At 32.2% G+C, this 106,608-nt stretch overlaps 18 protein-coding genes across 18 annotated transcripts; 8 read left to right on the forward strand and 10 right to left on the reverse strand.

The window, feature by feature from the left end:
• Positions 1-7,821: 7,821 nt before the first annotated feature.
• On the reverse strand, positions 7,822-10,427 carry LOTGIDRAFT_235566 (hypothetical protein; the record flags this gene model as incomplete). Its single annotated transcript, XM_009064972.1, has 7 exons — positions 7,822-8,171; positions 8,292-8,360; positions 8,597-8,743; positions 9,093-9,191; positions 9,517-9,594; positions 9,721-9,906; positions 10,299-10,427. 7 exons carry the CDS (start codon positions 10,425-10,427, stop codon positions 8,106-8,108), a joined length of 774 nt encoding a protein of 257 aa, XP_009063220.1. The 3' UTR covers positions 7,822-8,105.
• Positions 10,428-10,797: 370 nt separating this feature from the next.
• LOTGIDRAFT_235567 (hypothetical protein) lies at positions 10,798-12,869 on the reverse strand. Its single transcript, XM_009064973.1, has 5 exons — positions 12,724-12,869; positions 12,364-12,457; positions 12,000-12,142; positions 11,597-11,696; positions 10,798-11,418 (listed from the first exon to the last, which is right to left on the reverse strand). The coding sequence occupies exons 1-5, from the start codon at positions 12,784-12,786 to the stop codon at positions 11,285-11,287; spliced, it is 534 nt and encodes a 177-aa protein (XP_009063221.1). The 5' UTR covers positions 12,787-12,869; the 3' UTR covers positions 10,798-11,284.
• An 882-nt stretch (positions 12,870-13,751) lies between these two features.
• Positions 13,752-15,962, reverse strand: LOTGIDRAFT_167458 (hypothetical protein; the record flags this gene model as incomplete). The annotated part of the gene is made up of 7 exons (XM_009064974.1): positions 13,752-13,928; positions 14,122-14,232; positions 14,498-14,663; positions 14,754-14,845; positions 15,152-15,244; positions 15,427-15,574; positions 15,889-15,962. The coding sequence occupies 7 exons, from the start codon at positions 15,960-15,962 to the stop codon at positions 13,752-13,754; spliced, it is 861 nt and encodes a 286-aa protein (XP_009063222.1).
• A 289-nt stretch (positions 15,963-16,251) lies between these two features.
• LOTGIDRAFT_167459 (hypothetical protein) lies at positions 16,252-17,177 on the reverse strand (the record flags this gene model as incomplete). Its single annotated transcript, XM_009064975.1, has 3 exons — positions 16,252-16,437; positions 16,617-16,778; positions 17,055-17,177. The coding sequence occupies 3 exons, from the start codon at positions 17,175-17,177 to the stop codon at positions 16,252-16,254; spliced, it is 471 nt and encodes a 156-aa protein (XP_009063223.1).
• Positions 17,178-21,675: 4,498 nt separating this feature from the next.
• LOTGIDRAFT_129920 (hypothetical protein) lies at positions 21,676-25,853 on the forward strand (the record flags this gene model as incomplete). Its single annotated transcript, XM_009064976.1, has 2 exons — positions 21,676-21,960; positions 25,179-25,853. The coding sequence occupies 2 exons, from the start codon at positions 21,676-21,678 to the stop codon at positions 25,851-25,853; spliced, it is 960 nt and encodes a 319-aa protein (XP_009063224.1).
• A 906-nt stretch (positions 25,854-26,759) lies between these two features.
• Positions 26,760-27,137, reverse strand: LOTGIDRAFT_129968 (hypothetical protein; the record flags this gene model as incomplete). Its single annotated transcript, XM_009064977.1, has 1 exon — positions 26,760-27,137. The coding sequence occupies one exon, from the start codon at positions 27,135-27,137 to the stop codon at positions 26,760-26,762; it is 378 nt and encodes a 125-aa protein (XP_009063225.1).
• Positions 27,138-27,170: 33 nt separating this feature from the next.
• On the reverse strand, positions 27,171-33,969 carry LOTGIDRAFT_167463 (hypothetical protein; the record flags this gene model as incomplete). Its single annotated transcript, XM_009064978.1, has 8 exons — positions 27,171-27,713; positions 27,999-29,399; positions 30,000-31,343; positions 31,659-31,782; positions 32,154-32,292; positions 32,530-32,651; positions 32,942-33,425; positions 33,960-33,969. Coding segments are annotated over 8 exons (4,167 nt in total), but the record flags the coding sequence as incomplete, so codon positions are not given.
• A 1,318-nt stretch (positions 33,970-35,287) lies between these two features.
• Positions 35,288-44,409, reverse strand: LOTGIDRAFT_129891 (hypothetical protein; the record flags this gene model as incomplete). The annotated part of the gene is made up of 3 exons (XM_009064979.1): positions 35,288-35,616; positions 43,659-44,007; positions 44,197-44,409. Coding segments are annotated over 3 exons (891 nt in total), but the record flags the coding sequence as incomplete, so codon positions are not given.
• A 4,528-nt stretch (positions 44,410-48,937) lies between these two features.
• Positions 48,938-52,087, forward strand: LOTGIDRAFT_129894 (hypothetical protein; the record flags this gene model as incomplete). Its single annotated transcript, XM_009064980.1, has 9 exons — positions 48,938-49,104; positions 49,336-49,450; positions 49,745-49,821; positions 50,059-50,161; positions 50,383-50,510; positions 50,744-50,835; positions 51,047-51,132; positions 51,450-51,630; positions 51,879-52,087. Coding segments are annotated over 9 exons (1,158 nt in total), but the record flags the coding sequence as incomplete, so codon positions are not given.
• Positions 52,088-54,187: 2,100 nt separating this feature from the next.
• On the reverse strand, positions 54,188-56,201 carry LOTGIDRAFT_207121 (hypothetical protein; the record flags this gene model as incomplete). The annotated part of the gene is made up of 5 exons (XM_009064981.1): positions 56,018-56,201; positions 55,587-55,632; positions 55,209-55,399; positions 54,655-54,822; positions 54,188-54,409 (listed from the first exon to the last, which is right to left on the reverse strand). The coding sequence occupies exons 1-5, from the start codon at positions 56,114-56,116 to the stop codon at positions 54,188-54,190; spliced, it is 726 nt and encodes a 241-aa protein (XP_009063229.1). The 5' UTR covers positions 56,117-56,201.
• Positions 56,202-56,449: 248 nt separating this feature from the next.
• LOTGIDRAFT_235573 (hypothetical protein) lies at positions 56,450-62,656 on the forward strand. The gene is made up of 13 exons (XM_009064982.1): positions 56,450-56,598; positions 57,003-57,077; positions 57,322-57,439; positions 57,690-57,865; positions 58,106-58,196; positions 58,359-58,449; positions 58,747-58,816; positions 59,002-59,094; positions 59,263-59,400; positions 59,552-59,614; positions 60,144-60,260; positions 60,514-60,591; positions 61,836-62,656. The coding sequence occupies exons 1-13, from the start codon at positions 56,539-56,541 to the stop codon at positions 61,920-61,922; spliced, it is 1,257 nt and encodes a 418-aa protein (XP_009063230.1). The 5' UTR covers positions 56,450-56,538; the 3' UTR covers positions 61,923-62,656.
• Positions 62,657-64,434: 1,778 nt separating this feature from the next.
• On the reverse strand, positions 64,435-65,025 carry LOTGIDRAFT_167470 (hypothetical protein; the record flags this gene model as incomplete). Its single annotated transcript, XM_009064983.1, has 1 exon — positions 64,435-65,025. One exon carries the CDS (start codon positions 65,023-65,025, stop codon positions 64,435-64,437), a length of 591 nt encoding a protein of 196 aa, XP_009063231.1.
• Positions 65,026-66,729: 1,704 nt separating this feature from the next.
• Positions 66,730-70,995, forward strand: LOTGIDRAFT_167471 (hypothetical protein; the record flags this gene model as incomplete). Its single annotated transcript, XM_009064984.1, has 8 exons — positions 66,730-66,876; positions 67,076-67,144; positions 68,395-68,581; positions 68,887-69,011; positions 69,303-69,460; positions 69,574-69,811; positions 69,986-70,061; positions 70,910-70,995. The coding sequence occupies 8 exons, from the start codon at positions 66,730-66,732 to the stop codon at positions 70,993-70,995; spliced, it is 1,086 nt and encodes a 361-aa protein (XP_009063232.1).
• A 3,523-nt stretch (positions 70,996-74,518) lies between these two features.
• LOTGIDRAFT_220913 (hypothetical protein) lies at positions 74,519-77,925 on the forward strand (the record flags this gene model as incomplete). Its single annotated transcript, XM_009064985.1, has 9 exons — positions 74,519-74,636; positions 74,800-74,932; positions 75,155-75,283; positions 75,424-75,682; positions 76,041-76,178; positions 76,430-76,537; positions 77,017-77,156; positions 77,394-77,477; positions 77,682-77,925. The coding sequence occupies 9 exons, from the start codon at positions 74,519-74,521 to the stop codon at positions 77,923-77,925; spliced, it is 1,353 nt and encodes a 450-aa protein (XP_009063233.1).
• Positions 77,926-84,902: 6,977 nt separating this feature from the next.
• Positions 84,903-86,622, forward strand: LOTGIDRAFT_195378 (hypothetical protein). The gene has a single exon (XM_009064986.1). It carries the CDS (start codon positions 85,114-85,116, stop codon positions 86,548-86,550), a length of 1,437 nt encoding a protein of 478 aa, XP_009063234.1. The 5' UTR covers positions 84,903-85,113; the 3' UTR covers positions 86,551-86,622.
• A 2,408-nt stretch (positions 86,623-89,030) lies between these two features.
• On the forward strand, positions 89,031-92,968 carry LOTGIDRAFT_235576 (hypothetical protein; the record flags this gene model as incomplete). Its single annotated transcript, XM_009064987.1, has 4 exons — positions 89,031-89,090; positions 91,380-91,539; positions 92,202-92,858; positions 92,901-92,968. The coding sequence occupies exons 2-4, from the start codon at positions 91,455-91,457 to the stop codon at positions 92,966-92,968; spliced, it is 810 nt and encodes a 269-aa protein (XP_009063235.1). The 5' UTR covers positions 89,031-89,090; positions 91,380-91,454.
• A 3,108-nt stretch (positions 92,969-96,076) lies between these two features.
• On the forward strand, positions 96,077-104,578 carry LOTGIDRAFT_235577 (hypothetical protein; the record flags this gene model as incomplete). The annotated part of the gene is made up of 21 exons (XM_009064988.1): positions 96,077-96,204; positions 96,370-96,524; positions 96,667-96,745; positions 97,032-97,110; positions 97,306-97,489; positions 97,625-97,746; positions 98,380-98,568; positions 98,905-99,054; positions 99,245-99,390; positions 99,906-100,004; positions 100,221-100,333; positions 100,574-100,931; positions 101,147-101,297; positions 101,476-101,565; positions 102,657-102,779; positions 103,026-103,085; positions 103,315-103,483; positions 103,645-103,786; positions 103,925-104,047; positions 104,220-104,370; positions 104,456-104,578. 21 exons carry the CDS (start codon positions 96,077-96,079, stop codon positions 104,504-104,506), a joined length of 2,862 nt encoding a protein of 953 aa, XP_009063236.1. The 3' UTR covers positions 104,507-104,578.
• Positions 104,579-104,947: 369 nt separating this feature from the next.
• Positions 104,948-106,592, reverse strand: LOTGIDRAFT_235578 (hypothetical protein). Its single transcript, XM_009064989.1, has 3 exons — positions 106,025-106,592; positions 105,679-105,790; positions 104,948-105,502 (listed from the first exon to the last, which is right to left on the reverse strand). Exons 1-3 carry the CDS (start codon positions 106,108-106,110, stop codon positions 105,374-105,376), a joined length of 327 nt encoding a protein of 108 aa, XP_009063237.1. The 5' UTR covers positions 106,111-106,592; the 3' UTR covers positions 104,948-105,373.
• Positions 106,593-106,608: the final 16 nt, after the last annotated feature.

Below are 106,608 nucleotides of genomic sequence, written 5' to 3' on the forward strand. Positions count from 1 at the left end.
GTGTGCATGAGGGAAATTTAGCCAGGATATTTTTTAGGTCAAATTGCTGAGGGATCTTTATCACGAACACGTCTCTGGTGCTTCCACATAGCTGCCGTATGAATTAAATCTAGGTCCCCACACGCAGTGCAGGTAAAAAATAAATAAATGTGCTGCCCTGTTTTTCAAAAGTTGTCCCCAATTAATTCAGATTAGCCCTTATTTATAATCTAACTAAATTTTTTGATAATGTTAACATGGTTGATCTATGTTTTTAACCCCAAAATATGTGTCAGAATGAACCAAAGCAGTTATTTTTTTATTATTAATTCTTGGAAACTCCCTCTCAGATGCTCCATGAAAGTTTTCTGTTTACGGTGCTTCCACAGAGCTGCCCCATTCGGAATCAGTTCGCCCATTTATTCAGGTTGCCCCCTATTTGTACCCCCAGTCTCAGAAGTCTAACATCCCCACTGCATGTTGGTCACTGTGTCGATGCTTAATGTGGCCTGGCTTTATTTTATTATATCTTTTAGTTTGGATTTGTTCGGGTTTATCTCAGCAGATGAAATGTACTTGACAGAGAGGGTTTTCTACGATTTTGTAGCTTGGTATCTATTTCATTGCATGGAGAAACTAACAACATAGAGGATAAGAAAGATTCACTGCAGTTGGTTTTGACATACACTATCTCTGTACCAGTTGGACTGAGTAGAACATTCTCACATTTAGTCTTATTAAAACCTCCCAATGCACTGACATCTCATACTGAAGCAATAGAGACACACCTCAAGGTATCCCCTCCAAAATTAACACACAATTTTTTTAAAGAATAGACGTTAATTCCTTTATTTTCACAATTTAACGAATGTAAACAACAAATTTCAACACACTGTCCGCCATATTTGATTTTTTGTTTACAATGGAAACTCGCCTCAGATGTTTTCCAGTCAATTTGAGCATTTTCTATTTAGTCCCTGACCTCCATGTGGCCGTGGTAGTAAGGTAAAGTATTTTTCTTGACCATGAGCTAAAATTTAGGGTGTTTTATCCTCTATTTGCCAAGAAAAACCTATTTTAAATAATGTAAGAAATTCCACATTACACTCGATTGTCACAGCAACAACCCTTAATAGACAGTTCAGTCTTGATTGTCACACATTGCAATATTTGTAAAGGCAAAACCGCCCTTTTGTCAATTCGTCCCAGAAAAGTAATTTTGTCTTGATACGACTTCAAAACCGAATTGCGGACGTTTCGACCAAAGAACAAGTCTACTGAAACATTTTTCCATGTCTGTAATGTTAAATAATCAAAGAATTCGCAAGTTTCAGCATTTTTTCTTGATAAGCTGTACGAAGTGGTAAAAGAGAGGGCGAAATGGCTTAAATAGATCTTTTTTAAACTCTATAAAAAAAGAACTAGAATCAGGAAAAGATAACTCATTCAATACTAAACCGACTTCAAACTACAGTTAACTAATTAAATTAACCTATTTATCTATGATGCTAAATAAAGAGAAAACTAACAAATTTACCATAAATTCAGATCTTTTTGCATAAAAACAGATTAAAGAGCTGTCCATTGTTAAACTGAAATAGCTTCAAGTCTGCTAGAGTCATTGGTAAAGTGTAGAATCTTGATTTTCTTTATAAAGATTTTAAGATTAGTGACAACTCAGTCAAACATGACAGGCAAATAAGATTATCTGTGTCTCTAGCCCTCTTTTTTATTTCGTTAGTAATGGAACAGCTTTTTTTTATAGAAAGAAACTTTCTTTTCTGCATATTATTGGGTTTATAAAGACAGGGAAACGCCGTGCAGTATTCATTGATGGAAATTAAGAACAGTAGCATAAGTGTACTCTTTTTGATTTCCATCTGTCAAGGGATCTTTAACATTACTGCTGCCCTGTGGTCTTCTATGTGTTTCACATGAGTTAAAATCATTCCTTTCTTATTAGGCTTCTTCTATCTTAGGCCTTTAAATCAAAACAAATATTTTCTTTCAAAAAAAAAAATTATTATTAAAATAAGTACAAGGTGTATTAAAACAGTCTTTGAGTCAGATGCAGGTGGCTTGTATAACTGGCATGTATAGTTCAATCAAATGGTAGGTTCTATTAGTCTCTCAACATGTTTCTTTCCACTTGAACAGTTATTTCCACCATAGAAAGGACAGAAGACGACCCAATCCTTCTTCAAAAGTCAGGCCTCGTGCAAATGACAGCAAAAACACACAGATTCGAGCCTTATATAACATCCTACGTGTCTGTACCATCAGATTATTGAACAATTTTATTATTAATTACAATTTCTAGTCATACGAATGGCTGTAGATTGTTTCTCCTGCAGTCGACACGCTTGACAGTACACGATAAACTTGCCTAAGTAGTTGTGAAACTTGCAGAACGAGAAAAGTAAAACATTTCTTCATAGATTCGTTTTTACAGCCAAAAATTCAAAATATTTCTGAAAAGTCTGCTCGATGTCGGCCATGTTTGTTTACATTCAACAGTCTCGAACAATAAGTTGTAAAAGGTTATAGACATTTGAGTCTGGTTAATCAAATATGTGACATGTTCCTGTTCCTGTCGCTACATCGCGCATGCGCATTGGACTCAATATTGACAAATAATTAAAAAAAGTTTTGACATCATTCAATGGAGTTGTCCCCCTTAGACCGCAAATGACGTAGGTCGTAGACTTGATTGTCCAATAAGCAATAAATTATTCTAGTACTTCAGTCTCGAATATCAAACAAACCAAATAGAGTAGAAATAACAATATGGCGGGTTTTCGTCAGAAGTTTCGACTGTACATCAGTTTAAAGAGGATAGAACTAATTCAAACTGCTGATTCAGCAATCAGAGCATTTGAACACATTCTTTTCAGTTTCTTCGAAGTCTGCAAACTGATTTTTAACCTTGGCTTGTCTTTCTTTAGCCTAAACTACGGAGAAAAATTATTGAGGCGATGCAAGTTGTTATTAAAATCGCCAAGAGTCCATTTGAGCACTTGTTTTGTAAAAGTAAAAACGTTGTCAATCGCTTATAAATGAATATATTTGTATAAATTTTGGTCAGGATATTCCAGAAACATTAAAGAGCAAATTGAAACAATAAAATAAATTTAAGCTTCCATGCATAAATAGAAAAAAAATTATTTCTACGGTGATCGATTTGGTACGATTATAACTTAAGCTATTTCTCTTTACTTTGTTATGCCTATTTTGTGGACTACATTTTGATGTAAATTAAGATTTTAATATTTGAAATTGTTATTTTGTTTCAGGGTTTGGGAAATATGAAGAGCCTGTAATATCTGTAAAGTTTTTATGTTACTTGGCAAAGATAATTATTTAAGAAGATTTCAGTAAAAACAGAGTTCAACTTTAGTCAGGTAACATATTAGTTTCTTCTCAATTTGTTCTGTTTTTCAGGTTTTTGTGAGAATGAGAAACTTAAAACCTTTTACTGAATTGATTTATCAGGAGAAATAAGAAATTTATAGTTGATTTAGAATTTTACGCGTCACAATATTGTATATTGCTTATATAGCCATTTTGAGAAAATGAGTATAAAAGTAAAAGGGTTCTCACTGGCTAATGAATGAATATATTTGTACAATTTTTGGACAGGATATTCCAGGTCCATTGTAATGCAACTTGGTACAATAAAATAATTTTAAGCTTCCATGCAAAAGTAGAAAAAAAATCATTTCTGCAGTGTTTCATTTGTACGAATATACTTCAATATATTTACATTGAGATTTTAATGTTTGATAATTGTTATTTTTTTCAGATTGGGTGAAATTTGCTCTGATATTATCCACATCTCTACAGAATCCAGCTCAGCAGTACCAGCCAGTAAAGACCATGCCAAGTATAACCATTAGACCAGCTGATAACGACCACCTTCCTACAGCTAATACCTATATTTTACGACTTTATATTCCTCTCTATTCCTCCAAAACTATTTATATAAACGATACAAATGATTTATATTTTTTGGGGATGTTAATCTTGTAAATTCTATTTATAATAATAAGGTGTACTGTCATGTATAGTTTTAGTTGTTAAAATCTTTTTTTTTGAATATTGTAATTTCTATTTATAATAACTAGGTGTACATGGTTATTTTTTCTGTATGTATTTATTGTATGTTCATGAATTTTGAATCTGTTTCTGTGATTTGGACTGACAGTTTTTTTACAGTCTTTATTTACCGGTATATCTAAGATGAAAACTTTTTAAATATTACATAAATCTTGATACAGCTCTAGATATTTTCTTTCTGTGGGCTACTTGACCATTCATTAATATTAAAATAGCTCTAGATATATCTGTGGGTGACAGCACTATTTGTAACTAAAATACAGCTCTAGATATTTTGTTTCCTGTTTTTCTGTGGGTAACAGCACTGATTGTAATTAAAAAACAGAGCTAGGAATTAATGATTTAGTCTTATGATTATTTTAAAACCCTTGTATTTCTTACTAGTCAATCAAATTATTTGTATGATTTTGTATTATAACTTTCTAGATAAAGTCACCTACATTCTGTTTATGCTTTGTTGAATGTGTCTATCTATTGTACAGTCTTCAATATGAATAAATTCTATCAGAATATTCCATTGTTTTATATCCTGTAATTTGTTATTTGTCAGTCCAAATCCGTAACAGCGAGCCCGGTTATTGCTTCTGTCCTGACAAGGAAAATTACCCCAATTTGTGATAACAGTTAGAATTCATCTCGACTTGCCAGGCATGTTTTGTTATTTCCTTCTGGAGGGAAAATTGACTGGAAAATCAGATTAATTTCAACTGGCATCTCAATAATATAGATCAGCTTTCAGAAACTCCTTTATTTTGGTCTGAAATTACAGCAAGTCTTTTCCCTTCATCATTGGTGTCAAAGATTAAAATGCATGTGCAGGCTTATATTTTGATGAATTTTAAAGGAAATGTCACACTAGAAAATAGTGAAAAAGTGAAAAATGGCTAAAAACGGAAAATTTAGTCTGCAGTTCAAAAATTTGACAGAAATCTAGTATTATACCTGGCTCCTTGCCAATATTTAGTGAACCTTGACCTAGAGGTCAACATCACCTGTATTCTATATTGAAGAGTTGTTTTGATAGGACAATATTCAACTGGTTTCTTCAAGCTAAAATAAACTAAATAAATCTTTCTTGTGTCTTTTCTCTCTCTATCCAACCCTCTAATATTGACTTTGTTTTTTAAAAGGCTCATTTTTAAATGGAAATTAAGAATCATAATTTTGACCAATCAGAAAACAAAGGTCAAATTACAACTGGACAGAGATCAGCCTCTCTTTCACTAGGGTTGTTTCATATTTCTAGTTCACAGGGCTATTTTCAAGTGCTGTAGTGTAATTCTTACACCTATAGCACTGGAATTTAGTCCAATAATGTGTCTTTACATAGAAATACAGAAAATAACCTCAAAACATGCACATAATGCATACTTTAGCAGAAATTGCTGAAAAACCAAAATTAAACATAGCTATCCCCCCTTGCCAAAATCCAGTGGAAAACCCCATGTCCTACTTACTTGACCTTTTTGCACTAAATTTGACCCAGGTTTGACCCAGGGCGCGGGAAAATTTGAAAATCCAAAAGTTGCCATTTTGTTCTCAAAAAAGCTCACACCTGTCCACCCCTAAAAATCCCAATGGACTCTTCCATGGTTATAATGGACTATTCCTGTTTTCGGTTTTAAACGCCTCGTCAGAAAATCCTTCCTGAACTACCCTTAAAACCCTAATGGACTCTTCGAAAACAACTTGGACTCTTCCACTTTTTGGAAATGAGATTTTAACTCCATTTTCTTCCTATCCACCCCTAAAAAAATTATAATGGACTCTTCCAAGTAAAATGCACTCATCTAAGGCCCCTACTACACTACAAAAATATTTACTGATGTAAAAATTTAGCCTACAGAAGACAATTCTGTTTATAATGGCTGTTTGTGTTGTTTTTTCAATGATCATTAATACAAACACTGCTTCGATTTGTATCAGTGTTTAAATATCCTTTAAATTTGGTAGCAAATGGTATATAGCCTCAGAAATACCAAGGGATGTCAAATTTCCTCTTCTCCATTAAAAACAGTCATTTAGTTCAATAGTTTATTTTGATTAAAAAAAGAAACAGAAATCATAGAGGATGTAACATTTATTTTGAACGTTTCGTCTTTTTCTCTCCTTGTCTTTATTTATCAATATCTTGGTCTCATCCTGAAAGAATTAAAACACAAAATAAATCTAACAAGTAGAGTATGACAGGTTCATCACTACATCACTTAATAAGACTAAATAAACAATTGAATTAAAGTTACACAGAATAGCAGAATCAACAAACAGGTGTTACAATTACATCAAGACAGACCAAATCAATTGTTGGTTTGTGAAAGAAATGGCATATAACATCCTACATGTCTGCACCATCAGATTATCAAGCAACAATCACTGTCCTGTTCTAAACAGGAAACACCTTGCCATTCAATAAGTCATTCTTTATCAGGTAACTGGGTGGGAATGTAAGCTGACTCTCGGAAGCACTTGCCCTGGAATGATTAACCTTGAAGATGATTTCAACTCACAGCACATTATTGCCTTGCTGACGACTCCAGCTCAAACTAAGAGAAGTTAAAGCCAGGTCTTTGGTGACTTCAACCTTCTCTTAGTAAGTTTAGGTACAATTTTCTAGACATTAGAATGGCTGTAGAATGTTTATCCTCCATTCAACACGCATGACAGCTCACGATAAACTTGCCTACTTACTTGTTCAACTTGAAGAATGTGAAAAGTATAATATTTCTTTATACAATCGCTTTTATAGCCAAAAATTCAAAATATTTATGAAAAATCTGCTCAAAGTCGGCCATGTTTGTTTACATTCAACAGTCTCGATCTATAAGTTGTAAATGGCTATAGACGCCTGAGTCTGGTTAATCAAATATGTCAAATGTTTCCGGTTCCGGTTTACGGAAACTTACTTGAGTGCCGATTGTAATTATGAGGCACCACTCGTTAATTTCCGCCCGGCGCATGCGCCTCGATCTTCAACGCTTACCCACCATTAAAAAAAAATTTGACATCATTCAATGGAGTTGTCTCCCTTAGACTGTAAATGACAGGGGGGTCATAGACTTGATTGTCCAATATGCAGTAAAATGGTTCTTACACTTTAGTCTCGAATGTCAAACAAACCAAATTGGGTAATAAAAACAAAATGGCTGACTTTTATCATAAATTTCAACTTTACATCAGCTTAAAGAGGATAAGACTAAATCAAACCACTGTCATGGCAATTTGAGGATTTGATTAAATTTATGCACGATTCTATGAGGTCTACACATAGTTTTGAACGGTCGCTGTGTCTTTTTTCAGCCTAAACTCTGAAGTCAAAGTTGAGAGGCGATGGAAGTGCCAAAGCAAAACGTAAACAAACATGGCGGTTTTTTGTTTACATTTATTAAAATGTGAAAATTAGTGAATTAAAGTCTATTCTTTATCAATTTTTTGTGTTGATATGCTAAAGAATATGTTAAAGTATGTCTCCTTTGCTTCAGTGAGAGATTTCAGTGCATTGGGAAGGACATATAAGACTTAACATGAGGTTCTTTACCAGTCTACAGTTCAACTGATAGTAAAGTTTCCAGGGAATGTGTTGATGAATGTATCTAATTAACATAATTAGCTATTAGGAGTAGCTGTAAGGGATGCAGACATGTCTTTCCCTGATTCTTTATACTCATTTACAGCTAGGTTGACAGGAACATGGCTGCATGAGGCCATGGTTAAGTAAATAAAACAGATAATAAACTAATTTTATGTACAAAATATCAAAACAAAACGACGAAGGAATGATACAATAAATATACAAAAAGAAATTTCATGAATGGAATTGTAAAAATAATTCAAAATAAAGTATTATCTATCTTATTTTTCTAAATAGTTTCAAAAGAAGCAGGCCTCGTCCTGATAGGTTAGCACTGAAAGTTTCTGACATCTTCATACATTCATTTTCACTGTTACGTCAATAAGCACATAGTCATTAAGTTTATCACCGAAAGAACTGGCTGAGAAGTAGAGTATTCTATCTATTTGTAGCATCGGTTAGTTTTCTTCACTTTAAACTCATTACAGGCTTCTGGCTTCTTGGCTCCCTGAAATTATTTAAAAGATGTTGAAATGGTAGACAGTTGTCAAAGTGGCTGACATTGGAATAAGCTCGGTGCTTCACTTTTCCAAGAGCAGAAAGAAAGATGTTAAAATCTAGTTCTCACCTGATATGTTTTACAGATTAATTTAACTAAATTATTCTGAGCTTCATTTTGTATTTTCTCATTATGTACCTAGAAAACGTACAATAGTCATAAAAATCTTAATCAAAGGTGTGATATATCAAGAAAACAAATGTTTAAATCCATCCAGGAATAACTCGATACATAAACTACATATTTGTACATGATTGTAGGCCATAAAAAAACTCCTGATAGTATCCTTACAGAACGTCTTAAATATAAACATACAGAGGAACATTAGTAATATTTATAACTATTAAATTATAAATATTTAATCTTAAACTGACCCCGTTTAGTGTTACCCAGGGTACATATTGATGTTGTGGGCGAAGTGAGTCTGTCTTTTTAGCCATCTCATGCTCTAGAGAGTTCCCAAGGCTAGAGTTAGCACAAGACAATATTTTATCTAATGGTACAGTGAATTGTTGAGCACACTGAAAAATACAAATACAACAGAACACCAGGAATTAATAAAACTTCACTGAATATTCAGGTACACAAATAATATTAGAAACTCTGGAGAAAATAGCTCTATATAGCTTCTAGCTAATGTCAAGCCAGGACTTTTACATTTGGTTGATATGCAGGGGAAACAGGAGTTCAGAGGCTGCAGTCTTCACAGTGATCTCTGTACTGTATTTTACAGCTACAAGACCCTAGAAAGACTGTTGAATGAAGAGAACATTCTACACCTGATGAGCTAATGAAGTCAGGCTAATGAAGATGAGCTAATGAAGACATACCATTGTTGAAGCAAGGTTATTATAAATTATATAAACATACCTGTTTAGCAGCCTGTAGAGGGTCTGACTGAGATATCTCCATACAATGAATATAGGGGAAATATTTCTCCACTATTTTTAAATAATATATAGAACACGTCTGAAAAATATAACAAAATATATAAGACATTGTTTCTAGAGCCATATAGAAATAACCTACCTACCCTTATCAATTAATAGATAGGACAGTGGTTCACATTATCTAAATAGCTTTGTAGGAGGTGAATTTATACCCTTGCTCATACTCGGATATTATTCACACATTTCGTTCGTATTTACACGATAAAATATAAAATAGCTATGTATTCATGTTGATTGGCTGGTTAGATATCATGAATATCAATCATCAAGATTTACCTGCTAAAGTGAAACACTGTAGAAAAATTAATAGTGTAAAAGATATGAGGGAGAAGTAAATTACGTACATCAATCAGGTTTCCTACACATTCTTGAGGACCATGTTGACAATCATATTTATACCTTCCACTTGATTCTCTTGACTCCTGATGGTAGGAAATAAAACTTAATCAATTACTGAATGATAATTAGTAACATATATAAAGTTATAACCTTTACTCCATATAATTCCTAGCATTACCATAACAACGTAAATAAAAGAACCAACTTACCCGAGCATTGCCATAAGGAACTAGAGTAAGGTTCATGATGCTGGATATCTTCTGGTAAGTTGGGTATAACATAAACCGTATAAACTGTTGACAGTCTGGACACAGGGACTCGTAATACAGTGTAAAATTCACAGGGCCTGTCTTCTCTTTTAATAACCAACTTGTCTCGGAACATTGCTGGGTCACCTGGAAAGTCAATATTTACTTCCTTGCACAAATGTTATTTTATAATTCCAATCGACCCAACTGTAAATGGATCCATATAATGAGATAGATCAATGCCAAGAGGTTTGGCCAAGGACCAGCTGGTAGAAAGGATCCATAACTGTGAACCTAAGTTGTTATCCCTGTAAAATATAGTTCTCTCTTTCTTTCATTATTTGATAGCATTGAAAGATGCTCTATGCATTCTGTACACAATAAAATATCTTTCATTACCTAACGTGTCCTATATCTTAAGGACTTACCTGCCCTCACTAAGGGCTGAACATCATGTAGGAATTAACCAGTGGTTTGATGTAGCCAAGATGTTATGTAATGGGCTTATGGCTTAATAAAATGAAAGTAGAGTTCAATACCTGGCATGATGCAGCTATTTCTTCTGAGGAACACCACAGATCCGGTGGAAAATTACATTTGTTGTTTTTGGCAGACACACTGGAGAGTGTGAAAATTAGGCACACAGTTGATACAATCCAAATATTCATGTTGTTAATTGAAAATCAAAATTTATTCTACTCTGTTGATTTTAATCAAAGCGCTTTGTGTTTATCATGTGACACTTAAGTCTTGTTTATCAAGACGCTTAATGGAGTCAGCAGACCAAAAGACTGGTCGTCCAAGACAAGTCATGTGATAAGTATGCTGTCATGTGACGTCTAAATGTCAGTTAGTGCTATTTTAAGTAACAAATGTGACTTTTCATAAAATTATCACATTTTCAAGGAAAAAACACGAATAAAAAAGGTTTTTTAATTTTTTCATCAATGCGTGAGACATCTAGAGTAATCCCCTGGCTTAAATTTGCATCAAAAGAGATTTTGAAGGTTTATTTCAGCTTAAAAGAAAACTACAAATAAATAAAAGAATTGTATTATAATACAATAAATACAAACATATTATGATGATACAATGAAGATAATTAACAAACATCAAAACACACATACAATTAAACTATAACTAATTAGAGTCCAGTTAATATATCCATCCATATCCAGACCTTACGGTTACAATCCTTACTGCATACTTAGCCAAGATTTTGCTCAAATTTGAAGAAGATATCAAAGATGCATAACTGATTGTATCAAAGGTAAAATATATTAATCTATTCTTTAAGGACACAATGTGTCTGGTATTATAGTCCACTATTAGGTCTAGAAATTTCGAGTTTAATTCAAATAACATTAACAGCATGAATCTTAGATACAATCATTTAGAAAAACAACTTGTATATTGTGTTGAGAGGTGATGAAGGTAGAACAGTTTAATTCTATTAGAATATACAGCACCAGGCTAATATAATCACCTAGAGAACATATTCCACATGATAATTGTCAGATATATTTTATGTAGGATTGAAAGCTGAAGTTGTCATCATCTTACGATTTAATTCTGATAAAATAATATCATAAGTTCGTAATTTTTCTAAAGAGACTCCACTGAATACATCTTCTTCTACTGGTGGTTTAGGTACAGGCTCTGAAATACAAATAGTTAATCAAGTCAGCTTTAGAGTTAACACATGACAAACTAGGAAATTATAACTATTATCTGTCCAGTGCACAGCTGTAGTGAAACCACTGACAAAACAAAGCATGTTTTACCACCCCTAGACCTACTACTGTATTTTGACTGAGTAAAAGAGAAAGTAGCCTACCTGTTGGAATCAATGGTGTTGGGGGATTAGTGGTATCAGGTGTCTTTGGTTTATTGACTGAACCTTTTGGTCTCCCCCTTCCCTTCTTCTTAGTTTCAATCTAAAATCAAATAGTACACAATAATAAACAACACATACTACCATGATATAATCAACATACAACACAATAATAAACAACACATACTACCATGATATAATCAACATACAACACAATAATAAACATACTACCATGATATAATCAATATACAACACAATAATAAACAACACATACTACCATGATATAATCAACATACAACACAATAATAAACAACACATACTACCATGATATAATCAATATACAACACAAGAATTTAATAATTTAATCTTCTGGAATTTGTTATTATTCTTTAATAATGTCACATACCTCTTTCACCTTTTTATGTTTCATTTGACGTGATGAATAGTCTAGTTCTAATGAGTTGAAAAAATCAGGTTTTACTCTTTTCGTTCTAACGGTTCGTCTTCGTTTATCACCTTCTTCAGTTTGACTAGTTGACTGGTCTGCTTCTACAATTTTATATTCATACATTAAATTAACAGCTCATGAAATAGATTGTTTGGTTTCTGCAAAGTTTAATGGTTTCAAGTGTCTAGTACTTAAAGAATTGCTTCTTATACAACTATTGAAATGATTTACTTGTTATTGAGTAAAACATATGCACCAGTACAGAGCTGTAAATAGACATGCACTGTCCCTCTGGGAATATAAAATAATACTGTACTTGTACCTCTTTCATCAGGTATAGAAGAGGTTGAAGATGAACTTCTGACTCGAGATGTAAATTGATGTCCACAACTACAATATCTACAAGCTACTGGTATCTACAATATAAATATTACAAAGGTCAGTGCAAAATTTGGTTATTTATTCACCAACCCTTACATCCCTCCTCTAGTGACCTACTGTAGTACTTAATAAAGTGCAGACTAGCTAGAATCGTAGCACATCCAATGCAACACAGTTTGGATACTCATAACATCATTATTAGTTGAATTAAACATATACCCTTTATCTGCTGACGCTGACACTGACAGAGGTGCCCCCGCCAGCAAGCTGAACAGACTCATTTAAATGGACGATTTCTTACTTGTTGACCACAAATTGGACATTTTTTCACTACAGTCCTGTCGAATTTCCTTCTCCCCATCATTCAGACAGTTAATTCTTGGCGAAAGCCTTCAAGACACTGTTAGAATCGAGTAAAATGAGTAAATTAGTTATATTTTCATTTTTTAGCTGCCATCTTGAATTTGACCGGAAGTTAATGTTAAGGCACAGACCACAACTAATTTTGGTATCAGGACAACTCGACCCGAAGACAATTCGGTCTAAAGACAAATCGGCCAAAGACAAATCGGACTGAGGACAATTCTAATTTAGGCGATTCCCAGTTCAAGTCTTTCTCATAGTGTCTTAAAGCAAGAAATAAACCCAAGCTAGTGATTAACCATTTAGTACACACCATATTTTAAGAATTACTGACTTTGTGAATTGTTGAAAGGGGAAAGCAAGTTGCCGATTCCATCTTAACTAATGCTCTTAAATTAATAAGCTGGAGGTTACTGGACAACCTTTTCAACATAGTGGTAATATGTGAGAATGATAATTTGATGCTCTGCACCGCGAAGCTAGAGAAGCATAGGGAATATAAATTACACTAAAATCAAATCTCGGTTTTATTTTCAATGTAATAAGTACTGTGTATACATAGTTTATTTCATCAAAAAGTCTTGAGTCTAGAGTTATCCAGGATCAAATCTCAAGTAAGAGAGAATGTCCCTATTCTTATACACTAAAGTGGCCATCATACTGTAGCAATCACCAGTTATTGATAGATCTGAAAGATCCTATCCACCATCAAGTCCTTTGTCAAATCTCTAGACATTTACATCTCATGTTTTGTGTATCACTATGTTCTGGTCGAGTTCAGATAGATAAATCTCACGTATAATTCTCACATGTATCTTCACAAGTCTCTGAGTTTTTATTTCTTATTAAACTTTGCACAAGCGACAATTTGAGTTCTTTTGCCCGTTTAAAACGTTTAGTTCCAGTGTGTTATTGAGGTTTTTTAAGATTTTACACTTCCAGAATGTAAACATCAGCCGTATGTTTTTAAGTTTTAACTCCAGGTTTTAAACTGGCTATAACTTTATGACATTTTAGTTGAGAACTCAAATCCAATAGAAAATTATTAACGTTTGAATCTCGAACAGATTTTTTGGTATCAAATAAAATCACCATGGAGATTCGATGCTCCAAACGACAGATGTAAAACGTTCTCTGATTGGACTGAAATAAAAAATAGAAATTCTTCAGAAATTTTAATACAAAATCCCTTTCCAACAAAAATTTAAAAGATGTCTTCCATCTAACATCAGCTTCTCTGCTATCATAACTAAGCCACGCCTCTATTATTCATGCACTAACTATTCCTGTCTTTTGGCTGTCAATCAAGTAAGTCACACCCCCTCACGGCCCTCACCTTATCGTATACACATTTAACTTTCTCTTGTCCGTTTGAAACCTGTTCACTCATATCTCTATCATTCAACATCATTAAAATACCAGCATGGATATTCTCAGCTGGTTTCTCCTAAAATATACAAATATACACAAAATAACAAACAATAATGTTCGTGTTGAGCGTAACTTGATCTGTTGAACTTAAAGACTGTCTTAGGCATGTTTCAGATACAATATCTTCATCAGGAAAGCTAGTTTAGAAATGTAGATTAATTTCATATCTTTGGATGTAATGTTTATACAACCTTCTCAATTTCTAAATTTATTTTGTTAGATTATTAATTGTAACACTAATAGAAAGATGATGTATAATGATAAGAAAGAGAATAACATACCTGAGGTAGAGATAAAATGAAAGGATAGGTATCTTTTCCTTTAGGAACCTCAATATATTTATCAGGATGATGATACCCTGGGCCTTTATAAATCTCTCTTTGTCCGTTCGTGTCTAGTATCATATAGATATTGGTAGAATCATATTTCTTCTGAAACGCTTGTAACCTGAAATATATCAATCAATTTGTATCTGTATTTTAGCTTTGATATTTCCTTGGCAAATGAAAAAACAAGTTTAAAGAAAGTATAACTTACCTGCCTACGAAATCTTCTGTTGCTTTAGCTGTAAACATTTTAATATCACCTTGAGTCTGTCTGGATAATATCTCGTAAAAATATAAACTAAACTGAAAGTAAAACAGATTTTAAATATTTTATTTATTTTGGTGCACGTTGGACACAAATTTTAAAATTCTATTTAATAAAAAAGGTATTTTCTTTTACAGTTTATAAAGATTAAAATCAATTTGCGATTGAAGATGACTAGAAGTTATCTTATTATCTCATGCTGCTGACACAGGTTTCAGATATCAAATCCTCATCAGGACAGCTATGATTTCACTATAATTAGATGACAAGACATCATGTTTTGAATACGACCGTAAATTCCCATTAAGGACTGTAGGGTATGGCAATATTGGTATCAATATTACCTTAGATACTAGCAGACCTTTAAATCTCTGTAACCATAGAAACAAAGCTGGTATAGAACTATTTTTCTGGTTACTCTTCGACGATTTTTTAATCTGAAATATACCAAAAATTATTTGATTTCTTTTCTAAGCTAAGATTACAATTTTAATTCGTCTACTGTAAGTGACTTTGGTCTGTGTTCTTCACAAAATCTTATGAATTTGCCGTAAGTATGGAATTTTAGTGAAACAGGACAAGTAAAAATTGATTATAAGATATTTGAAGATGTTTGTACCTTTTCTAAGTCGTGTAAAACAGCGAGTGTGGCCCAGCTCTGTAGTCTAGTGTTAGCTTGTTGTAGTTGTATCAAGGAAGCTAGAAATTGCCAATCACATAATAACAACTGAGCTTGTAGAAGATGATGGAGAATTTCACACTCTAATCTGAAAAACAATTCAAGTTTTCATTAGTCAGGGACTCTTTTATTATACTACTTAACAGAGAGAAAAGAAGTATTTATATCCCAGCCTACACGCAAGAGACATCAGATCAATAAACATTGTACATCTCTTATTAATGTCATAGCTTTCTTGAGAGAGTAAATCTACGTCGAAACTTGGTCATTAGTCATGTTTTATCATATTACAAAAACTATTTGTTGCCGCATGTGTGAAATGCCATCTCTAGTTAACTTTCCTCCATGTACAGCGAGCTAGACTAACTGACATCAAGGGCAGTAACTCTAGTAGATACTTACGTGAAAGCTGATTTAATAGGTGAGAGTAAAGGATGATGAAATGATTTACTGTTAGTTTGAATAATTTCAGCCATTGACGTGACTAACTCTTCAAACACAACTTGTCTGTGTAAATTCTCATATCTAGTTTCTTGTTAAAGATTTATCAGTTCTCCTCGTACAAGTAGATGAGTGCTGTAATTAAACCCCTTTCCCCTTGACAAATAACAGGTACACAAGCAAAAATAGAGGATGGATAACCTCGTTTCTTTCAGACTTTTCAACTTAGTTTTCCCCTGTCAGTGATGCAGGTTGGAGTGCTGACATGGAAAAGCGTCTAGTTGTTAGATGGAACAACGTGCTATAAGCTGTGCTATTGCCATCTTATTGAGTAAAAGGATACAAGTCAGCCATGCTTTGTTTGGCTGCTATATACTGACATAACTGTCCACAAAGATGACCTAATAATATTTCTATATCACTAGAGGGCGTTCCACTGTTACTATGGTGACTGGAATCTTCTATACGAATAAATTCTTGTGTTAACATATGGTACAGGGGTCGGATGTTCTGAAATATACAAAATTAAAAGGATTGTTAAGACTGTCTGTGATTCCTGCAATTCCACTAAGTGTTTCATGACATCACAAATTGCGAAGGGCCTTAGGTGATACAGCATTTTGTGATTAAAGACGTCAAACACATGGTTAAAACAAGTTTTTACGAGTACCCCACGTTGAAATACCAACCTCTTTAGGTTTACCAATAATAGGATTAAACCTGGTAGTTTTCTGTCCGAGTGAAGATAAAGACATATAAACTTTCTCTGCTATAGAAAACTGAGACAGACATTGTACAACTGTTCCCCAGGATGTACTACTTGATAACTTGTGACTTTCTTTTTCTTTATCCTGGAAAGACAAAATATTCATTTTAAATCTGAATCATATTAAACTGTCTCATTGGATTGGAAAATACAGCCAATCAGTGCCTTGGACAGAAAGTCTGTAAACATTATGACTTAGTGTTGACAGACTTTTTATCGAAGCCTCTGATTGGCTGTATTTGCTATCCCTTTCAGTCTCTTCTGTGGCACGTGAAAGGTGAGTATTGCAGTCAAGGTATACAACTCTTTCCTAATAGCTTGACATTGTGAAGATGATATCTTAGCTAATATAGTTACATACCATCAAATCCTTGGCTTTATCATAAGCAAATTGAGAGATTAAAATAAAGAAAGTTTCCAGGACGGATTCTTCTCGTGTTTGACCAGGACTTGAATTGGTGGATGATCCAGCCACTGTCGCCATCTTTTCTTTTTGAACTTTAGGATGAGTTTATCTAATTTTCAAATTGACCAATTACTGTATCTGCAAAAAAGATAATAAGCTTTATAATATGATATTTTCTGACCTACACTGAATATAGTCTGGTTAACTGTAAATTCTCTTATACCTTGTTTTCATGCTGTAATTATCAACTACTCAAACAAGTATAGGGATAACCTGGCTACTTTCTAAACAGTAGGGAGTGAAAGCTGACTCGTGGAGGCACTGGCAGAGCTATCAGAAGTTTTTCTTAGCTTGAGGGGTATTTGAATCAAGACACCCAATGGCCTAGCAGATGACAATCCAACTCGCTACTGACTGTGATATTCCACTGATAATAACTCTCTGCAATGGTTGTATTTGAGTAGTGTAGCCACTTTTAAGGGAGGGGGAAGGAGAAAATCTTTAATAAAACTATTCTGATGGTTATTACAGTCGTGACAATTCCTCAAAACGATTAAATTGTCAACAACTAAGCACCAGGTTGCCATAAAATAACGAATTTTTGCCTTAAACCGTCCAAAAACTTAATTTTCATTATTGGCATTTTACTTCATTTTTCTCTGTCCACCATTTTGACTATTTCGTGTCACGTGATGCTGAAGTTCTCTTAATACAACAAATTTTTCTATATTCGAATTTCGATGCCAAGTTGTCTTGCATGAAAATGGATTCCAGTAGATATATTTCGTTTATTTCAATTGATATGAATTCATCGGTGTCGAATTTATGTTGAATTATTAATATTAAGATTCGAGAGCGAAAACTTAAAGATAACTTCAACAGAAATCACGTGACACATACAATGCAAAATGGCGACGGGTAATAATATTTTTTGTTATTGAAAATAGCAAACATTGGTCAATATCTCCAAATGCATTGAACGAATTCCTTGATTGCTTGATATTTGTGTTAAGGAACCATGTTAACTCTATGGCCAATAGCATTTTATAACAATCAAACTATTGACTAAGCGTAAAATCTCTATATTCATAGTTTTTCTGCACCAGTCTAAGAAGGGTCGTTGTACCCTTTCCAAAGTGGCACTGCATAGCCGTCATTGCTTTCTAGAATAGCAACTGCTCTCAGTAGGTGGCTGAGAGAATCTAAATGTACAACCAAGTGCTGTCTTTCTGTGCAGAGAAACATAAAGTTAGAAGTTGACTTCTGATGTTTGGATGATTTCGTAAAATTCTGATATTTTTTAATTTCTATAATACAGATGGCCAGAAAACAGAGAGTTTAGGAGAGGAAAGTCTAGTTTCTCAACATTCAGAGAATCAAAACCAAAATAACCATTTTGATGTACCATTATGGACAGAACCTCTTCAACGAAACAACGTACAATATCCAACACTGGCCACAACTGTCAACAAATCTCAGAGAACCACGACCACGCAATTTGCATCTCCACCAGAAAATCAGTGTCATTTCAATCAGAATTTTACTCAGATTCATCCACGAGAAACTAGTTGTCAATTCAGTCCAGTCATATATGGGGAAGTACTCAACTCTCAGAATAGTGAGGTAACACCCCAAAATATCCAAGATGGTGGAGTTGTGGATATACAAGATAGCAGAGCACTGAACGTGCAACATGACAGGCAGCTGAATATCCAAGATGGTGGGCAGCACAACTTCCAAAACAGTCTAAATGTCCAAGATGAATTGGTCTACACACAAATACCAGGTGTCCAAGGCACATCCGCTTCCAGTGGTTCATATCCAGGAAGTTTGACAACGGCGCCATCAGTAACTGAGTCTTTGAATCCTGATACATATGGTTATACTAAGATGATTCCAAAGGAGGAGATTCCACTGTCATACACTGAACTATTGTCTTCAGTTCAGAATTCAGAAGAAAATACCAAAATGGTTTCTCAAGTCAGTGCTGCATGCGATTCTCAAGTTTTAAGCGTTTCTCATATTGAAACATCTACCAGTAGTTCTTTTCAAAATTCAGGCATGTCTGAAGTGGAACTGGCAAGTTCCTCACAAAGTGTAGGCAAATCAACTAAAGACAAAGATCTTCAGATAGTGAAGAGTGAAATTAAACAGGGAAATGAATTAGCAGAAACTGTGCCAGAAACTGAAAGTAGAGAAACACCAACTGAAGTGGAAGAGACAGATATAAATCTAGCTGGATTGTGTGATTCCAGCAATTCCAATCTTGGCACTATAAACTCTAAATTAGAAGAAACTCCAGTAGACGAACAGACAAAGAGTAAAGAGACCATGGTTCCAGTAAAACTGATGCAAACAGACCCTGAGCACTTAGAGAAACCAGAACAGAAAATATCTTCAAAAAGTTGCAAAAGAAAGCAAGATAGTCAGACACAAAAAGCTACCAAGAGAAAATTACGACCAAATATCAACATGGATGTCAGCCAAACGACTCGTGCTGGTACTTTACGATCAGGAAAGAAAACAGAAATTAAAAAACCAAAACGAAGTCGAAAGGAAGAGGTAGTGGACATTCCAGTTGAATATGAAATTGTAAAACATGAGAATGACGTATCACAAGGGGAGACAATCGACATGGAATCATATAATGATCTACTAACTGAGTTAAATTCTATGAAAGATGAATATATTAAACTACAAAACACCCTGACAGACATAGAAATAAAATATAACACTTTACTGTCTACTAATAAAAATATTATGAAAGAAGAAGTTCCTGAACTGTTTTCTAGTATACTAATCTCGACTGTAGCCAATTATTTTAATAAACCACTTTTCAGGTACAGTAATACTATCTTATAAGATTTATTGTCATGTGTTAGTCTAATAATCTATCTCTATGTATCTATTGATGTTTTTAAGTATATGAGATGAGGCCGTTAATTGCCTCTATGTAATTTACAATCCTAAACATTTGTTACTTTTTTAATGAACAAGTGAGTTATTGCCCTTGTTTTAATGAAATATTGTGTATTTTTCAGTGATATACAGGTGTTATTAGGAGATAATCATATTTTACATGCTCACAAGTTGATATTGTCTACACGAAGTGAATACTGGGACTTACAGCATCTTTTCTACATAGACAAACTTGATTTAACAGGTAAACTTATCAAGAGTTACTGCTCCTGATTGTGTAAATTAAGGGGAGAGAATGGGCAATATTTAATCGTTATATCGTGTTGTGTCTGTATCAAGATATATCAGTCCTAGAATACCCTATGATTAGTGGAATAGCTCAGTTGGTAGCTAGTTTGATTTAGGTCTGCTAGGTAATTAGGTGTAGTGGGTTTGAATCCTCCTCAAGGTAAGAACAATTCTGTGCCAGTGAATTCGAGAATCTGCCCAGTGTTGGCACTCATCCCAATAGACCTAGTATTTTGTTGTATTTATTCTATTAGAACAAGTTTATATTTTGTATTTGATTATTAGGTGTAAGACAAGAGGTGGGATATGAGCTGATGAAATGGGTCTATACAGACAAACTAGATACCAAGGTGGACGTTAGTTTTATTATAGAAATATTACACGCCTCCGTTAAATATAAACTTGATGGTCTTTTTAAACAGTAAGTTGAATACAACAATCCAACAGCTTCACAAACTCTCTAGATCTTATTTTACTAGCTTTGGGAACTCTCTAGATTATTAAACTATATCTTACTAGCCTTGAGAACTCTCTAGATTATTGAACTATATGCTAAAAGCCATGTGAACTCTCTGGAGTTAAAACAGAGTTGATATCATACAAGAACATGAATACAATATTGAGTTTTTGTCGGTGCACTCTGCTTTCATTTCAATGATCAAATCAGATTGAAAACAGCAGGAAGTATAACTCCAGTATATATGTATATTTTAGGTGTGAGAAAGGTTTAATATCACTAATTAATATCAATAACTGTGAGAATTTAAAAGAGTTAGCTGAAGATTTAAACTGTAATGAATTAACAGAAGAATGTCGACAATTTTTAAACGTACATCAGGTATATCTTCTGTTTATTCTCTCCCTTTCTATCAATTATATACAAACAGCAATTTCTAATTGACACACGTGACGGCAACATGAGATGAGCTCAAGTTCGTTTATTTTATTATATCAATATATTATACTGATTAATCTGGTCTTGGTTTTATTCTAGATCGCTCCAGTCTCACCATTAGTAGAAGATGAAGCAGAAGAAGTGCTGAATGATCTGGATAATGAGGAAGATTCTGATTTTGAACCCAGCATAGTTTTTGAAGAAAAGAAAAAGAGAGGGATGAAAAGTTTCAAAGGATTAAAAGATAAAAAACGAGTGACCATTAGAAACAGGAAGAAAATTTCCTCCATTGTTGAAAAATTACATCATAAAAAACTTTCCGAGGCAGTGGATGTGGAATTAGAGGAGAAATTATCAAATAGATTAGAACGATTGGAAATGAAGGCGAGAGTTTTAGCCGGTGAAAAACCTTATCAATGTGAACAGTGTGGACGAGCTTTTGCAGCGAAAGGAAATTTAAAACGACATATTTCAATGCATTCAGATGATAAACCATTTGAATGTGGTATTTGTAGAAAAGGTTTTAAAACTAACAGTGAAGTTAAGAGACATCATATAGTTCATTCTGGTGAAAAACGTTTTATGTGTGATATCTGTTCTATGTGTTTTAGTGCTGGTAGTAGTTTACATCGTCATATGAGAATACATCGCGGAGAGAAACCCTATCAATGTGAGGCATGTGGTAAATCATTTAGATCTAGTGGAGACGTGACTAAACATAATTTAACTCATACTGGAGAGAAACCTTTTAAATGTCCAGTATGTAGTAAACCTTTCTCAAGAACTCAACATGTTAAAAAACACATGGGTATACACAAACGACAACTTGGACTACAGTTTAATGAAAATCAATATCCAGATTATATTAAAGTTACACAGAATGATTAAATATTTGACTGATGATTTCTACTCTAGTCTAGTCAACAATACTTGCCTCTCTTCTTTTCAGTATCAACCATTGGCTCTTAACATGAAGTTAAAAAAATACTTGCCTCTTTCATTAACAACTAATATCAACCATTGGCTCTTAACATCATATAATCTGCTCAAACACTCACTCTGGATTTTCAGAATCTTGAAATGTTTCCATGTGAAAACAGGTCTTGTCTTGTCTTGTCTATTATTATTTTATCATTGTGCTCAGCTAGCAAGAGTTCAAAGGTCAAAAGATATATAACATGCATAATAGAATATAATTAATATATAGTAATATTAACTTAGTAATATATAACATATCATAGTCTAATTTACTGTATCATTATTAATACAATGTATTCATTATTTTAATCTTATATTTTATATTTGACATCAGTTCATAATAAATATGTATTTAATAAAAAGTTTGGTTTTCATTCTATACAATAAAGATATGAGACGAATGAAGTCAATAGACATGTTTAATAGTCTAACATGGCATTGTACTTGTATAATAAGGGTGAATGATTTGGGGGGAGGGAGCGAGGGGCAGTAGTCGTAGAAATTCTGAGAGGGGAGCTGTTGATAAACCTTCTTTGAATCGAGACAATCTTGAGAGCTTCAGTATAGCATCAAACCTCTCCATTCATGCTTAAGTGGAGGAATTTGTATTGTATATAACTATAATCTGTCCGATTTGTCTTTCATGTCCAATCTGGTTATGTCCGACTTGCCTTGTGTCCGATTCGTCATTCAAGGGCCATGTGACTGACACGTGAATCATTTTACAAAATGGTGATTGTACATTTTCATAATTTATGATATTTATGTTTAAAAATTGATTCACGTGTCTAGATGCTAAATTAAGTCAAATTTTGCCAGTCATTTGCGTTGGGAGTGTTGTCTGCAAGTTGTTTATAAGCAGGAAGTTATTTATATGGTTACTATGTTTGATATTTTAATGATTTAAACTAAAACTCTGTCATATGATATATTTTTCCAGTTGACTGAATAGTGAGTTGATTAGAAGTGATGTCTAGTTGTAGTAATTTGAAGCCATGACAAGTTTTATTGAGAGAGCTGTCGTCACCCTCTTAATCCTAGTTTTACTGATTGGCTGTTTTCTACCAGTTGATTCAGCTGTAACGTTTCAGTTTCCCAGATATACTTTTAAAAAGAAGAGAGATGTGAGTTGAATTCAGATTTACTTTGTTCATTCTTTATATATTACTTAGTGAATAGATATGCCTTGAGAAATCTTGAATCTCTGTTGAATAGAGAGTAGAGAGTCCACATAGCTAAATATAGGTAGAGTTTTCACTTAATTATAATTAGAGTTCACATAGCTAATAATGATTTTTATGATAAACTATAGGTAGAGTGTCCACATAGTTTACTATTGATTATTTTTTATTATTATAGGATAGAAAGTTTAAATATGCGAAACAACGAGTAGAAGTGTTGCCAGATTGTCAAGGTAAAATTGGTTTAGAATTAACCAAATGTCAACGCCAGTTGATGTCTCCTCGATGTTATCAGGAAATTTATAGTTTTGACGAGGTGAGTGTAAATATATCTAATTAATAACATCTGATCAAAACAAAACACGAAATCCAAAAACATATTGACGAAACATTGGTAACAGCTAATGAACTTTTCATATGACCATATAACTTGGTTTTGTGAAACATTAACGGGCAGTCTGATTTGTAAAATGTTTTTTATCAAATTTATGAAAACTATACACCAAAATCTAGAGAAACGTATCCCTTAACTTGTTTTTATCCCTGTGGAAGTAATATATAGTATTTTGTTATTTGAACAGCTAGAAGAAGGTGAAATTGATATCAGATTTAATAGTTTTAAAGGCTGTCTATCTCAACAAGTTAATGAAAATGTTAATATCATGTAAAGATTTATAATGTAAGTATTGTAAGACACCAGCTGATATTGTTCAATTTCAGTCATCACAATATGATCTCTATCTACTAAAACAAATATTTAAACACTAATATCTAATCAACTGCTATGTTTATTATTTTCTTTGTTTTTTCTGATATTTTAAGAGATTGTATACAGTATAAGATTAATTGTGTATTTGTGTATATTTTGTAGAATGTAGAAGATTAAGAAAGATATAACTGTAATATTTGTCAGACCAGATCTAAACATTGCAACTTGCGGCCAGATAGGAGAACACCAAAAAACATCAAAAAAACAAGTTCAGTTTAATGTGACATGGCCTGTGAAAACAGTTTTAAACCAAATCAAAACCTGACCTTGATATTATAGATTTAAACTCAGAAAGACAGAGAACTAGTTGTGAAAATTCTAAAAGAGAAATGGAAACTGGAGTTATAAATTGTAATAAAAGTTTAAAGATTGAGTTAAATAGAATAGACTATCTATTAGAGGATGGAATTTGTTTTCTCATGTTGGCTGGTGATAGTGTGTCACAGGGATTTGAAGATGGGGTGTCACAGGGATTTGAAGATGGGGTGTCACAGGGATTTGAGGGCAGTGTGTCGCAGGAACTTGAAGATATAGTGTCGCAGGGACCTGAGGAACAATTTGAAATTAAGATTGAAAGAGATGAAGAAGCTGATTTGGATGAACCGATTTCTAACATGGCGATCAAACCAGACGTAATCTATAATATTAAAACGGAAGGTTGGTGTCAGCCAGTTGAAACTTTACAATCTGATGAATTCAAAATAGAAATAGAAAATGATGCAGCAGACGTGGAAGAAAGTCAATCTAAATGCTACATCTGCTATAAAAAATTTGCCAATCGTAGTGGAATGTTCAGACATTTACGAGAAGTTCACAAAGGAATGAGCAAGGAAGAGTGGGTAATTTATTGTGAAATGAAAGCGAAAGAAAAATTGGTGAGCCGGACTTGTCAGACTTGTAATAAAGTTTGTGATACAAATCAGGAATACAAACGACATCAATTAAAACATGTCACAGTTAAAGATTTTCAATGTCACATCTGTGGGGAGCGTTTTCGTCAACAACAAACGATGTTGAATCATGTTTTCAGACATACTGGAGTCAAACAGTTTAAATGTGAACATTGTCCAATTACTATGTTTACTAAATCTCAAATTAAAGTTCACATGCGAACACATACCAAGGAGAAACATTTTAAATGTGAACAATGTGATGTAAGATATGCTACACGTGAAGCGTTAAAAGTTCACATGCGTTCTCACACTGGTGAAAAACCTTACGATTGTGATGTTTGTAGGAAAGCTTTTGCTTCTGTTACAGCTCTAAAAGTACATGCTGTCATCCATTCTGGAGTGAAGAAATTTCAATGTCAAGTGTGTAATAAATTATTCTCACAAAACGCTCACCTTAAAACACACGCCCTCATTCATACAGGAGAACGGCCATTTTCTTGTACTGATTGTGATCAGAAGTTTACCAGGAAACATCATTTAGATAATCATATTAAAATACATACCGGAGAAAAACCATATCACTGTATAGTATGTCATCAAACATTCGCCTTAAAACAATATCTAGTCTCACACATGCGTGTTCACACCGGAGAGAAACCCTACAAATGTCCAGTCTGCCATGTTGGATTTAGTCAGTATACTGAACAGAAGATTCACACCAGACGACATCTCAAATCAGATTATGTTACTCCAAGTAGAAGTCAGAGGAGAAAAAGATTGGCACGTGTTAAAACTACTGTGGTAAAATTTACAGATGATTCAGATGAATAAAAAAACATTGATTTGCATAATGGAGTCGTTTAATTCATAACTTATTCTATCCAGATAAATCTCATTTATATATCAATTTTTCTTGAATAGTGTGTATTATGTCTTATTGCACAGTGTGAAACTCTGAGTAACAACATGTTTCAGGTTCTGTTTTAGTCGTCTAAGATCGCACAGTGTGAAACTCTGAGTAACAACATGTTTCAGGTTCTAATATATCTCTATTATATATTTATTTGATATCTGTAATAATATTTATATTCTCTGTGTTTTTATTGTGTTTTTTAATAATTGGCTAGAGCTTATCTCCTGTTTATAATATCTATATACAATGATTTTCTAGGGTTGAAATTCTTCACAATGTAATGGTGTATTTTTGTCAAGTAAAAGTAATAAAATGCTAAATAAGTCTTAATTTTGTTGTTTTGAATTAAAACTATGCCATGGTTGTAAATATTTCCTTGTAATTTGATTGATTCATGCCCACAATTTACAGCTCATATCAAGTGAATTAGACTCATTTAAACGCCATGAAAACAGATACGTTACATTCCAAAATGTCCCATCTATTTCCTTCTCCACCATTTTGAATTCTGTCTGCACCTACTGTTTTTTCAGGACACATGGAACGCGTTCTGAACTCTGTTTCAACTTGTTTTATTGAACGTTCTGTCTGTTGATTCCATCAATCAACAGCCCCCAGTTAAACAAACAACTGACGGAGCAAGTGTCAGCTTTAAAAACAAGAAGAAATGATTTACAAATCAGTAGAGTGAATACAAGATTTAATAATTGAAAAATATAACATCTAACTAGATAGAAAAACAAACATGTGGTCTGGTTAATTAATATATTATTAGGTAGTTTAAATAATGTTAGGTTAGTATGAATAAGAGACTATATTAGTATTTAAACTGTAAAATATTCAACTTGTTCTACTGGTAATTCAATAATAATATCTTCCTGTTCCTGTACTTCCTCTAAATATTCACATTTTTTACCCCCTTTATGAACCTTAGCTTTATGACGACGTAAACCATTGGCACTAGCATACGACATATCACACAAATCACATTCCCTACGTTTTCCTCCTCCGTGTGTTTCTCGATGAGCTTTTAAATGTGACATCAAAACATACGATCTTCCACAGATATCACAAACATAAGGTCGTTGTCCAGTATGCATACGTTTATGAACAGTTAAACTATTATAATGTCGAAATGATTGTCCACATAAATCACATTTATAGGGTGTAGAACCACTGTGAATACGATGATGTCTTTTCATTTGATCAACTAAATAGAATTTCTTACCACACACCTCACATTGATGTTGTTTCTCTCCGTGAGTCAATAGATGATATTTAAACGAATCTTCACGACGGAAATTTTGACCACATCTATCACATGAAAAAGGTTTTTCTCCAGTATGAATTCTCATGTGGGTTTCTAACTTACGTTTGTTTCCAAAAGTCAAACTACAGACGCTACAAGTTTCTCTGTGTTGTTCTGAACCAGATTTCTTCTGATTTGGTAAATTGGCTGCCAGGTCTGGATGAGATTTTTTTAAGTGTTTACAATAATCTAATTTACGTGAAGTTTTAAAATCACACACCTGACATACATAATCAGTCGGGACTTCCTTCGTGCTGTCGTGGGAATGATAAGTTCTTTTATGATAAATCAAACTAGAATTATCAGCCAGTCCTTTACCACATTCAGAACATTTAAACGGTTTTTCTTTAGAATGAACCAGTTTATGGCGTTTGTATTTTTGAAAACAACTTAAAACTTTCTGACATGTTTCACATTGGAAAGGTTTTTTGCCGTATTTTGGCGGATTTAACTCCATCTCACATTTTTTCTGAAAAATATTAAACAAAAAAAGATTAGTAGAAAACTCTTGGCATAATTGAAAAATAATTATCTCTAAGCTCAGGTATGTAAGCAAATCTTTGTTTTCAGAAATAAAATGAATAGGCCTATAGCCAGGCCCTGTAATTCTTAAATCATGAATAACAAATATTGAAATATTAGAAAACTAACATTGTTGAAGTTAGGTCATGGGCTCCATTTTAATGATGGCTTCACTAAGTTGAATTGGAATAGATGTATCTGTTAAGATTTCACTCGCCACTTCATCTTTGACCTCATGAAACACGTAGATCGTGTGGGGTATAGTCGGATCTTCGTTAGAAACCTGCAGTGTGGTAACTAGGGAATTAGAATTCATGTCGTCTGCTAGGTGTATAATTTGGCCACCATTTTCAAAATCGTCTGTTTTTTCCCCTTTCACTATCTTATTATGAGTTAAACGTTTGTGACGTGTCACGCAGTTTGTACTTTTAAATTTTTTATGACAGATATCACAAGTAAATGGTCGTTCGTTGGTGTGAACTTTAAGATGACGTTTAAAATCTGATTGTGTAAAACTACCTTTGCCACAAGTTTCACAGACTAATGGTTTATGTCCCGTGTGAGATGACATGTGTATTTTAATACTATTATAATATTTAAATTCACGGGGACAAAGTTCACATTTAAACGGTGTTTCTCCAGTATGTTTTCTACGATGACGAGTCAGTTGACCTTTCAGAACGAAACAATCCCCGCAGATATCACACATGTGAGGTTTTCCTTTATGAATTTTAATATGAGATCTGTAGGAATCGACCAATCGGAATGTTTGTTTACAAACGTCACATTCAAACGGTTTCTCTCCAGTATGTTTTCGTTCGTGTTCTTGAAGCACTTTTGGAGCCGTGAAAGTTTCCTCACAGTATGAGCATTTTAATGGTTGTTTTGGTTTTCGTTTGCTTGATGTGGGTTCCAAGCCTTCCAGTTTGGCATGATAGCTTCTATTGTGACGTTCTAAAGAGCTGTCTGTACCAAAAGATTTAGAGCAATGACGACAAGGAAATGGCTGGATACCTAAATGAGTTAACATATGTTTTAGAAATTTACTATGATTTTGACAATCGCGTCCACAATATTTACATATATGATCCGACTCATCTGTATCGTGTAGTTTTTCATGATCTTTCAATTTCACTTCATCATCACAAGGTTTATTACAAATAGAACAGAAATATTCTGGTTTTTCCACCTTATGGACATTTTCTAAATGATTTTTAAAGTCGTCTTCCATTGAAAATATTTTAATACACAAGTGACATTTGAATGGAACTTTGTCTTTGTGGGTGACGTAGTGTTCACGTAATTTTTGATGAGTATCGAACACTACATTACAAAAATTACACGAAAAATCGTTTTTATGATGAAACAAAATATGACGTCGTAATTTTTGTTCCGTGTCGAACTCTTTCTCACATTCATCACAGATAATCTCCTTCTCGTGACTGACTTGATGTAGATTTAATTTCCGTTCTGTATCAAACAATGTATGACAAGTCTTACACTCAAATTTAACTTTATGTATAGTGTTCACATGTTTTTTAAGTTGCCGCAGTGAGTAAAAACTTTTACTGCAGACGTCACATTTGACTTGATTCTTTGCTAATTTTTCTGAACTTGGAGATTCTCCTTTCTCCTGAAAGTAGAAAAAGTAGCAAAGAATGAGTTATTTCCCATACTGGTCAACGTCTGGGTTAAAAGTTTGAGTTGCTGAGTTAACGTTAGGATGATGTTTGTGACAGAATTATAACAGTTTTAATTAACAAAATATTATTTTATTTATTTGTCTCTTCTCCAAACAGACTGAATAAAAGTATTTTACAAATCAATGGTCATTATTTCAGCTCAATTCTCTAGAAACCAAAAACATTTTAAATATTAGACAGTTCTTTTACTTGAATTAGTATACAAAATAACTGAGAGTTTTTAGCATCAGTACAGAATAAAATAAAACAGAAAATAACATAGAAAAGACCTCTTTAACAATGTATTAGCTACTGTGAATGTTATTCAATAGTTCAAACATTACAGAGAAACGGCAGTTTTATTTTCTCGCTATTGATTGGATGTTTAGTAATGTTATTTGCATTATAAACCTCACTTTCATTGTCTCAGAAACAAGACGTGAATAAGGTGTATTATCAGTTTAATATTATTAGACAGTTGAATTATCAGCGAATGTCTGAATAACAATAATCATAGACTGGGAGTCAGAGTTACTCGTAGTCGAGTTCACCAGACTCGTAAGTTGATCTTCTGTTATAGAACTGTCACATGATACAGATAACCGCCCACTTTCATCAGACACCTCATCGTTTTCACTTTTTACTATTTCAACTGGTTGATCTCCGTACGGTATTTCAACTATACTTTCTTCTACGTCAGGATTAATTTCCGCTGAATGGAAATCCAGGTCTTGTATTTGTACATTAGTGTATTCTGTGACTGACTGATCTGTAGAAATATTTAAACTCGAGAACTCCCCACCTGATTGGTTAGAAATAATATGAGAAGTATTAACACTGGCGTCAGATGTTTTATGAACATTGAGTTTATGTCGTTTTAAAATAGATGAACTCGTAAAACCTTTTTTACATATTTCACAAACATAAGGTTTTTCTCCAGTATGAGTTCGTTTGTGACGTTTAATTAGCCATTGTGTTCTATAAGAGTTACCACAAACTTCACAAACAAAAGGTTTTTCGTTTCGATGAATACGCATGTGGACAACTAAACTCTCACGAAATCTAAACGTACGTTCACATAGTTGACACTGAAATGGTTTAACTCCTGTATGAATTCGTTGATGAAGTTTCAGTTGATATTCTAAATAAAAACATTTCCCACAAACATCACATTTCTTAGTTCTCTCCTGATGAGTTTTAAGATGATAATTTAAACTATTTTTACCAGTAAAACATTTATTACACACATCACATTGTAATGGTTTCTCTCCAGTATGAGTTCGTCTGTGAACAACCAGACGTTTTTCATATCGGAACATCAAGTCACATAAATCACATTTCAACTTGTCTAAACCAGTTTTAGAATTCTGCCGTCTGGGTGGAAGAGTCTTCGCTAGGTCTGGATGAAATTTACGAGTATGATCATCCAGTGAGTATTTTGAGGTGAATTTTTTCATACATTCATCACAACCAAACGGTTTTTTGTTGGTATGAACAATCATGTGACGTTGAAGTTGACTATGGGATGGAAATTTAACGAAACAGAATTTACAGACATGGTCGATGGGGTCTAACAAGTGCAAGTTTTTATGTTTTTGAAGTTCATCTTCATCAGTGAAAGGTCGACAGCAAATTGAACAAGAATACTCTACCTCTAAATCTTCATTAGGATGTTGTGATCGTAGATGTTTCTTTAATGTTGTTTTTTCCATCACACCTTTCCCACATACTGGACATTTAAACCTTTTCTCTCCAGTATGAGTTAATAGATGACGTTTTAACTTGGCTGGTGTTGTAAATGATTTACTACAGACATCACAGTGTAACTGGTCGGTAGAGGAAGTTTTTATAGGACTGTTTCCACTAAGATCATCAGTCACAATGACCACACCATCCTGAAATTATAATTAACCAAATTAACATTCCACCAAAAACAGTCTAATAGGCCAAACTTTTGGTTTTTTTTTAATATAACCACTTCAGTTAGGGTCTAACGGCAGCCCTCTTGAATGTTCGTCAAATTAACCTTTGGACTTAACTCAGTACACACTGCGTCTAAATAAAGCGCTGGTGAGGGTATAAATTTGATTCCATACTGCCAACACTTGTTTCATATACACAATCCTCATCAGGACAGCTTGTTATAAAAATGGACGATAACTGCCTAATGCTACAGTTCTATTAATAAATATAGAAGGGAAGTTACTCACCTTGCCTCGAGTCATGTATTCAAGACAATGGTTTTTAAGAGTAGTTGAAGGAAGTTCGTTAGCTAGACGATATAATTTTTGACTGTTTTCTGTTGTTATTCTGGTAATTAATATCTTCTGACTCCTGTAAAATATAATAATAATAATAATCATCATCAAAATATTCAAGATCATTGGTTCACTATTTCCGGGGTTGATTTGTGTCTTGAATATATGTTAATAGTCTTCACAACTACTAGGAATGTATGAACATCGCATAATCCCTTCATATATATCTCAAACTATTTCTATAGATGTCTTTTCTATATATAACAGAGTATCAAGAAAAGATGAGTTGTCTTTTTAACTTTCTAAAGATAATTCAGGACATACAATATGGATTTGAAGGCTTAAATAAGGACAATGATCTGTGAACACTATTACTGATTAACTCAGATATTATTGTAATATTTACCAAGATTTATTGCCAGTTCTGAGTTAATTCTCCAGTCTTACCTAGTAAACAAGGTCTCTAAATGATATTTAGAAGAAACTTTGAGTAATTCCATGAGAAAATCAACTGAAACATTTTCTATATCAATATCATCTGTATAAATCCATTTTAATACTGCCATAGCAACATCGTTATTTACATCTACAAAATATCAATATCATTTCAGAAAGAGACAAATAACATGTTTATTTTATTGATGATTGTCATAACATCAATACTGTCTTGTGAAAAGTGATAAGGAGCTCTAAATCTTAATGCAGGATTTTTACAGTCTGAATAAACATCCACGTTGAAGAGAAGATGGAGACCATAAGAGCTGGAATCAAGTAGATTAGATATATCCTACTTATCCTGTGACAACTAGAGTCAGTTACTTACGTTTAAAATCAATGGAAGGGGCTAGAGACAGGTCTGTTACACCCCAATATAAACTACGAGCTGCTAAAATTAACTTGTGACCATAAAATATTTTATCATCTTCTAATAACACTTGAACATCACTGAAATAGAGAATATTCCACTGAATTACTCCCCACTCCTGGTCAGTGATAGCAAATCAATTCATACAACAAGAGAGAAAAAATATTAAGTAATATTAAGCAGCTATGGTAGGTGTGGTGCCAGGCAGGGTATGGGTATTTCATTACGAAATATTTACTCTCTTAAGATTGATATACTCCCTCATGTAAAAAGTTCATTAGATACAACTAATGTATTGCCATACTATTATTTTGGATGTCGAGTTTTACAGTTTGGATCGTTGGTTCTTGGGTTTGTAATTCAAGCCTACCTGTATTTCTCACAGTTGAAAAGATTTGCTACGACAGTCTGTAACTCCGTGGAAAACTGACTGCCTCTTCCTTCCTTCTCGTTGGCTAACGCTGATTGATATTTTAATTCTATATCGGCAAGGTGATCCTGAAGACGGACATATTCCTCTCGTACAGAATTCAACTCTTTTTCTAGATCTTCTATTGGTGCTTCCGTGACTAGACCTTCCAGTGTTGACGTGGTAGCTGGATCATCCAGTTTCATTGTGACTTGATCTTCCAGTAACTCTGATTTAAGTTGATCTTGTGCCAATATTGAATTGTCGATATCTTGTGCCAATATTGAATTGTCGATATCTTCTTGTGACACTATCATGGGTTCCGTTTGATCTACTGCCATTTGATTGTCTATATATATTACAGCAGAACCATCTAAAGATACTGGGTCTTCTATCGACACTAGACCAACTGGTTCTAACGACACTTCCATTAGATCTGTAGGATCTAAAAATACAATATAAGATTTGAACGACATTTTATTATGTTATTTTATACTCTTTCATTATTTCATCTGATAACGACACATGTAAATAGTGTTAAAATAGCAGCAAAGTATGAGGGAGTGGTTTGGTCAAGAATAACAAAATTCTCAAGTCCCTGTGGTTAAGCATTCCATCACAATTCTTAACACAAATCGGAAATAAGGAGATTTAAAGGAGACAAGATAAATATGTTAACATTTGTGTTGGGTCATTTAAATTCCAATTGTATAACCAACTGAGTTTCACAGGGTACTTTAAAATTGGCTTCTCTCAAGTCCCTTTGCTGACCTGTTTGACGCCATTTTTTTTTGTATCCCAATTTTCTCAATTTCTTTACCATTCATTTTCCTGACTTGATGGCTTCAAAAACTCTCATGAACTTGGGATTAGCAAAGAAACAACTAAAATTCGCTAAATTTGGTTCGATTAGGATAATTCATAAAGCGAGAAGGTCAGAAATATAAAAAATGATTGGATTAATTTCCACTTCCTTTACCTGACGCCATTTTGAAAATCTCGTTGGTAGTCGCTGTCAATCCAGACTCTATAGAAATTTCAGTCGAAACTTTACGTCTGGATGATTAGAAATCAAAATAGAAGCGATAGTCCGAGATAATCCGAAATGTCTCTTTTTTTCATTCTGTTCGTTTCTTGACAACACAGATTGGGCACTGCAAATGTTATTAAAATGAATACTAGAGTTCTATGATGACGCTTGTCGAGAATTAAAGCGAGGTAAATGGGTACAACTGTGCTAATAAAAACGGGCAATGCCATGCAGTGTGCAATGGGGGAAATTTTGCCAGGACAGCAGCATTGTCAGTATTTCTAGAAGAGATTGAAACCAATAAATATTAAGAGTTTATTTCTGTAATATTTTAAACAATTCGTATCAAAATACACGTTAATTCAGTTTCAATACAGACAAAATACAGGACTTCAATTTGATCCGCATCAAAATACACGACTTTATATTCATTATAAATCATACAGACCCAAGAATTCAGAATTTATATTCCAACAAAATATTAATAAATATTCACAAACACAGCGGGGATTCTATATAAATCTACATCTGTTACAACTCAGAGATAACCCATTGTGAATAATAATATAGGTCATGAATTCTGAACGCAACTCTAAGAAAAGAAAGAAAGAACTATATTTTACAAGGATAATAACTTAGGTTCACATTTAATGATCCTTTCTACCAGCTGGTCCTTGACCAAACCTCTTGACATTGATCTTCCCTAGATTATCTGTTACATAAGAGTTGCGTTGAAAATTATCTCAGAGTTTAATAAATTCATTTTTAATACTGACAATTTGTTCTTGTCCCCCGAAAGGATCTGTTTGAACGACATCCTCGTTGATTTGATTTTCAGTCAACATGACACGATTACTAGCTATAAAATTACCCTGACTGTCTACTAGATTACCCTCGCTATCAACATGTACAATAATATGACCTTCAACATTTAATAATTGACCTTCATGTTCAACCATGTGACCAGGAGTTGCAGCCAATGATTGGTTAGATTCATTGATGGTTAAGTTTTTATTGAGTACGATATTTTCCTGAGTTTCTAATTCACCATCTTCAGATTTGACGACGACCAACACGACTTGTTCGACTCCATTCACGTCTTTATCTTCTTTCAGGTTTAGTTTATCATGTACTTTCATATGTCTTCTAACATGACCACGTTCAGTAAAACCTTTATCACAAACACTACATCTATAAGGTTTAGATCCAGTATGAACCATTTGATGTTTGATCATATTACTCTTCATAGCAAAATAACGATTACATGTTGGACACATGTGAGGTTTCTCTCCAGTGTGCATCAACTGATGTTTTTTTAGGGTATCCATTCTGAAAAACATTTTCTGACAGACGTCACAGGCGAAATGTTTTTCTCTACGATGAACACTGGCTATATGTTTCTCTAAATTTCCTTTTTCACTGAACGCGAAACCACATGATTCACAAACGAAGGAACGAATACCAGTATGTAGTTTTTCATGACGTACTTTCTGCCCTTTCTCTAAGAAACGTTTATCACAATGTGAACATTTAAACGGGCGTTGTCCTGTATGTTTTATTTTGTGTTTTTTTAAAAGACTTTGTGATATATAACTATTACCACATTCTTCACAGGTATGTTTTTTCTCTCGTATTTTTCCTGAATGTTTGTATCGAATATGGTGACTCAGTGTATCTAATGATTTATATTCTCGATCACAATGTGGACACGTCACAGGGCCTTGATCAGTATGATTTAATTTATGACGTTCTAAAGATGAAGGAGTGGCGAATTTTTTACCACAAATATCACACGTAGTTTTCAGTTCTTTTTTCTTGCGTAAAAATTTAAATGGTTTTGACGTATCGTGATTTATTTGTTCTGGAAAGTTTTTAAGTTGTTTTTCATGAGCCTCATTATGAGCTGCTAGAATACTGGCCTTTTTAAAACTTCGATTACAAATTTTACATTTATTATTAGAGTTTTCATCAGTTGTAGTTCTTCTTCGTCGACCACGTCTCGGTTTTACACTTTCTGGTTGTTTTTCTATTTCCAGGTTTGGTTTTTCTTTTTCATTATTTGAGTTTCCTTTTTCACATGCTGATTTTGATTTTTCTAGAGTTGTTTCTGGCCGTATATCTAGTTCAGTATTAGACTCTAATTTTTCAACGTCTGTCACTGGTTTAGATATTTCTAGTCCCGTTTCATGTGTTGGTTTATCTATTTCTGTCGCTGATTTTAGTATTATGAATTTAGTTTCTGGTGGTCCTCTGTCCGGTACTAGTTCAGTTTCTAAAGGTTCGATAGCAATAATATTTTCATCATTATCATTTCCACCCAGAATTCCCACCTGAAAAAATAGTTTATAATATTTTATCATGGACATAGCATCCCTCTATTACTAATATAAAATGAAATAGTTTTTGGAAAGTATCACCAATACTGGTATAAGTATTAGCCTAAGCTATGAAATAAATTATTCAAATGACAGTGTTATTTTAACACCATATGATTCACAAACATTTATACTTACGTTTTTAACATTATTAAACTGTAAACAATGGTTTTTAATTTTCTTATTGCCCAGTAAGTTGGAGAGATCATAGAACAACAGAGAGTTAGATTCATCAATATATGATAGTATCTCTCTCTCACACCTTTAATAATAGATAAAATATTATTATTCAGAGAGTCCACATAGCTAATAAAGTTTATCAGAATTAAGTTTGTAAACTAGGCAAGTTCACATAGATAATAATATTAATGTGGTTGTATAGTAAAGAAGAGTAAGAACTGACCTGTGTATAAGAGAAGGTAGATTATATTGATAAGAAAGTTGAAGTAAATCTACTAGGTATTTCTCTTCCTTTATAATATCTATATTATTAGTATAAACCCACTTCAATATATCATATCCTACTCTATAGTCTACATCTGAAACAAATATCATATAATATATTTCAGATATATTGCCATCATCAGGCCATTATTTTACACTTCATATATTGAGTAATGGCCATGTGATATGATGTAATTTTTAAGACATCACCTTCAGTACGTGACTAGTAATTTTCCTGTTCATCTTTTATATGAAAAGTCAATTAATTATTGAGGCGACCATGACACTTTCAGTATCTCTCTGTTAGTAGTTAGATCTAGGTCTATACTCTAGTATATAAGTATATTAATTATTGAGGCGACCATGACACTTTCAGTATCTCTCTGTTAGTAGTTAGATCTAGGTCTATACTCTAGTATATAAGTATATTAATTGCTGGTAAGTAGAGTAAGAATGTTACCTGATAGATCTAAGATATCTAGTGAATCTAATGACTTTCCTCCCCACCGTGAACTTCTACTAGACAGAATTAATCGATGTCCATAGATCGTTTCTTTATTCTTCATTAGAATATTAATATCACTGAAATATACAATAGATCACATGACATATATACAAATAAAATATTGAATATTCTGGGGTCAAGTTTACAATAAACAATCAATATAAATATTATTACCATTGCCCAGCTCTAACCAGTACATATTGTGGGGATAATTATATACATTGAAGACTATAATGTTTTCAGTTCATCCTACTATCTGTGAATTGGTTACTACAGTTTTGATACTATACCAATATCAATGAGGCCATTGTCAATTCTTAGATAGACATGACCATATACAGAATAACAGTAAAGTCTAGAGACCTACCTATATAATTTATTATTAAACAGACTGGCTACAGTTGATCGTAAAGACTGGTTAAATATTCTCTCTTCTTCCAACTCATTCTGTTGTTTACTGTTAAACTCTGACTGATATTTTACCTCTAGATTACTCAGGTGAATTTTTAACTTGGAATATTCTTCTCTGATAGAATTCAATTCACTCTGTAGATCTACTTCCATTTCTGATTCTTCTGGAAAATAGATTTATAGTTAGATACATGATATCATTATTAAGAGTGGGAAACTTCATAGAAACTATAAATAAATAATAGCCTACTTAGTAGGTATACTGGATAGCTAGTAATGCCATGAATTGGGCAATGAGGGAAGTTTTGTCAGTTCAAGGTCAAAACGATTGACCTGCCAAGGTAGGGCGATGAAATGTTGGAGTTTGAAGACAAATTCTTGGTGACATCTAATTCTATGATAGTAAACACTGATTGTGAGGTAATGTGTATATGTGAATTGGTCATCATTAATTATAAATTCCTACGCCTGAATGTCATAGATCATTTCACGGTTAAATCATAATGAAGGACAGCTGTCAACGAAGCAAACTGCATCACTGGAATTCAATATTACACTTGCTTGGCTGTTAAATCAAGCACAATTTGCCAATTTGTTAAAAACTGACAAAAATTAATTTCACCTGCCGCCATTTTGGACTTAAAAATATCACGTGACAAAGTTTTTCTGATCACATGACTGGATATTTTCAAGATGGCGACAGGTAATAAACAGAAGATCAGTGTTGAATTATATTCGGTGCTCACGCTTACTGTGTCGGGTTTTTAGCTCTGAAAACTTTTTGACAGCAACATAAAATATCAATCCAAACAATACCATGTAAAGTTTTCACCAAATGACCATATTTTATTGAATTTTACTCAAGTAAATCCTTGGCCTTGGGAAAGTCATTTGTTATGTCGTCTGGTACCTCTGTCAAGTTGTCTGACCTACCCCCCTGAATTAGAATTAAACCTTTAGACTATACACAGTCAGAAGGTACAATTTGATGCATTTAAAGCGCTGAAGTATAAAGAATATGACAGTAAACCGCTGCATTGTCAAATGATAGGTTCACTTTTATAGTCACTTTTGGCTACTTTTTTTAAGATATCTCGACTACCTCTTAATGTGGCTTAAAGATTGTTGACCTGTCATGTCTGTCATGTCTGACAAGGTTGTCTCCCCACCCCACCCCACTCTAACATATTCTGTAACATCACTGAACCATGAACAATCTTTTATAACTTACTGAATCATACTAAGTTATATAATGATAATATTTTTAATTTTAAACTAGCTACAATCCCAGTAATAGATCCTACAGTACAGGAATTAAGTTCACTGAAAGAAGAATATATAAAGCTACAGGATCATTTAGAAGAAATAGAATTAAAATATCAATCAGCTATAAGTAATGGTGGAGTCAGTGAGAATGGTGGAGGGTCGTTTATAAATCAGTTACAGTCAGCAGTTAGTGAACTGTTTTATTCACAACTTTATAGGTAAGATTGACAAGGGGGATTCCCTTATTTTCCAATGGAGCTTGTAATTAAATTCTGCAGGAGAACCATTGAGATGCTTTTTAATTTGGAAAACAGAAAAGATTGATTTTCACTGCTACAGTGTAACTATCATTTTTTTCAGATAAATTTGGCCTTCATATTAATTAGATTATTTATTTCTAACAGTCCATCTTCTTTTTAGCAAGCTGTCTGGCTACAATTCATCAAAAAACCAGTTTAACAACCTCCAAAACATGTTCAGAATAATACAAATTTTCACCATTTAACTGTAGTCTAGTTTTGATAAATCGAGTTATGTCCCTTCAATTACATCTAGTTATTTGTGGTCGTAGTCTCAATAAGCCAGCATCGATTATCTCCCATGTAAAATTGAATTCTTTCCTTACCCAGCACCCTCTAAAAAATCTATTGTGATCTCTCATTTAAGACGATTTGAAACAGGAATATTTTAACTACACAAATCAGTAATAGTGTTCACAGATCACTGGTGAAATTTGAGCCTTCAAATCCTTATGTCCTGAATTAAATGACAACTCATCTTTTCATGAGACTCTGCCATGTATTAAAAAGACATATAGAAATAGAGTAGGTAGTTTTGAAGGAATTATGTTCTTTTCTTGCTTCTGAAGACTATTTACATATATTCAAGACCCAATTAAACTGGTGAAAATAGCGAACCATGGCCTATAAATTCTATTGTACCAGTCTACCAACCTGAAACTACAATATCTATTTCAGTGTAAAACTCCATTAATTTGATTTGATATTTATTACAGTGATGTTAGAATTCAACTAGAAAATGGAGGTCAATTTAACAGTCACAAGTTGATATTATCAGCTAGAAGTAATTACTGGGGTGTGACTGATCTCATAGAAACAGAAGTTCTAGATCTCTCAGGTAAGAATATAATTATTATCTACTTCTTTATTACCTTCAATTTCAGTTACCTGTACTACTTTTTAGAATAGAAATCAGACATCTAGTCTGTCTGTAATTACAGAAAAACACAGATGTAGCAGATGTTTCTTAGATATATTTATTATCATTTATAATAACTTTAGTCTGTTACCAGTATATTTTATATTTTCTGTGATAATGCCTGTTATTAATAATATTATTATTATTTTTCACTAGATATCAACTATGATGTGTCTATGGCCATGATAAAATGGGTGTATACAGATAAACTAGACTCAAATTACAACCATGGTTTTTTAAAAAGTTTACTTCAAGTTGCTGCCAGATTTCATCTAGAATCTCTCCTCAATAGGTTAGGTTTTTACTATTTTATTCTCTCAAATGTGGTCTAATTCAAATCTACATATTTCCTTGTGTGTTTTCTGTGTTGACATCACTTGTTGACATCACTTGTTAAGTGTTGTTATGCTGGCTTCAATCCAACATTTTAAACATGTGTATAGTTTATTTAGAAGCCATTTAATACTGTGTTTATTTATATTACAGAGTAGAAAAGATGTTAATATCTCATATCACAGTGTCTAATTGTCAGGAACTATATGATATGTCTAAACAGTTACATTGTATTATTCTTAAAGATTATTGTCTTGAATTCATTCTTCAACAAAAGGTACGTCTCTCTCTCTCTCTCTCTCTCTCTTTCTCTCTCTCTTTCTCTTTCTCTCTCTCTCTTTCTCTCTCTCTTTCTCTCTCTTTCTCTCTCGCTCTCAATTCAACTTGTTGATAAAACTATAGATCTAGATGTTACGTTTCATGGTTTTCTATGTAGGCCACTACACGTCATCCATCATCTGACACGATTCTTCTATAAATTGTGTTCTGTTTGATTTTGACTACATAGTATCAAAGGTTACCATTATTTGTGTTAACCAATGAAAAACTGTTGTAAATGTGATAAGATAATACATATCACTATAACAATTCTATCTCTCTCACATTTATTAACAGTGGTATTACAGAATAATTTCTCTTATTATTGATAATAAAACTTGGTCTATTTTCAGAAGAAAAACCCACCTCCAGATTTCAATACTCATAATACAGATGGTGAAATAATAGAGGCACTAACAGACAACAGTTTCCATGGTGATCCAGGTGTGGACGAAAATTCATTCACTTCTAAAAAATCATTTCAATGTAAACAATGTCCGAAAAGATTTTATAAAAGTTATGGTTTAAAACGACATGAGAGTACTCACTCTGGACTGAGACCATTTCAATGTGAACATTGTCATAAAACATACACAGATAAAAGTACCATGCAGAAACATATTAAAAACGTCCATCTTAAAACAGACACGAATAAACAGAAAGATTTGAAAACAGGCGGGAAACCATTGGTGCCAAAAATAAACAAAGTTTTACAGTGTGATTTCTGTAATGCCAAGTATTGTAACAAGAGTCAGTTAGCACGTCATCGTTTAAAACACACTGGAGAAACACCGTACAAGTGTGATTTGTGTGATCGTACATTTCGACATCGCGTGAGTCAACGTGTTCACAGACGAACTCATACTGGAGAGAAACCTTATCAATGTGATGGATGTGGGAGATTTTTTGCTGAAAAATGTCAGTTGAGACAACATTCAAGAATTCATACAGGAGTCATGCCGTTTGTTTGTTCACATTGTAATCGACCATTTCGACATCGTGAATCTCTAGTGGTACATTTACGTCTACATTCAGATGAACGACCTTATATTTGTGATGTTTGTGGGAAATCTTTTAGAACTAGTGGAGGTTTACAAGTTCATATTAGAATACATACTGGTGAAAAACCATATATTTGTGAGATTTGTCAAAAAGGTTTCAAGGATGTTTCACACATGCGTCGACATCGAAAAATACACGACAAGGAGAAAACACCAGATAAAGATACAAAAAAGAATAAAATTATAACGAGTGATTACGAGACTTTAGATATTAGCCAATTAGAAGCCGTGGATATCAACAAATTAGATATCCCCGTACAGGAAACAATAACAATACAAACATTACAGGATCGCAGTCACAGTGAAATTATCGCCATTCAAAATGAAATCAATGAAAATAGCATCTCTATTCAGAATTTTGAGAATCATCCACATCAAATTTCTATTAGTCAGTATGATGGAAATATTCCTATTCATTATGAAACGGCAGACGGTCACGGAAATTTAATTGAGCTACAGACTTACGCTGACCAATCAGAACAGGATACGGCTGTCGTCAATATCCAGAATGAGGTTGAAGAACAGATTGTTATTATACATAGACCTGATAGAAACATGTCAACATGAACTTTCTAAAATTTAGATTTGTTGATATTGATCCTGGTAGAAATCTGTCAACTTGTATTATAGAATGATATCAGTACATTAATAGTTGGGTTTTCGTCCTATTATAAATTTAAACATATCAAGTTGAGAATGAACAATACGGAGTGTCTTGCAGCCAGAAGTTTAAAGTAAACAGAAGAAGATATTTGATATTTACAGTCTTATTGATAGTAATCTATCAGTCAAGTTTAATACTAAAATAAGTATTATTATTATGTTATTGAGAATGCATGTTGAGTTTTGTTTTGTTTGGTTGTTTGTTTTTATTTATTATAGTAATTTATTTATTTTAGTTATTTGTTAGAAGACTAACTTTATTGAGTTATTTTACTGGTTTTATTTTAGTTTATATTTTCACAGTGTTCAACTTCACATAGTCAAGATATTACCAACTTCATACTTATACCTTGAATGCAATAGCCACCTATCTTGTATCACAGAGTCCTTGACAGAAAGTTTGTAAACAAGAGAGCTATGATTTGCTGTATTGGCCAATGTACAATCCAATCAGATCTCTGTAGTCTATGATACAGGACAGGTGGCTATTGTAGTCAAGGTATAAGATGAAGTAATATTCTTGACATTGTGAAGATGTGTTTTTTGTGGGTAGTTTTTTTTTTATTGAGGGTGAATAAAATTATTAACTTTAATATTTGGTTTGAAATTGTTGACTATTGTCTGCCTTCTTCATCTGTTTCATCTGATTTCGATAAGACCCACCTTAAAAACAGTGTGCTACTTGACCTTTGTATGACAGCAGTCATTTTCTTGTGATGGGTTACACACAATAACAAGACAAACCACTAACTAAACTTTCAACAATTAAAAACAACTCTTCAGTATAATATTTTAATGAAAATCAAAAAGTGAAGAAAATATGATTAAATGAAAAAACAGAAAATATCCCGTAATAAACAACCATTAAAATTGTTGTATTGGTTGTAAATATAGGGGTGTTAGGTATTTAGTTATTATAAAGTTAAGTTGGGTAAGGGTAGTGTATTAGGTATATAAGAAGTTTGTTGGTAGTTGATTCCTGGATCCATATAACCTTCATTTTTATGAGTTTTAAAATGTTGTTTAACATGATGACTCTTTCTAAATGCCTTACCACATATATTACAGTTAAATGGTTTATCTCCAGTGTGTATTAAAGTATGACGTTTCATTTCTGAAGCTGAGATAAATGATTTACCACAAACATCACAAATATGAGGTCTGACTCCAGTATGTCTACGAACATGATTTAACATGGCGCTACTGTGTTTACATGTATAATTACAATGAGGACATTGGTATGGTTTTAAATCAGAATGAGTTCGTAAATGTGATTTTAAATTCTTCCTATCATTGAACTCTCGTCCACAAATATCACACTGTGTAAAACCTTCTCCATTATGTTTCTTAGTGTGAGCTTTCAGAGATCCTCTATACCCGAATATTTCTCCACAAATACTACACTGAAATATTGGCTTCACGTTTCCTTCTGTATGTTTATTAAGAATATGTCTCTGTAAACTTTGAGTCGTGGCTAATTTTAATCCACACTCTTCACAGGGGAAGGTAGTTTTCTCTACTTGTCCTTGTCGAGCGTGAAGTTCTAGATGTACTGATAAAGCGCTGGAATGACGGAAAGGTTTTTGACAAACTTCACAAGTATATGGTTTCTCGTTAGAATGAATTAACATGTGTTGTTTTAAAGTTGAATTAGTAAAAAAACTTTTCTCACATCCCTCCTCCAGACATTTATGTTTGCGAACTCTGGTATGAATTTCGGCATGTCTCTTTAATTTTTCAGGAGTAGGAAAAGACTTCGGACAAGATGGACATGGACATTTGTTGGTCCCAGAATTCTCATCCATGGATCTCTGATCTAAATCTTGGACATTTGGAAAAATTGGATTTGAATCCAGACTTAAGTTATTTTCTGTTTCATTAAAGTTTGTAAACCCGTCATAAGATTTATCCTGAGTTAATTTTTTCAACACATCTGCTTTTATTTCAGCCACACAGTAATCTCCCTTGTGCATTTTGACGTGTTTATCGTAAGAATCTTTATAAGTAAATTTTCTATGACAATCTTTACACTGTAGAGTAGAAGTTTGAAATCGTGGTTTTGTTGGAGTTAAAAAATCCACTGTCTTTCTTCGTGTTTTTCCAGGCTGTTTAGAATTGAGTTTTTGTCTTATTTTAGATTTAATTTGTGTTTGTTTGGGTTTGATAAGAGATTTCTTAGTTCTTCTTCTAACAGGTTTTATAAATTCCTCCTCACTTGTCTCATCAACATCATTCCTGTCTGGAGAATCTTCTACTGGATCTTCAGGTATATCTGTACTAGTCTGCCTCTCTTCTGGTTGATTCTGAAAACGATTTAATCAGTAATTGTAGGCTAAGCATTAATTAAAACTTAAATGTGATTTCTGTCAAATTATCAAAGATTTTAGTCTGTAGAAAAACATCCCTAGTTATTTGAGAATTAAACGTTGGTCTCAATAGCATAATTAATATTAGATTGAGTCACTGTTTATGGAAAACACCAGTTAGTGTAAGTGATTTATAGAAGAGATTGATAGTAGAAATATAAATATTACAGTACACAATACCTTGACTAATTGACTATCTGTACCATTAATAAACTGTAAACAAACTTGTTTTAATAACCTACACTGATAAATCTCAGATATTTCTAACAGTTGATCTTTATTAACCTGAGTAGTTAATTTAACAAGTTCTTTTTCACATCTACAATTTACAAATATAAATAATAAATATTCTTAGAAATAACAGTTTTATTAATATAATAATATAATATATTTACAGTTTTATTACACATACAGGTAACCTTCTCAAGTATTAATAGATGTTCTGTTCTCAGTAAAAATCTGTCCACTGTTTATAGAATTAATAAAGCAAGTGGTTTTAAACTTATTTTAACTTTACCTTAATTTCAGGATTTCAATATCAAACTGTTTCGCCATTTTTATTAACTCAATCATTAATTCTACATTAATATCTTCAAATTCATCTGTATACACCCATTTTATCATGGCTATAGCTACACTACATCTTCTATCTGTAACAATATTATATAGATCAATATATCATGCCTTTCCTTGGGGAAAGTTTCAGAGCACAACTTAGCGTAATCATATGAAGCAACCTCTCCACTTGTCATAAGTATATGATATCTTAATTGATACAGAATTTGATCTGATATATTTAAAAACAACCCTGGACCAACCTGTAAAATCTAACTCTGTAGAAAGATGGAAATTATCAACACCCCACTTCTCACTTCTAGCTGTTAAAATTATCTTGTGTCCAAATATCTCCTGATTATCTTCTAACTTTATCTTGATATCACTGAAATATATTATCAGAAATCAAGGGCATTAACTCTTTATAAATACATCTTATTACCTTCTGTCTTCGCACATTCGTTGATAGAATGAATTTTACCTATTATTAAAAATATCTTTATATCTTGTATTAATTCAGAGATGTAGTCCAAACTCAATCTTTCTTTAGTTCAAAGTTCACCTAACTCTACTCCCCATACCCCCATGTCATTGATAAAAACAATAATTCATTATTAAAATGGTCGTCACCATTGAAAGTTCATGTACAAGCAGTGTTGTAGATGTATGGAAAATTGAGAAGTTATTTGTGGTCTTTAATTGAAAGGTAGCTAAAATCGAGTTACTTCCCTTCAATCAGTATTATGACTGTATAGAAAGTATGAATTTAATGTCTGTATTAGAGAAGAGAGAATAGATATCATCAGTACTGTAGCCTGCTGTAGGAAGAGTTGGAATCTTCTAAAGGTAATTTATTAATGAGTTTTCTTGTCGTTAACTTGTTGTTTCACTGGTAAATAGAATTTTACTAGATTCTGATAGTTACTGTTAGTCTTAATATGGTTTTACTTTGACAAAAATACAAACATAAGAACACACAAGGAACTCAGTTCAGAATTCACAGCAGCTTTTTGTTTATTATAGCTCAGGACAAGTGGGTACCACCTGAATATTTATAAAACTAACTTTACCAAGCTAACCAGCACTTGTAAATAAATAGTCCTTGCTTCAGACCTAGGCCCATGCTTTCTATGAGTTATATTCTCATTTCATCTTAACACCAATCGAATGTCATCATAAAATATAAGAAGACAAGTGGTGAAACTGTTTCATTACCTATATAAAGGTTGATTATAAAGACCACATATCCTATGTTGTAATTTTAATAAAGATGGACTCTCCCCACTAGAGATAATCTGTGAAATCTCAGACTGGTATTTTAACTCTATTTCTATTAAATGCTTCTCTAACTTCTCATAATCATGTTTTAAATCTCTCAATTCCTTCTCTAACTCTAATACTTCTCTTGGCTTCATTTCTAGAATAAAACAATTATTACCTTATTATTACAAAACAGAGACAATTAAAGAATCACTCACAAGGGTCGTTTCCATTGAAGAACCTGCTTCAGATAATACTAACTGTGCTGATAAAGTGTCAAGCTAATCGTTTGACAATTCTGACGTGTGAACTGTTGTCTGATTGGACGTTAATCAAGTAATTAAATGATCTAATTAAATATAAACAATTTACCTGCATTTTCAGTCGCCATTTTAATTATTTGGTATCACGTGATAGACAAATACGTAACCAAATGAACATCAAGGTTTTACAGTTTCGTACCTACTACGAATAATTATTTTTTTAATGGTCGAAGAATTTCGAAAATAGTATCACAATCTATATAGTAAACAAATTTGGGATGAAAATATATTTTAAGATCATAAAATATGTAAAAAAGAAAATGGTTACGAAACTGTAGGCCTTGATAACCTGTGCTATTTTTAGCCGGGAATCCCCGGGGAATCCCTTCCCATAATTCAATATTTGTTTCTGATGAAAGATACTAGACCATACTTTTATTGTTTTTTGGCAATAAATGACAGCCTGTTGAGAAATAAGCAGATCTATTGCGAGACGAGGTTTCATCAGGTAAATTGGCAATCATTTTTCGACATTTCAAGGCGAGGTTATCCCTATGAGTTTGTTAAAACAGAGTGGAAAGTTGTTGTGGAGAGAGAGAGGGGGGGGGGGGGGGGAGTGAGCATACTCCGTCTCCTAAGGAACACAGCTTGCATCATGTCCAAATTTAAATAGCAGCTAGTTGACTGGCAACAGAAATCCAATCCGTATCATGTATCTAAGTTCTGGTTTCCCCCGTCACTGTGTCAGTGATGGCTGACTGACATGGAAAAGTCATCTGGTTGTTTAGATAAGACAATAAACTGAGGCCCCGTATGCTACAGGCTGTGAACATTAAAGATCCTTCGACAAGGACATAAATCTCCATTCATTTCATTTTATTTTCCTAACATCTGACACAAACTTGAACTTAATTATACTTCCTCTTTATAATTACAGATTGATTCAAGATGGCAGAAGCACAGCCCTCAATGAAAAATCTTGGAGTAGAAGATGGAAAGAAAAAAGGCAAACAGAAAAACAAATCACCCAAACCAAAATCAGCTGGCGCTACGCCTCAACAAACAGATGTAGCAAAAGACAATGCTAAGCAAGGTCAAGGACAACCAAAGGATAAAGGTCAGAAATCTCCGCGGGGTGAAGGCAAGAAATCTCAGAAGGGTCAAGGTGGAGTCAAAGTTGAAGACAAGGGGTCAAAAGTTGAAGATGGTCATCCGTCTGTTCAGAGTTCAAGTCAAACTTCAGTGAAGTCAGATAGCCCAAAGGTCAAGGGAGGAACATCGAAGCCAGCTAAGCCTGAAGGTCAAAGTCCTGGAGGTCCTGGTGCTCCTGAAGGTGAAGGTCAACAGAAGTCTAAGGCCCAGTTAAAAGCTGAGAGAAGAGCGTTACAGGTATGTTTTGATTAATCTCATTGGCATTGAGTGGTCTAAAGCTGAGAGCACACGAGTACACAAGGGGTTGGTTGGATATTTTTGTTGCGGACTAGAGTCTTGTCAGGAGTTTAACCAGACGGAGGAGGAGACAGAAATCACGTGCAATTAAAAGGAAAAAGAATCTGATTGGATACTGACTGTTTCATTAATTACCCTATAATACTAGTTTCTCTAATTTTAATTTAACATTTTCTTTCAGGAAGCACAGAGAGCAGCAAAAGAAAAACAGAAAACAGGACCCCCTGCAGGTCAGTATAAACATGATTGACTTCTACTATTTTCTACTATATCTATAATACCTCACTGTACACCAGACCTCATCTATTTAACAACTTCAGTCTGTATTGTCAGATTGTATATTCCCTATCCTCAGTTTCTATTTAACAATAGGTCATCAATTTGAGTGTTAAACTGTGTATATTTCAGCTAAGAAAGAAAAATTAGCTGATCCCAGATCGAGAGTGTCTGATAATGTGAAAGCTGATTTACCAGATACTCAGAAACGAGTGGCTAAAAAACTTGAGAAACAGCAGGTACCCCAGAGAACTTCAGTTCAACGTAGAATAAAACTGTTTAATCATCTACAACAATATCAACGAGAGATCACCTTCACACAACTTAACAGGTATTTAGTACAGGAGTGTCCTCCGTGAAGTTTTTAACTTATTATCATGTAAAAGTTAATACAAGCAAGACAATTCCGTTAATCAAAATTTTATCCAAAGCATTTTTCTCTCACATTATACAAAATATTTAAAAATAGCAGCTGAATGAGCTCAATCTCAGCCATCTGTATCACTATTCAGATTGAAATTCTAACACTCAGTACTTTTACAATTAAATTATGTGTTTGTAGGTTTACTAGTTGTGGAATCCATCCAGCAATAATCAAGCTAGGTTTACAATATGCTGAAGGTTTAATTGTTGGTTCTAATGCTCGGTGTGTAGCTTTACTTGCTGCTTTTAAAAAGGTAATTTTCTCATCTTATTTGATATTAAATGTTAACTGTTTAACTCTCTATATTCAATAATCAAAATAATTTCTATTTATTGTTGTTCTACTGAATAAATAGTGAAATATTTATAGGCAATAGAAAACAAATAATAATACACGACAAAACGATTGCTTTTTTATACGCAGGGCTGAGTACAAGCTGGGTGTTTTATGTGATTCAGGCTAGTTTGATAATTTCATAACTTAATAATTAAGACCAGTCCCCAGTAGATCTGACATGTTTATTATTGACTGATGTTCATATTTTCAGGTGATATCAGACTATTCTACACCACCACAGAAAGAACTAGGCCGAGATTTAGACAGTAAGATTAAACCTTATATCAGGTAAGTTGGCGCTTGTAGGTTTGAATCTTCTTAATAGTTATTGTAATAAACAATTTAGTACAAAGCTTGATAATCTATTTCTGTGACAATAAGATATGTTGGCGCTTGTAGGTTTGAATCTTCATTATACTTGTACAGCATGGCAGGATGAATTAAGATTCTTCTTTTAGTTTTTGACTCTTTCTTCCCAAAGAGTCATCAATAATTTCAATCTTATCTGTACGTTATTTTTTCTAGTTTTTTGACACAATGTCGTCCTCTATCAGTCAGTATGGGAAATGCTATCAAATATTTGAAATGGAATATAACTCATACACCAAGAGATATGTCTGATACAAAGGTACGTAACTCTACACAATAATTTATTTACGCTTAGTGAAGACTGGCAGCACGGCTCATATTACTTGCCCCTCTAGATATATTACTTGCCCCTCTGAACAATCAAGTCTGGCTACAGGTCTGTTGGCAGTTTGCCTGTATAAGATTATCTTAATACAAATAACTATATAAATATCCATTGTCTAGCTTACTGATAGTATTTTATATTAATTTATTTAACAGGCTAAACAGATGTTAAACGAGTGTATTGATACGTTTATTCATGAAAGAATTACTGTACCAGCTAGTGCTATTTCTGGTTACGCTTGTAAAAAAATAGCTGATGGTGATGTTATTATGGTTTACGCTTGGTGAGTTTATACTGAGTTAGATAGAATTATAACCATATTTTATACGATCTGATAGATTTCTTATACCCTATGATTAATAGTAAAATATCAACCAATCAAATGCCACAGTGAACACAAGTTAATTAATATTTACATCAGATTGTTGATGGCCAGTGTAAAAATAAAACAAACAGATAGGCTGGTTATTTTATTTTGTTGATATGTTTTGAATATTAATGTTGATATTTTTTCAGTTCCTCTTTAATCCGTCATGTTTTAAAAGATGCGTATATACAAGGAAAGAAATTTAGGGTGATAGTTGTTGATGGTCGACCTAAATTAGAAGGTAAAAATGATTGTTTTAGACCCTTTCACCAAATCTTGTGTAATAGTGAAGTAGAATTGGTTTTATCATAGATAACTGTGTTTATTATCATAGATAACTCTGTTTACTATCATAGATAACTGTGTTTACTATCAATGGAGAGAACTATTTAAACTGTATTTATGATCTAGATTTGTTGTTATCTAACTGTGTTTATTATCTATTATTATAGGGAAAGAAATGTTACGAAGGTTGATAAAGATAGGAATAAAATGTACCTATGTTTTAATCAACGCAGCTTCCTACGTCATGCAAGAGGTATGTCATTATTATTATTATTATTATTACTGCTGTCTGTATTATCAATTGTTATGTACAGGAGGAGAAAAGATTGCTGCCTCAATCTACAATTGATATTGATTCACTAGATCAATGCTTACTAATATCAATGTCAACTTGACAAAATCTAGATTTTATCTTAGTTAAGTTTCCGAGAATACCATTTATATACTATACTTCTAACTTAAACTAACCTGGCCTGTACTCAATCTATTTTCAGGCTACCAAAGTATTTTTAGGCTCCCACGCCCTACTAGCTAATGGATGTGTTATGCCTGTATTTAATCTATTTTCAGGCTACCAAGGTATTTTTAGGCTCCCATGCCCTGCTAGCTAATGGATGTGTTATGTCTAGAGTTGGTAGCTCTATGATAGCTCTAATAGCCAAGGCCTATAATGTACCTACATTAGTTTGTTGTGAAACTTATAAATTCTGTGAAAGAGTACAAACTGATTCCTTTGTTTTCAATGAACTGGGTGAGTAATTTTTAAGGTTATTTGCTCCAAATTTGAGTGATTTCTGTTGTTTACTTTGTCAACTTTTACCTGTCATAATGTTTGGTTTGAATATTTAGAGGCCAGTTTTCTATAACTTGACTTATTTAAATATGAATACAGTAATCTGATTGGTTAATAAAACTACAGTTATTAATGATATAAGTGATTGTGACAAGAACAATGTGTTAAGATGTTAAGTTTATAAAATGTTTTATTGTATATTCCAGGAGATCCTAATGACCTAGTTAAAATTGGTAATAAACCACCGTGTTTAACAGACTGGAAGGAATATAACTCTCTCACTCTGTTAAATCTAGTTTATGATGTTACTCCCCCTGAATTAATCACAGCTGTTATTACAGAGTTTGATATTATACCTAGTACGTCTGTACCTGTAGTACTTCGTGTCAAACATGCTGAAACTAGTGAGTCATAGTGACTGTATCATAGTGACTCTATCAGAGTGAATCAATAAGCTAGAACTGAGTCACTGTAAGGTATGCTATCACTGGTAAATTTTCTTAAAGGAGAATTACAGTGTATTTGTGTGAAAAAAAAACAAACATCATTTGAAATTAAAATGAAATCTGATTGGTTTTTCCCCCGTCATTATAATACTAAGATGTCGTAAGCTGTTGATTTGTGGAGTCAGTTCGTGAAAATTGACTGCAATTCCTGACAAACTGGCCATGTTCTGTTAATAACAAATCAATTAATATTTCATGGGGTAAGTAGTGAATAAGGACATATTAAAAGTGATAATAAATTGATATATATAAAGAGAATATATTAGAGGTGCTATGTATGAAATAGTTTCACAATTTGAGCATGGTAAACTAGTGAACATGTCTATCTTTGTTAAAATGAGAAAGTTTTGCATCAAGTTTAATGTGTGTATATTTCACATCTTAGATTATATTTGGTGTGAATTTTTATCATTGTGCCTATCATGTTGATGTATTTTGAACAGGTAAAATAGTCAGTAACTATGATATCTGAAGATAAAAACAAGGTATAAAATTTCTAGTTTTATTACAATCAAATATAATTACAGATGAATTAAAATCAAGATATTTGATAACACTCCTATTATAGATGATATTATTCTGGTACATTCACTGTTATTAATCTTTTATCTCAATATACTTTTACTTTCACTCACTCTTTATTTATCAGGTTGTATTTATATCAATTCTTATACATTGTATATTCAACCAGTAGTCAACATAGCTGATGTAAAGATATTCTCACATCATAGCGATCACAACTTGCTATGGTGTGAGAGGAAACTTTATTGAGAATATAAATAATTTCAACCTGATATCACCATCAATAACAGTATAATAAAGTAATTAAAAACAAGATATTTTATACTAGGCTACCATCAGCAGGTATAATTATTCTACAGGGAAAATTTAACAACCGAGGTTTAATATTATAGGAATGAATAAAACAACTCTACCTGTATTCTTTCCTGTCTTCTCTCTTGTCTGGTTTACGTTAGGAAATGACATACAGTTTATTTGAAAGGTTTTTGTAATAGAAGTCAAAACTATACTAATTTATCAAGGGTTTGGTAACTTTCTCTGTCTTGTTTGAGTTAAGAAAATTGTATATTTTGAGAGGTTTTTATTACAGATGGGTTAAGAAATTGGCAAGGTTTTGACTAAGATTATTTTAAGAATGGAAATATAATACTATAAGGTTACCATTTATTCAAAACATCACACTCTATAGATTAATTACATTAACACAAATATAATTAGTGTCCACAACCTTGAGTTAGACATCTAGATTTTTAAATTTTTAAGAATAAGACCTCTGTTCTAATCACTTGTTTAATATACCACTGTCACTTTCCATAACAATCATACTATCTCTGATATTATAATTCTAAACTTGCGTAGTCAATAAAATAATTTACATACAACTTGATAAAGATATTATACACTTCTCAGACACTATTATTATTATCATCACACCTTCCCATCATATAATCTTAACATTAAAAATATTACTATACCATCATAGTTTCAATTACTATTCTATCTCTTATATATCAAATACTACTCTTTTATTAGGTTCAATACTTCACCAGAATGTCTATCAAATCTTTTAAACTGTAGAGAACATGTAAATATTTAACATTTGTAAATCAAAAAGAATACATTAGTAAGACACATCATCTCATCTCATCTTATTATTAATATTAGAAAAATAACCCTATTTCTCCTGTCTTAGATAAATATACTACAGTTTCTGATGGTAATTTTAACTTGTTGACTCTATAACTATAGAATCTTCCTCAAGGTAAGAAAAATACTGTTGCCTGTGCCAGTGCTACTGTCGATTAATCATTTTGTTTTCTCTTCTATTATCTATAGATATGACACAGGGCTTGGAAATGTTTTAAATATTGAACGTAGGGTAGATGTATAGACAGTAGACTGCCTTACTACGTCTTGTTGTTTACAAGTTAAAAATACCATCAAAAACTAGAGATATAAATCTGAGATAATTTCTAAAAACCTAACAATTATTTAGATGCTGCTATTCTTCCAGTGCCTGAGGCTGAAAAGGCAGCACAAATAGCAGCGAAAACTATTTTAGGAGGCTGTGAGGCATCCACGGCTACATGAAGACCTTTTTTACTGTAATAATCTACTAGAGGTTTAGTTTGTCTATGGTAGGATTCTAATCTTTTCTTTAAGGCCTCTTCATTATCATCTGATCTTTTAATTAATGATTCACCAGTTACCTGTAATTACACAGTCAAATATTAATTAATAATAATATAACACAGCCTAGAGATATATTTAAATATTGAAACACATTAACTCTGTATTTCCTGACAATTCTCTTTACCTATACAAGGTATGTAGGATATTTAACATACACAAGTCTATAGCACCACATCTCTCAATATCAGCTAATTGTACTTATTCCTTGTATCATGTTCGTTATTTAGCGTCTACATTGACGATCGGGTAAAAATCTACTTACATCATCTTTCATGGGGGCTTTAGGAGGATTAAATTCTGTGTGGTAACTTCGTCCACTGCCTGGATGTACTAGTCTACCAGTTATACGACGAACTAATAACCCATCATCTATAGCAAACTCTATCACTCCATCTAACGATGTTCTTCTTCTCTCTAGTAATCTATCTAACTATAATTAATAACAAATAAACACTTTAAACACCCTCTAAACATATACTGAATAATACAAATTTTCATCATTTAATTGTGGCCTGATTCTTCCTAAATCGAGTTACGTCCCTTCAAATATCCTAATTTAACTGTGGTCGTAGTCTCAATAAGCCAGCATCGATTATCTCCCATGTAAAATGAAATCCTACAAGTGTGTTAAAATTGACACCCTTTATCTAATTTATTGTAATCCAAGACGACTAATATTAATGGCCCCATGCTACAGAAGATGTTCATCATTTTAACCTCTTCTTTCAGATGGTATTATACAGAAGATGAGCTCAAGTCAAGATGTCCTGAAAGTTAAACTAATTATTTAGAAGATATTGAATCATGTAAACTTACAGCTTCAGCCTGAGCTACAGTTCTAGGGAAACCATCCAATAGAAAACCATTTCTACAAGTTGGTTTATTTAAATTAAGATCTATCATTTCTACAACCAGATCATCTGAGACTAACTGACCAGCGTCCATTACTTTCTTTACTCGTTTACCGAGAGCATTACCTGATGCTACTACAGCTCTTAACATATCACCTATAATACAAAATAACATGAGTTTTACACCCTATTATAGTTACTTCATTGATTATTAATTCTGTTACATCCTGACTTGTGGACATTTCAGTTTTCTATGTTGCCAGTTTATGGATTTTGACTTTTGTCTATAGATAGTGATAGGAACATGTTGTTTTTCTTGTGATTATAGATTCTATTTGATTACCTGTTGATAAGTGACAAACACAGAATTTCTCTGCCATCATTGGTGCCTGGAAAGATTAAAACAAACAATGTAAAACAGATTTACATAGTATTTAATAGCTGCAGTGAATTGTACTGGAATTCTCAAGTCGTTAGATTAGGGTGACCTTTCTCTGAAATTTAGGTAGGGGCCAGGAAACAAAAGAAAGCTTGTACAGTTCTTAGAGTGTCTAGTTTAAAATAATGCCAGAATGACCTTAATCTGGGATTAGGATAAAAGAGTAAAGAGATAGCCATTGGACTAGACATCAAATCAATAATTATCCATTATAATAAGTCTATTAATTATATATTTGACCATTCAACCTTTCTCGTCATGATTTTACTGAATGGGACAGAGAACAATAGATGAACTTTGATTGAAATAGGTGCCCTTGGAAATAACTTGCTTACCTGGGTACCTTTACCTGAGCCGGGTGGCCCCAAGAGGATAGCATGAACGCCATTACTCTCTTCCTCCTTTGCTATTGCGGGTGCTGTTGCAGGCGGCATGGTTCCAACAAGTTTTATTTGAGCAAATGTGTGAGAAAAAGAGAAAAAGAAGCCGAAAAAATACAGCCACAACTTGTTATCAGAGGTGACGTGACGTTAAAAAGTCTGTATCCGATCAACGTCAAAATTTTACGACATCGATTTACGACATTAGTTTTTTTCAAATTTTAACTAAAATATTGAAAATTAAAATTTTACAAAGAAAGACTTGTATTCTAATTAGTCTGTTTTATGATTTTATCACAACGTTTCGATAAAATTCCAACATTCCAGATTTAAAGTTTTATTGACATTTAAGAGGTCACGTGACAAAATAAAAAAGAAATGGCTGAAGGGGAGTGTGCGATTTAATTCTTTACGACGAAATTCCGAAGATTTTCCTGCCTCAGCGTTACTAGAAATCACAGATCGAATGCGCAGTCATGCATTTTTCCATCCCCGATACAGAGGAATGTAAAGACGAGGGCGGTACGGCCTTCACGGTGAGTTTTTAACAGTAAAATCTGGGAAAACAGACGATTTTTTAAGGTTTGGTTTAAAGTACAGCAGGATGTTTTATGGTGTTGTGATGATCTGCTATTAATATCCTGTCTGTTGTTGTACTTTTAATATATTTTTACACTTTCCATGGCTTTATAATATATACAAATACCAGCAACGTTTACTAAATACAACTCTGTTGATACGCCTAACCATAGCAATAACCTGACACGAGAAACATTAACAGAATCCCCCAGACCTGACTGATAATACCTTATAACATATTTAGTTGTTTATATTGTTTGAAAACTGTCCTGTTATTGAGACTATGGTAAGATTGGACATATGGATGGTGAACCTGTCCCTATAAAAGCCAATGACTAATTTAGTTGTTTATATATTTCAGTCATACAATCTATACATCAATGGAGTTTATCATTGTCAACTTAGATACAGACAGCTTCATCAATTTCATGAACAGGTAAAACAGAGCAAGATTATATTATAATTTATCTGTCATAGCATCAATCTTATCTGATTCAATATTATAACAAGTTCCTGCTACAGTACTACAGTACTACACTGTGTTTATTTACAATCAGATTTAATATATACAGTCATACAGGTAGTTGTAATAGAGCTCTATCAGCTGGTAAACAGTTTATTTAGTATGACTCCTGCTATATTAGTAGCTTATACATCATCAAGAGTATTATATAATTTAGATGAAGAAAGAGTTTGGTGTTCAGAATCTGCCCCAGTTCCCTCCTAAAAAACTTCTGTCTCTGTCTCCATTACAAATAGAGGAGAGAAGAAGCATGCTGGAACGTTATGTACAATTACGTAAGTTAATACACCTATTATTATATTATTATCTAGAATATATTTCACCATCATTGATACAGATATTTCAATCTTACCCACTTTCATCTGTCTGTTTATAGATTGTCTCAAATCAAACAGCAAAAACTTCCATATTATACTAAAATAATACTGGTGTTGAGATGAAACCTGTCAGTTTGATTCTATCTGAAGATGATAGTTAAAACATATAGATATTAGATATTAACTAATGATATATTTATTATTACAGTAAGTCAAGATGTCAAGATTTGTAACAGTGATATTTTTAATGGATTTTTACTGAACGCACAACAGGAGACTCAGAAAGAGGCTCCGGAGAAAGTTACGCTAAATGTATTTTTAATGAATGGTCATAAAATTACAGTGAATATCAACTCGACGGATCAAACAGATGATGTTTTAGAGGTAACTTGAATATTAAGAGAAAATATAATGTTGTAATCTGAAAAGCTAGAGAAATGATTAACTTGTGAAAATTCTGGTATTAGAGTATATTGGTCTAGTTTACAGACCTGGTATAAGGTTTTATAAGAGAACTGGTCTAGGTTACAAGTAGAGACTGTGGATTTCAGCATTGTGTTATATTATTCTGTTGTACCTGGTGTAATTAATGTAATTATTCAATTATTTTATGATATTTTTCAGTGTGTAGCAGGTGAAATTCACATCCCTGATGATTTTGTTTATTATTTTGGTTTATATTTAGTGAAGAAAGAACATGGTGGAGAAAATTCTAGTAAGTTATAGTCATATGATTTGTTTTTTATATCCAACTAATGATATCTAGATTTCAATACTCTAACTGAATAATCTATAGCCTCTTTCATTAATCTACAGTCTGTATCATTAATCTCCAATCTTTTCTTTGATACAATGTTTATATACTATATTATTTTAGTTGTTAGAAAGTTACAAGAATTTGAATCACCGTTTATTTCATTACGTTCAGCTAATAAAGACTGCGTTCATAGAATAGTTTTACGTAAAAGGTAAATATACTCTTATGTTATCTGTAGTAAACAATCTGGTCATGTATTCTATGATCTTAGTGCTAGGTACAGTGTTACAGTGTTAGAAGTTAAGACCCTAGGACACACAGTTTAGAGACTACACCAATATTTTAGTTTTTAGCTTTCCAAATTTATTACATTTATTATTACATTTATTATTACATTTATTATTACATTTATTATTACATTTATTATTACATTTATTATTACATTTATTATTACATTTATGACAGAGTGAATATAATTGTTTATAGAATCACGGTTTTGCCATTTCAGTTATTGGGATTCAAGTTTTGATGATGAGTTGTTAGATAACAAAATTACCATGAACTTACTCTATGTACAGGTCAGTTGATATTGCATATTTTCCCTCATTGCACACAGCATGGAAGGAAGGAAGGAATTTATCCACACTATTTAGTGACATTATTAATAGAGTAAAGTTCTGTAGGATATTAAACTTCAATCTATTTCACTCTATAAGATACTGATTTCTAACCTGAAAAATAATAAATTGTTATTCTGTTATAGACGTTAAATGATATAGAAAGACAGTGGATTTTAGCATCAAAAGATCAAGTGAAACATCTTGCTTCTTTACAGGAACGTGGATCAAAAAAAGAGGTAATCTATTTTGTCTGTCTTTGGACGTTATATTATCATAGATTTCATCAATTCTACACTGTTTCTAGAGAAAGCTGTGAAATAAATACATTGGATTATTTTAGAATAAAACTTTCTTCAGCTTGTTTTTTTTGATTATATATATATATATTATTTGTATATTTACAGTATGTAAGATTTGCTAGAACATTACGATATTACGGCTATCTACAGTTTTTACCGTGTTTCACTGATTACCCCAAACCAAACTGTCGTGTTTTGATAGCAGCTGGAAATAAAGAATTAAATTTTAGAATTCAAGTTGATGTAAGTAATATTGCGTTGTCAAGAATTGGTGATGGCTAATCAGTCATTGAACACAGCATTTGATTGGTTAAAAAGGATGAACACATCTTTCTTATAAATGTTGTTAGATTTCCACACAGATGATTTATTCTGATAACTATTTATATTATAGGATGAGATAAAAGAGGGTAGTTTTAGTATAACTAGAATGAGGTGTTGGAGAATTACTACTACTGTAAGTATTATTCAATATGATCCTATCTTAATATATTATATTCTAATTGTCTAGGGTGGTTGTATAGATATGTTCCTCCACTGTTAACTAGGATCAGTCCATATTAAACTTCTCCTGGCGTAGATTGTAGAGGCTAACAGCCAGTAGCTATCTGTTATATTTCCCAGTCGTGGCACATTCCTTCTATAGAAGATGGATGCATGGAGGCTGGGGGTTAATGGTTCTGGTTGTTGAGTTGTAGATCCGAGTTGTCCTGTTTAAATCAGATAGTTGTTGACACTGGTACAAAGTTAGATTATAATATAACTAGAAAATATTCCTATCATTTCCATTAATTATCAATCAGTTTTTATTGTTAATTAATTAACTTTCAATATTTCAGGTTATTTTTTATATCAAGATATTTTAACGTAAATTTAACGTTTTAATAAAATTTCTTGATAAAAAAGATTTGATTGTTTTCAATGGTTGAAGAGTTGCCTCCCTTCAATATTACTCAACATAATGAAAGGTTTACTATCTGTTTCAGTTGTCAGATGATGAGAATGGTAGTACAGGAAGTTCACGGAAACAGAAATTAGAATTATCCTTTGAATATTTAATGTCTAGAGAAACGTTAAAATGGGTGACGATTACCAGTGATCAGGTATAGACGTTTTTGAAATTCAGATTACAGTGCATGCGTGCAACATACTTTTATAAGCCAACGCGACATTACTAACAATAACTCCTGAAGCTGAAGTTCTAGTCTGGGTAACCAAGCTAGCTAGGCTTACAAGGTCGGCCTGTTACATAGAGATAATGAATTTCACCTGATGATAAAGACAATGTAAATTGTAGAAACATTGTGTAAAATTAAACTCAGTAATTATATTAGACAGTTTAAATATTTTCACCAGGCAATGTTGTTAAGTATGAGTCTACAGAATATGGTGGATGAATTACTGATGAAGAAACAGGCTAGAAAATTGAAACGAGTAAGTCTAGGTTTTACTGATCGTTGTGCTGAAATGAAATGAATGGTGTTTTACTTTTCTGCATCTAATAGCCTAATGAAGACGGGCAATGCCATGCAGTGTTCATTGAGATAAATTTTGTCCATTTAGATTTCCAACTATTAAGGGATCTGATAGTGAAATAAGAGTTTGGTTGTGATAATTATGATTAATGTTTAAAATGACAATAACTTGGTCAATATTTTAGCCTCAAGATAGAAGTAAGAAAACGGTCAGTGGTTTACCATTCAAGGGCAATAACTCTACATTCTCACCTTCACTAGGCTCTAACGGTGATGTAAGTGTTGTTGTTTTATATATAAGTCTGTGCTTGTATCAGATAAATCAGATGTCATCAAACACTTAGTTTTATTGGAATAGTGCTTGCATCTGATTGAAAATTGAAATGGTGCAACTTACTACTATCAGTGTCCCTGATATACATGAAACCTCTTTACAATCTCTTTAATAACTATATATATTACCTATATATAAAATAAACAGGTCATATTGTAAGAGGTATATGTCAGTAATAATAAAATTATATAAACTTTCTTCAGCTTGTCAGATCACCATCTAATGAAGGACCAAGTTTAACGGTATATTTATATTTTGGTTCCTGTTTTTGTAGATTAATTTTTACTTACACACTGATTCTGTTTCATATTTTAATTTTATTTTTCAGTAGATTTATTTTATTATTTCATAGTTTTTATCTTGTTGTATGTTGATTCTTCATTTTTTATTATTTAATAGTTTTCTGTCTGATAATGTTACTAATTTCTAATTAATATTTTGTAATAGAAACATTTTAATTCCACTCTTGAATCAAATTAGTAGACTTCTAATACAAAACTTTAACAATTAACAGATTATAGTTCCACAAATTATCAGAAAGAAACTCTATCTGAGACTATGAATTATAAAATGATTTGAAAGTAAATAAATAAAGTAATAATAGAACACTGTAATTATTGATAGTTTCAACTTATAAATAATGATTATTATATATTTTCTCTACAGTCTGAAGATCACGGTGCTATCAACAAGGCGTTTGGATCAGTCAAGAAAATTTCTGTGAGTTTTTATTATTTATTTTCTGAGTTTATGTTTGTGTTATCAGTAAGAAATTAGAAGTCAGTGAACAGGAGTGAAGAGACAGCAGTAGAATATTTATTATCTAAATATCATCATTTGTTTTTATATTGTTTTTGTTATATTTGTAGGATAAATTAACGAAAGGTGGAAAATCTGCTGAAAATGGTGTCACAGAAAATAGTGTGTTTGGTGGAATCGGTGATGATGATTTGTGATTGGTTGATTTGTATTGATGATGCAATTTGATTGGATGATTGTTCTGATTTGAACCAATCAGTACTTGCCAATGAGTTTCTAAAACATTGCCTCAATTACATTCTATATTTGAATCAATTTGATTGGATGATTTCATTGAATGTTGACCAATAGTAATGATTTGTTGAAATTTGAATGGTGAGACGATGAAAGGAGAGTTATTACAAGGGGTATCACAATCGAAGTATTCTAGATTTTTAAAACTTACTTGCCATAGAATAATGACAGTAATTATGACAACTGTTAGATGTCCTGACTCTTGTGTATAGTTGTCAATAATGGAAGTGGTCATGACTTCCCGAACACAATTTATATCTTAGTTACATGAGAGTTGCGTTCGTAACTTATAACCACTATTCTTATATACAACTATACACAACTAGTGATCGCTATAGTCTGAAGACTGAATCTGTATTGTAGCAACACTAAATATTATACTTTATCACAATGGCTATTTATACTGTCATGATGAGTGTTCTCTATGTCTGCTAACAATGATACGGTACATTGGGCAAGCTAGTTTTCGTGGAGTTTTTTAAGCATGAAGTCATTTTGATTGTCAAGAATGATATTAAGTAACTTTGCTAGAGTTAGGTAGGGATGGCTAAATGTTTTTTAATGCCCATTTCTGTACCATCACAGTGCCAATAGGCACAGCCTTTCTTTTTATTGATCAAAAATATTATTTTAGTATATGTTTGTCACAATGAAGGGTGTATATAGAATTAATGTATTGATGTCACAATGAAGGGTGTATATAGATATATAGATATATAGTATATTTATCATGTTATTTACGGTATGGGAACAATATAAACATGAACAATTTTATTCTATTTTCAACTCAGACATTTTCTTATAAAACTTCACTCTAAATGAGATGGAATTTTTGTAATAGTCTTAAAATATCACTGTTTAAAATAATTTTACAGAAAAAATTGTGTCCTATAAATATCTTTGAAAACTAGTGTTACAGTGAAATGAGAATTTAACTCATAGAAAGCACGGGCCTAGGTCTGAAGCAGGTGCTGATGAAATTTGTTGGGTTATTCTGACTCGAACTTATAGAACTGTTAATTTTTAACAATATAAAGACATTGGCAGCAGATCATGAATTTTTACACTCACTTTATGATTTTTACAATATTTCTTGTCACAATTTATTTATAGATTAACAACGACCAAATTAACCAAAATCAACCTAGAAATAACATATTATATATCAGGTCATATTCCAGCATATTTTCATTCTTTTCTATTATTTTTAAACATTTTTAAATTGAGTTTTGTTATAATTTGATAGATTAAGTTATAATTTGATAGATGAAGTTATAATTTGATAGATGAAGTTATAATTTGATAGATGAAGTTATAATTTGATAGATGAAGTTATAATTTGATAGATTAAGTTATAATTTGATAGATGAAGTTATAATTTGATAGATGAAGTTATAATTTGATAGATTAAGTTATAATTTGATAGATGAAGTTATAATTTGATAGATGAAGTTATAATTTGATAGATGAAGTTATAATTTGATAGATGAAGTTATAATTTGATAGATGAAGTTATAATTTGATAGATTAAGCTATAATTTGATAGATTAAGTTATAATTTGATAGATTAAGTTATAATTTGATAGATTAAGTTATAATTTGATAGATTAAGTTATAATTTGATAGATTAAGTTATAATTTGATAGATTAAGCTATAATTTGATAGATTAAGTTATAATGTGATAGATTTTGTTATAATTTGATAGATTAAGTTATAATTTGATAGATTAAGTTATAATTTGATAGATTAAGTTATAATTTGATAGATTTTGTTATATTATTAAGTCACAATCTTATATTATATAAGTTAAATGGCAATATTTCAATATGTTTGTTTGTTTACATGTTGATAGTAATATCAGGGGATGTGTTTTAAATTGTTGATAATCTCCCAGGTCTCTCAGTCTGTTTTATTTAATTAGTCAATTCCTGGGCTACAAACTGCCTCAATATTTTATTGTTTACCAGACCTACACATGATGTCTAAATGGAAACAAATTTCAAAAAAATTGTTTTAGAGACAGGTCATTTGAATAAATATTAAGCTTCTTCATATACCTTGACAGAAATAGTCACCTTTCTTGTATCACAATTAGATTAAATGATTCCTTTTTTTATGTGGATAGCTTCATAGCTCTGTTCTAGTCATAAAGTGAGAAAGTTGTAGATTGCTGATACTACTAGACTACTAGAAGACTATTTCACTAGACCCCAGGGGATTCAAACCCACGGTACCAATTTCTTATTTATATAAACTGTACATATATATTATAAGATTTAATATTCTCTATGATATAATATTATAAATTCTATAGAAATATTAATTAGTCTATCTCCATATTTACACCAATCACCAATCACTAATCACTAATCACTAATCACTATCACTAATCACTAATCACTAATCACTAATCACTAATCACTATCACTATCCTCATAAATGTCTGATCCCTGGTTATCAGGATAATGATCTCCAAACTTATCCAATTCAGAATTCGGTTTACTCTGAAAAATTGTCAAATCATCCTCATTTGTGATAGGGTACATCCCATTTCTAGGGAAACGACCTTTAGGATAAATATGTCTACCAGGGAAATCTGAATATGGGTAATTTCCACTTGAAGGGTACCCACACGCTGGGTAGTGATCAGATGGGTATCCGTAGGATAGTTGCTGCTTTTTGATTGGTTGTTGAAGGGTTGGGTAGTAAGGATTTCTGGAACTGACTCCTCTTTCAGGCTGGATGCTGACTTCTGAGAAAGAACTGGCATCAGATATCCTGGAAATAGTTCCTAATGAATTTGTTGGATATTCTGATAACGTCGTTGGCTTCACGTCTCTGAATACATCCACATCTCCGACTACGTCCACATCTCTAACTACATCCACGTCTCTAACTACATCCACGTCTCTGACTACGACTCCGCTATAAGAATCGGATCTTGAGAGAACTACTGGTGAGAAAGAAACGGCGGCGACTGATTTATCCTTGAATTCCTTCTCCATCTTTCTGTTAGTTCTGATGATGTCTTCAGGTTTTATATTCACATTGCTAGAAACTAGAAACTAGATAGGTGAGATTGATATAATCACTGTTAGTTATTAGTAATAGTTATATTCGATATCAGTTATTATTGTAACATATAAAATACATTGTTAAATATCTAGGCTAGTCTGTAATAATAGACAACTTAATATCATTGTATTTATACAAATAGATCTTGATATTTTACCTTAAAGAGACGGTGTAAGGACTAGCTAGTAACATACTATTCTCTAGGTATCTAATAATCAATAGAAATAATCGATTAACCTAATAATGATTGATATTGATCATGTTTTAATCGGATTTTCTACTTGTTTATCATTCTCTACAACTTTAAGTCAATCTCGTTTTTATTTGTTTCCCCAATTCGAAATCTACACGAAATCTCAATCACATGATACAACATCGTCGTATCTTACAAGCTAGCAGCAATATCTGTGATCAGAATACAGTTAAATACATCATAGAGAATATTATAGGTCCAGTTCATCCCACAGGAAAGGGGCTAGTTTTAGTCAAATTGCAATACAGAAATAACCTCGACGTTCTCCTTAAACACTGGGTCATTTTAACCCCTCTATCAATTGACAGTGAATTTTTAAAGAGATTTATTAATTAGTCTATCTACAGGAGATTTAGAAATCGATGCTAATAAGGCGGAGTCTGTATATATTGAGTGATTTATAGTCTTTAGACATACAATATTTTATTATTCTCGCTCCTGTTCGGTGATTTCTGCGATTCTCTCTATCACTAATTTGTGAATTGATCTATTTCTTCACCAAAATAACAATCAAAACAGTTTGTCTATGGCTCGACATCTAGTTTAAACATTAGAGTTTAATCCTATACCTGAATAAACTGTCTCGGTGATAGATTTTATAAACGAAACCCAGGTATAGATACTATAGTAATTAATCAGGCTACAGACAATAATTAAATATTGAGCTAGTAAACTGGAGTTCTCTCCCATTAGTCATTGACAAGAATCGCATACTGTCCCAAGGCTGATGTTGAGTTTTTCATCTCTAATTTTTTCATGTTGAATGGATTCAAAAAGGTCCTATGACCCGATTGGGGGTGTGGTAGAATTTTATTTGACCTAGTAAAATGATTGGAGAGGTCCCTATTTTATACGGTCAGGTGTAAATTGAGACTGCATAGCCCCGGTTCAATCCCCCTTGAAGTAAAAAAAAACGGGAAACCGTCACTCAAACACTCCCGCGATATGACGTCATCCTGTCTGGGACAATTTACCCACAATCCTTTTCGCTGTAAATTTCTGATCGCCATGTTGTGAGACATTCCGCTTTAGTCAACCTAAATCCAATGCAATCGGGGTAAGGAAACATTGATCACTCTTTTAATTGCATCCTCATTAAAATTTGATTATCATTTCTTTTGACTAATTTTTGATTGGAAGTGCAAATTTGCAGATTATGTTGGAAACGAGCTACGGATTTCCCCTTCCTGCTCGTCTCCCGCCATGTTTTGTTTTGTTGTTGTGATGTTCAGCTGATCCGATGCTTTAATTTCAATATTCTGAAGATGTCAACTTTGTGTTACAGGTTGACGGGAACTAGAATGAATGATAAATGCCTGTGCCAAGCATGAACCAAGTTGCTTGGGACGATAATTCGAGAGTGACACAAAATTCACGCGACATGGCTGGAGTTCGACAAAACACGACGGCTGTCCGTTCACAAGATGATCAAATGGTGGGCTATTTTTTTCAAAGGACTCAAACAGACGAATTAAGTGGATATACGAATAAAAGATGGGCTGTAGGAGATGACAGTGTTATTGAACAGGTAAAATTTTGATGTAGTTTCGTTCAATTCGCAATGAAAACAACGTTTCTAGTCGATTTTGGGGCTTGTTGACATTGCAAACATAGAGGTTGTACGCCATTGCGGAAATGAATTTCTACTCGTATTCACTTTATGTCGGCGTGACATTCGAATATTTTGATCTTTTAAAGAATATATTTGGATGATTTGATGTTTTTAGGCCCCTAGAGGTATGACAGTTCAAGATTTGGAGCGAGATTTCCATGGACTTTCAATGTCCAATCGTGAGGTAAGTGGCAGCCATTTTGTTTTACTAATGTAAACTATCTCGTGCAGGCAAACAAAGGATCTAAAGAATCAACCGAACTTGAAACAAAGAAACTTAATTCCTTCCTCCCTAAAACTTAGTAGATGAATTTTTACAAAAGATTTTGTTGTCTGTAGTCTACTGACTGGGGATTTTGAAGGGCCATTGTCCAAATCTGTAGTGAAAATAGGTTTGTTTACTTTTTCTAGGTCAAATGCTTTGTGAGTAAGGCTGAAGTTCACGACTTTCCTAATCAAACAAGGCAGATAATAGAAAATAAAAAAATAAAGTCAACATCCGTTTTAGATTGTTCAATTTATCTATGTGAAAATTCTTGAAGTGGGGAAATATTTGAGGAAATTCCCCTACTTTTCAATTTAATTTTGAAAAAAAATTAATTTAAAAATAATAAATATTTACTCTAAGAGTTAAGCCATTTTCTCTTGGAGCATAACTAGAATTTATCAAATTTGAAATAATAAACTATGACATAAGAGGGGGTTTCCCCAGAAATTTCGATATTCTATGAGTCATTATTGATAGATTACCATGGAAACGTGAATCATTGATCTATTTTGGGGATATTGTGTCAGCTGCTAGCTGGAAAACTCATCAATGTTATCAATGAGCAATCCACAACTTGGTTTTCAACATGAAGGAAAAATTTCTTTTTGAGACTGAATTTTTGGTGCGTTCTGTTAATGAATATTGCGTAGGATATTTTTTTAAAAATTTGTGGAGAGTGGTATAAGAATTTGGATGGATTAAAGTGTTTGTTTGGTGCATGCCCTAAATTTAAAATCTGTGCACTCTCAGTTATTATATAGTACCTATGTTCTTTCAAATATAAGAAATGCATACAAACATTCAATGCCAACAGCCCTTCCTGGACTGTTTTTATGTGGCAAAAGGAACACGAACATCTTTTAAGAAAGATTTGACTTGTTCCATTCCACAGCATTGTAGATAAACCCAGTCCCCTAATCTTGTATTGGGTGTGGACTGGATTCTGTCAAATCCATGTGCTTTCATAGATTACTATGTTAAGATCGAAATGACAGAATACAGATTTTATTTGAAGATAACAGTGAATATATTTGCAAGGAGAGCTTTCATTATTTCATGGACCTAGATCAAAATGTCTCCCAATTTTCAGTCCTCCACCATTTTACTCTAGCTATTAACTTTATATCTTTAACTCATATTAAACTGTTTCAATCTTTCTCTTCTAGGTACCTGTTAATCCTAATAAGAAGATTTGGGATGTCGGGGGTGAAGAAGGCAAGGGAGGGGATGCTAGTAAAGCTGGATTATTTCAGCCCCCACACTGGACAACAAGAGATGATGGGTGGAGCGGTGTTCCCCCACCCCCAGGAAAATTACCCCCTCCCCACATGATGCCACCTATGAAATATCCTGGTAAGAAATTTATTATTTTATGTTCCTAAAAATTGCATCAGAATTGTTTTGAGTTTTCTAATGTTATTTAGTCATTTAATTATTTAGATGTAGGGAATTTAACACTTTGACAACCCCAGACCAGTTTTAAACTCTCAGAGATCTAATACACTGAGCCCTAACTCTGAGCCCAACCCAGCCCTAATTGTGAGCCCAACCCAGCCCTAATTGTGAGCCCTAACCCAGCTCTAATTCACTGAGCCTTAACTGTGAGCCCCAACTCTGAGTGATAGTTTAAATGTCCTGATTCTGTTTGATATCTGTAGGTGGACCAATGGCTGATGGACCAGTTGGTATAGATATGGTAGAATATGTTTTAGGACGTTCACCTAATACAAGTAAAGATATGGTAGATAATCGTCTCACTAGAATCAAACCAGGATCTTATAATGTAAGTTAATACTAGAAACTATATCCTGTATCTTAAACTGTCCAGACATTTCTAACTTTTTAACAGTTTGATTGAAATGAGGTCTTAGTACTACTGATCCAAAACACAATACCAAACCCTAAATTTACAAAACAGCTTGACAATACATTGGTAGCAAGTTATCAAGTTTTCACTGACTGAAATGAGGAAGTATATCACTTATAAATGAGGAAATATTTCATGTTAAAACTAAATAATTGTTAGGAAATAGTTGTTGACTGTATTGTATTACTATTTAATTATGTATTATAGGTACAGGCAGTAGAGGGAGGGGATGCCTCAGCCCCAGGGGGAGAGAAGAAGAGTCAGACCTCGTCCCCGTTTGATGGTGAAGGAGATAGAGGAGAGGAGAATAAAGTAGAACAGAATGGTATATTACAGAATGGACTAGAAGAGAATACAGGATTTAGGTTGGAATTTATTAGTAATAAGTTGACAGATTAAGATTGTTTCTATTACTAGTGAAACTTGACTTTATGGTCACCCTGTATGATGTTAAAGTCTATATCTTGTTATTTTATAGAGGGAGTCGTCAGAATTCACCAACAGGAGAAGATGTTAAATATCAAGAAATGAAGATGAAACAAGAAGGAGATTTTTTCGAGAACCAGGCCTTTCACCCTCAACAAGGGGGAGGTAACTTTCAGTTTGATTCTCAACAGTTTGAACCAATGGGAATTGATCCTGTACAGTTTGATTATGGTAATCAGATGATCCCCTCAATGGATAGTCCCAACTTTAATAATATGGACTATAATCAGGTTGGTATGATATATTTCTCTATTTTATTTATTGACTCCCTTAGAGCCCTAGAGTTAGATACCCTTGCGTTATAAGATTATTTTCAGTGCAGACAAAGCTTGAGATGTTGTCATGTTTCCCCTTGTCAATCATGTGGATTAATGATTAGTTTAAATTCCCTATTTCTCTTACAGCAATTACAAAGACAACAGCAACCAATAGCAGTTTTAACACAACAGCAATATGCTCTGGCTACACAACAACAACTGGGTACGTCTACTTTCACTTTCTGTTCTATTTATAGCATGTCCTGTTGTCAACTTTACTACGTCAAGTTTTATTTCAGTTCCAACATTTTTCTTTTTCATGTTTCAAATCATTGTCATAACAACCAGTTATTTTCTTACTCTTAAAAATACAGTTTAAATTAGACTTTTGTCAGTTGTCTGAAGATCACATAGTTTGAAACTCTCTATAACAACATGATTCAACTTCTATGAATTTTTTGATGTAAATCTTACAATTTTACTAAAACATATCAAGATGGCTGGTTGTTCAAATTGTTGTGAAATTTCATTCTTGTCTTTCTGCCCAAATTCATATTGTACCCTGATATTCTTGACTACAGTTGTTCATTATATAAACTGGTTGGTTATCATCAGTCTCAACTCAGTGAAGGCTGACTGAGATGACAGTATGAGGTGATAAAAGCACTGGTCAAGCAGAGTTAGGATTATTTATGGAAGATATATTGTTTATCAGTGGGTCTGTCCTCTTATCAGGGATAATTCATTATTAACATCATTGTGTGTAACTGTTATAATATATGATAATATTGGTATAGGCAAGCACACAGAGCTGGTACCAATAGATTGGGGAGTGGGGTCACAGTGTTTAGATTTATACATAGCAAAAATACCACAGTGTATATCTGTTTGATTATTATCAGCAAATAGATTGAGTTAAATACTAACAAATAGACTGTCATTTAAAGCCAAGAACAACTGCTAAATCTTCAATGAAGTCCAGCATGATGCCATCTTCTCAAACTATTGTTTATTTATATTTTGTTTTATAATTTGCATGGCTTTAATATATTGTGTGCTTGCCTTCTATAGGATTAAATCCTTCCAGTTCTACCAATACTCAGTATCTCATTGGTGCCCAAGACCCATACACTGTTGGTATTCCTTTATCAGGTTAGACTGTACATATATATTCTCTGTGGGGGGTATATACAGTGAAACCTCTTTAATCAGGACGCTTTGAAATTGCTTTAATCTTCTTTCTATGAATGTGTTTTGAATTTTGTCCAAAGAAGCAGTTTCACTGTTTTTGTGTGGCTTATATGCTTATGTAGATAGCTGATTGTGGTAGAAAATGCCCTAAATACTGCAATGACAACCAGACATTTAGGAGCTACAACCATACGTGTCTGGTCATGCAAGAGCTTTCCCTCGATTATTATGATTTAGAGAAGATTCCCCAGGAAAAACACTAAAAGTGCAGTATTTGAGTAGTTGAGACGGAATGTCTAGTAAAAATTAGAGATTGATCATAGCTCTGCTGTAGGTAAATAATAGAGCAGCCATGTTGTTGTGTCACAGTGCTGTGTTCTGTAGATAACCTATTAAATTACATCTGTATCCTGTTTGTTTAGAGAGTATTGTACTAGGCTGGGCAGTATTTATTTGGGCTGTTCTTTCAATGTTAATTGTTATTTTCTGTTTTCTGTCTATTTGTTAGTTTTCTCTGCCTCTTTAACTCAGTTACTTTCTTGTACAATATTTGCCTTCTCTACCTTCTATTTTGAATTGTTTTTATCAAGCCTAGTGAAATATCTGTTAAAATTAATATTAGTGGTAGATATAGCCCTATTATGAGTTAATAACTGTATTATATAATATATTATTTATCTGTAGGTCCAACTGTCATACATCCCCAGTATTACGGGGTACAGGCTCCCTGGATCTACCCAGCCAACCTAATACAACAGGGACAACAGACACCCCAGGGCATGAATCAACAACAACAACAATTACTGAGGGGACAAGGTAATCGTCCACTAACACCGTCTCAACAGAGTGATGGAATGGCCACACCCAATTCTCTACCCCCACAGTCCATGCCATCTAGTAAGTTACATTCTGAATAAAATGAAAGATTTATATTCCCTATTATAAAATGGCTGAAATCTTTGATTGTGATGTGTATTATATTTAATAGAAACCTGATAGTTAATAGTAATATTATTTAAGAAATCATTTTTTTTTTTATAAGAAAATGAAAGTATATAAATATTGTTATTTTGTAGATGCCCCGTATCAGATCCTGACCCCAGCCTATTATGATCAGAATGGTCAGTTGGTAGTGGGTAATCCCCGTGGTATGGGAACACCTGTACGTCTTGTTTCCCCTGCCCCAGTTCTAGTCGGAGGTGGCAATCAACAAGGTAAAGATTTTATATTTTATTCTACCAGGATATTCCAGCTTTCTACCACATTTACTAACATTTGTATTTAATATTCAGACAGAGTATGGTTACTCTTCTAGACACCTGATATCACTGTTCATAATGAAATACTGACTAGATGTAGATATATCAAATGTTGACGTGTTATATTGTAGGAAGTAATAACCCACTAAGATTATTGACCACCCAGACCCAACAGGTGCCCACCCCCCCTGTTATGACCAGCAATACATCCACCTCTCAAAATAACAGTATGGGTGAGTAGAGATTTATATAATGTACAGTATATCATGTTAACTACTGTGATAACAGTCAGAGCCAGGGTTCAATTTACATTGATAAAATTACAGTCATTTTGACTCACCAACTACAATTCAATACAGTTTAATTGAACCCTGGTGAGAGGGCATGCTCTTTCTAACTATTAAAATAGTCAGGTCATGCTCTTATTTACCAGAGAACTTGTATAGATCACCTGATAACCCTCCCTTGTCAAAAAAATTACTAATGACTTCTTGGCACCTTTTGTGATGAGAATACTGGAAATTAGGGTGTATTTTACCAGCCCTATGTTAATTTGATGGTTTTGTTGTTCCATGAGCTATCAAGTTTTAAAATTAAGGAAACCATAACAACTTGTATTGGACAATGTTCTCAAAACAAAGTGTGCCAGGTTGAGATAGACTATATTGGCTTGGTTTGGGGAAATTAACATGGCTTATTAATATGCATGTATCATCACAACTGAAAATAGAATGACTGATATCTTAAAACACCTTGATTAATAAATGAATTCTTCTAGATATATATTTAATATATCTATAACAAGAAGAGTTCATATAGAGTCGAGGGGTGTTAGATCTAGTTTGTCTATTTCTAGTCTTGATAGAAAGCAAATTAACAATGTAATATGCCTGTAACATTTTGCTACTAACTATTTTTAATTAAAGAGAAAAAGCACAGCCACTAAATTCACTTGCCTTCCTTTTTACCAATTTTCTATAAAAACCATGACAAATGATATCTGACCTGGCTTCAGTTTATATATTAGCAGATATTATTATATAGCTTTCAGAGTTATAAAGCTTTGAATATATACCTTATATATAATATTAGAAACCTTCGTATTTATCTATATTAATTATAAAAAACTTCAACTTGATAAGAAATCTGATTATATAGAAATTATCAGTATGTTTGATGAAAATATAGATTATTCTAGTGATTTCTTGTTAAGATTTTGATAGACAAATTGAATAACTTTTTGATTTATTTTGATGAAAATTGATTGGTATAATATTTGATGAAATTGTTATGAGATATTGAGAGAAAGGTGTAATGTTTTGCAGGGTATAGCCCATCAACAAGTCTCGGTTATACACAGGCCACCCCTAGCCTGTATACACCTATTTCTACCAATCTAGCCCTAGCACACCAAAATAACGCTGCTGCGGCTGCTGGTTATAATAATACTAATGGGTTAGATGGGCTGGCAATAGGTAATACTAACAGTGGTATTATAGGTAGGTTTTATTGTAGCTCTACTAGTATACCAACTTTATTATTTAGTTTTAGTTTAGTTATATCTTTCTGACTTGTATATTTTATGTTTAAGATGTTTATAATATTGAACTAGTTTGTTATAAATATCAAAGCGTTTGATTAACACTAGCTCAATAATAGAAACATCAATATTTTAATGTAAAAACATCTAGATTTTTATGGAAGAATTTTCCTGTGTTTCTGTATGTTTTTAAGTTATTTTTATTTTGATATCAAAACCCAAGTTGAGGCTGTCTCACTACAAAGTTGGGTTAAGCCCATTTCTTTCACTTTCTGTTTTTTATTAATATAAAACTTACTGACTCTATAACTGGTCTGTGATAGTTATTATTAACAGTGATAATAATAATTATCAGTAGGTAGATTAGAGTCAGTAAGTTATTAATACCAGACTCTCACTTAATATATATTATTAATCTTAACGTTAAAATACACTCATTTCTACAATTTATTATGTCTTCATTATGTTTATGCAAATCAAAACTTAACCAGCACCAGATTATAAGACTGAGTATGTACATATTAAACAGTACCTGACTGACCTAGTCTAGTCTAGATATTAATTAAAAATCAGCCCTGATAAGCATGTCTATAATTGTTTATTAACCAGTCTGTTTGTTTTTCAGGTCAAAGAAGAGAGTCATTTGATGTTAAAAGACAACTAGGTGGTTATTATGGGTCATTATCGGGTATGGCCGGATCACCTGTAGGCCATGGTGGATTATTACAACCTGGTCAGTCTATGACCCCACCCCCTTCTCTTTCTGGATCCTCCTCGAATCTCACATTAGGTAGGTTCTTGACATTTAGTTTTATAATAGTCAGTTGTTGTCAATGTTGGTAAGTAATCTCCCCAAGTTTTTAAGTTAGTTTACTAACCTTTAGTCTGTGTCTCTTGTTGATGAAAAATCTCCCCCTTATCTCTATATTGTCTTTGATTGTCATTTCACTAACTATTGTTATATATTGTAGGTTTTGGTGCCGCACGTCCGTATTCTGCTGCTCCAGGAGCGGAAGCTAAATATAGAGCTGGTCTGATGTCTCCAGCTAATGGTCTGTTTGGTAATACATCTTTATTTCAGAATAGAAACATGGCGTCTAGAAGGTAGGTAACTCTTGATGTTTATTAGATAATTCAACCCTAGTCTCACTAGTATTATTGGTGTGTAAAGGCATTAATCATGTGACAAACTGGATAAATATCAAAGATCATTCAATATTATATGATCAATATCAATTATAAATTTCACCATTTAATTATACAAAGTATACTATTATTGTTATTTGTTGGTAGTCTAGATTATCCTGTGTATTATTTCAGTGCAAGTTTATCTAAAGAAGTGACTGGAAGAAGTCGTCTATTAGAAGATTTTCGTAACAATCGTATCCCCAATTTACAGTTAAAAGACTTAGTGAATCATGTGGTAGAATTTTCACAGGACCAACACGGCTCAAGGTGAGTATTTTATTTGATATTGTCCTGTATTAAACATCACGTGATACATTACCCTCCAGTGTTGTGTTATGTTAATCCTATAGATTAAATTCCAAACAGAATAGTCTTGTATTTAAAATATTTTCTATGTAATATTGTAGATTTATACAACAGAAACTAGAAAGAGCATCAACTCAAGAAAAAGCTATGGTATTTACAGAGATATTAACAGCTGCCTATAGTTTAATGACTGATGTATTTGGAAACTATGTCATACAGAAATTCTTTGAGTTTGGATCAGCTGATCAGAAGAATACATTAGCTCAGAGAGTCAGAGGTCATGTATTACCGTTAGCGTTACAGATGTATGGTTGTAGAGTGATACAGAAAGCTCTAGAGTCTATACCATCAGACATGCAGGTACAATCAGGTTTATTACATTAGCTTGGATATTCTCCTATTCTAAACTAATACTATCTTGTCCATTAATGCCGACAGCCCTTCCTGGACTGTTTTTATGTGGCAAAAGGTACACGAACATCTTTAAAGAAAGATTTGACTTGTTCCATTCCACAGCATTGTAGATAATCCCAGTCCCCTAATCTTGTATTGGTTGTGGACTGGATTCTGTCAAATCCATGTGCTTTCATAGATTACTATGTTAAGATCGAAATGACAGAATACAGATATTGATATTGAGCTACTAGCAGGTATTCAGAATATATTATAAAAGAACAGTGAACAGTATAAATATTGATGATATAATATTGAATTTTAGGTAGAGATTTTAAAAGAATTAGATGGTCATGTATTGAAATGTGTGAAAGATCAAAATGGAAACCATGTTGTACAGAAATGTATCGAGTGTGTTGAACCTAAACATCTTCAGTTTATAATTGATGCTTTTAAAGGACAGGTAATCTTTCTACTTTTTACACGTTTAGTTATATTCTTTAACATTGATGACAACTCAAATCTGATTGGTTGATAAATTTTAGAGTTGCTACATTATCCAATCAGAAGTGTGGAATTTATTATTCAGAATAATGATGAACTTTCTGGTAGAAGTATTCTAGTTGTGGAAGTATGTGTTGGAATATGAGTGCTATGTGACTATAAGTTATAGAGTTATAGCCCCTGTGTTATATTAATATACTATATTTATAGGTCTATACACTGTCAACTCATCCCTATGGTTGTCGTGTCATACAGAGAATATTAGAACATTGTATAGCTGAACAAACCACACCTATATTAGATGAACTTCATGATCAGGTACCTCTTACATTTTACCTATTATCACACACTTAAAATCTATAGTCATCAGATACTTAGGTTTAGTAGAATTACAGGAACCACAGACATCTGATGTAAATTAGAAAGGTGTAAATTGATGCTATCTGTCCCCGATTCACATAAAAATTGAGGAAACCTCTTTACAATCTCTTTAACAAGAACCACAGACATCTGATGTAACATTAGAATGATGTAAATTGATGCTATCTGTCCCCGATTCACATTAAAAATTGAGGAAACCTCTTTACAATCTCTTTAACAAGAACCACAGACATCTGATTAAAAATTGAGGAAACCTCTTTACAATCTCTTTAACAAGAACCACAGACATCTGATTAAAAATTGAGGAAACCTCTTTACAATCTCTCTCTGTCCTATGTAATGATGAAGGTTTTATTAAATAGTTTTAAAAATCGTGATGCCATGTCACTATTATATTAAATATAATCAATGTACAGGTTGAGAGATTAGTACAAGATCAATATGGTAATTATGTAATACAACACGTATTAGAACATGGCCGACCAGAAGATAAATCACGTATAGTTAGTATGATTAGAGGCAAAGTTCTTCTTCTCAGTCAACATAAATTTGCCAGGTTGGTTACACTATATTTATACTAATATAACTTACAACAAGATAGATTATCCACCATGTTGTCATCTTCACAAGTTGAGCTACTACAAACTTATACCTTGATTACATTAGTCACCTTTCTTGTATGACAGAATGCAATGATTTGACAGGATTATACTCCAGGAAATACAGCCAATCAGAGACCTGGACAGAAAGACTGTAAATATTATGGGTTATTGTTTATATATTATAATTTCAGTAATGTGGTAGAGAAATGTGTTTCTCATTCATCACGAGCTGAAAAAGCATTATTAATAGATGAAGTTTGTAATTTAAATGATGGGTAAGTTATTAAACTTTCTCTTATATTTCTGTTAATATAGTCACTTCAGTCTAAAATCTCTGCTCTAAATATTCATTCATTTAACACTGCTGTCAGCCAATCAACGTGAAGAAAAAGTGTATTATAAGAAGTAATAGACATTGGATGAATCTCTTATTGGTAACTAATACCAGGTAATAGTATATTTATAATTCTATATTTCAGACATCACAGTTCTTTATATACAATGATGAAAGATCAATTTGCTAATTATGTTGTACAGAAGATGATAGACGTAGCCGAACCTCCGCAACGTAAAATTCTCATGCACAAGATACGCCCACATATAGCTACATTACGTAAATATACATATGGTAAACACATTCTAGCTAAATTAGAGAAATTCTTTCTGAAAAATAATCCTGATTTAGGTCCTATTGGAATGCCTACCAATGGTGGGTTAGCGTAACATTGAAACTTTCGTTAATTTCTGATAGTTAATAATTCTGATTCTGATGTTGAACTAGGAGAGATATTGTGTAGAAATGTTGATTATTTTATATTGTATTTACATGTATAATACACAGGTTTTTTCACCAAGTTCATCACAATCTTGAATTATCACACATCAAAAATTTATTCTACAATTTGTAAAATAATATTCAGAAAAAACTTGTGTAAATTTTGTCCATTTTCAGATGTTAAATTTATTTTGAATTATGGAAAATTTGTCTCTAAATTAAGAAATTGTAAATTTGAATTATAAAATTAATTTAAATGGTTAATCAATGAAGTTGTTTTGTTAATGGTAAATTAGAATCGACTTTAAAATAAGAGAGTTGAGGTCAAATTTTAGATGTAGATAGAATAGAAATTAAATGAAAACTTCAGGCTTATTTTAAAATGTAGAAGTTTGTTTTCTTGTTGGGTAACATATAACCTTAAAGTTCATGGTTGATGTTTTTCACCCAAAGTTGAAGGGTATGATTTGGCTGTTTTTGTACCCCAAGTTGAGGGGTATGATTTGGCTGTTTTCTACCCTAAGTTGAAGGCTATGATTTGGCTGTTTTCCACCCGAAGTTGAGGGGTATGATTTGGCTGTTTTTGTACCCCAAGTTGAAGGGTATGATTTGGCTGTTTTTGTACCCTAAGTTGAAGGGTATGATTTGGCTGTTTTTGTACCCCAAGTTGAAGGGTATGATTTGGCTGTTTTTTGTATCGCAGTTGAAATCAAAAGTAGAATTTAAAGCGATACCTTGTTTTGAAAATTGGTGACCTTTTTTGAGGTCTTTTTTTAAACCTTATTTTTACAATGATTTGATGTACTGTGTTTATTTATATTTCAAGTTGAGATATTAGAGTTTGTATTCTCATCTGATATTAACTGAATATAATGATAAAGTACATCAAATGATTATAAAAATATATTTTTTTTCTCTCTTGTTGTTTGTATTATGGTATATATGGTGTGTTTTTTGCTGACTATTCTTCATCTTGGTTTACTACCCTGATAACTAGTCTGTAGACACGAGTCTGATTTTATTATTATATTTGATGAAGGAGGTTGATATAAGAGATATTGAAAGATCCAGACAAGATATCAGGGTAGACTAAGATGTAGTATTTTATCTCTATATAACTATAGTCTTTATTTAGCTTGATAGTGCCTTGTATAGTTCTAGTTGGTGTCTTTACTCTTTTTATACTAATATCTTCAGTCAGCTAGTGACATGATTTATTCCAAGCTAAAATCGTTGAAAAACATCATTGTTAATGGCGTGGCTTTATCTAATTCCATGTTGCATTCAAGTGGAATAGAGGGACCTACATGTTAGAGTTTTATAAGATAAGATTGGGTATAAAAAGAGTAAAGAATCAGATTAAGTTTGTTTATTATTAGTCTTGTTTGTAAATTAGATATTTTGTAAGTAGCTATAATAGTAGAATGTATATTTGGCATGTGTTTTTTGGGACATTGTATTTTTTCAAAGTTGTAATAATGTATAATAATGTTTTCTCTTCGCATGTTTTTTCTCAAATTCACTCAAATATTGTACAATTTTATTACTTCGGTTAGAAACTTTAAACATCTGGTTGGCTTTGGTCAAATTTAATATAAATGTTTTCAAAGCCAACTAGATGTTTAAGGTTATATTTTGTCCATTAAGAGTTGTTTATAGGTGTAAATTTATCATAAAATAAGAAAACACAATGTAGATATCAAACTATAACTTTTCCTACCAAATTTGAAGTTTTTTTTTGTCAAAGAATTGTGCCAATATTTTTCTCTCAATTTATTTTGTCACCTTTTGTAAATTTAGAAAATTTCCTTTTAAAATAATGTATATTTTCACACTAATATTTCCAGGCTTCTATTTTACAAAAATTAGACTTTCTGTCTTTATTAATTAAGAAATTGAACTCTGTTTATAGACCATGATATGAACATTTAAAACATGTATTATATAGATAGTTATATACTAAATATTAACTGAAATTAACAGTAGTATTATACTAGTATGAGAATATTTTAGTCAAGTTTTTGTGAAATATAAGTCTGGTAGATATAGAAGGAGAAACGTGTAAAATTAACTTATATATACTGTAAGAACTGTATAAAGATAAACTTCACAACCACTGCCTCTAAGAGCAATTTAATTATCTAAACATCGTGTAAATAAACTTCAGATTATCCAGTGATATATCAGATTATCCAGTGATATTCGCTCTAGAAATTATACTCATAGATTGAGGAAAAACTGACACCAAATTAATCTGGATTAAAAACTTTTATAAAATACTAAAATTAAATATTATTTTAGAAATTAGAAAACTGTTAAAATTGATGAATTATTATTATATAGGGTAAAAATACAATATGACTGGGAATCTTTAAGATAACATAACAAGAGTAATAATATTATAAATATTCATCAATATATATTATAACATGTTGATAGTTTTTCTTCAATCTTCACGAGTAACGACCAAATTGTACAGAAGATTATAATAATGATCATTTGTATAGAAATTAAAATAATATCCCTAGGATACTTTCATTTCATTAATTCAGTTTTCATTCTTCATAGATCTGCTAATTTCTCTTATTTTATTATTTCTTATATTTTATAACTTGTTATTTTATCAAAATATCTGGAAATTCTTTAATTATCTTATATTCATGATCAAATCAAATCAATTTCTGTCATATTTTACTAGAAAAATAATTAAAAGTTTATAATGTAAATCTGAAATTCAGAGTAAATTTGTTATTAAATAAAAAGTAATAAATAACAAGTTTCTATAAGAAATAATAAAATAATGGAATCAAGCTATTATAAAAGCAGAAAGCTTTCTGAAATTATTTTGATAGTTTTTATTATGTTAATAAAGATAAAGAATTTTGTAAAAAAAAAAGTAGAATTGTGAATAAATAATGGAAACCAAATGTACAGTTGTATAATTAATGTATAGAAAAATAAAGAAACAAGTCCAATGAAAGTGCTACCTTTAAAATATATAGTCTGTAAAATATCTTACTTGTTATTCATTATATTCTCTTGTTTCCAGTCTTTATTAACCCACAGGATGTAAAACTATTTTAGTTGTAAGATAAGTGAATATTATTCTATAAAAATTAAAATCAACTCTAACAGTAAAGAAATGTTATATTATAAAACTGATTCTATTGTAGTTAAAGAGAAGATAATGAATAACAACTCTGATATTTTTATTAAGTCAAATATTGTACAGGTTTCTATATGACGTATTAAGATTTTGTTTATAATAAATTCACTATAAAATATCTCACACCAGCCTGTACAGCTCTTAACATGCTAGATATCACATTAGTTATGTTTTCTTTCTAATAACTTGTCATTATTTCTGTTGTTAATTTTCATAGGAAATGTTGAAACTTTGCTTCCCCTGGGTGTATTGAAGATACAAGGGTTTATTTTTTTTCTATTTATGTTTTGTTAATTTAATCAAGTTTTTTTGGGGTCAGATTAGGAAGTGGTTTTCTCTTTAGAAATATTGAGAAAATTCTAATTCTTTCAGTTGTTCATCTACATTGAAATTTTGTTAATTTTTTAAAAGTTAAATTATTCTTGCCAGATATTAGAGAAAACAGGGACAATTTTGGAGAAAAGTTTTTATTATTTTTGTCTTGCTTTTGAGGATAAAAAGCTACTCTACAATAGAGTTATTTGTAGTTTAAAATGTGGCCAGCTTTTTGTCAGAGTTTTGTATCATTTGGTGAAGGTAATTTTTTTTTTTTTCAAGTCATTTAGAGATTTCCGTGTGTCATATTACACTTTTTCATCATCATTTATTGTTTGTTTGCTTTATTTTCTTTGTCGTTGTTTTATTTCCCATTTATAACGTTTTATATTTTGTTTCCAAGATATTTCAATATTTCTACTGAGTCAGTAGAAATGGTAGAAGAGTTAATTGAAAGTTCAGGTTGTAATAATCAAGAAATAAGATGAGTTTAAATTGATGATGAGAAATGTGTAGGAAACAAAGTAAGAAAATGTAAAAATATGAGTAGTTGTTTATCTTTCACTAATTAATAACGCTGGATATATTTGGGGTTAAATTAGTAAATCTATATTAAGCTTGATATTGTATATTTTTCACTTTATATTTCATATATCAATGAAATCTTAGACATTGTAGGAACATCAAATCATTTGTTTTATTTGTGTGATTTTTATCAATAATCCTAGCTTCTTTCTTATCATTATTTTCTTCTTGTCTTGGAATTATTTTGAGGTTTAACTGTTTTAAAGTTTTATTTGGAAGGTTATATAAAATTTGATAAAAAACATTTTGAAAATTAGAAAAATTAGAATTTTAAAAAAGAAAAATGACTTCTGGTATATTTCTTATTAAAATGAAGTTAAGTATTTTCTAGTGAAGTATTCTCACTTCATCCTTTTCAAATATTTTCTGATAAATTTCAAAATAATGTCAAGTCTAGAAAATTTTGTTTCATTTCTTTGCTTTTTGTATTTTACTAAGTATATAGATATATATATATATATATATTATGATAGAAATATAGACTGGTGAATATTAACTCTAGACTAGTTGATATTATTGTTAATAACTCAGGTTATAAAGTTATCTGCTATATTATATTTGACTGTGATGAGTTAACAAGATATCTAATTAGTAGAGAGTTAATTGAACTATTAGATGTACAATATATATACAATATTATTACATTCAGCTGTCATTGTTAAAGAGATAGTACCATTTAGTCATCAGATATTGATCCTTATTAAATGGTACGACACCTTTAACACACCCATTTATTATAAATTCTGTAAATTTCTGTGTAAATTAAGAAAAAAAGCTGCCAATTTTGTTATATAGTAAAGTATGTACAGCAAACAGAACAGCCCGAGGTAGCTGTTAAAATTTCCTCCCTTGATATCATAAACTTTCATTTGTATAAAATTGTTCATGACTGGAATATTGCTATAGATTTAACTTGAGTTTTGACATGTAATCTACTGGTAGTATAGACCTGAGTAGGGTAGGGTGTTATCACTCACTATTACCACCTGATGACACTTAGCAACTTGCTTTATCAACCTGAATAGTGAATATTGATCAAAGTCTATCTGATATACCAGGGCTATATTACTAGTAGATTATCAGTGGACCTAATTTATAGAAACAATCCAATTAAAACTCTTCTTTCTGTCTGTAATTATATCTGCTCAGTATCACTTCCTCTGCTGCCGGCGTGTCATCCTGGTCACTGTGGTCAGTTGGTAGGAAATTAATTTTTTGCATTTTTCTAATGTGTTAAATATAAATATGTCTTACTACATATTGTTGTGTACATGTGGGAATAAAAATATGTTCATCACAATCTTGTTCTTGTTTTTGAGATTGGGTGGGGTGGGGCCTGGAACATGAAGGAGAGAATTAAGGAACATAGGAAGCATCTAGGCCATCAATTGAGTTTTTACACTTAGTTTAATTTTAAACTGATGACAGTCGGTTACTGAAGTTTTAACAGGTGAGAGATTTAAAGGAGGGTCGGGAAAGAGCAGAAAGTCGATCTTTAGAAGAGATTTAGGGGGTAAAATTGGGTAGGGGGTGTGTTGTGTAAATGCCTTTAAATTTGACTATTTTACTGTGGTCTGAAAAAATTAAAATGTGACTAGAGTTACTTCCCATACATCGTTTCGCGTGCACTCTTCAGTAGCAGACGCTATCACGTTGAATTCCATGTGGCCCTACTTGATAGGTAATGTTTTGGATTTTCTCGTAAAATTTGGTGTCCATTCTTGGAATTTAAGCCTCCGAATCCTAGGATTGGTGGGGCAGGGAACTTAAGCACGACCTCCCCACACACACACACACACACACACCCTAACTGCTACAAGGGTCACCCAACCCAAACACCTATCAACATTTCCCTCATTGTACACTACATTGCATTACCTGGCACATGGAGCGAATGTGGGAATAGCCTGGAAGAGGGGAAGGGGGCCAAGTCTTTGCAAGACAAGATCCCCTTGAGGTCAGGAGGCCTCATAAGCCAACAGATTTCATCTGATGGAGTCCACAAGATGCTGGCAAAGTTGAAAAATATAAGTTGCACAATGTTATGAATGTAAAATGCATCATATAATGGTGAAATATCCTGTATGAAAGAGACCTTAAACATACCACTGACACTTGTCTAATAATTTCCAGAAGAAAACCAGAAAGTGCCAATAAGATGTTGGATTTATACTGTAAGTTATTGAAAGTACATGAACTCCTGTTTGAAACTAGTGAGGTTCATCACAGTCAAGGTAGAAGAAGAAGATTAAAATATGAACCATCATCATATCAGTTGTAAGTTGTTTTTGTTAATTTTCATCCAGTTCATACTCTTTAGTTACATAGGTAAAAACACAACAATAGTCCAATTAACATACGGTACTACTATAATAGCCCAATATGTAAGTCCAATTAACAAAAACAGAAACAAAATCTAACAACATACACAATATGATAGGCTGCATATTTCTGATGATGACCTTGATGAAGGTTAAATATGTTTGGTGAATCTTTTAAGCTTAAGACCGTAGCTTATAGAAACCAACTTGTATATTTGGTAGACCAGTATGTGCTGATGGTTCAAATCTGCTCTAGAAATGTAAAATTCAGATGCAACAGCCAGTGCTTTTGTCAGTCATTGTGAGAGAGCCTTAAAGATCTGTGAGAAGTCAAACCCTCTCTTTAAATTAAATCTACTCCAGTTGATCAATACAACCTCTTTCTAAATAAAACCTTCTTGTGTCCCTTTAAACAACCCCTATTATAATAGCCTGTATTGACAATAGAGTAAAGCTACTTAAATGTCATCTTATCACCTAGTTACCACGGTCGGCCATTTATAAACAACATGGCTGCCATTGTGTTGTCACCAAGTCACAGTTAGTTAGATATGTAGTTAAACTGATCTATATAGAAATATAACAAACGTTTTATCTAAATACAGTGACAGGAAGGTGTGTACTGGTTAAAAAAAACAACCCAACTTGACTTTTGTTCTACAGAACTGTATTTGAGAGAAAACTAAACCTGAGTAAAACTGAATTTGAAGTTTTTATATTCTGGAAGAGTGATTGGAATTCTCATAGACATGGATGAAACTAAACGCCCCTTGTTGATTCCACCAGAGTTTGCGTATTACGCTGAAGAACATGGTGTATTTGATATGTATCAACGATTGTTAGAACAGCTACTTGTTCACAAACCTGATGAACCAATCAGCTTCCTGATAGATTTACTAAAACGTGATAATGATGATGTCCCCAAGATAATAATTCTAGGTCCCCCGGCAGCTGGGAAGAGATCCATCGGGAAGATGATTTGTAATAAAACAAGAGCAGCTCATATCACCATGGAGAATCTAATATCAGAAGCTGATATCAGCCATCGTGAAGAAGCATTGAATTATATCAATAAGAAAAAGGCCGTACCAACAGAATTATGGATGAAGATTATAGAAGAAAGAATGGTACTATTTGATTGTGTTAAGAAAGGCTGGGTGATGGAAGGATTTCCACAGACGCGTGAACAGGCTCTGGGTCTACAGGAACGAGGATTTTATCCTAAACATTGTGTTATCCTAGAAGCTCCTGATACTGTTCTAATAGAGAGAGCTTCTGGTAAGAGAGTTGATCCTACAACTGGTGATATTTATCATACAACCTTCAACTGGCCTAGTAACCAAGAAATACAAGATCGTCTGGTGGTTGCCGAGGGTTACACAGAAGAAGAAATGGTCCAGAAATTGATTTTATATCATCGTTATATTGAGAGTCTTAAACATTGTTTTGGAGCCGTTCTTCAAACTGTCAACGCTGATCAGCCGAAAGCAGATGTCTTCGCTCAAGTTCTCACGTTTATTTGTTCACAAGCTCGTTCCCCCACCCCCCATACCCCCAGGATAGTGTTACTGGGCCCATCTGGTAGTGGTAAGGCGGTACAAGCAGCTCTCTTGGCTTCTAAATATAATTTAGTTAACATTTCATGTGGACATTTGATAAAACAAGCCATAGCTGACGAAACTAAATCAGGAAAAGCTGCCAAAAATTACGTTCGGAAGGGAAATATGGTACCTGATACAATTGTTTTAAGTATTGTTAAAGATAGATTAGGTCAGTTAGATTGTGTTACACGAGGCTGGGTTCTCCATGGTTACCCATTATCTAGAGAACAAGGGGAACAACTGGAAAAACAAGGCTTTGTTCCTAATAGAATATTCTTTCTGGACGTTCCAAATGATTCTGTTATTGAACGTCTAACACAACGTTATACTGATCCTATAACAGGAGAACGTTATCATCTATTGTATAACCCTCCCCGAACACAAGATATTAAAGATAGACTAGAACGTCATGAGAAAGATGAAGAAGAACATGTTAAAAAACGTTTAGCTCAGTATCATGCTTACTATGAAGAATTAACTGATTATTATGAAGCTAGTCAACATATTAATGCTGACCAAGATCCTCATACAGTGTTTGAAACTATTGAAAGTATGATAGTTAATCAACTACCAAAGAGAATTTAACTTCCATTTATTATAATTATAATATTGTATATAGAACATATAAAATATAGTTATAAATTCTTCTATTTCTTATATCCCTTGTCTTATATATCTGTCCTGATGATGGCCTGTATTTCTCAAACAGCATTCAGACACTTATAGCCTTGTATTATTCTGACTTCATGTTTGATGTTTTGCTTCCTGAAACTTGACCTGCTGTGACAAGTTAGCTTACATGTACTGAATAATTTTCTCAGTTTTGAATCCTGACTCCTGTGTTGAAAGTTTCATTAGTTCGTTAGAATTTAAACCCCATTTCCATACCAGTTTCAAACAAGAGTATAATTCAATATGTGTCAGCTATCATGTTAATATTTCCCTCATTGCAGACTACATGGCTTTACCATAGATTTGACAGTCATATTTTATAGTACAGACTAGACAAGGGCTATTGATTTGTCTGTATTTGCCAGTCATGTCCAGCTAAAAATATAAAAGAGCTTATTTATCAAAGAATGATTTTAGTTGTGTTGGTAGATAACTCATTTAGCTGTTTGTTATGAAGAAACAAGGGCTATTGATTTATCTGTATTTGCCAGTCATGTCTAGCTAATAGACAGTAGAGGCTAGTAGGGGTATATTGTTAGAGGATTATGAAACTATATAAAGAGATTAATAAAGTTATAGAAGTTGTGAGAAGTTAATCAAGTAGAAAGAATCATTGGTTACAATATGTTATTTGATATAATATTATTACATTGTTATACAAATACCATAGAAATACAACAACACCTAACTCAGACAGTAGCCAGTTGGATTGTCTCCTCTGCTAGATAATTAGTTGCCATGGGGTTGAATCCCCCTTAAGGTAAGAACAATTCTGATGCCTGCGCCAGTGCTTCCATGTCAGCTTTCTTCCCCTAATATCTATATTACCCTGTGCTTTATATAAGTCAGTATAAAATCACAGCCTGTCTGTATATAGTAATGATATTGATAATAACATATATATATATTAACAGGAAGTAGATAGAAACAGATATTTTCAACATTTGATTATAAAACTATTAATTAAGACACATCTCAAAAATATCATATTTATTCATTCTTCAATCTATCCAACTGATATCAACTTCATTCATTCATTCATTATATGATTTATTATATCATTCAATCAATGAACTGTGTACAATGTAATACAATAGAACTTGAGATAAATCATATTGTTTTATATTACCTCCCTTCAGATCTCTTATTATTTCAAGTTGGACTCCCCTATTAATATAGACTAGAACCATCTAACTCAAGATATAATCAAGTCATTGACAAAGATGATCAAATAATTGATAAATCAAATCAAAAACAATAATATTCCCTTATGACTGTAGTAGCCAACTTGCTGCATTCCATTATACAAGAAAGGTGGCTACTTCGCAGTCAAGGTATAAGATGCAGTTCATAATACCTTGACATTGTGAAGACGAAGTTTGTGAGATAAGAAAGGGGGGCTATTTTGAGGTTAAGTTTATAATAATAGTTTAATATAGTGAAGATGTATTAGAGGAGAGTCTAACTTGAATAATATGAGAAGTGACTAGTTGCCTTATCAAACATGTAAAGATTAAGGTTAGATTGTACAGGATTATGAATAATATTATATTATTATACATCACTACTACATTAGCTACTGTTTTATCTTAGTTTCTTTCAATTTGATATACATTTTTACCGACGACGTGGGATTTTTTATAAAAAGTGGATATAAAACACTGGATCAGTACAGAATAAGGTTTATAGTTACAGTAGTTATTTTGTTTCTAGTATGTGAGAATTGTTTTATTAAGATTTAGTTAGGGTAAGCTCTGATAATAAATATTCCTGATTTACTAATAAAAACTTATTATATGATTAATATTACCACCAAGATTATTGTCTGTGATTAAAAACAGAGACTGTCATGTCTAGTCATAGATAATTTGATTTAATTTAACAGTGAATAATACACAGTATAGTCATAAATAAATCAGTTTAAAATTAAACACAGTCTAGTGTGGTAATATTAGATTTTTTACTGTATTTACCAGATATATCTGACTAGAGCTCCTATGTGCATGACCTTGGAAATCTGAAAATAATCAGCCACTTTTAAAGATTGGTTATTCATTCATTCATTCATTTATTCATTCATTTACTCATTCATTTACTCATTCATTTACTCATTCATTCATTCATTCATTCACTCAATCAATCTGTATATAATAAAGTTATTAAGATGTAAGAGATTATGTATGTTAATATATCAAGTGAAATCTGATTATAGAAATATATTATAATCTATCAGAACTATAAGAGGATTAAAGAGAAACATAGTGACAGTCCTTTCAGAGATTACTGTAGTTTCTTTCTCTCAGGTCTTGCTGGTCAATACAGTTTTACTGGAGTTTTACTGGAGTCACAAGGTTTAATTCTAGTTCTAGTTACAGTTAGTTGTTATTTGGAGACGTGAGAGTGGAGGAAATAGTCTTAAGTTAGGATTATCAAACTCTTCTGATGTCTTGCTGGTCAGTAAATTATTACTTATAGTAACCTGGCCACGTATTCTCAAAACAATCTTAGCACTAGGATATCCTAGAATCAGTGTTAGAAGATAAGAACCTAGGATATCCTAGAATCAGTGTTAGAAGATAAGAACCTAGGATATCCTAGAATCAATGTTAGAAGATAAGAACCTAGGACATCCTAGAAACAGTGTTAGAAGATAAGAACCTAGGATATCCTAGAATCAATGTTAGAAGATAAGAACCTAGGATATCCTAGAATCAGTGTTAGAAGATAAGAACCTAGGATATCCTAGAATCAATGTTAGAAGATAAGAACCTATGATATCCTAGAATCAATGTTAGAGGATAAGAACCTAGGACATCCTAGAATCAATGTTAGAAGATAAGAACCTAGGATATCCTAGAATCAATGTTAGAAGATAAGACCCTAGGACATCCTAGAATCAATGTTAGAAGATAAGAACCTAGGACATCCTAGAATCAATGTTAGAAGTTAAGAACTTAGGACATTCTAGAATCAATGTTAGAAGATAAGAACCTAGGACATCCTAGAATCAATGTTGGAAGATAAGAACCTAGGACATCTTATAATCAATGTTGGAAGATAAGAACCTAGGACATCCTAGAATGTTAGAAGTTAAGAACCTAGGACATCTTAGAATCAATGTTAGAAGATAAGAACCTAGGACATCTTAGAATCAATGTTGGAAGATAAGAACCTAGGATATCCTAGAATCAATGTTAGAAGATAAGAACCTAGGACATCCTAGAAACAATGTTAGAAGATAAGAACCTAGGACATCTTAGAATCAATGTTGGAAGATAAGAACCTAGGATATCCTAGAATCAATGTTGGAAGATAAGAACCTAGGATATCCTAGAATCAATTTTAGAAGTTAAGAACTTAGGACATCCTAGAATCAGTGTTAGAAGAACTTAGGACATCCTAGCTCTAAGATCGTTTGGAGAATACATGGCCAGGTCTAGTTCTATATGTGACAGTGTTGAAAGTTGAAGGTGCAATATGGAAGTAGAATAGCTATGAGTTAAGGGAACATGTTAGATTGTGGTCTGTATATGAAATACAGTGAAGTTATTGAAGAAAGATAGTAGGAAATTAGTATATTTAATATAAGATCATGATAACAGTAAATAATAGTTGTTAATATCAGTAAATTAGTCTGTGAAGAAGTAAGATAAGAGTTGTTACTAGTAATCAATGTTTTATTGTCTCTCCTAGAGACACCTGTCACCACTCTCCACTCCCTCCTAACACACATTACTCTTCATATAAAATACATTCCTGGTCTCCAACTATCAAAATAACTGGGAAAACTGTCAAATTCAACTGAAATTATTTATTAATAAACAGAAGTGTAAATTGTTGAAACATTGTGTAATAATACTCAGGAAAGATAATACTGTACCAGTTAATATTAGTTTATGTGAATAACTATATAAAGATATAATAGTAAGAAATATAACATCTAGTGTGTTTGATGTTTATAAACCAACTGGATCTGAATGATAAAACATGATTTTACTAGCTAATTACTTACTAATCTGATTAGTAGTTTACTGTCAGTTTATATAGTATTATACTAGTATTATATAGTCACACTGAGGACATTGACTCGATTCCACTCATTCCTAGACATTATTCCTGGAGATTTACAACTCTTTTAAACTTCTGTTTGTGGTCTTAACCTGACTACTGTTATAGAATTTAGATTGTGAAGAATACTATGAAGGTGATCTATTTCAGTTTGTATTGAAAATATTTTGACACTTTCTTCTTTAACATTTCATTTTGAGCCTATGGAGAGAGCCTAACAGGTGTAGTAAAACTTGTAGTGTTTAATAATCAATATTTAACTAGTATTGATTATTGATTATAGATCAGTTATTAAACTGGTTAAAAGTATTGATTATTAATTAACACTAGATATAACAAGTCAAAAGAGTTTTAATATCATTATTTATATTTCCTCTAGTTTGATCTCTGAATTATTTTAATTTTAATAATTATTTTTAATTACCTGTATCAATAGATAGTTAGAAAATAAACTAGTAAGATAAGCTGAAGATCTTTATTGTAATCTCCTTATTTAAACTTGGTCTGTGCTTTTATGGACACCCCAGTGACTTAGTTTTATTAATTCTACTGTACCTTATTAAAATTAATCTTGTAATCTTACTATTGATAGAAAATAAGCACCATGGGTTCAAATCCCCATCAAGTTATTTTAAATTCTGATAGTTAATGATTATATTTATTCTATTTTCTAGACTATTTAAATGGTTTGTCAACGAAACACTGTGATTGGTTGTTTAAGTGAAAGAGAGTGAAATCAACCAATAGAAATGTCTGTTCATCGTACTATATCAGATCTAGAAAGAGAAGAAGTATTTCGTTTGATTGAAAGTAAGAAAGAGAGAGTAGAGAAAGGTTGGTTTTATATTATCTCCCCTACATTAGACTGTTAGTTTAACTATAACAGTGAAATAATTCAGTCAGTAGCCAGGTGGATTGTTGTCTGCTAGGCGATTAGTTGCTGTGGGTTGAATCCTCCTCAAGTAAAGAAAATTTCTGATGCCTGTGCCAGTGCTTCCTAGAGTTGGCCAGTGTCTGTCTATAGTTAATAGATTTAGGTTAAGAAACTATTGAAGCCTGTAAAAATAACAACACAAGCTATTTAATATTAACTTTATATTATTAGTTTAAAGAGAATTCTACTGTAGTGTTATATTGTTATTATTAATAATAGAGATAGACTGTATCTTTAACTGAATAATAGAGAATAGAATAATATTGATTATAATAACAGTTAATATGATTGATATTATATTTATACACTGTTATACGCTGAGAGTTTATAGGTTAATCTACCTGATAATCTCTCTTAATCTTCTCTGGGAATCAGTGGAACTTCTCCTCTACACTAACAGTAAATATACATGTAGTGTTATTCTCTAGTTTCTAGGTATATCATGTTTATTAGAGATACTCTCAGAAGCACTGGCCTAGGTCACAGTTCTGTTATCTTGTAAAATATATAAAATATAATACTCTTTTCATAATACAAATTATTTCTCTTCTTGTTGTTTCAGATTCACAGAAATGGAAGCCAGAAGTGATCAAGAAACAGATGGAAGATGATTTGGCCAGAAGAGTTCGTGAAGCCTTAGAAACACCACCCCTTGAACGTATGCAGAGAAAAAAAGAGCGGGAACACAAGCAGAAACAACGAGATCTTCAAAAACAAAATAGTCATTTATTAATCAACTTGAACGAGGCTTCAGAAAATAAACAATTTAAAAAATGGAAGGAAAATTTTAAACGTTTACAATCAGAGAGCCCAGTCATGAATTTAACAACTATTTCTCCTGTTGAATATTTATTTCGTGATCAACTTTCTAAATCTAATCAAGATGAATATCCAGGTGTATTTGGATTAGAGAATTGTTCAGAAGGTATTCGAAATATCAGAGATTCTTATAGTACTACACTAGAACGATTTCCACCAATTAAACCAAAAGTTAAACATTTTTACACTAAAGATGGTTTTCTTCAAGCTTTAAAAAGTGGAAAATTACCCCATGGTTTTGAGAATGTCAATGAATCAGGAAGTTATAAAGATAAATATGGTTTGATGAGAAATAAACTTGGTCCATTCTGGCCGTCCGAGTTGGTACCATACTATCCAGCGCCACAGTTCCTGGTAAATAACAGTCTTGGAGTGGAACCACTGTATTTTCAATTACCAGGTTGGTGCCAATATTTTGATATTTTTATAATTTTATTCACAGAATTTCCACAACACTGTTGTAAGATGTTTCACCATCCTGTACAATACAATACAATACATGAGTGTTAGCCTAGTGTTTTCCTACAGTGTTAGCCTAGTGTTTTCCTACAGTGTTAGCCTAGTGTTTTTAACCGTAGGTTTGATTGGATCCACATACCGACACTAGAAAATCCTAGGTACAGAGACTAATTATTAATCGTGTCAGCAATTTGTCCTGATTGTCAAGTTCTTCCTATTTCTTTACTGATTGTCAAGTATTTTCTGTTCTGTTTGATTCACTCACATCCTTGTCACGTTGTGTAGAAATATCACATTGTGTAGAAATATCAACTGGTGTTTGACGTCGCTTCATTTTAGCTGACGACAGATAGAGATGTGCAACTTTCATAGATCTAGAACGTTGTCTGTTGTTTTTATTTTGTTCCAAATTGCTCACCACTATTGTTTGTTTCTTTACTTGTGTTTGACTTTCTGTGTCAGTCATTCTAGCGTTAAAACACAGTTAAATCTCTTAATATCTGTCAGTCTGTTAAAACTGTAGTTAGTTTACTAGTATTATCACTTATTTTCACTTATCTTATAATATAACTAAAGTTAGAGTGTCCCTAGTCTTATATCCTTTTACTAGTATTATCACTTATTCTCACTTATTATGTTATATTAACTATTAAAGTTAGGGTGTCCACAATAATCTATAAGTATGTGGTGCAGTCTGTTAGAAAACAAATCACTTATTAATACTTCAAGTCTTTTATTATAATAGATTAAAGTTGGATTGTAATAATATCCCATAATATCCAACTTTATAAATGATGAAATAATATAGAATTAAAGCCTATAGCTATAAATATAGAGTTATTATAAAGGATAATCCACCATGAAATAATATAAAATAAAGAGTTGTATAGAGAGAGAAAGGGTTGGTATTTATTTAGTTTGATAAAAACACCTTAATGAAATATATCTCTACTCAATACCACTGATATTATAATATACAACATTGATATTAACTTGATAAACCTCTACTTCATATCCTTTAACACTGTAATTTAAAACCTGTCTTTCACTAGAGGGGACACAGTCATAACTGATGTGGTAGGTCCTACATGTTTAATTAATTGTATAAGAACTGATTGTTAGGTTTTAATTCTGGAAAGAAATACAGATAGATTGACTGTGTTCCCTGTCAAAATAACTAGTATTTATAATGTATTGATGATAAGAGCTAAGGGTATTGTGTATTGTATTGTGAAGACTATAGAGTGATATTTAAGTATTGAACCATTAGTAAGATAAACAAGTTTTTCTGTAACTTGTCATATCTGACTGTATATCTATACCTATATTCACACACTAGATCTCTTGTTTACCTTCTTCTTTATCAATTAGTCTCTACCCACAACAACAAATAATAATAATACAGGTTTCTAATGATTTAAAGTGGCATGTCCCTAATTCTTCTACTCTTTATTACAACTATGATATAATTATGACAATAAAATATCCTGTAAATAGGTGCTTACTGCCTCTATTAACCAGATGTCTCTGATAGAATCACATTTAAAGAAAAGTTTAGAATATTTTTGAGTTGTATTCCCTAGATAGAATCTTGATAATATATTAATGGATATCTTTAAGGATTGGTAGAATGAATATAAAACACATATTAAACTAATATATTCTACACTTGAGAAAATCTCATTTAATTTGTTTTTAGTCCAACAAATATCTAGTGTTCTTTTAGGACAGTTCAAAACTTTTCTTTTTTTCTTTAACATTATTCTGATGGTGTAGAACCAGTAGTCATATTCTGATTGTCTAGGACCAGTAGTCATATTCTGATTGTCTAGGACCAGTAGTCATATTCTGATGGTGTAGAACCAGTAGTCATATTCTGATGTATTTTGTGATTTGGACTGTGAAATATTCCATCAGATATTTAGCCGAAATATAACTTCAGTTAAAAATGGATTATAACCAGTTTAAACTACTTCTACCATTATTCAGACTGAAATACGGGTGTGAGAATAGCCTACGGGAAGCACCGGTCAGGGATGATCAACTAGAACACAAGAGAAGAAGTTTTATGTCATATTCGAAAGAATTAGAGAAATATATCTCTAGATATAAATGTCGGCCCTCTGATATTAAACACTGGCCTCACGGTCCATATTGGCCCCGATTTCATCGTGGATTAATTTTAGAGACTCCACAATTTATTAAAAATGATGTTTCTTATATTGAATATTTTCATTCTAATGTTGAAGGTATTAGTATGCTATCATCTTCACAATGTCAAGCTATTACAAACTTCATCTTCACAATGTCAAGTTATTACCAACTTCATCTTCACAATGTCAAGCTATTACAAACTTCATCTTCACAATGTCAAGATATTACAAACTTCATCTTCACAATATCAAGCTATTACAAACTTCATCTTCACAATGTCAAGCTATTACAAACTTCATCTTCACAATGTCAAGTTATTACTAACTTTATCTTCACAATGTCAAGGTATTACAAACTTCATCTTCACAATGTCAAGCTATTACAAACTTCATCTTCACAATGTCAAGTTATTACTAACTTTATCTTCAAAATGTCAAGCTATTACAAACTTCATCTTCACAATGTCAAGATATTACAAACTTCATCTTCACAATATCAAGCTATTACAAACTATATCTTCACAATGTCAAGCTATTACAAACTTTATCTTCACAATGTCAAGCTATTACAAACTTTATCTTCACAATGTCAAGCTATTACAAACTTTGTCTTCACAATGTCAAGCTATTACCAACTTCATCTTCACAATGTCAAGCTATTACAAACTTCATCTTCACAATGTCAAGTTATTACCAACTTCATCTTCACAATGTCAAGCTATTACCAACTTCATCTAATATCTTGACTACAATAGCCACCTTTTTTGTATATCGATTTGCTGAACGCCAGCGAATACAACCAATCAGTATGCTATAGATAGATGTTAGAATTTGAAAAATCTTGAGTTCTGTTTGCGTAAAATTGAATGAATAAAGTGCTACATCATGGAAAATAGAATTTCTAGAAGATGAGCTCCAGTCAATGTAATGTATTTGTATATTTTCAGTTAGTTTAAAAACAGTAGAAAAACAAACCACACAGTTCACAGGTAGGTGGCGTGGAATAATGATTGTCTACGATTCAGAGAGAAGTCAGCGAGATTACCTGCCTCAACCAGTACCTGAGGGTTGCTGTCCTAATCTAGTGTTTGAATCAAGGTTTGAAAGTGCTAATCTAAGACAAGCTAGACGAGTGTAAGTTGATTAATATTAATTATTGGGTAAGATATATCTCATCTAAACACCGCATATCTTAATCAGTTTAAATTATAATTAATATGTTCTGAACATATAACTATATATGAACTAGTATTAAGTATGTTTTGGGTATATAACCTGTATTTTCTATGTATTTTCTAGTGGTCAGTTTGAATATGAACTAGTATTACGTACAGATCTTTACACCAACAGACATACCCAGTGGTATTATTTCAGAGTTTCTAACGCTATCCCTGGTATAACTTATAAATTTAGAATTGTTAATCTTCTCAAACGAGACAGTCTTTATAACTATGGTAGGTTTACATTCATTCATTCATGACAGGGCTGTTGTTTTAACATGCTTTTACCAGTCATGGCTGACTAATTATTTATTGATATTGTATATTAAAGGTATGAGGCCACTATATTGATATTGATTGTATTGTTATTTTAAAGGTATGAGACCACTGATCTACTCTGAGAAAGATGCTAGAGAAGAAGAGATTGGGTGGAGAAGAACAGGTCATCATATTAGGTAGGGTAGAGTGATAGAGTAGAGTGGTAGAGAGTAGGGTAGAGTGGTAGGGTAGAGTGATAGAGTAGGGTAAAGATTAGAGTAGGGTAAGGTATGGTAGAGAGTAAGATAGGGGCTAGGTATATTAAGTTGTATCACTGTAGTTAAGTAATTTTATTATTTGTATAGTTAGATTGAATACTATAGGCCTACTGAGTTATTGTGGGAATTATTCTGTTAGATTTCTCAGTGTGTAGCAGATTATAATATACACTCACCTACTACATCAAACTTGTCTCTATTTCAGTTATAGTAACAATATAGTGAACCATACGTGTCCCTTATTAGAGAAAGGTATCAGTTATTACATGTTGGAGTGGCAAATGGTAAGAGTTTATGATACTGTTTTCTAAGCCCTGTGTTATTGATGCTTCAACAGATTTGAAGATGGCAATAGGGTGTAGTGACTGGTAAACTAGCTGTTATCAAGTTATTAAGTTATATATTATTAGAGTTAAGGGTATATGTTTTTATTTTATTGACACTCTGTATTAAAAGAGTTCAATCATTGTTTTATTCAGGAGTTTCCTCATGAAGATGATACCTATTATATGGCTCACTGTTACCCCTATACGTTTACTGATCTTAAAGAAGATGTGGACACTCTACTAGCTGACCCTGATAGACAACAATATATCAAGAGAGAAGTTCTGTGTGAAACACGAGCTGGTAACAGTTGTTTTCTTCTTACCGTCACTAACAACAGTGAGTCTATTTTCAAATTCTTTAGTATTAGAGGTTATTACTGACACAAGCTTCAGTTATTTTATCTTGAGAAGGATTAAAACCTACAACACCTTATAGACTAATATTAAAGAAATATTATTATTTATATTGTAGAGATAAAGACTAGAAAGAAGTTTGTAGTAATATCAGCTAGAGTTCACCCAGGAGAAACCCAGGCTAGTTGGATGATGAGAGGATTATTGTATTTTATCACCAGTCAACACCAGTCAGCTCAGGTCAGGCTTGTTTTCTTATATTAGAGGACAGGGTGTAGTCCAGACAGTTAATACATCATTTACATGGCTATATCAAATTGTGAAAGATTTGGTTTGATCAAGGACCAGCTGGTAGATGAACCTAAGTTATCTGGTAGACAAGATCTTGATGAACCTAAGTTATCTGGTAGACAAGATCTTGATGAACCTAAGTTATCTGGTAGACAAGATCTTGATGAACCTAAGTTATCTGGTAGACAAGATCTTGATGAACCTAAGTTATCTGGTAGACAAGATCTTGATGAACCTAAGTTATCTGGTAGACAAGATCTTGATGAACCTAAGTTATCTGGTAGACAAGATCTTGATGAACCTAAGTTATCTGGTAGACAAGATCTTGATGAACCTAAGTTATCTGGTAGACAAGATCTTGATGAACCTAAGTTATCTGGTAGACAAGATCTTGATGAACCTAAGTTATCTGGTAGACAAGATCTTGATGAACCTAAGTTATCTGGTAGACAAGATCTTGATGAACCTAAGTTATTGTTGTTGTAGAGTAATTACTAGTGTTTGTCTAAGAACATGCTTGAAGACAGGATTTTCTCTGAACTAGAGTTGTTATCCTAGTGAAATATCAATCTTGTTTTCTAGAAGTTACGTGATACGTGTATATTTAAAATAGTTCCTATGTTAAATCCTGATGGAGTTATAGTAGGTAATTATAGATGTTCATTGGCAGCTCGTGATTTAAACAGAAATTATCGACATCCTAAACACGACAACTTCCCTACCATCTATAATCTTAAAAACATGGTGGAGAATTTACTACAGAAAAATCAGGTAAGTTAGAATCAAAATAAACAATAAAAACTGAAACTTAAACAGAATAATAATAATTATAAAATATCCTGGTCTATTGATAGTAGAGATAAAACCTAGACAAATAAAACTAAACTATACAATCATTAACTATACTATCATTAATTCCCCTAAACACACGTCTTTAAACAAACGTTCAGAACTTGTCTTGTAATGTAGACATGAGAATAAGTTCTACTTGTCAAACTTCAGTAGGGACTTAGGCTGCATATAAGTCAGTTGTCTGAAGATCTAGCGTGAAACTCTGAGTATCAGTATTGATGAAGTTAACACTATGTTTATTATTTTCTCCACTAGGTGGTGCTGTATTGTGATCTACACGGACATAGTCGTAAAGAGAATGTATTTATGTATGGTAATAATAAAGAAACGTCTGGGTGTCCTGGTCAGGAAGCTATCCAGTCTTTTATATCAGATCGAGTTTTTCCCTGGTTGATGGCCGTCAAGGTAAGATTGACATCAGATAGTGTTTAATTAGGAGACATCTCTATTAAATAAACCAAGTACTAATGATTCAAAATGTAAAACAAAATCCAAACAATATCGGTTAATAGCAGCTAATGAACTTTTTCTATGAGCTAATAAAATAGTGATGTTATTTAATACATCATTGTATTTTTTATTCTTTCTATTTCAGTCTCCAGAAAAGTTTTCATTTAATTCGTGTAAGTTTAAAATTAAGCGCTGTAAAGAATCAACTGGTAGAGTTGTTATGTGGAGACAAATGAAAATACCCAACAGTTTTACTCTAGAAGCTACATTTAGTGGTACAATTCTTGACAAGTAGGTTATTTTCTTATATTTGATTAAATTATACTGTTTCAGATCCATGTTTCTCTTGTAATTTACATTGTAACATGTTGAATATTTAGATCTAGCTGTCGTCATTTTAACTGTGGTGATTTTTATTAATAATTTACATTGTAACATGTTGAATATTTAGATCTAGCTGTCGTCATTTTAACTGTGGTGATTTTTATTAATAATTTACATTGTAACATGTTGAATATTTAGATCTAGCTGTCGTCATTTTAACTGTGGTGATTTTTATTAATAATTTACATTGTAACATGTTGAATATTTAGATCTAGCTGTCGTCATTTTAACTGTGGTGATTTTTATTAATAATTTACATTGTAACATGTTGAATATTTAGATCTAGCTGTCGTCATTTTAACTGTGGTGATTTTTATTAATAATTTACATTGTAACATGTTGAATATTTAGATCTAGCTGTCGTCATTTTAACTGTGGTGATTTTTATTAATAATTTACATTGTAACATGTTGAATATTTAGATCTAGCTGTCGTCATTTTAACTGTGGTGATTTTGAAGATATGGGTAAAACTTTATGTGAAGTTGTTTTAGATTATCAGACAATGGAACAAGATACAGAGTAAGTCAGTTTTCATTCAACTTATCAGTAAGATATTTTAACATAAGCTCTATCTCCTTGAAGCCAATATGATACAGAAAACTTCATTTATTTTATTTTGAATTGGTTCACACCTTTCAATCTGTCTGTGTTAATACTTCCATTAATTATTGTAAAACTGTCTCAGTGTCTAGCTTGTTGGATTGTCTTTTATTTTTATTATTGTTATAATTTCAGGTATAAAAATAAAGTTATAGCAGGATTAACAAGGGCAATAACTCATCAGATACTAGCTAAACGTGGGTTATTACCTAAAAACATGCAGCTAAGAGATTTACATTCAGGGAAAGGTCAGTATCTATTAACTGTTTAATTCAGAGAAACTAAACATGATTTGATGTGATACATGTTTCAGGTTTTTAAATATTTCAATTGTGTGTCAACAACAAAGAGATCTCTTAATATATCTTAGATGTTTGACGTTAAATAGAAAGTCTATAACATGTAAGATAACACCCATCATATTTTATAATACGTGATGAATGATGTCACTGATTTCAAGGGAGGTAATATATATATTCTATTTATAGTATCAGATTCTGGTATATCAGTGGAAGGTTCAGACTCCAGTACTGGTTGTCAGACAGATAACGATAAACCAGCTGACAACCAATCAGAATTAAATACAGCAGACGACACAGCAAATACTCAATTATCATTGGCTACACAAAAACAACTTATAGTTCAAAATGGTAGACATGTACTTGAAAAACAACAGACATCCAAACTTTCAACGGAAACTTCAAGCCAGGAGAAGATTGTAAAGGGAGATAATTGTAAAGTAGAAGATGAACAGAAGATACTAGAAGAGACATCTCTTAACAGTTTAGATGGTTGTTTAAATATTTTAGCTCAGTTAAATGTTTGTGAAGCTATGTTAGAATCAGAGTAAGTTATAATCTAAAATTACTCACTCCTGTTAATATGTGTTTTATGAGAAATCATTAGTAAGCTATATTAATTAATAGAATATAATAATATGGTATGTTATATATATAACCATTAGGAGTAGTATAATAACTGTTATTAATACAAGGTGTAAATTATAATTATGTATGAAGGAGATGAGATTTTATAATTAATTATAATTCTTGATGTTTTAGTTCATCAGATAGTGACAGTGAATCAGAACCTGAAATCAAACCACCAGAAATTAAACAACGTAAGAAAAAACGTAAATCTAGAAAACAGAGAGATAGAGAAAATAAAAAAATTGAAAATGAAAGAAAAAGCAGTATTATTAGTAATAGAAATGTAAGTTTAATATTTGGACTGTTTATTGTGTAAGTTTATAATTGACTATTCTGTCTAATTAAAATCTTCCTCAAGTCTAACATGTTTTAAACCCTGGAAACAACTATCAAACTTTCTTTTTTTAACTTACATTATCAGCACCTATTTTTCACTATCTTTGTATTTTTGCACCCAACAGGCACTTCCTGTTATAACTGGACGTGGTTCTGTTTCTATGACAACTAAAACTGAGGTAACTTCTGGTATCAATCCAGTCAAAAAACAACAGGTATGTTTGGTTGAAACTTGTAGATATCTGCTAGCTATTCTCTTTTGACCTGAGCTTCTTTACTAAGCTTTTAAACTAAGCTTTATAATAATAGACTAGAGCTGATTTTTAGTTACTGAGACAAATAGGAGCTGAAAGTTTTTCTGAGTTGAGAAAATGTTGGTAAAGAATCATATCTCTGTAATCATTTGGTTTAACCTTGGAACAAAATTTCTTAGTTTGTAGGAGTTTTAGTCAGTTGTAGTTTGCTTGTTGATTTATGAGAGTTCACATATCTATTTGTACAGAAAGAAGAATATTTGATTAATCTAAATTCTACCTATTACCAGCCTTCTTTCTCTAACTTTGCTTTCTTTTTATTTTCCTGCTGCTAAAATAGAGGAGATTAAACTGGAGGATTCAAAGTTTAAATAAACCATTAGATAAACACTGGATACAACCAAAACAGTTTAAACTTAATATGACTAGTACCTTACTACTTCCTAATATGGTCAACAGTCAATTTCCCTGGATTACTTCCAGAACTAAAGACAAACTTTCTAAAGCTGCTAGTTTTAGTTGTCATAGTAACCAAAATCAAATTGATGATGCTGATTATTGTTGTTTTAAAATGCCACCACGAAAACTAAAAACAAAATGTCTGCCGCAGAAACAGATTTCATTGGATGATTCAAACTGTAGAAGACCTGAGTTTAATCGACAAGTATTGAGGTCTCAAGATGAAATATTAGATATTCATCGGTCTTATTTATTAACCAATCACACCTGGAGAGATTATTATTTTTTATATGATTTTTACCCCAAATCATAAACCTCAGTATTTGTGATATTAAACGTGTTTTATTATAACCTGATGATGTGTTATATATATAAATAGACCATAGTGCTAGACTAGATCAATATCTTGTTTTCTTATTGTGTTTTATCTTATACTAATATTCACCTCTAACACAGTAAGTATTATCACCATATCTTATATATAACTACTATTTATTATCTTTCAATGAGGCTGTTTTAAATGAAAGTGTGTTAAAATCTCTGATGAATAATATCAAACTAGTGATATCTACTGGTATATCTATATACTCCAGGGAAACATAAAGAGATTAGAACAAGTTGTAACTAACCAACAATTTATTAGTAAATATCAAGGTAGAACAAACGGAGGTTTACCGTGTTTCACTGAAGAACGTAGTATGGAGAGAGCTGCTAAGGTATAAATTGACAGTCTTATTTCTTGTATTACATCTACTAGTCTCTATGGTTCTGTTGTTTTAACAACTAAAATAATAGAAAATAGACAAGTTAATACACATCAAAAGTTTGGTTATAGAAAATAGTGTGAGATGGTGATGAGAAGTCTCATAAAAGCACTGTCCAAGGTCAGAAATTAAAGATGTATTTGAAAGTTTGGTGTTAAGATATAAGTTAATTAGAAATGACTAATTGTATATTTTTAGAGAATGGCCGAGTTACAAAGAAGATCAGAAGAAGGAAAAGAAGAGGAATTGTTACTTTATGTAAGTTTTAACTCAAATTGTTTTGTTTTTTATAGAATAATATTATTAACTTTAAAATGCTTAAATCTACAACTTCTTACCATTTCTTATCCTCTATTATATATTATATAGCTTACAGTACAGATAGTTCTAGTGTTTGATATCTATATTCTATGCTTTCCTCTCTGCTTTGTTTGATGTTTAGGCTAGTAGTAGATTTAGTGTTTTTTTTCTATTTATTTTACTGTAGTATGAAGATGAATTTCCGTACTCACGAACTATGTCTGGTCTTCCTCTACAGAGAACAGTTACTGAGGAAGAATTTAACAAGAGAATTCAACTTGCTCTACATGAAGGTACATCTAATTTGACTCAGACTCTAGTTGGTAACAGTATTAAAACAGTTTATACTCATACAGGTAAGAGTTGAATATAACTATTCTATTATTTTATATAATCTATCAGGAAGTGACTAAGATAGAAAATAAAGATGTCAAGTTATTTATTTATTTATTAGAATAATATCACTATTAAAATCATATTTCATCATTATTATGACAATTTTATAATTCTTATACAGAAAGCAATGGTGGAGGAATGAAAAGTGAAAGTTATTTACAAGGTATACAGCAATCTCCAAGTTTTAGCTTGCCAATAACGTTTCCAATGGTAACCAATAATAATAATAATAATAATACACTGAACAATCTACAGCCAGAAAGGTACGTCTCGTGTTTTATTATTTCTAATTTTTCATGTTTTATATTTTAACATTTTAACACACAAGAAATTTTCTATCAATAATTTAGAAGAGATTACTCTGCTGTAGAAACATACTGATATTTGTTGTTTATTTTCAGTTTATCTGATGATACAGATGATGTATTAGAGATTAGAAGAGGAAGACAGAGTATACCAGTTACTGTACAGAAATCACCATATCAATATAACATCTCACCTACTTCTAAACATCATCAAGGGAGGTAATGTACTACTAATATTATACCAGTTACTGTACAGAAATCACCATATCAATATAACATCTCACCTACTTCTTTATACCAGTTTAATCAATCTTTGATATTAAAGATACTCATTTCTATTTTATCTTTATAATAACTGGTATTTTTCACTGGTTTTATTTTTATATTATAGATCTGGTTCAGTTTTACAATGTTCAAGTCAGAGTAATTCAACAACTACGTCACCCTTAGTTACATCAGCCATCTTGAATAAATCTAGCAACCAATCTGGTAACCATAGTGACAATAATATTCAAATATCAAACTTTCCCAATAAATCATTAGTAAGTTTATATTTTAAACTTTTAAAAAATATTTTCTATTTCACCGTTTTCAGAAAGCTAATTCCTTAAATATCTTGAATTTCAGATTGGCAATTTAAGGCGTTCGCATGTCCGGCATGTTACTAGTGGTGATTGATGACGGGTTGGAATTTTAGCAGATAAAATTTGATATATTACTCATAACATCATTAAAATATCTATATCTCTCTGAGAATTTGTCATCACTGAAATATATATACTAACTGAAGTATGTATATCTCTCTGGGAAATTCTCCAAGGTAACAAAACAAAACAGTAATAAATGTTAAAAGATTAACCAAACCTTAAGATCAACTTATTCAAACTTACCAAATATTGCACTCTTAGTCCCTTGACCTGCTTTATAAATGTATCCACTTGGCATCATATAGTATGTAATTACTAGTCCTAATACATATACTGGGGGGAAACCACTAGGGAGAAACTGGTAAAGGGGAGGAATCTTCCTAGATTAGATAAATCACCCTGACCTCAACTACAGGGAGTAATTCAATATATTGCTTCACCCTGACCCTGAACATAATAAAAACAACATGTTTACAAAATTGCACTTTATTTTATCACTGTTGACTGGAATTTATTATAAAAATACATCTCTATATAAATATAGATTATCAACTTACTAGTATAAACTTTAATCATTATATTGTGACAGATACCAGAACTACTTCTTATAACCTCAGCATTTTACTTACTTTGAAATATTCTCATGTTTATAAGACACAGAAAGATGATTAAAATAATATATAGTAAGTATAATATTTCAACAAGTCAAGGATGATAAGGTAGGTGGGTTATAAAACAAATAAAATACCTTCAATTCAGAGTAAATTCTTTCAGTCAGCAGTGTTATAGATCAAAACTTTCTATAATTATACATGAAACAAAAATTATAAAAACAAAATAAACCTCAAATTTTAAACATTGACACAAAATTGATCAAACGACTTATTTTAGTTTTTCCTCATCGTACAAATATACTGGTATTAACTTTTAAATCAACATGTCTCATATCTAAACCCCAGGCTGGTGAATCCAAATAAAGATCAAATATTTCTTCTGAACTTCCATGTCTGGTTAAAAAATATATATTCTGAAAAATAAAATATATAATCATCATATGGTCAGGACTTTTTAAAATTCAATTGTAGAGAAGGTACTGGTAAAACCATGACTCAAAATCTACTGAGTTTATTTAAGAACTAGAGTTAGAAAACCGACACCAGACCAACTCTAGAGAAAACTCTAATTATTATAATAAACACCTACCTGATATGATCTCCAGGCTATATTAGCTTGTAATATAAATAATCCAATAAATAAACTAAAACTAAATATAGCTAGAAACTGTAGAATAGCATCATTCTTCTTTTCAATATTTCTAAAACAGAAAAAATATCATTTCAAATAACAATGGGGAGATTAAAGGTTATATTTTTCTCAGTTGGACTTTCTGACCAAATTAATTCCTAGTGGCAATAGAAAACTTGTATTTGTTTATTTAGAGGGACAAAAGTTAATAAAATCTAGTCCAGTAATTCTGTGTTTGGCAATCATTTTATTTCAGTCTAGTAGAACTGTAGTTATTTGGTCTAAAATATAGAGAGGGTTTTACCTTGTTGGCTCTATTCCGTCAACACTGCAATCATTTAAACTCACAGATTCACAATCATCCGAGCTATTGTCTTCAGAAGAACTCATACTTTACAAATAATATTTACATTTTCTCCTCAAAAATGTCTAGACCGGAAGTAGCTCTTCATTCTGAAGTCTTGAACAGTCAGTAGTCAATTTGTCCCAAACTACAATCTGCCGAAAACTATAAGTTTATTTCGCCTCTTTCTATTCACGAAATGATAAAAGGTGTGATTTAATTTATAGAATATCACGAATGAGTTATAAAATTAATAAAAAATTCAAATATAATAGCTTATTCAAGATCCGTCCGAAATGACTCGAGGGCGATTTGACTGTGATACTGCAGTTAAAGATGGCGTCTGAACAGTTGAGCCCAGTAAAAGTTTCCTCTCAATATAATGGAAACGAGAAGCAGAATGGTGTTATTCAGGCCCTTCTCACAGGTAAACCTTTAATCAAATTTATATTGAATCTTTTAAGCCAAGAATAGAATGCTGTCAGTAGTCTGTGGCTTTGAAACGGACAGCTGTCTTGTGTTCAACAATAATTAAAAAAAGGAGG

Source organism: Lottia gigantea (genome assembly GCF_000327385.1).
Source record: "Lottia gigantea unplaced genomic scaffold LOTGIsca_67, whole genome shotgun sequence".
Taxonomy (NCBI): Eukaryota; Metazoa; Mollusca; class Gastropoda; family Lottiidae; genus Lottia; species Lottia gigantea.

Excerpts from the sequence above, each read along its gene's own strand:
- LOTGIDRAFT_235578 (XM_009064989.1), bottom strand. The coding sequence starts at position 106,110 with ATGAGTTCTTCTGAAGACAATAGCTCGGATGATTGTGAATCTGTGAGT. Across the intron at positions 105,791-106,024 it reads GACGGAATAGAGCCAACAAG|AAATATTGAAAAGAAGAATG; the intron begins GTAAAACCCTCT and ends TTTCTGTTTTAG. Across the intron at positions 105,503-105,678 it reads TAGCCTGGAGATCATATCAG|AATATATATTTTTTAACCAG; the intron begins GTAGGTGTTTAT and ends TTTATTTTTCAG.
- LOTGIDRAFT_195378 (XM_009064986.1), top strand. The coding sequence starts at position 85,114 with ATGGATGAAACTAAACGCCCCTTGTTGATTCCACCAGAGTTTGCGTAT.
- LOTGIDRAFT_235567 (XM_009064973.1), bottom strand. The coding sequence starts at position 12,786 with ATGATGGGGAGAAGGAAATTCGACAGGACTGTAGTGAAAAAATGTCCA. Across the intron at positions 12,143-12,363 it reads TTCTATACCTGATGAAAGAG|AAGCAGACCAGTCAACTAGT; the intron begins GTACAAGTACAG and ends ATAAAATTGTAG. Across the intron at positions 11,697-11,999 it reads AACATAAAAAGGTGAAAGAG|ATTGAAACTAAGAAGAAGGG; the intron begins GTATGTGACATT and ends ATTTGATTTTAG.
- LOTGIDRAFT_235573 (XM_009064982.1), top strand. The coding sequence starts at position 56,539 with ATGCATTTTTCCATCCCCGATACAGAGGAATGTAAAGACGAGGGCGGT. Across the intron at positions 59,095-59,262 it reads AACGTGGATCAAAAAAAGAG|TATGTAAGATTTGCTAGAAC; the intron begins GTAATCTATTTT and ends GTATATTTACAG. Across the intron at positions 59,401-59,551 it reads ATTTTAGAATTCAAGTTGAT|GATGAGATAAAAGAGGGTAG; the intron begins GTAAGTAATATT and ends TTTATATTATAG.